The 136,010-nt window shown below is 40.8% G+C and overlaps 5 protein-coding genes across 8 annotated transcripts; 2 read left to right on the top strand and 3 right to left on the bottom strand.

Annotated features, from left to right (window-relative positions):
- The first annotated feature begins 43,988 nt into the window (after window positions 1–43,988).
- On the top strand, window positions 43,989–52,578 carry LOC143864912 (kinesin-like protein KIN-14N). The gene is made up of 10 exons (XM_077375773.1): window positions 43,989–44,048; window positions 44,130–44,204; window positions 44,405–44,551; window positions 44,702–44,788; window positions 45,735–45,896; window positions 46,014–46,216; window positions 51,179–51,243; window positions 51,952–52,004; window positions 52,326–52,432; window positions 52,479–52,578. Exons 1-10 carry the CDS (start codon window positions 43,989–43,991, stop codon window positions 52,576–52,578), a joined length of 1,059 nt encoding a protein of 352 aa, XP_077231888.1.
- Window positions 52,579–74,578: 22,000 nt separating this feature from the next.
- LOC143864673 (DNA topoisomerase 1 alpha-like) lies at window positions 74,579–94,244 on the bottom strand. Of its 2 annotated transcripts, none has more exons than XM_077375420.1 (17): window positions 94,142–94,244; window positions 93,640–93,695; window positions 91,014–92,412; window positions 90,623–90,817; window positions 86,917–86,997; window positions 84,132–84,191; window positions 83,690–83,784; window positions 83,441–83,597; window positions 83,186–83,311; window positions 78,405–78,485; window positions 78,217–78,307; window positions 77,999–78,132; window positions 75,739–75,807; window positions 75,559–75,648; window positions 75,325–75,428; window positions 75,076–75,244; window positions 74,579–74,999 (listed from the first exon to the last, which is right to left on the bottom strand). In XM_077375420.1, the coding sequence occupies exons 3-17, from the start codon at window positions 92,376–92,378 to the stop codon at window positions 74,931–74,933; spliced, it is 2,886 nt and encodes a 961-aa protein (XP_077231535.1). In that variant the 5' UTR covers window positions 92,379–92,412; window positions 93,640–93,695; window positions 94,142–94,244; the 3' UTR covers window positions 74,579–74,930. The 2 variants fall into 2 exon arrangements, with proteins under 2 accessions (XP_077231535.1, XP_077231534.1); XM_077375419.1 differs by lacking the exon at window positions 94,142–94,244 and adding an exon at window positions 93,989–94,132.
- A 2,451-nt stretch (window positions 94,245–96,695) lies between these two features.
- Window positions 96,696–108,285, top strand: EMB2752 (embryo defective 2752). Of its 2 annotated transcripts, XM_077375711.1 has the most exons (5): window positions 96,696–96,854; window positions 96,956–97,015; window positions 98,097–98,378; window positions 100,304–100,488; window positions 108,016–108,285. In XM_077375711.1, exons 4-5 carry the CDS (start codon window positions 100,306–100,308, stop codon window positions 108,124–108,126), a joined length of 294 nt encoding a protein of 97 aa, XP_077231826.1. In that variant the 5' UTR covers window positions 96,696–96,854; window positions 96,956–97,015; window positions 98,097–98,378; window positions 100,304–100,305; the 3' UTR covers window positions 108,127–108,285. The 2 variants fall into 2 exon arrangements, with proteins under 2 accessions (XP_077231826.1, XP_077231825.1); XM_077375710.1 differs by lacking the exon at window positions 98,097–98,378.
- A 5,886-nt stretch (window positions 108,286–114,171) lies between these two features.
- LOC143864872 (Polynucleotidyl transferase, ribonuclease H-like superfamily protein) lies at window positions 114,172–120,207 on the bottom strand. Its single transcript, XM_077375735.1, has 6 exons — window positions 119,926–120,207; window positions 118,937–119,094; window positions 117,735–117,781; window positions 117,580–117,643; window positions 114,539–114,700; window positions 114,172–114,449 (listed from the first exon to the last, which is right to left on the bottom strand). The coding sequence occupies exons 1-6, from the start codon at window positions 120,200–120,202 to the stop codon at window positions 114,348–114,350; spliced, it is 810 nt and encodes a 269-aa protein (XP_077231850.1). The 5' UTR covers window positions 120,203–120,207; the 3' UTR covers window positions 114,172–114,347.
- Window positions 120,208–121,416: 1,209 nt separating this feature from the next.
- On the bottom strand, window positions 121,417–129,858 carry LOC143864865 (uncharacterized). 2 transcript variants are annotated; one of them, XM_077375728.1, is made up of 6 exons: window positions 129,355–129,858; window positions 129,118–129,250; window positions 124,479–124,582; window positions 124,064–124,235; window positions 123,786–123,917; window positions 121,417–123,655 (listed from the first exon to the last, which is right to left on the bottom strand). In XM_077375728.1, exons 1-6 carry the CDS (start codon window positions 129,393–129,395, stop codon window positions 121,751–121,753), a joined length of 2,487 nt encoding a protein of 828 aa, XP_077231843.1. In that variant the 5' UTR covers window positions 129,396–129,858; the 3' UTR covers window positions 121,417–121,750. The 2 variants fall into 2 exon arrangements, with proteins under 2 accessions (XP_077231843.1, XP_077231844.1); XM_077375729.1 differs by lacking the exons at window positions 129,118–129,250; window positions 129,355–129,858 and adding an exon at window positions 128,591–129,022.
- Between the last annotated feature and the right edge of the window lie 6,152 nt (window positions 129,859–136,010).

The following is a 136,010-nucleotide window of genomic DNA, read 5'->3' as shown; positions in this document are numbered from 1 at the left end:
CCTAAACCCTAAACCCTAAACCCTAAACCCTAAACCCTAAACCCTAAACCCTAAACCCTAAACCCTAAACCCTAAACCCTAAACCCTAAACCCTAAACCCTAAACCCTAAACCCTAAACCCTAAACCCTAAACCCTAAACCCTAAACCCTAAACCCTAAACCCTAAACCCTAAACCCTAAACCCTAAACCCTAAACCCTAAACCCTAAACCCTAAACCCTAAACCCTAAACCCTAAACCCTAAACCCTAAACCCTAAACCCTAAACCCTAAACCCTAAACCCTAAACCCTAAACCCTAAACCCTAAACCCTAAACCCTAAACCCTAAACCCTAAACCCTAAACCCTAAACCCTAAACCCTAAACCCTAAACCCTAAACCCTAAACCCTAAACCCTAAACCCTAAACCCTAAACCCTAAACCCTAAACCCTAAACCCTAAACCCTAAACCCTAAACCCTAAACCCTAAACCCTAAACCCTAAACCCTAAACCCTAAACCCTAAACCCTAAACCCTAAACCCTAAACCCTAAACCCTAAACCCTAAACCCTAAACCCTAAACCCTAAACCCTAAACCCTAAACCCTAAACCCTAAACCCTAAACCCTAAACCCTAAACCCTAAACCCTAAACCCTAAACCCTAAACCCTAAACCCTAAACCCTAAACCCTAAACCCTAAACCCTAAACCCTAAACCCTAAACCCTAAACCCTAAACCCTAAACCCTAAACCCTAAACCCTAAACCCTAAACCCTAAACCCTAAACCCTAAACCCTAAACCCTAAACCCTAAACCCTAAACCCTAAACCCTAAACCCTAAACCCTAAACCCTAAACCCTAAACCCTAAACCCTAAACCCTAAACCCTAAACCCTAAACCCTAAACCCTAAACCCTAAACCCTAAACCCTAAACCCTAAACCCTAAACCCTAAACCCTAAACCCTAAACCCTAAACCCTAAACCCTAAACCCTAAACCCTAAACCCTAAACCCTAAACCCTAAACCCTAAACCCTAAACCCTAAACCCTAAACCCTAAACCCTAAACCCTAAACCCTAAACCCTAAACCCTAAACCCTAAACCCTAAACCCTAAACCCTAAACCCTAAACCCTAAACCCTAAACCCTAAACCCTAAACCCTAAACCCTAAACCCTAAACCCTAAACCCTAAACCCTAAACCCTAAACCCTAAACCCTAAACCCTAAACCCTAAACCCTAAACCCTAAACCCTAAACCCTAAACCCTAAACCCTAAACCCTAAACCCTAAACCCTAAACCCTAAACCCTAAACCCTAAACCCTAAACCCTAAACCCTAAACCCTAAACCCTAAACCCTAAACCCTAAACCCTAAACCCTAAACCCTAAACCCTAAACCCTAAACCCTAAACCCTAAACCCTAAACCCTAAACCCTAAACCCTAAACCCTAAACCCTAAACCCTAAACCCTAAACCCTAAACCCTAAACCCTAAACCCTAAACCCTAAACCCTAAACCCTAAACCCTAAACCCTAAACCCTAAACCCTAAACCCTAAACCCTAAACCCTAAACCCTAAACCCTAAACCCTAAACCCTAAACCCTAAACCCTAAACCCTAAACCCTAAACCCTAAACCCTAAACCCTAAACCCTAAACCCTAAACCCTAAACCCTAAACCCTAAACCCTAAACCCTAAACCCTAAACCCTAAACCCTAAACCCTAAACCCTAAACCCTAAACCCTAAACCCTAAACCCTAAACCCTAAACCCTAAACCCTAAACCCTAAACCCTAAACCCTAAACCCTAAACCCTAAACCCTAAACCCTAAACCCTAAACCCTAAACCCTAAACCCTAAACCCTAAACCCTAAACCCTAAACCCTAAACCCTAAACCCTAAACCCTAAACCCTAAACCCTAAACCCTAAACCCTAAACCCTAAACCCTAAACCCTAAACCCTAAACCCTAAACCCTAAACCCTAAACCCTAAACCCTAAACCCTAAACCCTAAACCCTAAACCCTAAACCCTAAACCCTAAACCCTAAACCCTAAACCCTAAACCCTAAACCCTAAACCCTAAACCCTAAACCCTAAACCCTAAACCCTAAACCCTAAACCCTAAACCCTAAACCCTAAACCCTAAACCCTAAACCCTAAACCCTAAACCCTAAACCCTAAACCCTAAACCCTAAACCCTAAACCCTAAACCCTAAACCCTAAACCCTAAACCCTAAACCCTAAACCCTAAACCCTAAACCCTAAACCCTAAACCCTAAACCCTAAACCCTAAACCCTAAACCCTAAACCCTAAACCCTAAACCCTAAACCCTAAACCCTAAACCCTAAACCCTAAACCCTAAACCCTAAACCCTAAACCCTAAACCCTAAACCCTAAACCCTAAACCCTAAACCCTAAACCCTAAACCCTAAACCCTAAACCCTAAACCCTAAACCCTAAACCCTAAACCCTAAACCCTAAACCCTAAACCCTAAACCCTAAACCCTAAACCCTAAACCCTAAACCCTAAACCCTAAACCCTAAACCCTAAACCCTAAACCCTAAACCCTAAACCCTAAACCCTAAACCCTAAACCCTAAACCCTAAACCCTAAACCCTAAACCCTAAACCCTAAACCCTAAACCCTAAACCCTAAACCCTAAACCCTAAACCCTAAACCCTAAACCCTAAACCCTAAACCCTAAACCCTAAACCCTAAACCCTAAACCCTAAACCCTAAACCCTAAACCCTAAACCCTAAACCCTAAACCCTAAACCCTAAACCCTAAACCCTAAACCCTAAACCCTAAACCCTAAACCCTAAACCCTAAACCCTAAACCCTAAACCCTAAACCCTAAACCCTAAACCCTAAACCCTAAACCCTAAACCCTAAACCCTAAACCCTAAACCCTAAACCCTAAACCCTAAACCCTAAACCCTAAACCCTAAACCCTAAACCCTAAACCCTAAACCCTAAACCCTAAACCCTAAACCCTAAACCCTAAACCCTAAACCCTAAACCCTAAACCCTAAACCCTAAACCCTAAACCCTAAACCCTAAACCCTAAACCCTAAACCCTAAACCCTAAACCCTAAACCCTAAACCCTAAACCCTAAACCCTAAACCCTAAACCCTAAACCCTAAACCCTAAACCCTAAACCCTAAACCCTAAACCCTAAACCCTAAACCCTAAACCCTAAACCCTAAACCCTAAACCCTAAACCCTAAACCCTAAACCCTAAACCCTAAACCCTAAACCCTAAACCCTAAACCCTAAACCCTAAACCCTAAACCCTAAACCCTAAACCCTAAACCCTAAACCCTAAACCCTAAACCCTAAACCCTAAACCCTAAACCCTAAACCCTAAACCCTAAACCCTAAACCCTAAACCCTAAACCCTAAACCCTAAACCCTAAACCCTAAACCCTAAACCCTAAACCCTAAACCCTAAACCCTAAACCCTAAACCCTAAACCCTAAACCCTAAACCCTAAACCCTAAACCCTAAACCCTAAACCCTAAACCCTAAACCCTAAACCCTAAACCCTAAACCCTAAACCCTAAACCCTAAACCCTAAACCCTAAACCCTAAACCCTAAACCCTAAACCCTAAACCCTAAACCCTAAACCCTAAACCCTAAACCCTAAACCCTAAACCCTAAACCCTAAACCCTAAACCCTAAACCCTAAACCCTAAACCCTAAACCCTAAACCCTAAACCCTAAACCCTAAACCCTAAACCCTAAACCCTAAACCCTAAACCCTAAACCCTAAACCCTAAACCCTAAACCCTAAACCCTAAACCCTAAACCCTAAACCCTAAACCCTAAACCCTAAACCCTAAACCCTAAACCCTAAACCCTAAACCCTAAACCCTAAACCCTAAACCCTAAACCCTAAACCCTAAACCCTAAACCCTAAACCCTAAACCCTAAACCCTAAACCCTAAACCCTAAACCCTAAACCCTAAACCCTAAACCCTAAACCCTAAACCCTAAACCCTAAACCCTAAACCCTAAACCCTAAACCCTAAACCCTAAACCCTAAACCCTAAACCCTAAACCCTAAACCCTAAACCCTAAACCCTAAACCCTAAACCCTAAACCCTAAACCCTAAACCCTAAACCCTAAACCCTAAACCCTAAACCCTAAACCCTAAACCCTAAACCCTAAACCCTAAACCCTAAACCCTAAACCCTAAACCCTAAACCCTAAACCCTAAACCCTAAACCCTAAACCCTAAACCCTAAACCCTAAACCCTAAACCCTAAACCCTAAACCCTAAACCCTAAACCCTAAACCCTAAACCCTAAACCCTAAACCCTAAACCCTAAACCCTAAACCCTAAACCCTAAACCCTAAACCCTAAACCCTAAACCCTAAACCCTAAACCCTAAACCCTAAACCCTAAACCCTAAACCCTAAACCCTAAACCCTAAACCCTAAACCCTAAACCCTAAACCCTAAACCCTAAACCCTAAACCCTAAACCCTAAACCCTAAACCCTAAACCCTAAACCCTAAACCCTAAACCCTAAACCCTAAACCCTAAACCCTAAACCCTAAACCCTAAACCCTAAACCCTAAACCCTAAACCCTAAACCCTAAACCCTAAACCCTAAACCCTAAACCCTAAACCCTAAACCCTAAACCCTAAACCCTAAACCCTAAACCCTAAACCCTAAACCCTAAACCCTAAACCCTAAACCCTAAACCCTAAACCCTAAACCCTAAACCCTAAACCCTAAACCCTAAACCCTAAACCCTAAACCCTAAACCCTAAACCCTAAACCCTAAACCCTAAACCCTAAACCCTAAACCCTAAACCCTAAACCCTAAACCCTAAACCCTAAACCCTAAACCCTAAACCCTAAACCCTAAACCCTAAACCCTAAACCCTAAACCCTAAACCCTAAACCCTAAACCCTAAACCCTAAACCCTAAACCCTAAACCCTAAACCCTAAACCCTAAACCCTAAACCCTAAACCCTAAACCCTAAACCCTAAACCCTAAACCCTAAACCCTAAACCCTAAACCCTAAACCCTAAACCCTAAACCCTAAACCCTAAACCCTAAACCCTAAACCCTAAACCCTAAACCCTAAACCCTAAACCCTAAACCCTAAACCCTAAACCCTAAACCCTAAACCCTAAACCCTAAACCCTAAACCCTAAACCCTAAACCCTAAACCCTAAACCCTAAACCCTAAACCCTAAACCCTAAACCCTAAACCCTAAACCCTAAACCCTAAACCCTAAACCCTAAACCCTAAACCCTAAACCCTAAACCCTAAACCCTAAACCCTAAACCCTAAACCCTAAACCCTAAACCCTAAACCCTAAACCCTAAACCCTAAACCCTAAACCCTAAACCCTAAACCCTAAACCCTAAACCCTAAACCCTAAACCCTAAACCCTAAACCCTAAACCCTAAACCCTAAACCCTAAACCCTAAACCCTAAACCCTAAACCCTAAACCCTAAACCCTAAACCCTAAACCCTAAACCCTAAACCCTAAACCCTAAACCCTAAACCCTAAACCCTAAACCCTAAACCCTAAACCCTAAACCCTAAACCCTAAACCCTAAACCCTAAACCCTAAACCCTAAACCCTAAACCCTAAACCCTAAACCCTAAACCCTAAACCCTAAACCCTAAACCCTAAACCCTAAACCCTAAACCCTAAACCCTAAACCCTAAACCCTAAACCCTAAACCCTAAACCCTAAACCCTAAACCCTAAACCCTAAACCCTAAACCCTAAACCCTAAACCCTAAACCCTAAACCCTAAACCCTAAACCCTAAACCCTAAACCCTAAACCCTAAACCCTAAACCCTAAACCCTAAACCCTAAACCCTAAACCCTAAACCCTAAACCCTAAACCCTAAACCCTAAACCCTAAACCCTAAACCCTAAACCCTAAACCCTAAACCCTAAACCCTAAACCCTAAACCCTAAACCCTAAACCCTAAACCCTAAACCCTAAACCCTAAACCCTAAACCCTAAACCCTAAACCCTAAACCCTAAACCCTAAACCCTAAACCCTAAACCCTAAACCCTAAACCCTAAACCCTAAACCCTAAACCCTAAACCCTAAACCCTAAACCCTAAACCCTAAACCCTAAACCCTAAACCCTAAACCCTAAACCCTAAACCCTAAACCCTAAACCCTAAACCCTAAACCCTAAACCCTAAACCCTAAACCCTAAACCCTAAACCCTATAACCCTAAACCCTAAACCCTAAACCCTAAACCCTAAACCCTAAACCCTAAACCCTAAACCCTAAACCCTAAACCCTAAACCCTAAACCCTAAACCCTAAACCCTAAACCCTAAACCCTAAACCCTAAACCCTAAACCCTAAACCCTAAACCCTAAACCCTAAACCCTAAACCCTAAACCCTAAACCCTAAACCCTAAACCCTAAACCCTAAACCCTAAACCCTAAACCCTAAACCCTAAACCCTAAACCCTAAACCCTAAACCCTAAACCCTAAACCCTAAACCCTAAACCCTAAACCCTAAACCCTAAACCCTAAACCCTAAACCCTAAACCCTAAACCCTAAACCCTAAACCCTAAACCCTAAACCCTAAACCCTAAACCCTAAACCCTAAACCCTAAACCCTAAACCCTAAACCCTAAACCCTAAACCCTAAACCCTAAACCCTAAACCCTAAACCCTAAACCCTAAACCCTAAACCCTAAACCCTAAACCCTAAACCCTAAACCCTAAACCCTAAACCCTAAACCCTAAACCCTAAACCCTAAACCCTAAACCCTAAACCCTAAACCCTAAACCCTAAACCCTAAACCCTAAACCCTAAACCCTAAACCCTAAACCCTAAACCCTAAACCCTAAACCCTAAACCCTAAACCCTAAACCCTAAACCCTAAACCCTAAACCCTAAACCCTAAACCCTAAACCCTAAACCCTAAACCCTAAACCCTAAACCCTAAACCCTAAACCCTAAACCCTAAACCCTAAACCCTAAACCCTAAACCCTAAACCCTAAACCCTAAACCCTAAACCCTAAACCCTAAACCCTAAACCCTAAACCCTAAACCCTAAACCCTAAACCCTAAACCCTAAACCCTAAACCCTAAACCCTAAACCCTAAACCCTAAACCCTAAACCCTAAACCCTAAACCCTAAACCCTAAACCCTAAACCCTAAACCCTAAACCCTAAACCCTAAACCCTAAACCCTAAACCCTAAACCCTAAACCCTAAACCCTAAACCCTAAACCCTAAACCCTAAACCCTAAACCCTAAACCCTAAACCCTAAACCCTAAACCCTAAACCCTAAACCCTAAACCCTAAACCCTAAACCCTAAACCCTAAACCCTAAACCCTAAACCCTAAACCCTAAACCCTAAACCCTAAACCCTAAACCCTAAACCCTAAACCCTAAACCCTAAACCCTAAACCCTAAACCCTAAACCCTAAACCCTAAACCCTAAACCCTAAACCCTAAACCCTAAACCCTAAACCCTAAACCCTAAACCCTAAACCCTAAACCCTAAACCCTAAACCCTAAACCCTAAACCCTAAACCCTAAACCCTAAACCCTAAACCCTAAACCCTAAACCCTAAACCCTAAACCCTAAACCCTAAACCCTAAACCCTAAACCCTAAACCCTAAACCCTAAACCCTAAACCCTAAACCCTAAACCCTAAACCCTAAACCCTAAACCCTAAACCCTAAACCCTAAACCCTAAACCCTAAACCCTAAACCCTAAACCCTAAACCCTAAACCCTAAACCCTAAACCCTAAACCCTAAACCCTAAACCCTAAACCCTAAACCCTAAACCCTAAACCCTAAACCCTAAACCCTAAACCCTAAACCCTAAACCCTAAACCCTAAACCCTAAACCCTAAACCCTAAACCCTAAACCCTAAACCCTAAACCCTAAACCCTAAACCCTAAACCCTAAACCCTAAACCCTAAACCCTAAACCCTAAACCCTAAACCCTAAACCCTAAACCCTAAACCCTAAACCCTAAACCCTAAACCCTAAACCCTAAACCCTAAACCCTAAACCCTAAACCCTAAACCCTAAACCCTAAACCCTAAACCCTAAACCCTAAACCCTAAACCCTAAACCCTAAACCCTAAACCCTAAACCCTAAACCCTAAACCCTAAACCCTAAACCCTAAACCCTAAACCCTAAACCCTAAACCCTAAACCCTAAACCCTAAACCCTAAACCCTAAACCCTAAACCCTAAACCCTAAACCCTAAACCCTAAACCCTAAACCCTAAACCCTAAACCCTAAACCCTAAACCCTAAACCCTAAACCCTAAACCCTAAACCCTAAACCCTAAACCCTAAACCCTAAACCCTAAACCCTAAACCCTAAACCCTAAACCCTAAACCCTAAACCCTAAACCCTAAACCCTAAACCCTAAACCCTAAACCCTAAACCCTAAACCCTAAACCCTAAACCCTAAACCCTAAACCCTAAACCCTAAACCCTAAACCCTAAACCCTAAACCCTAAACCCTAAACCCTAAACCCTAAACCCTAAACCCTAAACCCTAAACCCTAAACCCTAAACCCTAAACCCTAAACCCTAAACCCTAAACCCTAAACCCTAAACCCTAAACCCTAAACCCTAAACCCTAAACCCTAAACCCTAAACCCTAAACCCTAAACCCTAAACCCTAAACCCTAAACCCTAAACCCTAAACCCTAAACCCTAAACCCTAAACCCTAAACCCTAAACCCTAAACCCTAAACCCTAAACCCTAAACCCTAAACCCTAAACCCTAAACCCTAAACCCTAAACCCTAAACCCTAAACCCTAAACCCTAAACCCTAAACCCTAAACCCTAAACCCTAAACCCTAAACCCTAAACCCTAAACCCTAAACCCTAAACCCTAAACCCTAAACCCTAAACCCTAAACCCTAAACCCTAAACCCTAAACCCTAAACCCTAAACCCTAAACCCTAAACCCTAAACCCTAAACCCTAAACCCTAAACCCTAAACCCTAAACCCTAAACCCTAAACCCTAAACCCTAAACCCTAAACCCTAAACCCTAAACCCTAAACCCTAAACCCTAAACCCTAAACCCTAAACCCTAAACCCTAAACCCTAAACCCTAAACCCTAAACCCTAAACCCTAAACCCTAAACCCTAAACCCTAAACCCTAAACCCTAAACCCTAAACCCTAAACCCTAAACCCTAAACCCTAAACCCTAAACCCTAAACCCTAAACCCTAAACCCTAAACCCTAAACCCTAAACCCTAAACCCTAAACCCTAAACCCTAAACCCTAAACCCTAAACCCTAAACCCTAAACCCTAAACCCTAAACCCTAAACCCTAAACCCTAAACCCTAAACCCTAAACCCTAAACCCTAAACCCTAAACCCTAAACCCTAAACCCTAAACCCTAAACCCTAAACCCTAAACCCTAAACCCTAAACCCTAAACCCTAAACCCTAAACCCTAAACCCTAAACCCTAAACCCTAAACCCTAAACCCTAAACCCTAAACCCTAAACCCTAAACCCTAAACCCTAAACCCTAAACCCTAAACCCTAAACCCTAAACCCTAAACCCTAAACCCTAAACCCTAAACCCTAAACCCTAAACCCTAAACCCTAAACCCTAAACCCTAAACCCTAAACCCTAAACCCTAAACCCTAAACCCTAAACCCTAAACCCTAAACCCTAAACCCTAAACCCTAAACCCTAAACCCTAAACCCTAAACCCTAAACCCTAAACCCTAAACCCTAAACCCTAAACCCTAAACCCTAAACCCTAAACCCTAAACCCTAAACCCTAAACCCTAAACCCTAAACCCTAAACCCTAAACCCTAAACCCTAAACCCTAAACCCTAAACCCTAAACCCTAAACCCTAAACCCTAAACCCTAAACCCTAAACCCTAAACCCTAAACCCTAAACCCTAAACCCTAAACCCTAAACCCTAAACCCTAAACCCTAAACCCTAAACCCTAAACCCTAAACCCTAAACCCTAAACCCTAAACCCTAAACCCTAAACCCTAAACCCTAAACCCTAAACCCTAAACCCTAAACCCTAAACCCTAAACCCTAAACCCTAAACCCTAAACCCTAAACCCTAAACCCTAAACCCTAAACCCTAAACCCTAAACCCTAAACCCTAAACCCTAAACCCTAAACCCTAAACCCTAAACCCTAAACCCTAAACCCTAAACCCTAAACCCTAAACCCTAAACCCTAAACCCTAAACCCTAAACCCTAAACCCTAAACCCTAAACCCTAAACCCTAAACCCTAAACCCTAAACCCTAAACCCTAAACCCTAAACCCTAAACCCTAAACCCTAAACCCTAAACCCTAAACCCTAAACCCTAAACCCTAAACCCTAAACCCTAAACCCTAAACCCTAAACCCTAAACCCTAAACCCTAAACCCTAAACCCTAAACCCTAAACCCTAAACCCTAAACCCTAAACCCTAAACCCTAAACCCTAAACCCTAAACCCTAAACCCTAAACCCTAAACCCTAAACCCTAAACCCTAAACCCTAAACCCTAAACCCTAAACCCTAAACCCTAAACCCTAAACCCTAAACCCTAAACCCTAAACCCTAAACCCTAAACCCTAAACCCTAAACCCTAAACCCTAAACCCTAAACCCTAAACCCTAAACCCTAAACCCTAAACCCTAAACCCTAAACCCTAAACCCTAAACCCTAAACCCTAAACCCTAAACCCTAAACCCTAAACCCTAAACCCTAAACCCTAAACCCTAAACCCTAAACCCTAAACCCTAAACCCTAAACCCTAAACCCTAAACCCTAAACCCTAAACCCTAAACCCTAAACCCTAAACCCTAAACCCTAAACCCTAAACCCTAAACCCTAAACCCTAAACCCTAAACCCTAAACCCTAAACCCTAAACCCTAAACCCTAAACCCTAAACCCTAAACCCTAAACCCTAAACCCTAAACCCTAAACCCTAAACCCTAAACCCTAAACCCTAAACCCTAAACCCTAAACCCTAAACCCTAAACCCTAAACCCTAAACCCTAAACCCTAAACCCTAAACCCTAAACCCTAAACCCTAAACCCTAAACCCTAAACCCTAAACCCTAAACCCTAAACCCTAAACCCTAAACCCTAAACCCTAAACCCTAAACCCTAAACCCTAAACCCTAAACCCTAAACCCTAAACCCTAAACCCTAAACCCTAAACCCTAAACCCTAAACCCTAAACCCTAAACCCTAAACCCTAAACCCTAAACCCTAAACCCTAAACCCTAAACCCTAAACCCTAAACCCTAAACCCTAAACCCTAAACCCTAAACCCTAAACCCTAAACCCTAAACCCTAAACCCTAAACCCTAAACCCTAAACCCTAAACCCTAAACCCTAAACCCTAAACCCTAAACCCTAAACCCTAAACCCTAAACCCTAAACCCTAAACCCTAAACCCTAAACCCTAAACCCTAAACCCTAAACCCTAAACCCTAAACCCTAAACCCTAAACCCTAAACCCTAAACCCTAAACCCTAAACCCTAAACCCTAAACCCTAAACCCTAAACCCTAAACCCTAAACCCTAAACCCTAAACCCTAAACCCTAAACCCTAAACCCTAAACCCTAAACCCTAAACCCTAAACCCTAAACCCTAAACCCTAAACCCTAAACCCTAAACCCTAAACCCTAAACCCTAAACCCTAAACCCTAAACCCTAAACCCTAAACCCTAAACCCTAAACCCTAAACCCTAAACCCTAAACCCTAAACCCTAAACCCTAAACCCTAAACCCTAAACCCTAAACCCTAAACCCTAAACCCTAAACCCTAAACCCTAAACCCTAAACCCTAAACCCTAAACCCTAAACCCTAAACCCTAAACCCTAAACCCTAAACCCTAAACCCTAAACCCTAAACCCTAAACCCTAAACCCTAAACCCTAAACCCTAAACCCTAAACCCTAAACCCTAAACCCTAAACCCTAAACCCTAAACCCTAAACCCTAAACCCTAAACCCTAAACCCTAAACCCTAAACCCTAAACCCTAAACCCTAAACCCTAAACCCTAAACCCTAAACCCTAAACCCTAAACCCTAAACCCTAAACCCTAAACCCTAAACCCTAAACCCTAAACCCTAAACCCTAAACCCTAAACCCTAAACCCTAAACCCTAAACCCTAAACCCTAAACCCTAAACCCTAAACCCTAAACCCTAAACCCTAAACCCTAAACCCTAAACCCTAAACCCTAAACCCTAAACCCTAAACCCTAAACCCTAAACCCTAAACCCTAAACCCTAAACCCTAAACCCTAAACCCTAAACCCTAAACCCTAAACCCTAAACCCTAAACCCTAAACCCTAAACCCTAAACCCTAAACCCTAAACCCTAAACCCTAAACCCTAAACCCTAAACCCTAAACCCTAAACCCTAAACCCTAAACCCTAAACCCTAAACCCTAAACCCTAAACCCTAAACCCTAAACCCTAAACCCTAAACCCTAAACCCTAAACCCTAAACCCTAAACCCTAAACCCTAAACCCTAAACCCTAAACCCTAAACCCTAAACCCTAAACCCTAAACCCTAAACCCTAAACCCTAAACCCTAAACCCTAAACCCTAAACCCTAAACCCTAAACCCTAAACCCTAAACCCTAAACCCTAAACCCTAAACCCTAAACCCTAAACCCTAAACCCTAAACCCTAAACCCTAAACCCTAAACCCTAAACCCTAAACCCTAAACCCTAAACCCTAAACCCTAAACCCTAAACCCTAAACCCTAAACCCTAAACCCTAAACCCTAAACCCTAAACCCTAAACCCTAAACCCTAAACCCTAAACCCTAAACCCTAAACCCTAAACCCTAAACCCTAAACCCTAAACCCTAAACCCTAAACCCTAAACCCTAAACCCTAAACCCTAAACCCTAAACCCTAAACCCTAAACCCTAAACCCTAAACCCTAAACCCTAAACCCTAAACCCTAAACCCTAAACCCTAAACCCTAAACCCTAAACCCTAAACCCTAAACCCTAAACCCTAAACCCTAAACCCTAAACCCTAAACCCTAAACCCTAAACCCTAAACCCTAAACCCTAAACCCTAAACCCTAAACCCTAAACCCTAAACCCTAAACCCTAAACCCTAAACCCTAAACCCTAAACCCTAAACCCTAAACCCTAAACCCTAAACCCTAAACCCTAAACCCTAAACCCTAAACCCTAAACCCCAAACCCCAAACCCTAAACCCTAAACCCTAAACACCAAACCCTAAACACCAAACCCTAAACCCTAAACCCTAAACCCCTAAACCCTAAACCCTAAACCCTAAACCCTAAACCCTAAACCCCAAACCCTAAACCCCAAACACTAAACCCTAAACCCTAAACCCTAAACCCTAAACCCTAAAACCCTAAACCCAAAACCCTAAAACCTAAAACCCTAAAACCCTAAACCCTAAACCCTAAAACCCTAAACCCTAAACCCTAAAACCGTAAACCCTAACCCCTAAAACCCTAAAACCCTAAACCCTAAAACCATAAACCCTAAACCCTAAACCCTAAAACCCTAAAACCCTAAACCCTAAACCCTAAACCCTAAAACCTAAAAACTAAAACCTAAACCCAAAACCCTAAACCCTAAACTCTAAACCCTAGACCCTAAACCCTAGACCCTAAACCCTAAACCCTAAACCCTGGATTGCTTTGTTAGTGATCAAGTCCATTTACCTATTGCATCTGTTGAAATATTTGTCAACTTAATTAGATCATTTAACTTCCAAAAGTTATTATACCCATTTCCAAAGCTTCCCTGTGCTTTTTCATCCAATTTACTAGTGCTAGTCATTTTACCCAAATCACGTGATTATAAGAGCGTGAGCATCTTCGGCTTGATTGCACAAGGGATATAATGATTTGATTCCCCCATGCCTTTTGGGATGCAGCAGTGATAGTATTATTTTTCATTGGAATGTATATGTCACTTGCACTTGGCTCATATGTCTTTTCATTAATCTGTGAGTGACTATCATAGGAGTTGTATTCACTGGACTTGCATTTTCTTCTTGAGCTAGTAGCATCTATGAAACATGGGATAGCCTCTATGATGCTTTCCAAACCATCGGGGAGCCTGGATTTCGTAGCACAAATTCTGTCACAATCCTGCCCCTGTTTTAGTATAGATTATGTCCGTGTTGCTGCCCTGTTTAGCACTTAAATTCAGCCCCTGAATCTGTCCCAGTTCTTCCACAATGCAGTCCATGAATCAGCCCTCGTTAGCTTGATATTCCGCTCATATTTCTTTTAGCTCAGATTTGGATTTGAATATTGTAAATGGATTTCAAGTGTTATGGAAGCTATGTTTGTGTGCATAAGAGTGTGTGAACTCTATGGATAGCAATATTAAGTGTCAGAAATTGACGTGGGATGGAATTCGGAAATTTCTAACTTCTGTTGGTGGTGCTCTACAGTGATGACTTCTCAAGGCAGATATCATGCTGCTGCTTAACTAGGGAAGTCATGTTTGAAAAATTATATTTTGGGTGAGATACTTCAGTCTCTGCAATTGGAAATCAGCAAAAATAATTGAGCCTCATTCCCTAGGCTAGCAGCCTATATCTATTACCCTATCATGGGCTTAACCTAGAAAGTGAGTGCCAGAACTGCTACTTGATTGTAAGTTTACTAGTTACAGATTTATAGCTAGGGGAAGGGACCTGAAGGGCTGATTTTTGCATTTGATTAGGAGCTTAGGGAATAGCATAAGGGGAGAGCTAACCTTTTTAAAAGTTGTACTGATCCGAGAAGTGGAGTATTCTTATAAGCTCGCGTATGATAAAAGGGCAAGTTGGGTTGGAAATAATCATTATAGTGTTACAAATGCTGATACCTTTTGAAATTATATATATATATATATATATATATATATATATATATATATATATATATATATTACATGCTTTGTCTATTCCTTTTTAGGATCTGTTCTTTCTTTAGTAAATGGATCTCCCTGTTCTAGAAATGGAACTATTTCATGACCGTATTCCTTCTTGTCTAAGGATTCTATAGGGGTTTCTCTTTCTTTAGAGGTTATTCTTTTTATCTTTTAGATTTATTGGCCTAGGAAGTTGTTCATTTGTAGCTCTTCTTCATTGCAAGAGCTATGGCGGCACTAGCCAGAGCCTCTCTTTTTAAGAGGCGTGTTGTGTATCATTAGATAGTCTTCCTTTTTGGAGACCACCTTGGTCTCATTAGAAGAGCACACATAGGAGGCTTACCTAGCCTCAAGTAGAACACCCCTCTAGTAGATGACTAACTTAGTCTTTTTAGACACCCTTAAATATTATAACCCTTATCATTGCAAGGGCAATGAAAGAGTAATCTAGAGCCCTTATTATGAGACATCATTTGTCTCATTAGGCAGTTCTCCTTTGAAAACAAGCCTCGTTGTTCAGAACCTACCCTTAGAGAGTTTACCTTAGTTGTGTTAGAGAGTTTACCCATCGGAAGCATACCTCCCCTCACTTATGGAACCCCATCCCCCCTATAAGTTGAAGACCAACTTGGTCTGCTAGTTGCCTGTGCCTTCCCTTATCATTGCAAGGGGCGATGATAGGGATACTTTGAGCCCTCCTTTGTATATAGGAGACTTGCCCAGTCTCATCAGAACCCTTGTTTACGTCATTTGTGTCTCAGAGACAAGCCTTGTCTCATATAGAGAGTTTCCCCTTTAGGAGGCTTACCTAGCCTCATGTTAGAGTGGCCTCCTCTTTTAGAGCGAGTCTTTGACTTGGTAGTGTTATTAGAGAGTCTCTTACTCATTTGTACTCCCTCCCTAGTGTTATTAGTTAGGAGTTTTTCCATTAGAGACTAACTCAGTCATATAGAGCCTTCCCTGCTTGGGATCTTAGATTGTTTTCTTTGTTCTTGGGACACTAACTTTCTTGTTGTGGATTGTCTCTTTGATACGCTAGTTGCTTGTTCGGGATTTCCCCTTTAGCTTTAGGATTTTGCCCTAGTTTGTGGTTGTACTTGCGTGTTCCCTTTAAGAGTGAAAAATATTTAAAGGTCCGAAATATTGGAAAAGCTTTAAAATCCAAAAAACATTAAAAATTTGAAACTAAAAAAAAACATTCAAAAACTTTAAAAATATCAAAAACATTTGAAAACCTTAAAAAATCTAAAGGGTTAAAGTTTTAGGAGCATATTAGGAGAGTTCGTTTCGAACTACGTTAGCTTGATCCTCTTCCACGAGGTACGTAGTGCAGCTTGGGATCCATATCCCAAGTCTAGCCAAACTTTTGTAAATAATATTTTAAACCTTCTTCAAAAACCTTTAAAACCTTGTTTTCAAAAGATCTTCCTCTAGAGTTAGGAGTTTCTCCTAGATAAATAGTTTTAGAGTTAGGAGTTTCTTTTTTATAGGGTGTTTGATTGTTTGTTTGTTGTATGCTTGTTTTAGAGTTAGGGGTCTGTCCTAGAGTTAAAGGAACGTCTCCGTCCGGTCAGTCGGCGATCCATATCACCGAGTGATGACTAGAATAGGATACGCTAGTCCACCCTTTGTTTTCCTTAGGAAACACAGCCTAGTTACACATAGGTTGTAGGAACCACCTGCATTAGCTTAGGGCTAACCTGCATTTAGTTAGGGCATATAGGGTGTCCTAAAATCTACAATTCACTGAAATTTAAATAATCATTCAAGAAGCTTTAATAACTAGTCTGGTCTTTTAGATCGAGTCTAAGATAGAGGTCTAGGTGTCTTAGGCATCATAGCTTAGAATAGGCGCGAAGAACTACGTTGCTCTGATTCTCGTGGAGGCGGGGATACATAGGCTTCTTTGGATGAATATCAGACCATCCGAGGACTCGGGCTAAATCGTTTAGAGTCTTAGGATTTGTTGTTTTGTTATGTTGTGTGTTTTGCTATGTTTTCTTACCTTCATACGCAGACCTTATACCTTTAGCTGTAGCATGCATGTGTTTGCCCACCAGAACTTAGACACCCATTAGGCATGTCACACGTAACCTAGCAATGCTTAAGTGACACACTTCTTTCGGTTCTTTGGTGTGTGCTTATTATTTCATCTCCGAGACATGCATGATTAGTTAGACGTCTTCTCGGAGATGCGTGTTTCCATTTCACATTATTTTCGTCCAATACTCTTCAAAGTTAATAATAAATGGCATAAGAGACCAAGTGCTTGCACTCGGACGAATTGGGGGTGCTCTTCAGACCTTCCCCATTCGTAATCAGGCATGGACCTTTTGTATTTCTGGTTATCCGTTGCAGACAGAGCATTTATTTTGGTTCCATGGCGTATCCATGGATGGCGACTCTGAGTTATTTTTAGGTACATCTTGGTTTCGACCATGGCTCCGGATCAGGATGTATCTCATTCGTTTTGTATCACCACTCATGCTACGTTATGAGAGTGGCACCTATTTTGAGAGTTCTTTGGTAGAGCTCTCCTTCACATGTGGAGATCTTTGAGGATTGCAGGGGGACCTCGCGTCCTTTGGCACTCGTCCTCTCAGATCAAGGTCCACAGACCCTAAACCCTGAACCCTGAACCCTGAACCCTGAATCCCTGAACCCTGGAACCTTGAACCCTAAACCCTAAACCCTAAACCCCTAAACCCTAAACCCCAAACTCCTAAACCCTAAACCCTAAACCCTAAACCCTAAAACCCTAAACCCTAAACCCTAAAATCCTAAACCCTAAACCCTAAACCCAAAACCATAAATCCTAAACCCCTAAAACCCTTAAACCCTAAACCTTCAACCCTAAAATCCTAAACCCTAAAACACTAAACCCTCAACCCTCAACCCTCAACCTTGAACCCTGAACCTTGAACCCTGAACCCTGAACAAGGTATCTAAGGCAAGGGCCCACCACATCTCTAATTTTTTTTAATCCCACATGATGATATGTATATGCAAATTTGACCATTGATCTTGTGCCAACATGACTACACACCATCCTCAACAATCGCAACAATCAATGGCTTGACTTCTCTTAATAAGAAAACTACTGGTATCGACACAGCCATGCTTTCCATATTTGCTCCATTAACACGAGCCTTTTTTAGATATTTGCACACACTTAGCTTGCCTTTTCTTCAATTTATAGTCCAACTTACTTGAAAATTTACAGAAACACTCTTGGGAAGGGTAACAATTCTTTGGTAGTTCTTTACACACTATGGGACAAGATGGATTAATGAAAATAACAAAATGAAACTACGATTAAGCATTGAAACTTAGGCGTGTGAGTAAAGGAGTGCTAATATCAAATCTCGGAGTAAAGGGTACTAATATCAAAATGTGAATGGCAACTCCATATCTTTCGCGAATTTCAAAAAAAATGAAGGAGGGATTCAAGGCTTCTTAATTCAAGAATGCAAATGAGACTTTGGGGCTCATTTGGTCACGAAGGATGTTCAATAAGTTTTTGCAACAAAAGGATTTTCCGGATTTCTCTGGTTCTTTTCGCATTTGGGTTCGGTTTTTCTGGAAATTTCATGACTCTAGCTCATTAGTTTAATATGGTTTTATCCAAAACAAGGGTACAAGGGTTCGGTCAAAATGGGGTGTCTACATTACCACAAACCACCATTGGCCTTCTCAAGTACCAGCTACACACCCTCGAATCACCTTGGTTCTTACTCCTCCCGATTCGATCAACACGGCCAATGCACATATGTAGCTACCAACCCGTTGACTCACCCAGTCAACTTTGGAGGGATCTCGATCCATCCTCCCCAACGCATGTACTGTCACCCTCTCACCATCATCTGCAACCTGAAAACTTGTCTTTGTACCAACTGCGAAAGAGACCCTACACGTGCACGCGCTACCACTCCGTTTCCAACTAATCATCGAGATCTTAGGAACACTAGTCACCATGTCCCCAACCAGACGATTTAATCTGCCACACTTCTCTCCTTTCATTAGAACCATACAGCCTCATGTGATTTTCATGGCTCCACCTGCAGCTGAAAACCTACAACCCCTGGAGTCCAACCGACCAAGAGATACTAGATTCTTCCGTATCTTTGGGACATACGCCACACCACCCAAAGTACGAATAACCATCAAACATCTTGATCTTCACTGTTCCAACTCCCATGACGTCACAAGTGGACCCGTCACCCAAGGACACTACACCCCTCCCTTGTCTCATGGAACATATCAAAATATTCCCTCCTGAAGCATACATGAACAGAGCAACCTAAATCTAGAATCCACTCATTAGTAGAAGTATGATTACCTGAGGAGATTGTGAGAACTTCTCCAAACACTTCGCCCTAGTCATCCGCTACCGCCACCGCCATATTCGTAGCACCATTGTCCACTTAGTCAGCTCGCTTTAGACAATCCCGCTTGATATGACCATATTCCTTGCAACGGTAACATTGCACGCCCTTTTCGCCGATCCTGGATCTTGACCAGCCTTTTCCTAATCCCCTGTCAGATGAGCTTCCTCTTTGATTCCCACCATGAACAACCAACACTTGTTCTTCACTTACACCAAGAACGAATTTCTTTCGCATCTCATTCGATAAAAGCAACGTCGTGATTTCCTCCAACTTTATCGTATCCTTACCATACAATAAAGTCGTCACCAGGTTGTCATACGAATCAGGAAGTGAAGTAAGAAGTAATAGGGCCTTATGTTCTTCCTTCAACTTTTCGTCAACCTTGTGGAGCTGATCCACAAGCCTGTTGAACACCGTAATGTGTTCCAGAAGATTCCTGTCTTCCTGCATCTTTAGCTCGTACAATTGCCGCTTCAGATACAACCGGTTGGGCAAGCTTTTTGACATATAAAGCTTTTCCAACTTCTCCCATAATTTAGGCGCATCTTCTTCTTCCATAACTTTAAACATAATGCTATCTACAAGACATAGCGAATCGTGATGACCGCCTTCGACTCTATGTCTTCCCACTCGGCACCCGTCATCTTCTCCGGCTTCCCATCATTTCCCTTCAACGCCTTAGCTAATCCCTGTTGAACTAGGATGCCCTTCACCATCATCTTCCATAGGGTGAAACTACCATTTCCATCAAATATGTTGATGTTGAACTGAGTAGGACTTGATTTTACCGCCATCTAAGATTACTTCGCACTTCTCGGTGTGACGCTCTACCTCGAACAAGAATCTTTCTTGGACAATCTTTCTACCCCAAAAATCGCTCTAATCACAATCCAACCACAACACCCACGATCACTCCACCTGGCCTCGACGATCACTCCACCTGAGCTCTGATACCACTTGTTGAGAAAATCCACCGGGCAAATCCAATCCGATCGTGCACAAATTAAACGGAAAAGTAGAATAAACAAATTAAGCCACAAGATGAACACCAAGATTTTACGTGGTTCGGCCAAGCCTACTCCATGGGCGAGAAACACGATCTTCCACTATAAGAAAAACAAAATACAAGGATTACAATGGATTAATCACAAACCCAAAAAAAACCCACAACCCTTTCCTTGCTGCTCAAACCCAAGATCGTACATAAGAGAAACCCGAGAAAATCTGAAAGAAAAACCCAAGAAGAACCCAAGAAAAAAATCCTTTTTTTCCTTCTTCTTATCTCTCTTTTTCTCTTTCTCCCTTAGAGTAGCCGTCACACCCCAAGTCTCTTGCTCACCCTCTCTTGCCGTCCTTCCCACAAGAGAAAACCCATTTGGTATTTAGGTTTTCCATAAAACCTAAAAAGTAGCTTTCCTTTTTGCCTCTTGCCTTCCCACTGAAGCAAGCTACTGTGGGTGGGAAAGAAGGCAACTTTCCAACAGAGGCCTAAAAGAACTTGATTCCTAACTAGGTTATTACTCTAAAATTTTCACGAGCATATTGATTTGTCAAAGATATTGACTCGTCAAAGATAAGAAGTGTTTTATATTGTATCATATTGTTGAAGGCATAACATTTATTAAACTGTGATATCATTGTTTACCATATATAGTGATACAACTCAACTCAACTAAGCCTTTGTCCCAAACTAGTTGGGGTCGGCTAATGTTGGTATATCTAGACATTTAATATCAAAAAAATATGTAATGGTTCAATGAAGGGAATGATATCATTATAATCAAAGACTCTTGGTGGCAAGAAGTGCCGTTATTGGTATTGTACACTTGCATGGCGCGGCCTATGTCCCACACAATGCCAATGGTGTTGCTTCTTTTCATTAGAGGAGTTTGTCAATGTCATTCCATTGTATGATTTATTGATTTCACTTGGTGTATGGTCCACTATTAATTGCATTGTGTAAATTGTAATGTATATGTTTGCATATATTTAATGTCATCTACTGATATATTTCATAATTTTAACAAAGGATGGATCTGAGGATGGGCTAGTATAGTCTCAGTGGTTAATTTGGCTAATGCCTGCAAAACTCAAAGTCTCAAATACTATGATGGACTCTTACCTAGCTTGATTTTTTAAAATAAATATATGGATTATAGGTTTGGAGTTATGTACTACTAATGATGGGTTTTGATAATTTATAAACTCCTGCTTTGTTTTGTTATCATCACGATCCACAACTTGGCTATGCCTGTTTGGTGTTTTAACTACTGATATTGTTTTCACAGGCATCTCAACAAGAGACTGCAAAACAAAAGGAATTGTTAATTAATGAGGTGGGTTGTCTTAGAGGAGAGTGTAGACACCCCATTTTGACCGAACCCTTTTTCCCAAAATCGAATAAATTTCTGAAATCGAATAAAGTCCCAAAGTTGAGTCAAAGTCTCGAAGTTTCTGAGAGACCAAGCCCTGAATGAGAAGGAACCCAAAAAAATATTCATTTGTAGATCATTTTGAGGACTTTTCAAACCCGCATGATTCTCCTGAGCCCAATAGGTCCCTCCGTTCAATTGTCGCGACCTTCTCCTTCATTTTTACAAAGAAGTTGAAAAAATTGGAAAACCCCTAGAGTTTTGGTATTGATACTCCCCTGTTTAAGTCCTTGAGCTCCAAGTGCTTGAATACATCCTTATTTTGATATTTTCTCTAACTTGTCTTGTCCGTTCGTGCGCAAAATACTACCCAAAAGGTTGTTACCCTTTCCCAAAATGTTTTCCAAAATTACACAGGAAATGGGCGAAAGACGGAGAAAAAGACGAGTCGAGTCAAGTTAGTGCGACTAATCAAGATAAAGCAGAAGGGGGGTGAATTAGCAAGGACAGGGTGTGCCAGTACTAACCTCTTATGTAGCAAAAAATGAGATCTAAATGCTACCCCCATCTTATTCCTAGACCACTCTTATGGTATTAAAAGCAGCTACAAATTCTTTGCAAAAGGCTGTCCAGAAAGAAAATAGGGCAAAATACATCATTTCCCTATGATAAAAGAGGAACCGAACTAGGGTTTGGAGGGGGGCTTTTCTCATTTTTTGCGAAGGAGGGTCTTCTTCATTGTTGGTTCCCAACTGAGAGAGGAGGAGGTTGGGGCTGCAACTCGTCTTCCTCGACGCCACTCCGGCCGGCCATTGTACCACCCTCACACCACTATCTTCAATCTCCACCGTCATTCACTACGACCCTCCCAAGCTGCTGGCCACTTCAAAACCCATTTCTCCACATATTATTTCTTCCATTTCCACCATTAACACCACCCCATTAACAGACCTTATTTTTCCTCCCAACCTCCATTGATTCCGGTAACATTTCGTCGGAATCCGGCCAAGCCACCACCACCTCTCATCTCTACCTCTCAAACCCTTGAAGCTCATCTTCGTCATCTTCTTCCCCCAACTCCGGCAAGCCTACGGCCATGAAATCTGGCCCCATCTCTATCACCTCATCCCCTTCTTTGGAGGCGCCACTCCACCTCCATCATTTTTCTAGATTTAGAACCCCTCGACTCCCATCAGATCTAACCCTTTATTTCATCTCCACCTCCATCACCTTCTCCACATCGCCAAGCTGTGGATTCTGACACCGCTATTTGCAACAACTCCAGATCTGGACCGAAATCCTATTTTCCCGACAATCCTCGTCGGAATCCGATTGTCTTCCCCAAACAGATCCGGAGCTTTCTTCTTCTTGCGATTGGGGTTTTGGTCAAAGCTAAATACACAATAGAGATTGAGATAGAGGAGATGGATGCAAAAATAGTTGTGATCTAAGGTTTATTGAAGAAGAAAAGCAAATACAAAAAGCTCGAAGAGAGCAGAGAGAGATAGAGACTAGGTTTCTCATCCGGCAACTTTGCCGGGGTTTCGACTAATCCTAACAATATCTTCGATGTCCACCCCCACAGAGGAGGTTAGAGTAATGCCAAATGCCCAGGTACCATTTCTATTCCCTCCTCATTCTACTTTAATGTTTGTGTAGATGTTATCATCACAATCCCTTCTTGGAATGCATGATGCTTGGCTTATAGAACTGATTCTCATTTGATATTCTTGCTGGTAGTTTTGATCCTCTTACTATACTCAACTTCCAAATCTTGATTTTGTCTTTGATTCTTTTTTAAGCTCTCTATGGAAGGAAATCAGATTATACTTGAATGTCACAAATGAAATGGTCCAACAAATTTGTTTTCATTTGATTCCTTGGGCGTAGGTCCAAATGCCTTTGGTTTTAAGCTTAGAACCATACAATTGAGTTGTGATGATAAAATTGTGATGACAAATCGATTTGATAATGCTTCATAGCTTAGTGTGTTTAATACATCTATTCCTCTCTTTCAATGTTTATGATCATTACCAATACATCGACGGATAATATCGACATTCCCTGATTATCTCGTTTGGTTTGTCAGATTTGTGATAATTGGAACTTGTGTTTATATTTGTGTCTGAACCATATTGTCTGTTAAAATGGTGTGTATGAACTTCTACTCGTCTTCCTTTTGTGGAGTAGAAACTCCTTATCATGATACCGAGGTTCTACGCACTATCATCTGGAACTGAAATTTATATTGGTTATTCCTCACGCCTCTCTTAATTCATTTGTGAGAATTGTCACATTTCAGTTTCGACCTCACCCTAGCCTTGATACCCATTTTGATTTCGGGTCTATAATGTTTGTAGTCGAACTATGTGTAGATAGGGTTTGGTCTCTTGCTCTGATTCTACTTTGATCTTGGTAGTCTAACTATGCCAGGCTTATCTAAATTCTGCAAATATAAAATTTAGTTCTTCTTGGGTCCCTTTTCTATCATGCTGTCTATTATTCAGAGCCCTTCTTCTCCTTTTACCCTTCTATCCCCTCGGGTCTTGTGTTGACATCCATATTTCATTTATGAGGTTCTACTTGTTTACGAGATTTTCATCAGTAGGGTTTTTCTCTAGCATTTGATCTTTCTATTGGTCTTCGGAACTTTCCTTCGGGTCTGGCTATAACAGAATGCTTCTTGAGCCAACCCATCCCCTTCCTGCTTTAGAGTGTTCACAGGTTAAGGAATTTCTACATTTCTTAGGGTCTTTCATAGATTTAGGAGTCTGTCCTACCGTCATAGAGAGTTGGGAGTTTGTCTTACCGTCATAGAGAGTTAGGAGTCTGTCTTACCGTCATAGAGAATTAGGAGTCTGTCCTACCGTCATAGAGAGTTGGGAGTCTGTCCTACCATCATAGAGATGAGTCTGTCCTACTGTCATAGAGAGTTAGGAGTCTGTCCTACCGTCATTTCAGTTAGGAGTCTGTCCTACCGTCATAGAGAGTCATAGGAGCCTGTCCTACCGTCATAGAGTCATAGGAGCTTGTCCTACCTTCATAAGAGTCTGTCCTACCGTCATAGAGTCATAGAAGTCTGTCCTACCGTTATGGAGTCATAGGAGCTTGTCCTACCTTCCTAGAGTCATAGGATTTTGTCCTACCCTTTATAGAGTCTAGGATTCTATCCTTCTTTCATAGAGATTAGGTTTCTGTCCATTAGTCTAAGAGTCTGTCCTCTTGAGTAAAAACTCATTTTTAAGCAAAAATAACAAAAACGTTTTTCGAAAGGCTGTTTCGAACTACATTGGCTTGATCCCTTTCCACAGGGTACGTAGGCAGCTTGGGACCGGGATCCCAAGTCTAGTCAAACCTTTTGTAAAAATCTGTTCAAACCTTTTTATAAATCTTTTCAAACTTCGTAAATAAATCTTTTCAAACCTTTTAAATAAAACTTTTCTCAAATCCTTATAAACAAAAATTAAAAAAAATACAAAAAACTAAATATGGGCAAGGATGGTGATTGCCAGGTGTAGACACCCCATTTTGCTCTGCTTTGATTAAAAAAGAAATTAGGGTTTCGCTGTCAATTTTTCAATGTTTTCTATTCCGGTGTTCGTCCCTTACGCTTTCTCAAATCTTTCTGGTCATTTCTGCATTGTTCTGATTTTTTTCGCTAAAGTGCGGAGAAGGGTTATTCGTGAGAATCCGAGCAAGGGAGAATTTGTACCCGTTTGGTGGGCCCGCATTGAACATTTGTTTAAAATTGAATCAACCGGGGGCCCACATTGTGGGGCCCACATTGTGGGGCCCGCGTTGTGGGGCCCGCGTTGTGGGGCCTCAATGGGGCCTCTTGTGAGGCCTCTTATGAAGAGCAATGATGGTAGCTCTCCACTAAGACAACATGATGGGCCCTCCACTAAGAACAATAATGATGGATTCTCCACTAAGAAACATGATGGGCCCTCCACTAAGAACAATAATGATGGATTCTCCACTAAGAAACATGATGGGCCCTCCACTAAGAACAATAATGATGGATTCTCCACTAAGAAACATGATGGGCCCTCCACTAAGAACAATAATGATGGATTCTCCACTAAGAGGGACAACATGATGAGCTCTCCACCAACATATCTCTCTCTCTCTCTTTCTCTCCCTATATATATCTTCCTTCCCATCCATAAAAAAAAAAAAGAGAAATTTATCTTCCATTATCTCTTTCTCTTCCATTATCTCTTCTAATCACTCCCTCCAATCCCTTTCCTCAATATATTCTTCCATCCCTCTCCCTAATATTCTTCTTCCATTATCTCTTCACTCCCTCAATCACTCCCTCTAAACACTCCAGAGAAAGCGAAAGACGGCGGAGCGGATCGGCGGCGGCAGGATTTTTTATATTTTTTTGGATTGGGCGGAGATCTTCACCACAGGTAGGTGCATTGTTCTCAAAATATTTCTGTATTTTTCCGAATTTTTCTGATTTTTTCCGCAAATTGTGTTTTAAAAATGGAAAACTCTTCAAAAAACATCTTTTGACGAAGAAAAATTAAATTATATACCAAACAAATTCTAAAATTAATGAAATTTCGTGGAAAAATAATATGTTACTGATTCATTTTACCATGAATTTATAAAGATTTTTGGAGTTTATTTGGTATATTATTTAATATTTTCTTTGAAACTTATCAGATTTTAGGAGACTTTTTACTAACATCAGATCATCATTAAAATTCATAAAATTTTTACAGTAGTCTTATCTTCCATATTACTTGTTACTGTAAAATTTTCGTGTTATTTGGATCTGTTTTAAAATGGGATGTAGTGTTAATTTATAATCTGGTCTGGAAATTGTAAAATCCGAAATTGGTAGTAAATAATTTCTAAAATTCATGAAAATCTCACTGCATGCTATTTTGATTCATATAGTATTTCTGTAGAAATTTCATAGAATTTAGAGTTGTATTTCTACTAGTTTATGTGTTAATTGTGCAATCTGGACATTTAATGGATTAATCAAGATTAAATGTGAATTTAATGTAAAAATATGCAAAACTCATCCTGTAAGCTACATACATTTTCATCTTGCTGCTGTAGAAATTTCAAATCATTTCGAATTTATTTGCAACAATTTCACTTGTAAAACCGCTCATATGCTTAAAATTGATAAAATCCATGGAAAATTCGAAATTAATTGAAAATCATATAAAAATTCCTAAAGAACTTTAAAATTCTGTCACATGTTCACTCCTTAATCCATTAAAACAGAAATTTTAGGATCTTTAGATTTTCCTGGAAAAATGGCCAGTGCATCCATAATCGTATCCCAATTGCAACTTGATCTTTGACAATTTGAATATTTAAGTTATAGCATGTTGTTGGCTCCGAGGTTATTGTCCACGGAAATCCTGAGATTCTGCCAGGCAATAAGATGCTATAACCTAAGTATTAAATTGCACAAGGAAAGAGCGCACGATTCCCTCCTTTGGATGCCATTCAAGGCCGAAATTGGTGAACCCTAGAACCATTGGTAATCCTTAAATGTCTAGAAACTGAAAATCTTCGAAATCTGAAACTCATTAACCTCGAGAACTTAAATCGATTTGTCTCGAGTCTTCCGGAACCATTGGATTATGGTTTCCAATCTAAGAACCATTAGAGCCCAATTTAGGAACACTAGTGTTGTGTCGTGTCCTAAGTTTTAGGGAGTCCTAGAGTTAGGAGTCCAGCCTCATCACGGACGTTTGTTATGTATAACAACCGTGCCATAGGTCTAGTCACACTAGTCACCCAATCTTTCCTTAAGACGAGCCTAGTAATCTAGGATGTAGGCAAACCTGCATTAGTCTAAGGAACAATTTGCATTTAGATAAGAATCATATAGCATCTCAGATGAAATCCTAAGATAATAAAATCCTCAACTTGAATTAAATAACTTCTCTCAAAACTGTTGAAACAGTCAATTCTGTCTAGGTCGGTGTCCTAGTTGAGTTAGGCATAAGTAGCTTGGCTTAGGTGCACCGAACTACGTCGACTCTGATCCCAGTGAGGCTTGGGTACGTAGGCAGCTTGGATGTCTGACGGCATACCACCCGCGAGTCGGCACCACAACAAATTGTGGTGTTTTGTATATTAATTTTCTTGTAAATACTTAATCAAATCAGTTAGGGTTTTCCATGAAATTAGAATTCTAGGAGAACTTTCACGTAGAATGAATCCAGACAAATTAATAAATCAAGATACACATCTAGGATTCACATTGAAATTAGATTCTAGGATGCATGTCACTTAGTTCGCACATTAACATAGAGTTGAATGAGCCATTTAAAATAAATTTAAAAGAGTTAGCTTTTGGAATCGAAGACCGATTATCGGGCAGGAATGGTGCATATGGCGGATAACTCCCCATACCTTCCATTCTCGTAACCAGGTAGCGAGTCTAGATTTCTGGTTAATTACGGGTCCTAGATCCCACATCTAGGTGGCGACTCTGTCAGTCTTTTTCGTGTGGAATTCGGATTGCCTTAGTGATCCCAAGTCCACAGGAAAGACGAATTCAAATCAATATTAAAATGCACACGCCAATCGCGTGGGAACGAGAGACCAAAGGAGAGAGCGCGGCGGCTCGCGCCCCGCCCCTCTCGCGGGATCATGTCCCACAGTCTGGCGACTCTGCTGGGGACCACCTAACTTCATTACAATTCCAAAGGATAACTCATTTGAATCTATTTTAACTGGCTCATGAAAACTCTATCTCTTTTATGCTTGTTAGATTAGTTTGTATGCTTTATTTTCTCATCACATATACTCAAACTTAATCTAACAAAACCTGAAGGCATCATAGATTGCGCGAACTTATTGCACACACTTACATCACTTTCATCTAAACCCCTGCATCTCACATGCACACACGTCCTATTTTAGGAACCCGGAGTGTTATCTAGCATGGTTGACTGGGATTTCATCACCTGGTGCCTCTGTGCTAGAGAAGCATTCCACCCTTAGCCTAGTACCTTTATGGTACGTAAACGGATCTCTTGTTCACGTACTGATACGCCGGACACTGGTACAGTATATCGAACAGGGATTCGCGCTAAGGGAACTCTTGGCCTTACCCCTAGACTAACCCACACATGCATGTAGTATACGAACACATGTGCATCACGTGTGTGAGCCTAGTTTAGGATATCCTACCTATTTGTGTCTAGATTAGGCCGTAGACCATCTTCTAATGGCTACGATCGGTCCTAGGTACACAAACAAAGTCATGAGTCGAGATCCTCTCTCCACTCCGCTAGATTAGGATTAGGGTTGATGCCTTCAGGTAACACTGATAAAATGTGCAAAGATTAAAAAACTTTCCCTTTGGGGTTAGGATTTAAATCCCATTCATTTCCAAAGATCTCATAGGATTAGTCATTCATGATCCATCCGTTGAAAGCAATCTTATGCTATCTCATCTCATCTCGATCGTACGATTTTTAATCTTATATTATCTGATTCGATCGAGTATCCATACTTCCTTTATATTGGTAGGAACTCATCCTAATCTCATGTTCATGTAATCCTGATTATCCCTGTATCCTTTCTCCTGGCTTACAGACACCATGTCTACTCGTACAATTCTTGATTGGATCCGTGGTACATTAAGAGAATCCCATATCTATGCCATAAGTGAGCAAGAGAAAAATCTCTTCGGTTACGTGGCCACCATCAAGCTCGATTGGGGATTACTCTATGCTGCATCAGAGTGTTGGGATCCCGATCATCATGTCTTCCGTTTTGGCAACCAAGAAATGTGTCCCACCTTTGAAGAATGGTGTGCCTTATTGGAATATCCTGTAGATGGCCCTCTGGTGAAGCCATCTTACGTGTCGGATTATCGTCCTTTGTTCCTTCGCTTGATGAATAATCCAGATGAATCCATGAACTCTTTCATCAAAGACCAGGAAGTGTCCATGCAACAACTGATTGACATTTACCCTCCTGTTGGGCATATTGGTGCTGTTGATATTCAAAAAGCCCGAGGTCGCGCTCTGAGATTCTGCTCCTTTGCTAGGTTCCTCACTGTCCAGCCTTCTCGCTGTGCGTCAGCTGTTCTCTTGGACCTCGTTGATCAGATGGATCGTGGCGCCAATCCAATTCCTACTATGCTTGCAGAAACCTTCAATGGATTGGATGAGATGGCTCGTCTTCGTGCCAGCTCAGGTCCAGGCTCTTATGTTCGATCTTTTGTTGGGTCCTTCTCAGGATGTCCTGCATTACTTCACGTGTGGTTATGCCACAAGCTAAAAATTGCAGCTCCTGTGCATTTTGATCATACGTTATACACCTTCAGTGAATGGCGTCATGATGTTTCTTTCAATCATAAAGGCGATTGGGCTGAGTGGTTGAGTTCTCGCCATGAAGATCAGATTTATTGGCAAATCCCTGGAATCCAAGAAGCTGTCTTCAATACTGGAGAAGCTAACTACGTTCGCCTTCTTGGCCTCAAAAAGACTTCCTTTTATATTCCTGCCAGGATTCAGCGTCAGTATGGAAGGGAGCAATCCATTGTGCCTCCCCTTCGTCATTTCTATCCGCCTGAGGATCTCAAGCCCAAGATTGTCAAAGCCGTTTCATCTGCTTGGGATGTTCGAGTCATCAAATCTTTCAAGGAGTCAGTTGAGGAAGATAGTCGTCCAAAGAAGAAGTCTAGAAAGAGTGCTTAATGTCATGTTTTCTCTTATCAGTCTATCTTTGAAAGATCGAACCATGTACTCAAGCTTTAATGATCTATCAATAAAAGTTCACCTTTTTCTTTCAGTATCTTCGTCTATGCATACATCAGTGTCTACTTCTTTCTGATTTTAAATATGTCTTTCAAATATTACAGGGCCGTAGACACCATAGCTAACCCTAATACTCCTTGGGTTCGGGTCTCTTCTCGATTACAGAGGAAATCTGTATCCCCGCCACCTTCTCTGAGAACCCCAGCATCTCATTCTTTCCCGTCCTCATCCTCACCAATGGCAGAAAACCAGGACAGTCCTCCACTCGCTGCTATCACCGATACTCTTACCTTGATTCTCCGGCAGCTTCAAGAACTCAAGGAAGAGAACCAAGTTATCAAGGCTCAACTTTCTGAGAAGTTCGGACAATCGTTGTCCAAGGATAAAGGGCCTGTGCACCAAGCAGCTACTTCAGCAGCACCTGTCCAGCCAGTGTTCATCAATATCCATGATAAAACCGAAGAAGATTTGGAAAAAGAGCAGTATAGCGAGAATCGCAGTAGACCTTCTCAGTCCATGGTTGATAAGTCTGTTATGGAGAAATTAGAGACTCTTACCAGAAAAGTTCAAGACATTCAGTTTCAAGACCAGGGTAGTTTCAATCCCAGTGATCTTACTCTATTTCCCGAAATCCGCCTTCCTGCTAATTTTCAAATGCCCGATTTCGACAAATATGATGGTGTGGGTTGTCCAATCACACATTTACAAATGTTCACCATCATGTGTCAGCCTCAAGGCTTATCTCCTGAGCAAATGGCTCAATTGTTCCCAGTTTCCCTAACCAAGGTTGCTAGGAGATGGTTCATGGTCTTGGACAAGACTCGTTACAGGACATGGAAGGATATCGGCGAGCAATTCATCAGGCAGTTCAAATATGATGATGGGACAGAAATCACCAGAAAGGATTTAGAGAGAACAAAACAAGACTCGAGAGAATCCTTTCTGATTTTTGTGAAAAGATGGAGGAGAATAGCAGCTCAGATGATGGAGCGCCCGTCTGAGGAGGAGCAAGTCCAGATAATCATGAAAAATATTTCCCCCCAGCTCCAGTATCACATGTCATTGCAATACTATCCAGACTTCAAACACTTCATTGTGGCTGGCACCCAGATAGAGGAGGCTATGGCTCAAGGTGTATTCAACCGTAGCAACCCAAATCCTAGAGATTTCAAAAAATCCCCACCAGCCCAAGTCAGTAGTATCTCCCATTCCAATGCTCAATCCTCTAAATCCCAGGAACCTCTAGTAATGGACTATGCTCAACCTGCGACCGCACCTCGGCAACAAGCCCGGGTAGAATTTACTCCTCTTCCCATTCCATCTTCGGAGGTGCTTAAGCAGTGTCTGGCTTCAGGTCGCATAACCCTACCTGCCACCCGGCCTCCCCCCAATCCTTTACCTGCCAATTGGCGAGCCGACCTACACTGTGAGTATCACAGGGGTCCTGGTCATCTTACAGACAATTGCATCGCCTTGAAATTCAGAATCCAGAAACTTATTGATGAGAAAGTCATTGCATTCCAACCAAGACCCAATGTTACCCAAAACCCGCTACCTGGTCATGCTAATCCTCCCGCTGCCGTTAATGCCATAACCATAGGAGATCCTGAGTTTGACCCTCTCACCCTCATATGTGCTTTAGAACCCATTTCTGAACCCGAAATCATCTTCTGTGATGAATCATACCTGAGGGAGTCTGTACCTCCCTTGGTAATCACCTATGAGCCACAAGTCCCTCAAATTATCACCTATGGTGAGCCAGAATTGGATGAAGTCAGACATGTGACAAGGGGTGGAAGAATTTTCAAACCTGCTGAATTAAGAGTCGAAAATCCAGGGGCATTGGCTCGAGGAGAGGAGCCGCAATACGTGAAGGACCCAGATGATGAAGTTGTTCAGCAGTTGAAGAAAACTCAGGCTGTCATATCTGTTTGGGGGTTGTTGATAGCATCGAAGAAACACAGAGAGGCTGTGTTGAAAGAACTGAATACCACACAGGTGTCCTCAGAAATATCTCCAGAGCAACTAGCTGAAGTTGTCGCTCTGACACATGCCACCAGGGCCATTAGTTTCTCAGACCAGGAGCTGCCTCCTCAAGGTCGGAATCATGCTAGAGCTCTTCATGTCACTGTTGTTTGCGAAGGCAAGAAAGTACCGTCTGTGCTGGTAGATAATGGATCCGCGTTGAATGTATGTCCATTAAGAACTGCCATTACCTTGGGTTTCGGTCCCACTGATTTTGCCGAATCAACCCTTGGTATCCTCGCATATGACAATACCCGCAGAAATGTGGTCGGAGTCCTTACCACCAGGATCGTTATAGGCGGTCAAGAATTTGAGGTGGAATTTCAAGTTATTGATATCAAGGCCTCGTTCAATATACTTCTGGGACGACCCTGGTTGCATAAGGAAGGTGTTGTTGCCTCAACCCTTCATCAAAAACTGAAGTTCATTAAAGAAGGAAAATTGATCACTGTCAGAGGCGACGAAGAGCCAGAAATAGGGCAGATAACAGGAGAAACTCGGATTCTTCCAGTTACAAAAGCAGATGATTACAACTTGAATGGTTTCGCATTCGATGTTACTGCTATTTCCTATGAAGATGCCTCTCGGGAGGAGTTGTATTTGCCTTTTGCCATCAGTCCTGTGGTTGCCAAGATGATGAGAAAAATGAACTACTTTCCGGGTATGAATTTAGGCCGTGATCCAAGCAAAGCGTCTCACTGGCGCCCAATCAAAGCAAACTCTGGAGCTTTCGGTCTTGGGTATATACCTACTGAGGAGGAGGAGGAATCCATGAAAGAATTGTTGAAATTGAAGGAAGAAATCCGCCGCACTGGAAGGATACTCCCGATGACTCCATATTCCTTATCAATGAATGGTCACTTTATCAAAGAAGGTGAGACTTCTCCATACTATGGGTTTTCTGAACCATGGTATGACTCAGTAACAGGGATCATGATACCAGGTTTTGAAATATTCAGTGGCCTTGCTCTCCCAGAAACAGAACCGCCGGTATATTGTGTTGAAAAAACTGTTGAGGATTGGATAGTCTGCCTTGAGCCAGATATGTTGGGGTCTTTGTTCGAAGAAGATGTGCCTGATGTTGTTTGTCAGGAGTTGCCCGTTTTAGATCATTCTAAAAAGCAAGAAGAGACTGACTGTGAAGATGTGCTGGTGGCAGTTATTCAGAGTAATGATACCTTTACTGAACCTCAGAGTCAGATTGCACCTGCAACAGAAAATCTTTCAAACTGGAGTTCTGATGTTTTTCCACCTTATTATATTGCTAAGTCAAGTCTAGTCAAGTCGAGTGAATCGGCGTCAGTGCCTAGTCCAGGCGAGTCATTTTCTGAGTTTATTTACTATGTGAATCCTGAGCCTGTTCAGGATGAGTCCAATGATAATGATGTAACTTCTTTCAATTCAATGAAATCTGATTCTCAGTATGTCTCTGTGTTTGCTTCTGACTTTAATAATAATGATAACACTCCCTCCTCAGACGAGGAAGAGGGGATCGACGAAACTCCCTTTGAATTACAGCATATGCTCAAACAAGAGGAGGAGCGCCGAGCCCAGCCTCTTAAAGATGAAATCGAAATTATAAACATCGGAACAGAAGATTTAATACAGGAAATACGAATTGGAAATACTCTATCATCTGAAGAGCGCGATGAATTAATAAACCTACTTAAGGAATATAAAGAAGTTTTTGCCTGGTCCTACAAAGATATGCCCGGGTTGAGCGAAGACATTGTTCAGCACAAGCTACCTTTGTTGCCAGGAATTAAACCTAAAAAGCAGAAGCTAAGGAGAATGAAGCCCGAGTGGGTCTTGAAAGTAGAAGAAGAGGTTACTAAGCAGTTGAATGCTGGGTTCCTGCGAGTGGTGGAATATCCGGAATGGCTTGCAAATATAGTACCTGTACCGAAGAAAGATGGAAAGGTGAGAATGTGTGTAGATTTCAGAGATCTGAACAGGGCAAGTCCGAAAGACGATTTCCCTCTACCACATATCGATATCCTGGTAGACAATACGGCCGGGCATGAATTACTATCCTTCATGGATGGTTTCTCGGGCTACAATCAAATTAAGATGGCACCCGAAGACATGGCTAAAACCTCGTTCATTACACAATGGGGGACATATTGCTATCGGGTAATGCCATTTGGTCTTAAGAATGCTGGCGCAACATATCAAAGAGCAGCTACAGCCTTACTCCATGACATGATACATCGAGAAGTCGAAGTTTATGTCGATGATATGATTGTAAAAGCCAAGGAAAGGAGAGATCACATCCCGAACCTCAAGAAGTTCTTTGAAAGAATACTCAAATACCAGCTTCGCTTGAATCCTAGCAAGTGTGTATTCGGGGTTACCTCTGGTAAGTTGCTTGGATTCATGGTGAGTCAAAGGGGCATAGAGGTGGATCCTCAGAAAATTAAGGCTATCCAGGAGATGCCGCCGCCTAGAACCGAGAAGGAAATACGGGGATTCCTAGGAAGGATACAGTTCCTAAGACGATTCATCGCTCATCTGACTTCAACTTGTGAACCTATCTTCAAGCTATTAAAGAAAAACTCTTCCAAAGAGTGGACGGAGGAATGTCAACAGGCCTTCGAGAAAATAAAGCAAAGTTTGTCTGAACCACCGATAGTAGCACCAGTAATACCGGGGCATCCATTGCTACTTTACTTGTCAGTAACAGAAACCACAATGGGCTGTATGTTAGCACAGCAAGATCCAGAAACCAAGCATGAAAAGGCTGTATACTATCTTAGTAAGAAGATGTTGGAGTACGAACAGAAGTATACTGTCCTAGAAAAAACCTGCTTAGCTTTGGTTTGGGCTACTCAGCGACTCAGGCATTACCTTTTATCACATAAGGTCTTGCTCCTATCAAGGATGGATCCTCTAAAATATCTCTTTGAAAAACCAGCCCTGACAGGTAGGACTGCCAGATGGTTGTTATTGTTGTCTGAATTTGACATCACCCATGTAACCCAAAAATCAGTAAAGGGCCGAGCCATTGCTGAACAATTGGCAGAAGCACCCCGAGAAGAAAATCAGCCTTTTAAGACGATGTTCCCAGATGAAGAGATCATGATGGTAGAAGATGAATATCCAGAAACTGGTTGGACCCTCTATTTCGATGGAGCAGCAAACCAAACAGGGCAAGGAGTAGGGGCATTGCTTGTGTCACCCCGAAATGAGCATGTCCCCCTTGCCGTTAAGTTACAATTCAATTGCACCAACAATATGGCAGAGTATGAAGCATGCATTGTTGGGCTTGAGGCTGCATTGGCCTTAGGCATAGAGAATCTTGACGTATATGGAGATTCAATGTTAATCATTTGCCAAACCCAAGGAGAATGGAGAACCAAAGAAGAAAAGTTGCTGCCATATCATGAATACTTGGATGTTCTCGCTAAGCAATTCCAGCACATCACTTTCAGTTATTTGCCAAGGTTGAAGAATAGATTCGCCGATGCCTTAGCGACGTTAGCTTCTATGATTGACATACCTCACAATATGAAGATGAGGCCCATCACGGTTCAAGAGCAATGGGCTCCTGCATATGTTGATGCTATAGAGATAGCTGCAAGATGTCCCGATGGTAAACCATGGTATACGGACATAAAGAACTACATCTCGGGCCAGGGGCATCCCAATGAGGCGTCGAATAAGGAGATAAGGACTTTGCAGAGATTGGCAGTTAACTTTGTCATTTGTGGAGGAGAGCTGTATCGACGGTCCTTCGACGGAATCCAACTCTTATGTGTCACTGAAGATCAGGCAGAAGAAATTCTCGCAGATGTTCATGAAGGGGTGTGTGGACCTCATATGAATGGGAGGATGTTGTCAAAGAAGATCCTACGTCTGGGGTACTATTGGCCAACATTGGAAGCAGATTGTCACACATTTGTGAAGAAATGCTATAAATGTCAGATACATGCGAATCTCATTCATGTACCACCTACCGAATTGCATTCTCTTACTTCTCCTTGGCCGTTTTCGGTATGGGGAATTGACATAATTGGCAAGATTTCCCCTAAGTCATCTAGTGGTCACGAGTACATACTCGTTGCAATTGACTACTTCACTAAGTGGGTTGAGGCCGCTTCTTATGCAAAGCTTACATCCGCATCAGTTGCTAAATTCATACGAACCAACATCATATGCAGATATGGAATTCCCCATGAACTTATCTCAGATAACGGATCTCATTTCAAGAAAGAAGTTATCACTCTTTGCGAAGAGTTCAAGATTAAGCATCATAAATCTTCACCTTATCGGCCGCAGACAAATGGAGCGGTGGAAGCTGCAAATAAAAATGTCAAGACTATCATTAGCAAGATGTCAGAAACTTATAAGGATTGGTCGAATAAGTTGCCGTACGCATTGTGGGCTTACAGAACATCAATTAGAGCTTCAACTGGGGCAACCCCTTACTCGCTTGTTTATGGTATGGAAGCAGTGCTACCTGTGGAGATCCGTGTACCTTCGCTCCGAGTATTGACTGAAGTCAAGTTGCCAGAAAATGAATGGGCAGACGCCAGATATAAAGAGCTGAACATGCTAGATGAAAAGAGGTTAAAAGCACTTTACCATGTGCAGGGTTATCAGCGCAGAATAGCCCGGGCTTTTAATAAAAAGGTTAAAATCAGAGATCTCGAAGAAGGCAATCTTGTTCTAAAAGAAAATCGAGCACCAGTGCTTGACCCAAGAGGCAAATTCAAGCCTAATTGGTCAGGGCCATACATCGTGGACCAAATCTTACCCGGAAAAGCCGTCAAGCTCCGTAATTTAAATGGAGAAATATTGCCGGAACCAACAAATCTTGATCAACTCAAGAGGTTCTATGCTTGAACACCAGAAGGCCGTCTTTTGGCCGAATAAAACCCAAATTCATAACCCAAAATCAAAAAATATATAACCTTTTGCAAACCCTTTCGAGCCTACATAAAATTTTCCTTCAAAACCCAATGTACTAGGGGCATTCCCCTGAACTACGCATGACCTGATTCCTACACTGGGATACGTAGGCAACCTGTTCACAGGTTCGGTCGAAACTCTTGCAAAACCTTAAGCCATTCTTTGAAAAGCTCTACCTCACCTGTAAAGTCCTTTTGGTGTTCAAAAAAAAAAAAAAAAAAAAAAAAAAAAATGGAGCTTGAAAATCCGCTAGATTGAAAACCTGAAAAGGCGATCTAGGCAAAATTCAGGATCATTCCTCTGCTAAGTTGAAAACCTGAAAAGGCAGCTTAGGCAAAAGTTAAGGGGGTAGCCTGCTGAGTTGAAAACCTAAAAGGCGATTCAGGCAAAAGTTAAGGTTGAACGGTCCGCCAAGTTGAAAATCTAAAAAAGAATACTTGGTCGTGGTAAGATGGGGTTCACGCCAGAAGAATTACATCGACCTCTGAACTCTCAGTAGGTCAGGCAAAAATAACAATGATTCCCGAAACTAAGGGCATTAATTTCAAAACAATCCGAAAGTTGATAGAAGGATATATGAAGTATCACTGTCTTAAAAAATAAGTGAAGATGTTTATCAGTGGAGAAACATTCTTTAAAAGAGGCTAACCTAACCCAAAAGAAAATACTGATAAGTCAGAAGCATCACGAGATCACTTGAGTAATCTTTCTTATTTTGTCTTTTTATTACCAATGTCTGTGGTTCTATTTTTAGAAAAATTTACAAATGCTATTTTAAAGAATTGTTGTAGGGTGCAATCACTCTGAAGGCAGGTTCATTAACGGATTCCGAGAAACTTGGAAAAGGTGCGACTGTCACGAATGGTGAAAAATCGTTGCAAGAATGATCTCTGGTCAATGAATAGAAGAAGGTTAGAAGGCCTTAAACTGGGGCAGGTTGCTAATAAAGTGGCATCTCATATTCAAGCCTTGAAAGACCTTTGCTGCATGGTGGTATTGAATCATTTGCTTCCAAAATTGTTAATTGGAGATTCCAGTTCCCCCTTTCCTGATAATCTCTGTTATCATATACTCTCTGAGTCCATTTGAAAGTGGTCTTCTTTCTTTGAACATCATACAAATATGATATCTCATTTCCTTGGAACTCCGTAAAAATACGGTATTCCATTTTCTTCTGAGTCCATTCAAAAATGTTCTCTTATTCTCTTTGAGCATCATACAAATATGATACCTCATTTCCTTGGAATTCCGTAATTCATCAAATCCAATTCTACGTTAAATTCAAATTCCCAAAATTCATCAAGTCCAATTCTACGTCAAAATTCAAAATCCCAAAATTCATCAACTCCAATCCTACGTCAAATTCAAATTCCCCAAATTCATCAAATCCAATTCTACGTCAAATTCAAATTCATAAAAAAACCTCCAAATTCATTAATCTCAACCGAAGATTGAAGCCGTAAAAATACGGTATTTCATTCTGAGTCCATTAAAAAATGTTCTCTTATTCCCTTTGAGCATCATACAAATATGATACCTCATTTCCTTGGAACTCCGTAAAAATACGGTATTCCATTCTCTTCTGAGTCCATTCAAAAATGTTCTCTTATTCTCTTTGAGCATCATACAAATATGATACCTCATTTCCTTGGAACTCCGTAAAAAATAAGGTATTCCATTCTCTTCTGAGTCCATTCAAAAATGTTCTCTTATTCTCTTTGAGCATCATACAAATATGATACCTCATTTCCTTGGAACTCCGTAAAAAATACGGTATTCCATTCTCTTCTGAGTCCATTCAAAAATGTTCTCTTATTCTCTTTGAGCATCATACAAATATGATACCTCATTTCTTTGGAACTCCGTAAAAATACGGTATTCCATTCTCTTCTGAGTCCATTCAAAAATGTTCTCTTATTCTCTTTGAGCATCATACAAATATGATACCTCATTTCCTTGGAACTCCGTAAAAAATACGGTGTTCCATTCTCTTCGAGTCCATACAACTACGTTCTCTTATTCTCTTTGAGCATCATACAAATATGATACCTCATTTCTTTGGAACTCCGTAAAAATACGGTATTCCATTCTCTTCAGGTCCATACAACTATGGTCTCTTACTCTCTTTGAGCATCATACAAATGTGATGTCTCATTTCCTTGGAAGCCGTAAAAATATGGTATTTCATTCTGAGTCCATTCAAAAATGGTCTTTTCTCTTTAAACATCATATAAATGTGATGTCGAGCGGCACCGCAGCGGGATTTTTTTACTACATTCCAATTCTAGGACTTCGTTTTGGGTTTTACATTAGGTAGTAAATGCTTGCGTCTAGGTTCCGTAGAGTCTTTTGTCGATTAAAGCTACGCAAAATGGTTCTGTCATTTTGACTTTGGTATTCGATGACTACGTCATCTCTACCAAAGAGGGGCATCTGTAGACACCCCATTTTGCTCTGCTTTGATTAAAAAAGAAATTAGGGTTTCGCTGTCAATTTTTCAATGTTTTCTATTCCGGTGTTCGTCCCTTACGCTTTCTCAAATCTTTCTGGTCATTTCTGCATTGTTCTGATTTTTTTCGCTAAAGTGCGGAGAAGGGTTATTCGTGAGAATCCGAGCAAGGGAGAATTTGTACCCGTTTGGTGGGCCCGCATTGAACATTTGTTTAAAATTGAATCAACCGGGGGCCCACATTGTGGGGCCCACATTGTGGGGCCCGCGTTGTGGGGCCCGCGTTGTGGGGCCTCAATGGGGCCTCTTGTGAGGCCTCTTATGAAGAGCAATGATGGTAGCTCTCCACTAAGACAACATGATGGGCCCTCCACTAAGAACAATAATGATGGATTCTCCACTAAGAAACATGATGGGCCCTCCACTAAGAACAATAATGATGGATTCTCCACTAAGAAACATGATGGGCCCTCCACTAAGAACAATAATGATGGATTCTCCACTAAGAAACATGATGGGCCCTCCACTAAGAACAATAATGATGGATTCTCCACTAAGAGGGACAACATGATGAGCTCTCCACCAACATATCTCTCTCTCTCTCTTTCTCTCCCTATATATATCTTCCTTCCCATCCATAAAAAAAAAAAAGAGAAATTTATCTTCCATTATCTCTTTCTCTTCCATTATCTCTTCTAATCACTCCCTCCAATCCCTTTCCTCAATATATTCTTCCATGCCTCTCCCTAATATTCTTCTTCCATTATCTCTTCACTCCCTCAATCACTCCCTCTAAACACTCCAGAGAAAGCGAAAGACGGCGGAGCGGATCGGCGGCGGCAGGATTTTTTATATTTTTTTGGATTGGGCGGAGATCTTCACCACAGGTAGGTGCATTGTTCTCAAAATATTTCTGTATTTTTCCGAATTTTTCTGATTTTTTCCGCAAATTGTGTTTTAAAAATGGAAAACTCTTCAAAAAACATCTTTTGACGAAGAAAAATTAAATTATATACCAAACAAATTCTACAATTAATGAAATTTCGTGGAAAAATAATATGTTACTGATTCATTTTACCATGAATTTATAAAGATTTTTGGAGTTTATTTGGTATATTATTTAATATTTTCTTTGAAACTTATCAGATTTTAGGAGACTTTTTACTAACATCAGATCATCATTAAAATTCATAAAATTTTTACAGTAGTCTTATCTTCCATATTACTTGTTACTGTAAAATTTTCGTGTTATTTGGATCTGTTTTAAAATGGGATGTAGTGTTAATTTATAATCTGGTCTGGAAATTGTAAAATCCGAAATTGGTAGTAAATAATTTCTAAAATTCATGAAAATCTCACTGCATGCTATTTTGATTCATATAGTATTTCTGTAGAAATTTCATAGAATTTAGAGTTGTATTTCTACTAGTTTATGTGTTAATTGTGCAATCTGGACATTTAATGGATTAATCAAGATTAAATGTGAATTTAATGTAAAAATATGCAAAACTCATCCTGTAAGCTACATACATTTTCATCTTGCTGCTGTAGAAATTTCAAATCATTTCGAATTTATTTGCAACAATTTCACTTGTAAAACCGCTCATATGCTTAAAATTGATAAAATCCATGGAAAATTCGAAATTAATTGAAAATCATATAAAAATTCCTAAAGAACTTTAAAATTCTGTCACATGTTCACTCCTTAATCCATTAAAACAGAAATTTTAGGATCTTTAGATTTTCCTGGAAAAATGGCCAGTGCATCCATAATCGTATCCCAATTGCAACTTGATCTTTGACAATTTGAATATTTAAGTTATAGCATGTTGTTGGCTCCGAGGTTATTGTCCACGGAAATCCTGAGATTCTGCCAGGCAATAAGATGCTATAACCTAAGTATTAAATTGCACAAGGAAAGAGCGCACGATTCCCTCCTTTGGATGCCATTCAAGGCCGAAATTGGTGAACCCTAGAACCATTGGTAATCCTTAAATGTCTAGAAACTGAAAATCTTCGAAATCTGAAACTCATTAACCTCGAGAACTTAAATCGATTTGTCTCGAGTCTTCCGGAACCATTGGATTATGGTTTCCAATCTAAGAACCATTAGAGCCCAATTTAGGAACACTAGTGTTGTGTCGTGTCCTAAGTTTTAGGGAGTCCTAGAGTTAGGAGTCCAGCCTCATCACGGACGTTTGTTATGTATAACAACCGTGCCATAGGTCTAGTCACACTAGTCACCCAATCTTTCCTTAAGACGAGCCTAGTAATCTAGGATGTAGGCAAACCTGCATTAGTCTAAGGAACAATTTGCATTTAGATAAGAATCATATAGCATCTCAGATGAAATCCTAAGATAATAAAATCCTCAACTTGAATTAAATAACTTCTCTCAAAACTGTTGAAACAGTCAATTCTGTCTAGGTCGGTGTCCTAGTTGAGTTAGGCATAAGTAGCTTGGCTTAGGTGCACCGAACTACGTCGACTCTGATCCCAGTGAGGCTTGGGTACGTAGGCAGCTTGGATGTCTGACGGCATACCACCCGCGAGTCGGCACCACAACAAATTGTGGTGTTTTGTATATTAATTTTCTTGTAAATACTTAATCAAATCAGTTAGGGTTTTCCATGAAATTAGAATTCTAGGAGAACTTTCACGTAGAATGAATCCAGACAAATTAATAAATCAAGATACACATCTAGGATTCACATTGAAATTAGATTCTAGGATGCATGTCACTTAGTTCGCACATTAACATAGAGTTGAATGAGCCATTTAAAATAAATTTAAAAGAGTTAGCTTTTGGAATCGAAGACCGATTATCGGGCAGGAATGGTGCATATGGCGGATAACTCCCCATACCTTCCATTCTCGTAACCAGGTAGCGAGTCTAGATTTCTGGTTAATTACGGGTCCTAGATCCCACATCTAGGTGGCGACTCTGTCAGTCTTTTTCGTGTGGAATTCGGATTGCCTTAGTGATCCCAAGTCCACAGGAAAGACGAATTCAAATCAATATTAAAATGCACACGCCAATCGCGTGGGAACGAGAGACCAAAGGAGAGCGCGCGGCGGCTCGCGCCCCGCCCCTCTCGCGGGATCATGTCCCACACCAGGTCACTCGGAGCCCTCTTTTCATTCTATTTCCTATTTTTATCGTGGTTTTTTGGTTTTCAACGGTTTTCCGATGTTTTATCGAGTTTTGAGACGGGTGATGGCGTAGCATGGCCCCTTCACAGGAATTGTCCTCGTTGAGCCCAACGATAGGTTATGACGACCGCGAGACTGAGATTTGTCTAATCTTTAGCGGATCAGGATCGCTGGGCTTGATTCTTTTATAATCGCTCTCTGAGCCTATTGTATGTCCCCATTTATCTTCCCTGGTATTTTTGGACCTCGCATACCGTCGATTTTTCGATTTCTTCCTTTCCTTGCATCTTTTAGCTTATCGCGTGTTTGTCTTTAGCTTCTTATGTGTTTACTTTCAGCTTACTTGCTTTTCTAGCATGTGACTAGTTACTATTTTTCTTAGCATTATCTCTTGCATAGGCTCGGATGCTAATGTATTTATTCTATTGTTTTGGTTGTTTACTGCTTTGTATTATCTTCTGCATAATTAGTTGCATGTTAGTATGTTTACTTCTTTATCTTGAGTGTTTGCTCTTTAGATATATCTTTTGAGCAGTTTCACATACTCATTCACATGCTTAGCTGTAGTATTTATTTATTCATCTTATCTTGATTATCTGCTTAGATGTAGCTCTTTAATGCTTTTCCTGCTTATCTCATCATATCTATCATTATCTGCTTAGCTGTAGTTGTGCATGTGGTTACTTACTGCTTTCTTAGATGTGTTGAGTTAGGATTAGATGTGATGAGTTAGGATTTGTTTGCTTTCTTTGCCCATTCCAAGGTGATGCATGCTTAGGTAGACGTTTTCTCAGGGATGTCTGTTCCCATTTCACATGATTTTAGCCCATAATTCTTCAAAAATAATAAAAATGACATAAGTGACCGAGTGCGCTCGGGCGAGTGGGGGTGCCTAACACCTTCATTCATCATCATCAAAATCTAAAAACCCTAATACAAGAGGCCTATATATAGCAATTAAAATAACATAGAAATAAAATAACATGAAAAATAAAATCCCTAAAGACTAAAACATGGAAATAAAAATCCTAAAAGTTCTAATGGGCAAATATGCGACTTATTGGGCCTACAATACGCATCAAATTGACAATAAGGACAAATGTTCTCGAGGTTTGTTGAACTGATACTGTTTGATAATTTTCAATACATGAACACGTTTATCTCATGTATTATTTTAATCTTCTATTGCAGGAGACTTGTTCATGCCAAAAAGAACAAATCAGCTTACTGCAACACCAACTCTATGCCGCAAATGATAAATTGCAGGTTGGTTACATTTTACTGAGGTTCATCTGTTCAATCACATCTGTTCAATCAGCATCCCCCCTCTCCAAACCATCACCACCACCCGCACGCACGCACGCACCACACAAAACCAATTACGTAATTGAGTAGACTGATCACTCCTAATGACTTGCCGTTATACAAATGTTAATTTTGATTTAATGTTTATTCCCTCAATTTAGCTAGCAGATTTGTCTGTCATGGACAAGCGGACAGAATGCGAAGAACAAAAGAAAATTTTGCAGGACCTACATAATCGTTTAACAGAAGCAGACATGCAAATTATAGACGAAGAGAAACTGCGTAAAAATTTTCACAACACAATACTGGTACCAATCTTCCTATTCTTATTGGTACTTGGTAGTACGTAGAATTCTACTGGCACTGAAACTTTGGTTTATTGCAGGAACTGAAAGGGAATGTTTGAGTTTTTTGTAGGGTGCATCCTTTATTACCTGATGATGATTGTGGTGGAGCAGAAATGTCAGTTGTTTCATGAGGCTTCAGAAGAGGATGTTTTTGTAGAAATCTCACAACTTGTCCAGAGTGCCCTCGATGGTTACAAGGTGAGCACATACATTTCACTTAGTGTTCGTAATGTAGGGCTTAGAATGTCTATATTTTAGGGTGGCCAACTCGTTTAGTTTGTGTCTTTGCCTCTATTTGGAACCCAGTAATTGACATTTGATTGATGGTTGCATGTGTTATATTTTGGGCATCTATTATTTTATAGCCTTGTTGTATTTTATAATTTATACTTGATCATGGCATGGAATAAATATTAACCCTTCGGCAAACTCTTTTCACAGCCAGCTGAGTGTAAGACAACTCTTCAAATGATTAACTGCTTAATTCAGGTTAGCTGGGCCTTATCTTTTTATGAATTGAGTTGTTGTATAGTGGCTGCAGTTTTATTAGTGATGCCAGACGGTCTTGGGACCCAATCACATCTAAGGTTTAATATCCCTAACAATTGCATGCCAGTGTAGAATAAAAGAATATTCTATGCAATTTCTGTCCATTTTTTAATGCCAAAATGAATTAACTAAAGCAAGGGGAGCCTATGCAATTTGTGTCCTTAAGAACCCACACATGACTAGTATATCTTTATGCTATTTATTATGGACACTATTAGGCAGTGCTATTACTTGTATGCTTCAAAATGATTGTCCGCTAATTGCAACAAATTAAGGACCAAAAAAATTTCCAACCCTTGAGGAATACTTCCTGAAGTAGGTTTTTGGATGAATTTTTATGATTTTGCTGTTTATGTATTCTTGATTTTCTCTTGTGCATGCTTAATTAGTTCTTTCAGTTCTTTTGTCTTTAATATTCAAATTTCCTCATCATCCTCATCATCATTATTTACTCTGTGCTTCATTTATCCTGTATGTTGCATTCTCGTTTTCACAAATATTTACAGTTGTGGTATTTATGAGTTTATGGTTTCATGAAGGATGGGATTCACAAGTTTGGGTACATGATAAGCAATCAAAATTTGTGTTCTGGCAGGTTTGCATATTTGCTTATGGTCAAACAGGTTCCGGTAAAACCTGTACCATGATGGGTAAGCCAGAAGCTCGGGAGCAGAAAGGGCTGATACCACGATCCTTGGAACAAATATTTCAAACTAGTCAGTTGCTTTCCTCGCAGGGTTGGAGATACAAAATGCAGGTTGACCATTTAATTTTTTGTGGGTTCCTTTTTTTTGTAATAGTTTGAGTGCATGAGTATAACTTTTTTTCTTAATTTTTCTCCCGGACATCTTAAGTATTCTTTTAACATCTGCAGGCATCAATGTTGGAAATATATAATGAAACAATCCGTGATCTGTTATCCACGAGCCGCTCTAGCGGTCCGGACTTGTCACTTGGAAAGCAATACACAATTAAACACGATGCAAATGGAAACACACATGTCTCGGACCTCACCGTTGTAGATGTGTGCTCTATCAAGCAGGTTTCCTCTCTTCTACACCAGGCTGCACAAAGCCGGTAAGTTCTTGACAAGGCATCTTTTTATTCCTATAGTTTATATCTGTAGAAAACAGTCCGACTTTAATATTTTTTGGCTTGCAAGTTAAAAACTATAAATCACATTGTTATATCCTCATTAAATTGTGCCACTACCTTTTATCCTATAATATAGAATGATGGGCATTTGTTGTTTGGGTTACGTATATCTTACTTTGCACTTATTTTCATCAACCGTCTTTGTGTTTCATATTTTTGTTGTCATATGTTCACACATATTCTTCTTTGGCACAAGATCCAATTATCATGCAAAGGATATATATCTTACATTCTTATATGTTACAAGTTGGAATTATTCATGTGTATTGCATGCGGACTTATCACTTGGAAAGCAATACACAATTAAACACGATGCAAATGGAAACACACATGTCTCGGACCTCACCATTGTAGATGTGTGCTCTATCAAGGAGGTTTCCTCTCTTCTACACCAGGCTGCACAAAGCCGGTAAGTTCTTGACAAGGCATCTTTTTATTCCTATATTTTATATCTGTAGAAAACAGTCCGACTTTAATATTTTTTGGCTCGCAAGTTAAAAACTATAAATCACATTGTTATATCCTCATTAAATTGTGCCACTACCTTTTATCCTATAATATAGAATGATGGGCATTTGTTGTTTGGGTTACGTATATCTTACTTTGCACTTATTTTCATCAACCGTCTCTGTGTTTCATATTTTTGTTGTCATATGTTCACACATATTCTTCTTTGGCACAAGATCCAATTATCATGCAAAGGATATATATATCTTACATTCTTATCTGTTACAAGTTGAAAGTATTCATGTGTATTGCATGCTGAATTTATCTTGTTTGTTTACTTATATTGTGGCATATGTCACAAATCAATTTCACTCTCCAGAATAAAAGGAACGTCAGCTTTTGTTTGGTACATGTACATGTTTTGTCTTATTTCTGTAACTGAGTGAAAATACCTGTAGGTTTTATATATCTATTTTGGTCTTTATTATGGAGTTGAAATATCTACGTTTTATATATCGATTTTGGTCTTTATTATGGAGTTGAAAATATCTATATTACATAATGGCTAGTATGTAAGGGGCAATTATCACATGTCAAAACTGATTGAAAGTTATTATAGGGTGGAGATATATGTCAAACATTGGAGTCCTATTGGTGGACATGAATGAGACTAGGCTCATGTCGGTACTTGGGGTAGTTTTTTGAAGAATGCAATCTTAAGTTTAGTAATGTTTTGATATCCTAGTTGGGTCGAGAATGCTACACTATTTCTTTTTTTTCTATAGGAATGATTCCGTTAAAAAATAGACTTATGAGAGATATCAAGAAGGGATGGCATAAATCATTTTTTCCCAGGCCAGAGTCTTCATTTTATTGATTATCGGAAGAAGAATACAAAAGGGGGACATAGCTTCCCTCGCCTCAAACCCAAAGAAAGAGAATAAGAGAAATAAACTCACTAACTGAACGAAATGGGGCAACAACCCAAGCCACCAATAGAAAACATAAAGGAAACAGAAGCTATCTAACCGAATTTTAGGAAGGCCTAACTGATCACACCTCCCTGCTCCTCTCGTTTTCGGGGAAGATTAGCCCAAGGTAGAAAATAGGAGAAATTATATGATGCCCGACCGTCAAGTCATGTGAAGGAGGTACTTCAAAAGTACCACCCTTGATATTTGATCCAACAGCAGCATCTTAAAAAGTGGGCTTCTGTTGGATCAAATATCAAGGGCGGTTCCGTTTTGACGGTACTTGACGGTCGGCCACCATATAAAAACTCAGAAAATAGTTTATGAAAAGGATTTTTGAAGAAAAATGGTGCAAACCTAGGGTTCATGGGTTCTTTGGAGAGCAGTAGCTATAACAATAGCTATAACAGTTGGTTGTTCATCGAGAAGAAGAGGGCTTGTGCGAGGGGGGGGTGGGGGAGGATGGGAAAATACAGCCAAACCTGCTGAATTATAGGTTGTTGTTCAGAAACAACGCAGTAGATTAGCCGATAAACTGATCGTATGAAGGAAAGTGACCGAGTTTGCTAGCGGCAGCACAAGAGATGTTGATCTGAAGTCCCATCTGTTCAAAAACAACGCAGTAGATTAGCCGATAAACTGATCGTATGAAGGAAAGTGACCGGGTTTGCTAGCGGCAGCACAAGAGAAAAGCGAGGGAGATAGGATAAAAGAGGGAAATAATGGTGGTGAAAGGCAGTCGGCTGCACTTGTGTGCATATATGATAGGTGACTTGAGGGAGGCAACTTGGGCAGTAAGGCGATGAGGGTAGACGGAGAAAAAGCGAAGAGAAGAAAGGGAAATCAAAGAAGGAAGAAGAGAAGGGAGAAGAGGAATGAAGGGAAATTGGAGAAAGTTACGGTGGTAGAAAACGGTAAGGCTCTCAAGTGGGCCGTGCCAAATAAAAAAATCCTCAAGGAAGCATCTCTCAAGATTTAATGATTATGAAAGAAACCCATCTGTGCAACAACAAATGGGAGTAGATATCCTATAAGATTTAAGGCTAAAACTCTCTATCCTCAAATGGAAATTGAGTGTTGTTAAGAGAAACTGATATGGGATGGTAGAAAACGGTATATGGGAAGGATTCTTGAAGAAAAATAAAATCCTTAGAGAAGCATGTCACAATTAAATGGTTGGAAAAGATTTAAGATTTAGGGCCAAAACTTTCTAATCGTCAAATGGAAGTCTAGTGTTTTGGAATCAGTTGATCAAACATTTTTTGATAAATAGTTTATTAAAGGTTTTATGAAAAGCATTGGTTGTTTCCAAAAGATATTTGCAAATGCACAGGAGGTAATTTGTGTCCACTCCTCGTAGAACTAAACTCGGTAAATAAAGGATTGGAGGAAGGACATAGACATTGGATGTGACTCGGGTAGTTTGATCTAATGGTCTTCTTCAGGGTAATCTCCTGGTGGGGCCACTTGCTTAATGCGATCATAGTTGCATTACACAATATGTGATCGCAATGGGGCCCATTGTGCGTCATGCTGGATCAACCATTGGATCCCTTCGATGATCCCACTTCCAACTCGCTAGACGATTATGGATTGTTGGACAATCCGGGTTCAAAATTTGATCGTACGCTTGGAATGGATTGGATTCACTGTATGTGATACAGGGAGGAGGCGCACCATAGGGTGCATATACTTGTATTATAGAGGGGATATACCATAAGGCCCATCAAACTCACTAGGATAAGCGGTATTCTTGAACTAAACGAAACAACAAGCGATGAAACTAAAGCCAAAGACAGATAAAGTAAAGCACTTAAACTATAAGACAAGTAGGCCTCTCTAGACCATACAAATGCTCGGCGAGCCCAACTAAACAGTATATGGGAAGGATTCTTGAATAAAAATAAAATCCTCGGGGAAGCATGTCATGATTTAAATGATTGGGAAAGAACCCTATCTGTGTAGCAGCTAATGGCGATATATCTCCTGTAAGATTTAAGGACAAAACCTTCTTATCGTCAAATGGAAGTCTAGTGTTCTAGAATCAGTTGATCAAACGTTATAGTTGGGTTTGAGTTTGCATCAGAAGTTATTTTGCAGTTGATATTGCCATATATTTACAGCTTGCAACCAAATTTGGGTAGAAAAGTAATAATACTTGTGAGTTATGCATCTAGTGTTCATTTTATTTGTCATGGGGAAACGCCAAGAAGCCCATAAGCCGCCAACATTAGAAATTAAATTCTAAATTGCCCTTGAGCTAATTTCGTCCCATTTTCTGCTTATGTTGGGCGTAACAGTTGTCGATCCCTGACCTTCAATGTATACTGTTTGTTCCACTTAAAGTATTTAACATTTCTAAAACCTCAAATCATAAGTATATATTTCCATTTAAAAAAAGGATTTAAAGTGTCTGATATTGGAACATTTTTAAAACCTCAAAGTCCAAGATGTATTATCGTGTATTTGTTTGAGGCAAACATGGTATTTGGAAGGATATGACATGCTCATAGTTTCAAAACTCTCCTGCGTCATCGCCGACTTGCTTGAGTCGATTCCCTTAAACCTTAAACTCCAATAAGTATTATCATGTATTTGTTTGGGGCAAACATGGTATTGGAAGGATATGGCATTCTCATTGTTTCAAAACTCTCCTACGTGATCATCGATTTGCCCCGAGTCTTTTCCATTTTGCCTTTCTGATATTCTCTTCTGAGTCTGCATTTTGCCAATGTCAATCAAAACTCTTTTGACTCTTCCAAGTCATGACCGCCTCAAATTCAATACTACTCAGCTGTGTCAACCAAGTCGACTAAGATTTCCTTCGGCCACATTTTGGTCTGCATCTGCATTTTGAAACACAAGTAGTGCGATGAATAGTATATATATTGTAGGATACAAGAATAGTTCTGTGTATCACCCACTTGGAAAACATTTTTTATCCCACGTTTCAGTATCTGTTGACATGTTCCCTAAACTTTGTATCACCCAACGAATACAAAACATATTTTTCTTTATTTTCCCTTCTTTTTTTCCCAAACTGCCCTCCATGTTTATTCATTTACTGATCAGCAACTATGATTGCTTTTGCATAGGTTCTAGTTTAATTCCTATCATCTTTCATGTATATAACATCTATTCAAAAATTATAAAAAATATTTTCTCTATCAGATCGGGCTTTTTCCAATGACGATATATAACGGTGTTTTTTTTTTTGAATGCTAACGAGAATTTTAATAAAAAAAAGGGAGAAAGGTGAACCACGACTGAGATGGTCAGAAGAAAGGTGAGCCACGACTGAGATGGTCAGAAGATAAAGAAAGCATACAGAGAAAAGCAAGTAAAAGGGAAGACAATAAACAACTACGGCCCTAAGTGGGAGGAAATATAATTCTAAGGAGCCTCTCTATCCATTCCCAACTAGGCTAGTGTCTGCATAACTATTCTCCATCCTCTGCACATGCAGAAGGGGTTATGGAAATCTGAGGCTCGTTGATGGATCTCGTCTGCCAACTCATCAAATCTCTGAGGGTGGGGATGTCTGCCGTCCTTCCATCTGATTTTAACGAGCGAGTCTCCCTCTAAAATCAACTTGCTCAAATCCCTCTCCTTGGTAATTGTAATGCCCTGCGAACAACTCTCAATTCCGCTACGTTGGAACCTGTGATCCCAATGGGGCCAGAGAAGGTACACCAGGTCTTTCCCATATCGGCCCTGAGAACTCCTCCAACACCAGCTGGACTTGGATTACCGAAGCTCGATCCATCAAAGTTGAGCTTCATTTATTCAGGAGGAGTCCATCGAGGAGCAGGGGCTTCCTTGTTATCCCTAGAGATGCAAATCTCTCTCTTGCACTCCATGAGGTAGAGCTCGAGATCCAGGTTTATGGGAAAATATTTTGTAATCAATTTTGTGCCTAACAAAACATGTCATAATTGTGACCCTAGAAACTTTTCTGAACAAACAACACCGACAGAAAATTTAATTTTCAGTGACCTTATTATCCATTTGAAACTGATATTCAGTTTCTATCATATCAGTTTTATTGTGATTTTTTTTTTTGTGAAAGATAATTAGAACGATATGAAAAGATGAACTTTGGCCTTAATGTTGATGTTTACTACAGTGATAGAAATCGTTGAATAAGCAGTTTCTAGGATTGGCTTGGATAAGGTTTATCTTGATATTATCTTGACCTATGTTCAAGGATTTTATTCTTGTAATATTTTATCCCTGTAGGAAAGGTCGATGACTTGTTGTTAACTGAGGATAGCAAGTCTATTAGACTGAAGGTTATTATCCGTTTTTATGACTTTACAAAATTACAATTAGCAATTGAATCTTGGTTTGTAAAATCAAAAGCAAATAAATACTACAAAAAAATTTTCATTCTCTTTCTTTTTTTTCCATTCCTTAAAAGTTTTATAACTGTTTTTTTATTTTTCAGAAAAGCTTAACACTAGGTCTGTTGGCAAAACTCAAATGAATGAGCAGTCTTCTAGAAGCCACTTTGTATTTACTTTGCGGATATCCGGAGTTAACGAGGTACCTTTGTGGAGCAACATTGTATTTAATCATATTCACATACTGATATGTTCCTTATGATTCCCCAGGGCACCGAACAGCAAGTGCAGAGTGTATTAAATCTTATCGACCTTGCTGGTAGCGAACGACTGTCCAAGAGTGGTGCAACGGGGGATCGCTTAAAGGAAACTCCATGGTGCAAAATTATATTGTTCAATTTTCTTTTGTGCAATGAATTTCAGTTGCAATGATTCGCCCACAGAAGATGGTTCCGAAGATACGTTTACAGACATTAAGGTCTTTGAATCCACACCAAGACAAGGCTGCCAATTAGAGAATTAAAGGGACACATCAAGGTAAAAATTCCAAATGACAATAAAGTAACCAGAAAATAATCAGAATACAAAAGGAAAAACCCATGCATTGTGGTCAGCTATCAAAAGAACATGTTCAAATCAATAACATATAGGAAGCTTCTAATGCTCAAGCACTGAAATTCTGGAGTTGTCATAAATATAATTGAAAGACACTCCAATAACTTATAATCGCATCCAATAAGTGCCACAAATTTTTTAGGTAAAATGAACTAGAGCTACAACTGGTGCCCCGGGGAATGCAACAAAGAGAGATACTGGCCCATACAAATATATATATATATATATATATATATATATATATATATATATATATGAGAAAACTGTTGGTGAGCTTAAGCGCACCATTTTTTTGGTGCGCTTAAGTTGCTATAACGCATCTCACTGGTGCGCTTAAGCGGGACCCAGCAGGACCCAAACATTTAAACTAATGGGAGGCGCTATAACAACTTAAGCGCACCATCAGTTCTCTCTCTCTCTCTCTCTCTCTCTCTCTCTCTCTCTCTCTCTCTCTCTCTCTCTCTCTCTCTATATATATATATATATATATATATATATATATATATATATATATATATATGTGTGTGTGTGTGTGTATGTGTCTGTGTGTGTGTGTGTGTGGACACCCCCATTTTGCTACGCTTTAAAAAGCGAAAGGTTTGGTTGGTCGGTTAATCCCTAAGTTAGTATTATGCATTGACTAAGCATTCTTGCATTTTATGGTGAATTTCACATCATTTTAGGTGTTTTGAAGTTGATTCGCAATCCCGAATGTCTCTAGGGGGTTCCATTAGTCTCTGGAAGAAGAGAATTTAAGTTTCCAATCATGTAAGAAAACTTGCTATTTTTGGAATTTCTCAGGGTTTTCCCTAATTTCACCCATTTTTGCACCTCGGGGGGTATTTTGATCATTTCCCATGTGTCTGAGAATATCCAGAAAGTATGTCTAAGAAATTGTGAATGATTTCAAGTGTTTAAAGAAACCTGTTATTTTTGGAATTTCTCAGGGGTTTTACTTGTTTTAGAAATTTTGGGCGTCGAGGGCATTTTGGGCATTTTCAGGGGAGTCCAAGTGATCCCGTTTGATATCACCCACTAAAACAAGCGAACTTAAAAACTTGCTATTTTTTAAGGTGCGTATTGGTCATATAGGGGTATTTTGGTCCAAAAAGTTATTTTTCCTAAAGAGGATGGCTCGACCATGTGTTGGGGGTGCACCATAAATGTCATATGGGTTGGGTTCGTTTATATAAAATTTGAATTTAATGAATTTTTGTTGATTTTATTTGAAAAACCCAAAGCATATACATGAAAAGCCCATTGGGTAAAGCCCACATGGGGGAAGCCCATGTGGAACCACCCATGTGGGTCGGTGTGGATCCCGATTCCTGGAGGTGCGTCATCCTCTTCCTCCGCGGCCCATGAGGGTGTGTGTTGCGCTTTTCTCTAGCATTTGCTCTTGTCTTTGATGATTAGTTAGAAGATGATCACTTTTGTGAATTTAAGATAAAAGTTTGAATTTTCACAAAAGGGGTGAAAGACCTGAGTCGCCACCTAGGTTAGGGCCCAAGACCCATAATTAACTCTGTTAATTTGGTCTACGTTTTGAGTTCTCGGTAAGTTATCTAGTTACGAGATCGGAAGGTGTACCGCACGAAGTATACAGCATCGATCTTGCCTAACTTTTAAAAGCTTTTAATTATTTAGGTTTAACAAAGGGGGTGAATGTGAATTTTATTAACCCAAGTGCATTCTAATTATTTAGCCGTTCACAGTTTATACCCATGCGGGCCAGGAGTTTCAGTCCTAAATGCCTAGCTAAGATGCCTAATGCCTAGCATGGGTCCTATGTAATTGACTAAGACTGATAATTGAATGTTGATTGGATGTTTGGAAGGTTATGAAAGCTAAGTTCTATATGCTTAGAATGCAAGTTCTATATGACCTTAGAACTAATGCAGGGAATCCTAAGAGCCTAAGCTAAGGCTTGGGTTTGAGGTACATGTTTGGCGATCCTTGGATAAGGTATTATGAGACAAGGTATTCTAGAATTGGGTATTCTAAGTTTGGATCCTAGGATTGGGTATCCTAGATTCAGGGTTCTAGAATTGGGTATTCTAAAATAGGATATCCTAGGATAAGGTGGCATGGGATTGGGACTAGGTTTTCCTAAAGTCTGGAATTGGTCTTAATGAATGTTTAACTCAGATAGACTCTGGGGTACTCTGGTTATGAAACTGGGTCACTCTCAGGGCACTCTGATGTTTTCTGGTTCACTCCAGGAGACTTTTTAGTGTATTTCAAAGACATTCTGGAGTACTCTGTGTCATTCCAGAGGGACTCAGGGTTGACACTGAACTTCAGGTGAACTCTGGTTGTCTTTAACTCTTAAAATAGGTCTTTTAGGCGAATTACTTGAGTTCAAAGCTGAGTGGATCTTTAAGTTTTGGGGAAATGGTTGGTTACGGGTTAGACTGGGGCTTGGTGCAGGTTCGGGTGGTTGGTTACGGGTTCGGGTTGTTGGTTCAAGTCGGACCGAGAGTTCTGGTTAGGTCCGGGTTGGATCGGGGCTGAACCGGATTAGTTGCGGTTTGGTTCCAGGTTGAGTCAGTTTGGACCGGGTTGAATTTGCACGGGTTCGACCTGAGTTGACTCGGGTTTGGACCAATTTTAGATAGGCTACACATGTGCACAACACGCTTGGATCTGGGCTTTGAGCCTTGGGTCGGAACCCATATTAGCTTTGGTGTCAGGTTGAAGTGGAACCCATGTGGATTTAAAACTTGGGCTTAAATTATGCATACAGTGTAACACATTCACTTGTATTGAATATGTGGTATCCATGTGAACAGCACACATAATCGGATCAATACATTGTGAATTGGTTGCATATATATGTACTGTACACACAAGAAATTTGGACCGATTATAACATGTATACATATCAAATTGGTTGCACTGTATTATCAACAGGTTTAGGCGCAATAGGTTTGTGATTTGGATGCAGGTTAGGAGTTGGGTTAGGTTGTATGGTTGGGTTGGGTTGGATCAAGTTGGATTGAGTTAGGGTCAGGTTGGGCGTAAGTCAAATTGAATTGGGTTGGATGGGGTTAGGTTGGGCGAGTGGCTGGGTTGGGTTGAGTCTGGGTACGGCTCAAGTGAGGTTGGGTTGGATTGGATTGGGCGTATGGCTGGGTTGGGTTGGGTTAAACCTCAAGTTGGGTTAGTTAGGTTTTGGTTTGGGGTTGGGTTAGATTTGATTGGGTCAGGTTGGATTGGGGTGTGGGTTGGGATTTGACTTAGGGGTGCGGGTTAGGTCGGGGCACGGCTTGGGTTGGGCTTAAGCTGGGGCTAGGTGCGGCTAGGTAGGAGAGGTTGGGTTAGGGGGGTGCAGGTCCGGGTCCGGGTTGGACGGGTTGGGATGAACTAAAGTAGCATTGGGCGTGGATTGGGTTTGGTCAAGGCCAAGGGGGGCCGCGAGGTTCGGGTCAAGACCGAGTTGGCCGTGGGTTTGAGGTGCGGGTTGGGCGTGTGGGCCCCTAGGGACGGCGTGAAATCACCTGGATGAGTAAGCCTCTAAGGGTTAGGTTCCAAGATTAAGGATTCTCATTAATATCCAACGAGGCTATTGTTATCGGGCAATTACTTTGACAAGGCTCTATGGTTATCATTCAAAGCTATTGTTAACATTTTATTAATTTATTCTTTTGAATGCTTAACAAAGCTACTGTTAGCATTGGTTATTTGTTCTTCATTCCCTTTTTTATGATGCCATGGTGGGTCCTAGAAGAGTAAGGGATCAAGTTACAAAAATGAAATAAGACTTGAAGACATGAAAATCTATTTTAACAGCATGCCTGCGAGGATATTGTTTGCACATGTTTCAAAGACATCATAAGAGCACGCCCAAACATGTTATTTTTTATTAAATCCAAAGAAGATAAGAGACGTTTTTTACCATTTCTGATGCAACCTGTGCATTAATTCTAAAGCCTTTCACGCATACTGTTAAGAACAAATTTGCAACACGTTTATACTATTTGTATTAAACCAAAGCACATTCGATTGATGCAAACCATAACGAAATAAAGCATTGCCTTTCCATGAAAATTACTGACCTCTTGGACGTTTTGAAAATGACCTTGGATCTTGGGAGAGAGTGTGATGAATCCTCTTTCAAGAGCTTAAACCGAAAAGAATGGAGTGACCTTTGTCTTGCTAGGCTTGCGGGGGCTTGAGGGGGGCAAAAATACTAACCTAGATGAGCAAAGGCTATGAGGAGAAATAGAAAGGGGAGAGCAAGCCATTGAGTCTTGGGGGAATAAAATGAAAATGATAATGGGAGAGGAGGGCTATTCCATTTCTTTCTTCAAAGGAAAGGGAGGGTCTATTTATAAGCTTAGGAGGGGGTAGTTTAGGAAAGGGTAAAAGGGAATTGGGTGTAAGGCTAGGATTAAATTGGTTTTGATCTAAGGGTCTAGATGGATTCGTTAGGAAAGGATAAAATCAAGAGGAAGGAGAGGCCACTATTGGCTAACAAGTGATAAGCTTGCCACCTCTCCAAATTGGTTTGGTTTGGATGGCTAAGATGATTTTGGTTAAGATCTAATGATTGAGATTGGTTTGTTAGGGAATGATAGGCTCAAGAGAGATGGTGAAGTTCTAGGATTGGCCAACTTTAGATGGGTTTGCCACATAACCCATAAAATGGTTGCAAAAATCCATTCTAATTTAATTCAGACGGATGAGATGAAGACTTCTAGCAAAGAGTGGTGTTTGAATGGTGTAGATGGATCCACTTGATGGGGAGATAAGAATGCACCGTTAGAGAGATAGGGAGAGACAAATTAGGGCATGGGAGATTTGCAAAATCAAAGGGGAAAAGAGGGTGGGTCGGTTGGAGAGAGAGAGAGAGACGAATTAGGGTGGGGGAAAATCTCAAACGTGGGGGAGAGAGGAGGGTCGGTTGGGAGAAATTGGGGTGATCCAAACCATCCAATTGATGGCCAAATGGGGAAACGAAATAGGGGGAGAGCTAGTTTGTTGCAAATTTCCCTATTTTTTCTCTTGGTTGTTTTGTGAAACGACCAAGTAATCCCTACTCTTCGAATGAATTACAACCATGCCACATATTTTTTGCAAATGGCTAATCTACCCCTCTAGTGTAATGAGAACAAATATATTCACCTTACCTCTTAATTTCTCAAGAACGGTCCAAGCCATCCATTCGACGGTTAATTGTATAAATTAATTCGTCGATCAAGATCATATTTTTCATGAGATTACGCCATGTGGCCCTTAAAGATGGGAAAACACTTTTCCTAAACAATAATTTCTTGGACAAACAAATCCAAGGAAAGTAGAGTAATGAGGAAAATATTTTTCTGGAATAAAAATTCCATGGAAAATACCATCTTAATTACAAATGGTCCATCTTTAATGAGAGCCATCGATTTCGCAGGTGATCTAAGCTCCCGTACTCTTAAGCGATTAGCGATCCAAACACTTACACCATGATCACTGAGTTGAGATAAGATGATCTCGACCGTTAGTTCGTAGAACCATGGTCCAAAGTGATCTCAATTTGACAATTATCGTTCAAAATCCGATCTCTGCTATTGATCTTGCTATCAACAGTAATCCTTCATCAAATAGGGTTCGAGCGAGAGAAAAATAAGAAGGTAGGGCCACAATAAGAGAGGAAAAATAGGAGATGAGGGAACCAAGGTACAAGGATGACTCGGGGGGGTCCTAGAGCATCAAGGTCATCCTAAGGACGAGGTGTCTCTATGTAGGGTAGGAACCTTTCATACCGACCATGTCCTAAGATGTAGGGACTCCTACATTTTAGGGGCTTTTCTAAATCACTTCACAATTACTCGAGATATAGGACTCTCCCTTGAGACACGAAGGGTGTCCTAAACCTTAAGAGATACCCTAAAATGTAGGACTCTTCTACAACTTACGACATTTCCTAAAATTTAGGAAACGGCTTAAAATTACTCTACTTGCAGGATATTCTTCACGGATTGGGAGCCTTTCTCCTAGAAAGTAGGACTATCCTAGAACGTAGGACTCTTTTACAATTTTAGAACATTTTCTAAAATTTAGGAAATGGCCCCGAATGACTCACGATACTGGATACATTTCCCGGGTTCGGATTTCCCTCCTAAAATATAGGAACTAGCCTAGAACGTAGGGCTCTCCTACAATTTAGGGTTCTTCCTAAAATTTAAGAAATGATCTGCCACGACTTGGAATAGCTTGGGTAGTATTCGCTCTTAGTGAATTTCAACACTGGAATCATGTTTTCTTTGAAACGGAGCAAAATGAGGGTGTCTACAGTCGGCCACATAAGTGGGCGCCCCACATGGGTGGTCCCACTTGGTTGGGCGCCCCACCTTGATTGGATAAGGTTGTTTTTAAATAATAATAAAAAAAAGTGAAAAGGAAAGGTTGCTTACTAAGAGGTTTTTCCAAAAAAGGCAATAAGAGTTGGTCTCCTAATGGGAATAGAATTCTTGCTTTGCAAAGAATCTTAATTGGAAGCTAATCTAATTTAGAAAGTAGAAGAAAAGAAGGTTAGTGGGAAAAATTAGAAAGTAACTAAAGGTGGGAGTCTTCACATTGGAAACTTCCCATTCAAACCAAACTCTTTACTTTTTTTTCTATAAAACCACAACACAACCCCAGGGAGGACCGGAAAAAAATGCCCAACCTTGCTCTCTTCCATTAGAAAACGTCAAACTTTTTGTGGTGGTCCCATATTGGTATTGCTTCAAAGTGTAATTGGTTTTCTTCTTCTATTCTTCAACATACATCATATTGGATTATATCGAACGATCTTCGGATTTTCTATTGCGTATATAAGGGTGTGTCAAAGCGTATATCTTGGATATACACACCCTAGAGACAAGGAGAGCGATTAACGGTTAGTATTAATCTTCCATGTAATCTAGGATCTACAAAGCATGCTAGGTTAGATTTTTGGATTTTCTTTGAATACATGATGCATATGGATGTGTTTTTGCATAAAATTTTGACATGATGTAATATGAACCATATTATTTTAAAATCTAGATTTTTTTTGAAAAATTAATTTTCTATAATAAAAAATCAATTTTCTTTCAATTCTCTTTCGATATGGGTTAAAACTCACTTTTCAAAGCAAGTGATTTAAATCATCGGGTTTTTCCAAATTTTTAGCCACGTTTGATTCGTTTTGACATCAGAAACTTTAAAATCTACAACTTCCTTTGTAAACTTGCTATTATATGTTATTTTAGATGCGAGGTCTGAATTCATAATCGTTTCCTAATTGCGATCAATCCTGGGCTTTTTAGCATCTAAGTTAAATATATTGTTGGCTCCGAGGTCTTTTGTCCACGAAAATCCTGAGAAAAATGACAGGCGACAATATTTCAGAACTTATTTGTTGAAAATTGTAAGGGTAGAAAGCAGGATTCCCTTCCTTGAATTCAATCCAAGCATGGAATCAATCAACCCTCAGAACCTTAGGTTTTCCCTGAATTTTAGATGTTATGAGCCCTTTAAAAACAGAAAAATCATTAATCAAATAATTTGGGTTGGGCTAACCCAAGTTCAAATCGGTTTTGGAACCGTTGGATTACGGTCCCACCTCGTAGGAACCTTTAGAGCCCTTTTAGGAACACTTACGCCATGTTGTGTTCTAGGTCTTAAGATATCCTAGAGTTAGGAGTCTAGCCTCATCACGGCCGATTGCTATTATTAGTAACTGACCCTTAAATTAGTTTCACTAGTTAACCCATTTTTCCTATAGGACAAGCCTAGTTAACCTAGGATGTAGGACTCACCTGCATTAGTCTAGGAAATATTTTGCACTTAGATAGGACCATATAGCATCTTAGATGGAGTCCTAGGATAATAAAATCTACCCAACTTGAATTAAATAATTCCTCATAAACTGTTGAAACAGCCCGTCAAGTTTAGATCGGTGTCATAGATGTCTTAGGCATATAGCACTTAGGCATGTAGCTTAATTTAGGTCACCGAACTACATCGACTATGATCCCAGCGAGACTTGGGTACGTAGGCAACTTGGATGCTTGGATGTCATACCAAGCACGAGTCGACCCTACACACACTTCAGTAGGGTTTTACGGTTTTATTTTATTTATTTCTTGATCATTTTCAAACCCTTATTTTAAATTGATTAAATCACTTAGGATTTTCCCCAAATTAGATTTTAGGAGAACTCTCACATAGATTGAATCAAACCGAATCAAGAGAATCGAAAGATACATCTAGGAATCACATTGAAATTAGATTATCTAGGATGCATGTCCCTTAGTGCGCACATCGATAGAGTCTAAATGAGCCTTTAAAAGAAATTTAAATGAGTTAAGCTTTGGAATTGAAGACCGGATTATCGGGCAAGAATTGTGCATATGGTGGCAATCCACCATACCTTCTATTCTCGTAATTATGTAACGAATCTAGACTTCTGGGATCGCAGATCATTGCATGTCACTTATGGGTCCTAGGTCTCTTACCTAGGTGGCGACTCTGGTCATTCTCTTTTGCGTGAAATTCGAATTTCTTTTGTGATCCCAAGTTCACGGAAAAGATGATTTATATCAATAATAAAAAAACACACGCCACTTGCGTGGGTACGAGAGACAAGAGAGAGGCGGGTTGCGCCCCTCTCGCGAGATCGGGTCCCACAGACTGGCGACTCTGCTAGGGACCACCTAACTTCATTAAAATTTCAAAGGATAACTCATTTGGATTTACTTTAAAAGGCTCATGAAAACTCTATCTTATATCTTTCTGTTGCTCTTTGCTAGATTGGTTTGTATCAAATGCATTATTTTCTTATTACATTACACTGCAAACTAAATCTAACAAAACCTGAAGGCATCGTAGATTGCGATAACTTATTACACACACGTACATCCAGATCCTTGCATCTCACATGCACACACGTCCTATTTAAGAATCCGGAGTGTTATCTAGCATGGTTGACTGGGAGGTCATGACCCGGTGCCTCTGTGTTAGAGAAGATTCCACCCTTAGCCCAGTACCTTTATGGTGCGTAAACGGATCCGTTGGTTCACGTACTGCTACTCTGGACACCGGTAGAGTATATCGAATACGGATTCATGCTAAGAGAATTCTTGGCCTTACCCCTAGATTAACCCACACTTGCATATGTACGAACACGCGTGCATCACGTGTGTGAGCTTAATTTAGGATATCCTACCCATTTGGGTCTAGATTAGGCCGTAGTCCATCTTCCAATGGCTACGATCGGTCATTAGGTACACAAACAAAGTCATGAGTTGAAATCCTTTCTCCACTCCGCTAGATTAGGATAAGATGTGATGCCTTCAGGTAACACCAAATAAGATGTAAGTGGCTGGATTTCTGCAAGTGCTGAATTTTCGCGGTAGCCCGACTCCCCCCAGTCGACCGGACCGCTAAATTTCTGCAAGTGCTGGATTTCTAGCTACCTTGCCGCGGTCGCCCGGGATACCTCGGTCGACCGGCCCCGTGTAAAGTTCCATTTTAATTTTAAAGATCAGGGGCTTTGGAGCTATGGTCTTTGGGCTTAAGTCCTAGGTTTTCAAACACATTTTTTGGTGTGTTGATGATTTCCAAAGATGTAAAAATTTAGGTATGAAAATCATTTGAAAACCTATTGAAAATGCATTTTTCATAAAATCAAGAAGACTCTAAATACAATCTAAAAATGTATACCATGAGTCTTCTTGGAATGTATTCGCTCCTTTGCACTTCCTTGGACTTCTCCGGCTTGAGTGAACATCTTGAACTTTGTCTTGGCTCTTGTGACTCCCTCCAATCTTCAAATCATGTTGAGAGTTGTATGGGGAGTCACCATAGTATGTTCAACTCCGAGCTCCTTCTTGACACTTGCTAGGAACTTGTGGGATCTTCATATTCGAGCTTCTTGACTTCAACATCTTCAAATGAGGATGTCTTCACTGTAGGTGCAGGCTCTTGGTTCCTTTGCATCTTGATCCACAAGTCATGTGTTGAAATGAGTTGTGAAATGGTGATTGTAACATGAAAATCCTGTATATAACACAACACTTCAAAGCAACACATTAGTCCATAAATGCTAATCGATTTGGTTTGCTAGCATCAAAACAAGAAGGTAGGGTGAATGATTGACTCATGGGAACCCTTGGGCTTACACTCCCTAATTGCATAAGCTGGTTGTACATTTTCCTTTTACCTATCCTTTTCCTCTCCTCTCTCTACCAACCTTCTCAGTCACAAGGTTTCCCTTTTGTTTCCTTTGTTAATATCATTCTATTACGTGCCCACGTTGATGGAATAAAGTTGTTTAGATTTGTTGCTTTTAGGATTTGCTTTCTTAGTTGTTTGTTATGGCTATGATTCTTAGGGATAAGGGTTAGCTATAGTAGAGATTTTTTATAAAGAACATGTACGTGGCATTTTTCAAATTAGTGAAGAAAAATTATTTTGAGATAATGTGTCTTGCGTACAAAGGAGGACGACCCTTCCCTCGAAGTGGGTCAAGTGGCCGAACTTTGCTACCATAAGATCAAATCCGTTACGATCCGATCTAGGTTCGTAACAAGTGGGATCAAAGCAGTTGATCTTGGGCGATGGCTACATACCACGAGATTTTGGATTCCATGCATGGTGATTTCTGCAAGTTTTTTCCAGAATTTATGAAAGAACAACGGCGATTTTCGGAAGGCCTGAACAAAATCCGTATGCTGATCAAGGAAATGCGAGAAAAAAGAAAGCTAAATCTAAAAAATGCGCAAATTGATGCTGGCGAAGTTGATTTGGTGGAACGCCATGCCAAGGCTCATCTTGATTTTGTTGGCCCGTTCGATCATTTCATCGCTTCGATGCGCCGCTATAAAAAATCATATTTCTTTTCCAGTTTGATCACAAGAGATTTTGAAGGTGGAGTTCAAAGGTTTGTTGCTTTTAGGATTTGCTTTCTTAGTTGTTTGTTATGGGTAGGATTCTTAGGGATAAGGGTTAGCTATAGTAGAGATTTTCTATAAATAACATGTACGTAACATTTTCTAATTAGTGAAGGAAAATTATTTCGAGATACTGTGTCTTGCGCACAAAGGAGGACGACCCTTCCCTCGAAGTGGGTCAAGAGGCCAATCTTCCCTCCAAGAAGAAGAAATCCGTTGCGATCTGATATAGGTTCATAACACATTCTTTACTATTCAAAAAAAAAAAAAAATCAACACCAAACACCTAGTGACATAATACATAGACCACATTTCACATGTAACACATTTATATATTATACTACTAATATGCTTATTCTTTTTGTTTTGATATTCGTTTTGGTTTTCTGCGCTTCGGTGGGGGATGGAAACAAAAACATTTGGTTGTTTCGTGTCGCTTTCGGTGGAAATTTAAAACCATGGGTTTAAAATAGGATACTCAAAAGTCAAAACATAAGAGAAGACGATTATGGTTTTGAACCCCCACCTGGGAAGGTCAAGATTCGTGGAGATGCATAAACAACTCTACGATATCGAGGGATTTAAAAAACTATAATAGTCCCACATCGGAAGCGGAGAGAGAAAGTTCCTGGGTTATATGTTGTAGACCCTCATTCCCTGTGTTGACGCGTTTTAAAACTGGGGAGGGCTGCGGCCTAGAACCGAACAATATCTACACGGTTGGTTGAGGCGTTACAAAAATGGTATCATAGCCGTACCTCCTCTAGTACGATGTGCCAGCGACGACGCTGGGCCCTTTAGGGGGGGTGGATTATAATAGTCCCACATCGGAAGCGGAGAGAGAAAGTTCCTGGGTTATATGTTGTAGACCCCCATTCCCTGTGTAGACGTGTTTTAAAACAGGGGAGGGCTGCAGCCTAGAACCGGACAATATCTACACGGTTGGTCGGGGCGTTACAAAAACAATGGCTAAATTAGGGTTTTCTCAACCTAATCTCATAAAAAGAGGGGGAGTAACTACTACCCACGGCTAATGAAGTCCCAATCTGGCCCACATGTATTCCCAACCTAGGTACCACAAAGTGAATAAAATAAAATCTTACATATATAATTATATTCAAAGAACTCCACGACTATAAGATAGATAGGATTTTCATTTTCCACGAACAAAATTTGCAAGATTTTCTCTTCAGAAAGTCACTCCATAGATCTTCCCTTCTGAAAATAATTATTGCTTTGGGTTGATTAAAGAAGAAAAGAATAAGAAATAATGAAGAACCAAAGGAAAGTCTTAGTAAGCCACACGAAATATTTGAGGATATTAAAACAAAATGTTGAGGAGTAAAAAAAGGAAGGGTTAGACCGAAAACAACTTAGGTAGAAATAGTGAGGAAAGACTTGATGGCTAGGAACTTAACAGAAAACATGACCTTGGATAGGAGAGAATGGAAGAAAATGATCCATGTAGACGAACCCAACTAGTGTCAATATTAGACTTAGTCAATTTGAGCATGGTAGACCCTTTCACCTTCTTCAGGAAAAATTTCTAAAGGATTCATTAGCCGACCCCAACTAGTTTGGGACAAAAGCTTAGTTGAGTTGAGTTATTAAAACAAAGTGTTTTTTTGTTTAATGTACATTGTTCTGGGCATATCTCTCATGATATTTGGTCATAAAATCAAACTTGTACATCTGGCTCATCTCTTTCTGTCCCTAGGCTAGGTATGTGACGAAGATATAGAGGCACTTTATGTCGAAACAAATTCCTTTATGTTAGCATCACATTTGTACTGGGCTCCGTGGGCACTAATCCAGGTAATCTTTACCCCTCTCCCAGCAGGAAAGAATGATATAAATCATGTTATGTAAGATTCTTCAAATGCTGAAGGAAAGCAATCTTATTTTTTTGTTTGTATGACATATAGGCAAAGGTGTCTCTAATTGACTTTGATTATCGTGGTTACTTTTTCCTTTGCTACAATGAATACAAAAGGAGAAAGGAGATGTGCTTCTTGATTGCACGAACTTACCTTACAAACTCCCGAATGAGGTGAATTCTTAACATTGCTTCTATCTCTGGTGCCTGTAATCTAGGATCTGTATGTTGCTCCACTAGGGAAAACTAAAATCCTGGTAAGGTATGCTGGTCAATATTCTTTATGTAGCCATTATTGAGTTGAGTTTAAGAAATCTCTGGCAGCTATTGTAACTTTTTTCTAACATACATGTATTTCTTAAACATGGTGCACGCATAAAATTTATTTGTCATGCATGTTTGTGATCTAATTCTATGGTCATTCTTGGGAACTCTTCCATTTGTTCTTTCTTGGTCCTTGGTTTGGCCCAATGACGCAATCGGAAAGTCTGAAATTGATGCTGCTGAGAGGGTATGCGTCCAGAGATTTTTCTTTTTCTTTTGTGATCTTATTGTCATAGTGTTTATATCGTAAATTAAATGGCAGTGAATGGATGATCCTAGTACTCCTTGATGAATGTTGGTGAAAATTTTGATCTCTTGCTTACTGTGGCGGGTGATATGTGCGAAAGTGTATGGAGATACCATACACAGATGAAGGCCTAGAAACTGTCTACGGTTGATCTTGTTGGTAAAAATCTCTGTTGATTATGGGTTTTAGGCCCACTAATCATATCAAATGTCGATGGCCCATAATCTTAATTGTTATCGTCACAAATCACATGTGGCACATTTTCCGTGACCATAAGATCAATTTGAATGATTCTTGTTCCGGTGGTCTAACTATATTCGCATGCTAAGATTTTGTCTTATTCATTTAATTCACCTGAGGTGACATGCAACAGCCCAGCTGCAAAATGCCTTGTATGATGGTCCTAGGAAATCCCATTTTAGTGACTACCCTTCTTTAATTTGCAGGACGTTGATTTGGTGGCCTACCACTACTATAAAGCTAGGAATGTGCTTGATGTTGGTGGCCTACGCCTCCTAAATTGTAAAATTAACAACAGAATCAAATACTAATTGAGGCATTAAAAAATAAATATCCTCGAGCTCACCAACCGACACAACGTGTTTTATTTGTGCATATCCGCACAATCACCTATATCAAATTAATGGTGCCTGATGGGGTGTGAAAACACCAGCCTCTCACAGGCCGCCACCTGTCCCAGAGTGGGTGAGCTGCAGCCTCTCACAGGCCGCCACCTGTCCCAGAGTAGGTGAGCTGCAGCCTCTCACAGGCCGCCACCTGTCCTGGACACCTGTCCAGGACACCTCACCAGATTTTCCTATAAATACAGGATCAAAGCTCAGACCAATGGGTAATGCGAAAAATCCCTTCTCTCCCTAAACTCTTAGACATCTCCCCTTCACTCCTGCTCATACTGACTTGAGTGTCGAAGGGCCTGTCCGGAGTAAAACCCGGTCTGGTCTTCTGACCTCGCTTGCCTTGTGCAGGACTCAGCCCTCATAGCAGGACTCTTTCTCGACCACCTCACTCCTCGTTCACTCCGGTCCTTCAGGACTCAGCTCCCTTAGTCATCCAGCTCAGCTCTTACATCACTGCTGTACCTGTTACCGATTTTAGGTCTAACAGATTGGCGCCATCCGTGGGACCCCAGAACTAAAAGCTGTCTTTACATATCCCACTCACAAAAATGGCAGGACGCAAGAGTACGCGGATGCCTACTGCGCGGGCGCGGACTACCCAAACCGCGCTACCCCGCAGGACCCGGAGCGAGCGAATTGCATCACTAGTAGTAGCAGCTTCTGCTACAGCAGAGCAGAGCCCGGCTCGCTCAGAACATCTGAATCCCTTGCCCACCCCGGAGCAGGTTCAAGCTCTATTTCAGCAGATGACAGCCCTCGTTGGGCAGTACCAGCAACTACTTCAACTGCCCCCTCAACCTCCCCCAGAGGCTCCGCGATCTGTCCAAGGAAGGCCAGACGTCCACAGGGGAGAGTCATCACACCATGGTGAGGGCCGAACTCATCATTCCACCAGACAAGTCCCTCACCCCACGACGAGGCATGCCCAAACAGAGCCTCATCACCGTGAAAGGTCGCGGTCCCCCTCCGCACAGAGGCGCCGAGCTCATCAAGATCGTGCGCCACCGGCGAAACCTCGACCTCGTCGTATGAGTCGGGAGAGCCAATCCGGCTCCGCGGCGAGCCAGTCTGTGGAAAGGATCAGGTCCTTGGACCACAGGACGGATCCGCTGCTACAGAGAATGGAGGAGATGGACCATCGGATAGAGGAACTGGCGAAGGACCAGAGCCGGCCCGTCTCCAGGGCGTTCTCAAGTAAGACGCCATTCACTGATGATGTTCTGGGTGCCCCAGCACCCAGAGGGTTTAAAATGCCCCGTCGCCCCTCAGTATGACGGCACTACAGACCCCGTGGACCACTTGGAGACGTTCAGAACAATTATGCTCCTGCACGGAGCTTCCGATGGCTTTCTTTGCAGAGCGTTTCCAGCGACGCTAACTGGCGCAGCAAGAGACTGGTATTCCAGGATCAAACCGAACTCCATCAACAATTTTGATGATTTTGGAGAGGATCTTGTCCGCCACTTCATGAGCAGCCGCAGGCCAAGGAAAACAACAGCTTCCCTGATGGCCTTGCGACAGGACGACAACGAGCCTCTGAAGGTGTTCGTCCGCCGATTCAACAGGGAGGCACTTCAAGTGCCAAATCTAGATCCCTCAGCAGCAATGAATGCGCTCCTCGCAGGCGCCAGGTCTAATGAATTCCGTCGAGCAGTGGCTCGACAAAATCCGCACTCACTAGCGGATCTTATGGCCGGGGCAGAAGAGTACATAACGGTGGAAGAAACACTGGCAGCTCTTAATTCAAATCGGAGGATAACCTCTGAAGAGAAGAATCTCCCTAAGCAGCGCAGGGAGGATAAACCTCCCAGGAGAGAGAAGTCTCCACCTCCTCAGAGAAGAGAAGAAAACTTCACGCCTCTCAACACCTCCAGAAAGCACATACTGGCGGCGATCAGCGAAGAAGAGTTCGTGAAGTGGCCTGCTAGAATGATCTCCAAGGGAAACAGGCGAGATCCCTCAAAGTACTGCCGGTTCCACAAGGACCACGGCCACGACACAGATGATTGTTGGCAACTCAAGCAGGAAATTGAGCAACTCATCAGCCGGGGCTATTTGAAAAAGTATATTCGAACTGACAGCCGCAACCAAGAGCGCAGAGGAAAGAGCCCCCAGGGCCGCAGCCCTCAAGATCACAGCAGCCCCCTGCTCGGGACAACACCCCTCAGCTGGCCAATGCGCAGCCTGAGGCACCCCGATCTCAGCCAAGGGGGGTCATCGGTACAATTATGGGTGGGCCTGCCGCTGGGGGCACCTCCTCTACCGCTCGCAAAGCATATGCACTGCGAGTTAACGCCGTCCACACAACCAGCAAAAAGACGAGAACGGAGAATGAGATCTCCTTCTCAGATGCAGATCTGGATAATCTTATCCTGCCCCACGACGATGCACTGGTTCTAACCATGCTCGTTGCCAACTGGGAGGTGAAGAAAATCCTCGTAGACAATGGGAGTTCAGCGGACATTCTATACTACCACGCCTTTGAGAAAATGATGATAGGCGACGACCGTCTGAAGCCGGCAAACTCAGATTTATTTGGCTTCTCCGGAGAGGTCGTGAAAGTGGTGGGGCAGATCGAGCTCCCTGTTCTTGTCGGAGACCCACCTTGTCAAGCTTTCGCCATGGTCAACTTTCTGGTAGTAAGGGCCACTTCGGTCTATAATGCTATCTTAGGACAGCCTGGCCAGAACCTGATTCGTGCAGTGCCTTCGGCTTATCACCAAAAGATGAAGTTCATAACCCCCAACGGCGTGGGAGAAGTTCGAGGAGATCAACCTCAATCCAGGGAGTGCTACGCGATGGCACTCAAAGGTAAAAATGCAGTGGAATCACTGCCAATCGAACTGCTTGATGTAAGGGACGAGCTCAGGGGGACTCAACCCACTGAAGACCTCCTCTCCATCCCGCTATGCCCAGAAGATAGTGAGAAAGTCGCTCTGATCGGCTCCTCTTTCAGCAGCAGCACTCAGCACCAACTCACTAAGTCAAATCGTCCTGCATGAAAGGTGATTTTGTAAATTAAATTTATGTTAATATGAATAATATAATCTTTTTGCAGACTCAGTCTCCCTCTTGTATCTGGAAACCCAGTTCATAAAACTTGGGTACTCTCTGGAAACCCGGTTCATAAAACTTGGGTACTCTCTGGAAACCCAGTTCATAAAACTTGGGGTACCCTCTGGAAACCCAGTTCATAAAACTTGGGTACTCTTTGGAAACCCAGTTCATAAAACTTGGGTACTCTTTGGAAACCCAGTTCAATAAAACTCGGGTACTCTGGAAACCCAGTTCGCTAAAACGGGGTACTCGCTGCTTGGATCGCCACGGCTCGTCTCCGCAAAGATCGGGAGCTCACTCCTGGTCCGGAACCAGCCCGGACGCAAAAACCAACGCCGCTTGGAAACCCAGTTCACTAAAACTCGGGTACTCTGGAAACCCAGTTCGCTAAAACTAGGGTACTCGCTACTTGGAAACCCAGTTCGCTAAAACTAGGGTACTCGCTGCCCGGAAACCCAAGTTCAATAAAACTTGGTCATCCTAAGCCGTTCAGAACATCTCAGGCCGAACTGGATATGACGAGTCTCGCTACAGGACAAAATTCAATCCGGCCCCAACCGGACTGGATATAACGCGTTTCAGCAAAACGACAAAAAGCAGTCCGGTCCGAACCGGACTGGGCGCAAGACGACAAAATTCAGTCCGGCCCCAGCCGGACTGGATATAACGCGTTTCAGCAAAACGACAAAAAGCAGTCCGGTCCGAACCGGACTGGGCGCAAGACGACAAAAATCAGTCCGGCCCCAGCCGGACTGGATATAACGCGTTTCAGCAAAACGACAAAAAGCAGTTCGGTCCGAACCGGACTGGGCGCAAGACGACAAAAAATCAGTCCTGTGCAAGCCGTACTCCGAATTCCGGACTGAATACGACGCGTCCTACAAAACGTCAGAATCAGTCCGGTCGAAGCCGAACTCCGAACTCCGAACTCCGTACTCCGAACTCCGGACTGAATACGACGCGTCCTACAAAACGTCAGAATCAGTCCGGTAGAAGCCGAACTCCGAACTGCTCCAAGCTCCGGACTGACAAAATCCGGACTGATAAGCTCCGGACTGCCCCAAAATCCGGACTGCTCCAAGCTCCGGACTGACAAAATCCGGACTGATAAGCTCCGGACTGCCCCAAAATCCGGACTGCTCCAAGCTCCGGACTGACAAAATCCGGACTGCTCCAAGCTCCGGACTGACAAAATCCGGACTGATAAGCTCCGGACTACTCCAAAAGCCGAACTGACGAACTCCGGACTGGATCTCCGGACTCATTTCCAGCCGGACTGGCTCAAACTCCGGACTGGATCTCCGGACTCATTTCCAACCGGACTGCCGAACTGGATATAGCGCAAAGCGCTACAGGACAAAATCCAGTTCATCTCAAGCCGAACTGGATAGCGCTACAGGACAAAATCCAGTTCATCTCAAGCCGACCAGGACTCGGTGAGATTCGCTACAAGACAAAATTTAATTTCGTCTTTTAGCTGATTGCGCTATATTCAGTTCATCTCAATCCGAACTGGATATAGCGCAAAGCGCTACAGGACAAAATCCAGTTCATCTCAAGCCGAACTGGATATGGCGCAAAGCGCTACAGGACAAAATCCAGTTCATCTCAAGCCGAACTGGATATAGCGCAAAGCGCTACAGGACAAAATCCAGTTCATCTCAAGCCGAACTGGATATAGCGCAAAGCGCTACAGGACAAAATCCAGTTCATCTCAAGCCGAACTGGATAGCGCTACAGGACAAAATCCAGTTCATCTCAAGCCGAACTGGATATAGCGCAAAGCGCTACAGGACAAAATCCAGTTCATCTCAAGCCGAACTGGATATAGCGCAAAGCGCTACAGGACAAAATCCAGTTCATCTCCAGCCGGACTGACGAACTCCGGACTGGATCTCCGGACTGGACTTCCGGACTCAACACTAGCCGGACTCCGGACTGGATTTCCGGACTCAACTCCAGTCGAACTCCGGACTGGATCTCCAGACTCAACTTCCAGCCGGACTCTAGACTGGATCTCCGGACTCAACTTCCAGCCGGACTCCGGACTGGATCTCCGGACTCAACTTCCAGCCGGACTCCGGACTGGATCTCCGGGCTCAACTTCCAGCCGGACTCCGGACTGGATCTCCGGACTCAACTTCCAGCCGGACTCCGGACTGGATCTCCGGGCTCCACTTCCAGCCGGACTCCGGACTGGATCTCCGGACTCCACTTCCAGCCAGACTCCGGACTGGATCTCCGGGCTCCACTTCCAGCCGGACTCCGGACTGGATCTCCGGACTCCGGACTGGATCTCCGGACTGGATCTCCGGGCTCAACTTCCAGCCGGACTCCGGACTGAATCTCCGGGCTCAACTTCCAGCCGGACTCCGGACTAGATCTCCGGACTCCACTTCCAGCCGGACTCCGGACTGGATCTCCGGACTCAACTTCCAGCCGGACTCCGGACTGGATCTCCGAACTCAACTTCCAGCCGGACTCCGGACTGGATCTCCGAACTCAACTTCCAGCCGGACTCCGGACTGGATCTCCGGACTCAACTTCCAGTCGGACTCCGGACTGGATCTCCGGACTGGATCTCCGGGCTCAATTTCCAGCCGGACTCCGGAGTGGACCTCCGGACTCCATTTCCAGCCGGACTCCGGACTGGATCTCCAGACTCCACTTCCAGCCGGACTCCGGACTGGACCTCCGGACTCCACTTCCAGCCGGACTCCGGACTGGATCTCCGGACTCCGGACTGGATCTCCAGACTCCACTTCCAGCCGACCAGACTCCATTTCCAGCCGGACTCCGGACTGGATCTCCAGACTCCACTTCTAGCCGGACTCCGGACTGGACCTCCGGACTCCACTTCCAGCCGGACTCCGGACTGGATCTCCGGACTCCACTTCCAGCCGGACTCCGGACTGGATCTCTGAACTTAGTTTTCTGACTCATTCCTAGACAATGCCTACCCGTTAAGAGAATCGATTGATCACACTTTCCCAAGTCTCTCAATGACTTGGGAAACTGGGGGGCAACTGATGGGGTGTGAAAACACCAGCCTCTCACAGGCCGCCACCTGTCCCAGAGTGGGTGAGCTGGAGCCTCTCACAGGCCGCCACCTATCCCAGAGTAGGTGAGCTGCAGCCTCTCACAGGCCGCCACCTGTCCCAGAGTAGGTGAGCTGCAGCCTCTCACAGGCCGCCACCTGTCCCAGAGTAGGTGAGCTGCAGCCTCTCACAGGCCGCCACCTGTCCTGGACACCTGTCCAGGACACCTCACCAGATTTTCCTATAAATACAGGATCAAAGCTCAGACCAATGGGTAATGCGAAAAATCCCTTCTCTCCCTAAACTCTTAGACATCTCCCCTTCACTCCTGCTCATACTGACTTGAGTGTCGAAGGGCCTGTCCGGAGTATAACCCGGTCTGGTCTTCTGACCTCGCTTGCCTTGTGCAGGACTCAGCCCTCATAGCAGGACTCTTTCTCGACCACCTCACTCCTCGTTCACTCCGGTCCTTCAGGACTCAGCTCCCCTAGTCATCCAGCTCAGCTCTTACATCACTGCTGTACCTGTTACCGATTTTAGGTCTAACAGTGCCTATTAGAGCGACCAACCCAACAAAGTTTTTGCTATACCTTAATAGCCCCTTAAAAAGTCCCCACACCCTAAAACATTCAAATCATGGATTTTGTAACACATAAGAAGCAAATTTCATATCGTAATTCCACGCCATCAAGCTAAGGGAGACGTTAAGAGAAAGTGCGCAATAATAAGGAAGGCGGCAAGAAACATGTCCAACAGAGGCATGCCTTCCTAGTATATATGAAATTGCTTTGGTCCAGAGAAGAGACCCATGACTAATCGCCCATTGACTTCCTCATTCAACAAAAAATAGAAAAAAAGAGTCCCTGCTTTGTAACATATATGCTAAAATATCCCCCAGAATTTCATATTCTCCAAATAATAATGCTTCGAAAAAATAATTTTAATTGTCACAGCATCCCTATCTTTGGTCGTAATTGTACTAGATTTGGATTTCTCTCCCGCCTATGGGTCCCACTGTTAGGATTAATGATCAACATTGGATCCCACATGAGATTTTCTGTGCACAATCCTGACCTTTGATTTTGCTGTGCAAAATCCCACTGAGATTTTTTATTTTTTTTTAACGGAAGGAAATGACTACGAAGCTTCATTTCTTTAAAAACAAGTAGATAAAACAGGTCTGTGCTTGAGTTTCGAGTGGATGATTGAGTGTATCTCCGCTGCCTCCAGCCATATAAAGAAACAAGTACAGCTCTTAGCTCAACTGCAAAACTTGATCCGCATTCTATGTTCTACTCACCATTTCAGGTAAACACAGAGGATCGGACCCTAAGGTGGCTTAGCTCATATTTTCTGGCAATGGCTTAGCTGTTAGTTGTTTAGATAAAAATTTATCTGATCTGCTAGTTGTTCACTTTCTTATCCTTTATGTTGTTGAGATTTAGTAGCATAAGAGCCTCTTGGTGAGTGGGAATAAAGGGTTGGAACAGCGTAAATGCATGTGAAGACTCTTATTCGTGATCCTATTATTGTAACGAACCAGTTTGTAATATAGTTCTACGCACTACAACTATCATAATGGGGCATCAAAGAAGCTTACCCCTAACAAACCACATTTTTGGGTATTATAGGTCCCACCACTTGCATAACTTTAGGTGGAACTCTGAAGTTGAGGCAATCTGTATTGCATGACCATGCAGTTTCCATCCAAATCATGAAGCATCTGTTTTACATGACCATCATATTGATGATTGCTTGACGAACCCAAGTTTGTTTTAGGAGAGTATTCATGTGTATCCATCAACTAACAATCTGCTGTGACAAACACAAGTAAAATCAAGCTACATAGGCAGAGTTATGAGTTGTGTCGAGTTAAAACACAAAGTAAACAAAGATTTGCTGTGTGCTCAAAGCCTCTAAACAACAATTTCAATGTCTATAAAAAATCAGAAATCGTAGTAATACATGTTAGCACGGTGGAATAAATTCCAGGGGATCGTGCCGAGGCTCTTCTTACCGCCTTCGATTAACATAAAATAAAGTGGGGCCAACAAGACCATGATTAGAAGCACATACGACATCTGCTTTTCCCGCTCGCGAATAATAAATTTAAATGAAATAAAAGATCATTCTCGTGTCTTGCAAAATTTTGAGAAATCTGACCAGGCCATCAGAATCTGAAGCTAGGATCAACATCCATCGCCCAAGCAAACTTAGCCAAAAGGGATTTGTTGAATATCTGCAGATGAAAGATTCAGCAATAAGCAACCAGTAAAACAAAGGAGAGCATTTGCTTCGAGAAAGAAAGTGTTCACCTTCTCAATGGGAACTTCATGGCGCTTGCACCATGAGACTGTTATTCTTGGATCACAGTAGTTGATCTTTGATGTGCCCAATGCAACTGTCTTCAAATCCTCTTTAATCTTCATGTCCAATTCCATTTTCTCTATTTTCGCATTTGTCTGAGCGATTTTCTTTTCTAACCTGTGGATGAACGAGTGAATGAGGTACCGCAATATTAATACAACAATGCATATCGTTCTGCTTAGCACGAGTTTTATTACACTTCAGGAGCCAGGTTCTTCTTTGTCTTCCCGTCTGCATCTTTCAGGGGTGGTTTCCCTTTCTTTGCCCTACTCAAGTCCACTTTCAGTTCCTCCAGCACGCCCTACTCACACCATCAAAATGATATCGATAAGCAAGCATAAACCTAGCAACTAAGTATCGCATTGAGCTCAAGAAAGAGGTATTATAGTTGAAGAATCACATCATTAATATAGGATAGAAATGGCTGCTACCTTCAGTTCATCCATCTTCTCACTCAGCCTTGACATTTGGGCACCATGGGATTTAGAAACGCTACGTTGATGGTTGCATATGATTGCGACCTGAGATGCAAAACAACCCAACAGCCAAGACGATGAATCACATTGAATCAGAGCTCTTTTCTATTAGCTGAGATGGCCATCCATCATTACCTCTTTGTTTGCACGCTGATAAACTGCCGCTTTCTCGGCAAGATTGCCATCCTTCGTTTCTTTATTTAACTGACAGATGCCAGAACTAAATTCAGAGGAATGAATATCTTCAAATCAAAGAAAACTTAAATATAACTAGAAATGCCACATTTTGTAGAGGTCAAGGCTAGTCAATATATCAGGCAACCAATACCAAAGCTAGATCTGGAGCAAATTTTTAAATTTCAGTTTAAGTTTCGGTCATCAGCGAAATGGAAACATTTTGGATTCAGTAAGAAATCTCGGCTGAAATATTGTAAAATTATGGAAAAATATCGGCCGAAATCTTGTAACATTTCGGTTTTGATACAAAATTTCATTCTTTTGTCGTTTATTTAAAAATATCTTAAAGGAATGTCATTGTTCTTCTCTTTTCTGCGAGTGGAGTTGTTAGGGGTTTCTGTTGAAATATCAACATTTCAACATAAACTTTACTTTTTTATCTAAAAGTTGCAAGTTTCGCATATTTCGACCAAAATTTCAGTCTACCCGAAATATTTCGATCTCTGCTGCTACTGGGCAGCATGGGAAGCAAAGATTTGCATTATATAGTACAAGTGTATGCATAAGTATTTCATATTTATATACCAGACAGGCAACAAAAATCAGATACATGATACAATATATGGGGAGATTTGTAAAAAATAAGAGGTTTTATATGTAATACTAAATAGTAAATTGCGTAATAGTTGATGACACCATCATTCCTCTCATCTGTTTCAACGAGTCAAGCTGCTCTAATTAACATCCTCTAGGAATTATAGAGGAAACCACATGTTAGATGAATAATAGAAATAAGTATCTAGTTTGCGAAATAAATTTAGCAGAAGATGAAGAAAAGAATGACATTATAGGTTTCAGGTAGCTAATCTTCCCATCAATTACCTTGGTCTCCCTTTGAAAGAAGGTTCTATGAGTTCCCTCAACTGGGAGCCAGTAGTGGAGAGATTTGAGTCTAAGCTGGAGAATTGGAGAATTAAACACCTATCCCTACATGGAAGGATCACCCTATTGAAGGCTTCTTTAGCTAGCATTCCACTGTATTATCTATTAATGTTCTGGATTTCTGCTTCAGTGGTAAAAAATGAAAGAATTCAGAATAACTTTGGAATGACATTCCCCGTTTTGGGAAGTTCATCTAAGTAAATGGATACAGGTTTGTTGTTCCAAAAAAGATGGTGGTTTAGTTGTAAAAAAATGACAACAAAATAGAGCGCTTCTTGGAAAATGGTGGAGATTATTCAATATCAAGAAAGATCTTCAGGAAAGTTTTAACATAACATGTGCATTTTATAACTTAATACAGCCTATTACAATAGAATTTATAGCGTAGGTGTTCTGTTATTGAAGCAGCAAATGAGCTAGTTTCTTAAGTGTGTTTGATGGTGTTTGCATGTAATTGTAAATCGAACCAGTTCCTTTAGAATAGAAACTGGTTTAATTTTTCGTAAATGCATTTCTGGACAGCTTGAAAGCAATCCTATCTCGTGATCTGTACCAGTCCAAAAAATGGGTCAACAATGGATGCACCATTTCAAAGAGATGTAAGACCATAGTTGCCAGTGTGGGAAACAGATTCGGGAAGTGAAACAGGAAACGGAAACGGGAAACGCAAGGAAAAAATACAGATGGGAAACGATAAACAGGAAAACAATAAAAAAAATCGTACGAGAAATGTCTTAGGAAACACATCAGAAACATTTCAGAAACGAGAGAGAAACGCTAATGAAAACGCATGTGAAACACAAGGAAAACATGAAATATATGGTTTTGTAGATTTAAATTTTGTTAAATTCAAATTTCTATTTGGATATTTCTTTTCGTTTTTATTACGGTATATGTTGTCGTTTCCCTTTTTCATATCTATTCCACAATTTGTTTGTGTGTGTGTTTTTTTTCAAATGATTTTCGTAAGTTTTACACATATTTCCCACACATACGTTGCTCAAGTGTTTCATATAAGTTTCTTATATGTTTCTCATGCATTTCGGAAACAACTTTCCCACCTTTTAGGAGAAACGAGTCTCCCACTTTTCCGAAACGTGTTTTAGGGGAAACGAATTACCCATCTGCCCAAGGAGTTTCCAGCTACTATGTGTCAAACACGACATGCGAGGAACTGAATGGCCTTCATAAGCATACGAAGCTCAAAAAAAGAAAAGAAAAAGAACCATCAAGGACCACTCTAAAAGATATATTCCATGTTCCAGCTGTATCTTACCAGCTCATCCAAGGTGAAAGATGCATTATATGTACGGAAAACTTTTGCAGTAAGACCAGGCATGAGTTCCTTTAGATGTGCATTGAGTTTACTAGTATCCAGCTGGTCGAAAAGATCATCCCCGTCCTTTTTACCTGATGAATAAAGTTATAGAGTAGTCAGCTCTCCACATACTCAATGAGGAAACAGATAAGGAAGCACTGAACGCCCATAATCACCTGTTCGAAACTGCCCAATCGCTTTATACACTGGAAGCTCAACTTCTACCGTGTTGAAATATCTGATGGAATCTTTACCAAGGAAGTCAAACTGGATAACAGAAAAGAATACACAAGGATTAACAAAGAAAAACAAATAAGCTGCAATCCTCCAGAGAGAGGAACTAGCTGGAAAACAGCACTCTTACCTGTAACTTATTTGGAGGGAGTAATGTAACATTTTCAACTTTCAGAGTGCAGCAACCAACAGTATCAGCCTCATCGTCATCCTGCAAATGAATAATCACAGAGATAACTTGCTAGGCATAATACAGTATAAATACGAACACTTGGCTTCTGCCAAATGGCAAATGATACCTCACCGTGCTTGAGGTTAAAAAGAAACAAGCAGCTATGCTAACAAACTAAATTTTTAACATGGTAAACTTACAGGAAAATAGAATGTAAATATTGGTGAGAAAAAAAAATAATCTATAAGGGAAGTATGTTTGAGTGAGCTGAATAAAGGCAGTCAAGAAGAGATGACATAAGGCTTCAAAACTGCATTTCGGCATGGCACAATTAAAAAACAGCTAAAAATTCAAATGACCTAGAGAAAGAAGAAAAAACTGCATTAAGCGTATACAGAGCATTCATATAGAGCACAGGTGACGATGGTTTGGGCAAGTCAAATCATCATAGAAACAAGCTATTAGGGTTCTCATTTCTTACATATCCCAGCATTGCTGTTGTCCTGGAAATAAAAATAAATAAATAAATAACTCAATAGGCATGCATTGATTGCCTTCATTCATTTAACTCAGGAGATAATACTTTGGCCAAGTAAATATTGGTGACAAAAGACATAATCTAAGGGCAGCATGTTTGAGTGAGCAGAATAAAGGCAGTCAAGAAGAGATGACATAAGGCTTCAAAACCTGGAGTGGTCATCATATAGACTGTATTTATGTATGGCACAATTCCAAAACAGGTTAAATTTCAAATGGCCTGAGTGTAGAATAAATAAAAAACTGAATTGAGCATATACTGAGTACATTCATATAGAACTGGTGACAGTGGTTTGATTAAGTCTAATCATCATGAAAAAACACTACTAGGTGGCCTGAAAATAAAAAAATAAATAATTAACTGTATTGGCATGCATTTATTGCCTTCATTCATATAAATCCGGTGATGATACTTAGGCCAAGTATAATCAACAGATTAATCTGTTATTAAGGTTCATAATTTTTATTCATGTTGAAGAAGAATTGTTACAGGAAATAATCAGCCATTAACCTTTGTATAGGGAAAAGTAAATATTAGCGCTGAAATTTGTATTCAAAAGATCCATCTTTGTTGACTACAACTGTGGGTTGCTTCTTCAATATCTGGGAGAGATCAGGCAGCAAAAATCTCTAACAACAAAAGCATCCTCCAAAAACTTCATAAAAGAAAGCAACAAAGCTAAATGCAGAAAAGAAAAGAAAAACAACAAAGCTTGCATAGAAAGAAAACTCCAAAAACCTTCATTATTCACGTCACAAGATGCTTCAAAAAGCGGGCTTAGATCATATAGGATGGAGCCCTCATTCTGCACCCAGTTTAAAAACCCTAATTAGAGTGATTTCTAACAAAACCAAAACTTTAACTACCTACAAAAACACCCTCTGAACAGTGACATGAACAGCGCGTGAAGCGGATCCTCTTTTATTCAAAAATCACTTAATTTACAAATTCGAAATTCCTAATGGATTTAAAATAAATAAGATATAATGGGCAGATAATGTGCCTCAACCTAACTTAAAACTTAAATGAAATAAAAGACATGGGCACTATAAACTTAACTTAAACACACCCCAATGAATTAAGAGAGTGGGACCCCACTTTGTGAGACATGGGTTTTCTTTCCTTTGAGTAGCCTTCCATATTTCCTCTCTATTCCTCTCGTGTCTTGGTTCTTACCTTGGGTCTTCAATGCAGAAGGGAGGATGTGCTACAACAGAGACATACTCTTTAAAAGAATGCAACCTCAAGTTCATGTTTTCAATTACCCACAACCTATGGTTAATCCAACTGTTTTCGAAAAGAAAGCACTACTACTGGCATTGCTAATCTCTCAAGATTGCATCAACCTAGCATAACTAAGAAATTGTCAACATTGAATTTCCTTTCTAATTTTAATTTGCCGCCTCATGATAAAATTTTGATTCTCTCGTTAACTTATTCTTCCTCATCGCAAGAGGCATATCCAGTCATTCTAACACAAAGACTCTAATTGTCTAAATTTGACTTCCCAAAGACTGTTTTCAAGATGGGATCGAATACATCCAATCTTGGAAAATCAAAATTAATAAAAGACATGAAATGTTCTTCATCGGATACCCTTTCTTTCACAACCATATTAGCACCAGAAATCAAGCCTAGCTTCATCTCTTTATTCGCATCCTTTCCATCTTTTACATACTTTTCTCCATCCCTATTGTAGATAAGATCACCTTTTATTACAAATAGTTCATCTTCAACGTCTTCAGAAAGTGTGTCGACATATCCCAAAGCAATTAAAGCTTGATGCGCTCTTGATGCCGAGCGCAATCGGGCACCCTTGAGTCCGTAGGAATTAATACATATTAAGTTTATTTGAACAAGTCGTTCTATCAAATTCTTTCTTATCTTGATGACGCTTCTCCCCATGTTAGTCAGATCAATTCCATGTGCTGTCGCACTAACTCCCTAACCTCATCGAGATTGTGGTTCAGGAAAAATACTGAAACGAAATCCACTTGCTTTTGGAAAAATAACATATTTCAACCAAAATTTCGAAATTATGTTAATGTTCCGGTCGAAATATGTGAAACATGCAACTTTTTAGATTTTTTTTTTTTTAAAAAAAAAACAAAGTTTCTGTCATAATGTCGACATTTCAATAGGAAATTGACAAAAATCAACTCCACTCCCAGAAAAAGAAGAACAATGAGATTCTTTTAAGATATTTCTAAAAATGACAAAAAAAGAAAAAGAAAAACCAGTGGTGAAGAATCTTACTCAGATTTTGGGGATGATTTCATGCCGAAATATTTCAGTGATTTTACAAGATGTCAGCCGAAATTTCATACCGAAATCAAAATGTTTATGTTTTCGTTGACGACAGAAACCGGAACCGGAACCAAAACCGAAATTTAAAACCTTGGCCTCAGGACGCAAGGCCTTTCTAGGAGGCATGGCTCTATACCAATTGATGTAGGAGATCAAACCCAAACCCTCATTATTCAAGAAACAATATGCGGCAGAATTTTCTTGAATCACAAACTAATTTTCACAATTGCAAATTTTCAGAAATCAAGACTGATATATAGCTAAAAGAATAATTCCCAGAGCCCTCAAAAAAATCAAGAATCAGTAAGCAACTGTTATTTTCGTGTAATTAGAACTGAAATACAATTGTGATTTTGTGTCCAAATATGGATCTTCTGAATCTAGTTTAGATCTTGAAACATATTATACACAAATGAATTATTAAAGAAAATAATCACACCCACCAACCATTGTATAGGGAAAAGTAAATCTACCCATCTTAGGTTGACTACAAACGTAGCTTAGTTTTTCAATATCTCCTAGAAATCAAGTAATAAAGATCTTCAATAATAGAAGCTACTTCCTCCATTATAAAAGAAAATAGCAAAGCTACACACCGAGAAAACTACCAAAAGCTTCCTTCTTATTTATGTCACAAGATGCTCTATAAAGTAAGCTTACAGCATATTTATAGCCCCCCACATGTGGACGCCTACTTTAAAAACCATATTTAGGGCGACTCCTAAAGAAAACAAAACACTTACACTACCTACAAAAATATATGTGACGTGAACATTGTGTGAATAGTGTCGTAAACAGTGCATGAATAGTGAAGTGTGCCCTCTTTTGTTGCAAATTCTCTTAGGCCACATTTGGATACCTCATGTTTTTGTATTTGTATTTGGATTTGAGTTTGGGAGAAAAAATACATCAATCATCCTCATGCCCATGATGTACGAGAGAGAGAGAGAGAGAGAGAGAGAGAGAGAGAGAGAGGAGGGGGAGGAGGAGGAGGGAGGGAGGGACAGCTGGCTGCTGCAGCAGCAAGGTCAAGGAGTAGCGAGGGTGAAGGTAATTGCCACAAATATTGATTTCCAAATAATGTCTTGCAGAACTTGAAAATCAGATTTTTTTTCACTGTTGTAGCTGATTTGGAAATCTAAGGATCTGATCTAGTTCCAAATCTCAACTGCAAATGTGAGAAATCCAAATCTAAATCCTGTGGGTATCCAAATGTGGCCTTAATTTACTGCGTCTTAGTGTGTTAAAGAATCAGAGATAATGGGACTCATTCTAATATAACTTGTAACTTAAAAGAAATAAAAGGCAAGGCCCCTATCAACTTAACTTAAACAGACTTAAATGAAATAATAGAGTGGGCCCTAATTTCATGAGACATGGGGTTCCCTTTCTTTTCAGTGTACTCTGATATTTTCACCCCTCTTTCTCTCATGCTTTGGTTCTTCTCTTGGACCTTCAATGTTAACAAGAGGGTGTAATACATCACATTTGTACACATTTTATTAAATCAATGTGAAGAACTAATGAATGATAAATGGCTCAACTTTCACCATGTAATCATCATGTGCCAGTTTTATGAATATTCTACTGGCTTTAGTATGAATGCACGTTCACAAAGAAAATAACCGGCAAAAATCTTGGAAAGTGTCTTCACCGGCAAAGTAGTTCGCAGCCAAGTTCTTTTCATAGTGAAAAGTTATGCATGGGTGCAAAAAGCAGACCAAATTTAGGGTTTTTAGAATTAATGCACTGGGGAAAAAAGATGTCTTCAGCCAAGGTGTTAAAATCAACTAACAGGAAAGCGAATGGATACATCTGAAATAAATGAATAAATAAATAAGTCAACAAACAAGAACATTCTAATAGGTGATCTCCAAATCCAGTTAGAGTTTACCTTTTCATTCCCTGCCCTAAGAGCTAGCTTATCAATAAGGTAGGTTGCAACTGCTATTTGCCGTTTGGTAACATCTTTAGTCATGAAATCCTTTGTGTAAGTTGCTCTAATGCCGTGTATGTAATCCTGCAACCAAACTTGTGGGTTATAAAATTATTACAACTAAAGAAAAACTTCAGACATATGGCTGGTTCAACACATAATCATAAAATCATCACAAAGAAGATGCCTGAAAAAAAAACACAGAAAAGTTACCTTGAGTAGCCTCGCCTTCTCATATTTCTCCTTGTCACTTTGTCCTTTCAAGGAGCTGCTAGCTGCCAGGAAGACATACTTGAATTCCTTGGGATTGATCGGGTCATTCCAAAATGCTAACCATGTGACGGTATTGTCATGCTTTACTTCTTTCCATCTGCAAAAGCACCACAAAATCTCAACAACCAACAGACCACTAGCCCCTAAGTCATATGTTCATCTTGGGCAAAGAAAGAGGAGTTACAGAACCTTTGACCAGGAATTGGGCATTCTGGAACTGGAACCTTTCTTCCAATATTTATTGTAATATCACTTGGATGAATTCGTCTTTTCAATTTCCCCATCTGACACCATAAAATCCAACAAAGATGGATAGAAAGTCCAAAATAAACAAGAAAATTGGGGGGAAAACAAATGGGTCTGGAATAGCACGTCTAACTATGAAACATATCGTCTATTATACTAAAGGGAAATGATATCAGCACTCCAATGCTTTGATATTGATGTTCAAGTTTCTTATCTTTTAGCATTTAAAGGGCTTGTGAGAGCTTTTTGGGAACTGTAATAACCTTTTGACAGCCCTTTAAATACTAAAAGACAAGAAACTTGAGCGTGAATATCTAACCATTGGAGAGCTGATATCATTTCCCGTACTAATCTACTATTTCTGGATAATGTAGTGCAAAAGAACCTTGGGATGCTCTCCCCGACCACGGAACAGACCAGGTGGTTCAACCCTGAAGTTTCCAACCTGAGATGGAGATAAGGGTTAAACAAATCGGCTTAAAAGATCTGAGAATGGTGAGCAAATATAACATTTATACGTAATAGGAAAAACAAAAAAGAGCATACACATCAGTTAAAAAAAACTCAACATTAAGGTAGAACCTCAGTGGAGACCTCAAGAACAAACACAACTGAATATGATGAAAACTAATGGTGGAAAATGAATGTCTATCAAACAAATATGGGCCTGAAAGACATAAAAACAGCTTCAACATGTTCATGTATCATGATTATCAAAACCGTACAAGTCCAGTTATAGGCTAGTGAAACAAACATGTGGCCTGCCCTATGAGATGATCCTACAGCGCAAAAAATGAACTGCCCACCAACAGACGAGTTTTGCCTCAAGTAAATTCCAAAGAATGAGTTCAATGAATACAACCAGTAACTTGGAAAAAGAAGAAACATAAACATTGGTCGAAACAGGTCTGTCCATGTCATCACTCTTCTGAAGAACACACCTACTCTAGGAAAGTGTGTCACCCTTAGGGTCAGTTCGGTTGCAGGTAGTTACCTCATAGAGTAGTGGTGTAAGTCGTGCATGTCTAGAACAGTAAAGACAATAAAGAAGTACAATGCAATGAAGTATAAGAAAGTACAATGACCAGCCTCCCCTTGAAGGACCCCAACTCTAAGTCAATACAACATAGAGTACCGAGGTATTATTGGTCCCATGCATAAGATATGGTTAGTTTGTTGTGCAGTTCAATGATGTTGCCTACCAAATATCATTCTCTACATTAATGAAATGAAATGAAATGCAAATAAAAACACCTTTCCGTTTTTTGTCATTCCGACCATTTCGGTCGAATTTTGGAAATTTCAGTCAAATTTTGGGAATTTCAGAATTTTCGGTCAAAATTTCGAGGAAATAATGACATGAAAGGATATCGAGTAGATTTCGTTTCGGTAGGGAAGGAAATGGAAACATTTCAGTTGTTTCAGGGAAATGTCGAGGAAATTTCAAACCAGCAAGAACTAGTTCACAAGATGAATCTTCCTTTTATCACTCATGACACCCCATACGAAATTCCTCTGAATCAGTTAAATCCAGCTGACAACACTTGCTGGGCATCTAAAAACTGCTAGGAAGTAGATCGGTACATCAGCAAGAACTACCTTAACAAGTGTGATTCTTCCTCCAACCGATACCAAGCCCCATTTCCAAGCGGCGAGCCTTTTCTCCGCCCTTTCAACTACAGGATCCAACACCTGCCTATATTATGATTTCCTTCTCCTAACAGAAGACCAAGACAATTTATACACAAGAAACTAGTTCTCTTTCATTCTTATTGGTATTATTTTATTTATAGTCAAATTTACCTGGAAACACTCCATTACTAGGTTAGCGACTACCCTGTGCTTAGGTAAATCACAAGAGCCTAGAGGGCAATAACCTAGGATACTTAAGTAATTTTGATTACCTTTGCAATGGTGCAGTATACAAACTATAGATATTGATAAAGACCATATATTAGATTATTTAAGAGCACCAAAACCAGTATTACAGGAAATGGACTTGAACAGATAACAATAGCAAGGTAAAAAAATATAACAGATGACAACCCACAACCATAGTTATAAAGAAGTCCATGATCAATATCCAATGCCAAACTAGACATTCTGATCTGTGCGAAGGCAGCTTATCAAAATTTGTATTATTCCATCTCAGAACCTCTTAGATGCTGCAAAGAAATCGCAATGGACAGATCCGTCAGGTTCTAAACCTAGATGGACTCCTACGGCAAAAGATTCAATCAAATTTAACTTTGACGGTAGTTCTCATGGCTATCCAGGGCTCTCTGGAATTGAAGAGATAAAAAATGATAGAGAGTAGTCGAGAAAAGTTTTCTCAGATCCCATAGGATTGATTCTAACGAGGCAAAGATCAAAGTTTTGTTCTATGATTTAGTCAACACTTTGAGTTTACTGCTGACACACGTGTCGACACGTGTCCGTGTCAACCCCTACACGTGTGTCGACGCATATCAAAATTGCACACCTAAACCTAGATGGACTCCGGCCCAAAATTCAATAAAATTTAACTTTAATGGTAGTTCCTGTGGTTATCCAGTGCTGGCTGGAATTGGAGAGATCAGAAATGATATATGGGAGACAATAAAAGCTTTCTCAGATCACATAGGTATTGCTGATTTTGATGAGGCAGAGATTCAAGTTTCTTTTAATCCTCAAAGACATACAAGGCTTCCAATTTCTAGTGGACGGAGACTCGGCAAATGTAACATCATGGTGTCCATTGATTCTAAAGCGGCATGGAGAATTACCAATATTATCTCTAAGATCAGCAATTTTAAAGAATCAATGTAAATTTCTCTCTCATCCCTTGTGCAGTGAATGAGTTATCTGACAATCTTGCCAAATCTAGGGTTGCCAGAGAGCCTTATTGTATTAGATTCTATCCATATTGAGTAATAGAGTTTTTCCTGTTTTTATCGGCTTATTGGCATCTCGTCCCTAGCGGTCTTTTTGCTTAGTAATTTTATCTTTCTAAAAAGAAAAAAAAAAACCCAGCCACAATGCAAGACTGAAGGTATCAAACCAAAATCCATCAAAATCAAGAAACTAAGTTGTTCAAGTTACAAGTAACCGAGAACCACAGCGCAAGACTGAAGGCATCAAACCAAAATCGATCAGTATCTAGAAACTAGATAGTTCAAGTTAGAAGTAACCTTCTCTTTAACACCATCAACAATAGCCCACATATACTTTTCCTCTTGTTTCAATTTCTCATCTTTCACAGCCTTTTTCTCCTGCATAAACCACGAACAATCGGTCAAATTTTTTCAAGAACTTCTACTAAAAACTAGCCTTTGAGCAAGAAAAGAGAAACAACACAAGAAATAGATTTTATCAGATAATCATGCTTAAGTCAATTATACATCAGATAATCATTTTGAGGATGGAAGTCTAAAGAAAGGTACAAAACGAATGAGGTAAAATTTATCTATGTGTAACATACATCAAAAAATAGAAAGATAATTGCAAGTTTGCAACTTAAATGTAAGGGAAGATCCACGCCCCCTTGTTTTGATAATGTCACTACTCATTTTATTAAACACTTCTCTGATGTGTTGTTAACAGCCATTGGAAACTGTGACAGCCTTTGACAGCTAACTAGAGAAATGTGTCACAAAGAGAGGAGTGTCATTGCTAAAAGAATGAAGTGAGGATATAATTTTTCAAAGATAAAAGTAACCCACTATTGAAGGACCATTAACAAGGTGTAGAAATACATAGGTGTAATTGAAACAGGAAAAATGAAAACATATTAATTTCAACTACCAATCAGCAGATATAATTGTATGTATTTTTGTTTTCTTTTTCTTTTTTTCTTTTTTGACACAATAAAAAAGAAAATTTTAATATAATTAAAACAATTTACAATGGGGGCAGAGATCCCCACACTAAAAGTAGATCCCTATAGAATTCATTCTTAGCTAGTGAGTATGCAGCATCATTAGCACATCTAGAACCAAACAAAGAATGGAAAAACCTTTTCAGTATACAAGTTTCAAGTTTCAACACTTGTCAATAATATGCATCAAACTTCGCAGGCCCAGACTACACTAGTTAACCCAAGCAATAACTTCTGATCAGCCACCCACTATGCTTAACCATTTGTCAACCTTATCAATACACACATGGAGCCGGTTAGAAGTGCATGGATGTCTGATTCATTAGAGACCTTAATACATATTGGACATAAAAGGACCTCACAATATCCCCTAAGGAATTCCATTAAACAGCCCTTACACCCATTGGATCCAAATTCCAAATTGGGAACCCATCAAAATTTAGCTTAATGACATTTCGAAAGGAAGAATGGTATAGATTTTTTGCAAAACAATCATTCGCCAAAACATTGTATCTAATCACCTTTCCTCTTTAGCATGCAAAGGTATTGATTTTTTGCAAAACAATCATCCACCCAAAACATTGTATCTAATCTTACGGAGAATGAGACTTCTACATGTGACACTTGGGGCATGTTTGGATCTAGAGTAAAGAAATTTTCCTAGAAACATTTTGAATAGTATTTTCTGGATTTTTTTTTCCTAGTGTTTGATTTGGACCTATTAAACTGGTCAGAGGTCACCGGCCATAAAAGGTGTGAAAACCAGATGAGCAGTAACAAATCCAGAAAACCCTCTTTCAATGAATCCAGAAAACCTCTTTCAACGAATCCAAAAAACTGTAAAAAGTGCGGCTGTGGTTTTAGCGGCCCGATATGGAAGCGACAATCCAACAGGGGTGGATTGATTTGAGAAGGTCAGCCGCAGCAGATCACTCGATAGCTTCATTGGTGCAGATACCACACTCCATGCTGCCAATATTGGGCTTGAGAGCATTCGGACCGTTGTATCGACACAAGATCTCACTCCATGTTCCCAAACACGGCAGGGAAAACTTGTCTCGGCCTACTTTCTGGCAACCCATTATCATGCTAGAGGTTGAAGAAGGATGGGAGATAACCCAGTACTAGGCCATTTATCCGATGAAATGCAAGCATGATGATCGCCTTTGTCGCTTCTCTCCTCGTACTCCGTTCCCTGCAACAACCCAAACCTAGCTACAAAATCGTAAGGAAGGAAACAAATTGTGAAACATAGCCCTACCCCAAAAAATGAGAATTGTAGTTTCTTGGGAAAGAAAATAATTGCTTTAAGGTGGTTTTCTTCTTTCCTAGTTTTTACAGCAAGTTTGATGCGAGAATTCCAAAATCCATGTCAAACTAGTTAACCAAACCTTGGATTTCACATATTCTAGGGAAAGTTTTTTCTAAGAAACAACCCTTAGAGAAGGAAGATCTCCCACCTGAGATGGGCACAAAAAGAAATACTTATCCAGAAAGAAACTTTTCAGGTCCAGGACACAAATCCTATGATTAAAAATAAAATTAGATATGGTAAAATCTTCAAGATGACTAACTCAAGCAAACACTAAGGGGTCGTTAGGATACGCAGATTTTAGAATCTTGTATTTCCCCAAAATCCTAGATGGGAGACGAGAGAAGGAGGAGACCGTACATTGTTTTCTGATTTCTCACCTTTCTTTCCGTCGAGCGAGATAGTAGGAGATTGTCCCGTGTTTCCAGGTTTTAGAAATCTCTCGGTTTTAGAAATCTCAGGATGGGGGAGAGATTTCTAAAACCTGGATTTCCAATTTAAAATCAAGGATAGTGGATTGTAAAATCCAGAATTTTACACAGCTTTTAAACTAAAACCTGGATTCTAAAATCCACATATCCAAACAGCCCCTAAAACACCTCACCTATGAGGTTAAGAGGAAGAACCCTACTCCTCACTACCCTACCCCCACTAGCATAAAAGTAAAAAAATATGCATCCTGTTCTAACAAACTAGACTATAGAGAATCAGGTATGCATGGTATAAAGGAACAAGACCCGGCCATAAATCTTTCCAAGACCTAATCCCCTCCCCCCACCCAGCCCTATACATAATAGAGGAGATAAAATCCTTTCTTTCACCACATACTGACCGTCATGCACTCAATCCTTCCCCTAAACTCTCTCCGCACTTGATCGCAATGCACCGGATATTATTTTAAATGAATATAAAAAATGGCAAGCTTACACCATATGCATACCCAAGACAACAAGAAAACCAGTAGAGTGCAATTTGGAACAGAGGCTGAACTCTCATGGCCACAAGAAAGAAGAATCTTTTCAAGACAGTAATATCAAGGGATGATTAAAGAATGATAATTCTCAAAATCCTTAATTTTTGTCCCTTCTTAGCTTGTTAATTGAAGCAATTAGGATAAAGCATCCAGTCGCACAGCTAAACAGTTCATATACTGGTAGTTAAATCCAAAAGCTTGTCTGATGCAAGAGCAGCTGCTAAAACAGATGTGTGCATTTTATCCAAGTAAGACAACTAAAAGGCTTCATATGGTGCTAAGATTCTTACTAAATACAAAAGAAAAATGTGTGGCACAGGTGCAGCTGCTAAGATAAGTAAGGATTTGAAAGCAATATAATTAGGAACCATAAATACTGCAGTTGACACTTTAAATCATTATCAAATTAGAAACCACTAGAGATGCAATAGATAGCCACTTAAATAAGAACGAATCGAATCACATTCATAATGTTCCATCCCAAAAAAGTCGAACGTATGCATGCCTGTGTGTTTGGGTGTGAATTCCTGATCACATGCAAGCAGAATGTCCTTTTCTTATGGCATAGCTTATTCTAGCCCAAGTTAAAATGATATGCCTTGGATCAAGAAAGGGTCCCTAATAAGCTTTTAAAACTAGTCAGACAAAGCAGTTCCATAATCAATTTATCAAGTTAAGCCACATAGAACCCTGCTTTAATATATGCTTCAGTGACTGAGGGCAGCCGGGACTCACTTCGGTACTCATTTGTTTTTTCTTCTCCTTCTCATTCTGATGCCACTCATAGATTGGTGTGAAATCACAAAGCTCAAATTTCTTAATTACATGGTTTCGTCCAAGTATCACTCTCCAATCATTCATGAAGTTGTCAATGAATCTTTGCTTGGTTGCATACTCTGTGTCTTTCATCACTGCAAACATTGTCGCAACCTGCAAAACAAAAGATTGAGGAGAACAAAAACAAATAAATGATCACAGTTAAAGGATAAACAATTGAAGCATCTCATAAAATTGAAGCAATAACACCACCATAGATAATGCAGAAACATACAGCGAACAAAAGCACAGCAAGGGAGTAATGAGTAGTGAATTACAACACAGGCTACATAAAGTTCTTGAGTCCTACCTCCTCCTGTTCAGGAGTTAAATCAACTGGCTGTCCATTGTAGAGCATCTTAACTCCATGAGGCTTATATGGAGGAGGGAAAATGACCCCACTGTGCTCCAAAGTAGTCCATTTCTGCCCTTCACCAGACCCAGGTGGCCCCCCTTTTATCGACTTAGAGTATTTAGAGTTCTTTGTCACTTTCTTCGACTTCTTGGTTGCTTTCTTGAATGATGACGAAACAACCTTCGTCACTTTCTTTGTGGAAGATTTATTGTCTGATAAAACTGTTTTCTTCATTCGCTGAGAAATAGGAACATGGTCATCATCATCATCCATGTCTGATTCTTCTTTCAACCTTGATTCTTGCTTTACTTTCAAAGGTAAGGAAGCATCTGAAGGTTTTGCCTTTTTAACAGAAGACTGCACCATCGTCAGTTCTTCTTTCAACCTTGATTCTTGCTTTACTTTCAAAGGTAACGAGGGATCTGAAGGTTTTGCCTTTTTAACTAAAGACGGCACTGAACTATTGACTTCATCTAGTGGTCTCTTGTTCAAACTTTTGGTGAACTTTGTAGGCAAAGGTTTCTTTTCAAAAGAGTCGGGCAACTTTTTAGTAGATGCACTACCACCAGACTTCAATTGGAACTTAGAAGACAATGGTTTTTCATCTTCAGAATCATCTGGAGATTTCTCAAAGCATAATTTTGTCTTTCCTGAGTGGGATGAAGTAGGAGTAGGTGAACAAAGCTCCTTCAAAACATGGAAGGATTTGTTCTTTTGCACTGTCATGGATGCTACACCCATTCTAGAGGTCAATGGCTTATCGTCATCAGAATCATCAGATTTCTTAAAGCATAATTTTGTCTTTTCTGAGTGGGATGAAGTAGGAGTAGGTGAATTAATCTCCTTCAGAACATGGGAGGAATTTTTCTTTTGAACTGCCGTTGAAGCTACAACCATTCTAGAGCTCAATGGTTTATCGTCATCAGAATCATCAGAATCAACATTTAATTCATCAGGAGATGCATTCGAAGGCTTCTTCTTCATGCCATCAATTGCTGATTTCTGTTCTGATGAATATTTTGACCGATCAAGTGTTGAAGTTGAAGTGCCTGGACTTAGCATGGTGGACCTTTCAGACGGTACCTTTGCATGTAAAATCAGCTTACCCTTTTGTAACTTCGAGGTTTGAACATCTGGAGCACCTGAATTAGAGGCATCCCTTCCCGATGATCCGTCATGCCTTTGAGATACTGACTTCTTTAAGGCTGAGTTCAATTGATCGTGCTTGGACGCCGTGCTACTCCTCTTGAAGAATGCAGGTCCATCATCATCGTCACCGTTATCAAAAAGATTTTGATTGATACAATCATGAACTGCCATTATTCCAAGTTCATGTATGTTGTTACATTATCTTCTGCAAAAGTAAAGTTACAAAAACACGTAAGTATCAAAGAATTTTAAATATAAAATTAAAACATGAGATACACATGACATGCATATAAAAAGGAAAATATGACGGCAATATATTTTTCCTAAACATGAAAAAAGAAGATTTCGGTTGGTTACAAAATCATGAATTCAAGCTGGGACATGATCACAAATTGTAATATGCAAATGATGCAGATGTAGAAAAGAGGGAGTTGCAATAATAAAATAGTCTGAGATGTGGGGGGGGGGGGGGGGGGGGTGAGGATTCTAAGAACTGGTTTGGGTGATGTGGTCTGGGCTTTTGCGGGCCCTATTGGTGTGGCGGATTCAAATCAAATGAAGCGGAGGTAAGAGCAGTGCATCAAGGTTTCCAGTTGTTAGATGAAAATATCCTTGATAAAATTATTGTGGAATGAGATTCCTTAAATGTAATCTGGTGGCTTAAAGGCGTCCACCCTCCTCCATGGAGATTTGCTTGTTTCTTCGAAGAGATTCAAGACCGGGTGGGATCATCTTCTATTGTTTTTCGGCATGTGCGGCGATCTGCAAATGAGGCAGCTTACAGGCTTGCAAGAGATGGGTTCATAGAAATGCTTTGGAGCTCTTCGATTTCTTGCCGCTTGAGTCTCTATTTCTTGCTTATCTGTATTTTGCATTCTCTTCTTTTCTTTGTATTTGACCATCTCGGTCCTATTTTTAATCCAATATTCAGCCATTCAAAAAAAAGAAAAAAGTAAATGATTCCACAAAAGGATGGTTCAATTGTCACATCAACACAATGGAATATGAAATATACCTTGAATCATGTGATGATCATATGACACTATAGAAGAGAGATGGACAAATCGTATGCATCTAGCATGTGCATTCTTGGTATTTTCCAAAGGATTTTGGTTACAAATCAGATGCATGTAGCATGTGCATTCTTCCTTATTTATTGACTCTTCTTCCCAACTTTTTAGAAGAAGAGCCCAGATGGCATATGACTAATATCAATCAAGCTAATCTAATCTGTTAAAATAGGTAGCTAAGTGATAAAATAATGATCACTTTTTTCCTATGTTTATGAAGCAGTGGAAGTGTGAGAAAAGGGCATCATCTCCTCCTTATAAGGAATAAAATAAAGATCCTAATTCTCGAAACAATCAGAACATCTAAGAAAAAAAATTCTCATAATAATAATGTAAAGAGGTTAAGGATTAGAAGGCCGTACCCAGATGTAAGCAAGTCGGATTCAAACAGAAATTATGTATGGAGAATAATAGAGACCTGCAAAATAACACGACAGAAATACGAATTACAATCGAAATACGTAAAATAAAAGAGAAACAAGAGCGACTCTATAATCAAAGCGAGCACTGATGAATAGCTCAACTCTATTTTGATGATTTTTAGCTACAACAGGCGCTGCTAGGGTTTCCAACAGACCGATAAAAAAGTAAAAGCTAAAAATGCGTGTTAGGGTTTCCTTTAGATAGTTTATCAAATATTAGAATCATCTGGAAAAAAAAAACTTGAAATCAGAAAATTATATTGATGTTCAGACTCGGTTAGGGTTCTACCTTGGATCTCGCTCTCTCTCTCTCGCTCCGAGGAAGGTATGTCTACTCTTTCGGACAAAAATTTACTTGAATCTCTCTCTCTCTCTCTCTCTCTCTCTCTACAAATTTATGGATTAACAGGAAACGCCGAATTTTTAGGGTTGATTTAAATACCTGAATTTTCTCTTTGAAATATTTTTGAGGGCTACCAACAGAAGAATGGAGATGAAACCATTTTGGTTGGGGAAAGACCTGAAGGACCAAAAGCTTTACTGTTCACATGGATAAAACAAGGCAAGACTGATGTTGGCACTGCCATTGTTTTATAATTGCACTAGCTCATCTTGTCTTTTAGGGTAGGGTAGGGTCGGGTTGAGCGATGGATAGATAACCCGCATGTTTCTCGGATCGGGTCGGGTCGGGTCATTTTGAAATAACAAACAGGTAGGAGAGAGATTTTATATGTTTCTCGGGTCAAAGAAAGTTGAAGTCCCTCCCTGGCTCCCGACCCAATCTCTGCCCTAGTCGCTAGCTTGCGAATCAAGAACGTCGTCATTGCAAAGGGTTGCAAAGGGAATTAATTTGGCTCTACGAATGTCTGAATCTGGTTGCTTTCTTAAGCTTTAGATTTTAGAAGAAGCCATCAATTACAATGAAATAACCCCTATTTACAATTAGAGCACAAAACTTTGTTTTCTGCATATTTAATGTAAGTATTCCTCATGGAGTTAGATTTCCAATTGAAGAAGACTACATTCCATGTGTAGCAAGAGGGGCACATAATGTAAAGGCACACGTAGAAGGCCCAATCATATCAAATGTATAAGCCACACGTATTCCTCCTGTATCAAATTGACGGTCTGGATCAATCAATGGTGGGTAGGGCTGCACATGGTTCGGTCCAGTTTGGTTTAAGGGTGTTTCTGGAACCGAACCAATAGGCAGTCTAACCGAACCAAACCAAACAGATTTTGTCCGGTTCGATTCGGTTTGGTTCATGGTTTATCTGCGTTAGCCTCAACAAAAACAGCGCCTTCACCGGTGCAATTCACTATCAGCTTCCTTCATAACTTAAGCAGCCATTTCATTTCCCTTCTCATCTGCCTTGAAGGAATGGGATGGACCTGAAAACAGGGGTGGAAAAAATATTTAAAACAGGGGATTTTATTATACTGAGAGCTTTACCTTGTAAGCCAAGGAAGAAATCAAGATCCAAGGAAGTCTCTTTGGCTAAACCCCCAATAAAAATCTTCCTACAAACACAAACAGGTTAAAAGGAGAATAAAAAAAACAAGATCCATGCCATTCATTATACTGAGAGCTTTATCATGTAAGCCAAGGAAGAAATCAAGAAAAGAAATGTGAAAGGGGTGGAAGGAAAGAGGACTTGCCCTGGACAAAGATTAGATTTCTCGACCTCTTTGTGTGGGGAGTTCTGGCCTTTGTTGGCTTCACCGTCAGCACATGATGGGGTTTGAATCTTTTGCTGCTGCTGTAGGAGAGGTGAAAGAGGAGAGGAGAAGGGCGGTTTGGGTCCTTTACTCCTTTTTGGGTTATTGTTGGGTTAAGGTTAGAGTAAGGGTTAGGGTTAGGGTTAGGTCAAAGCCTGAAAGGGATGGTGGGTTTGGACTTTGGAGTTTGGACTGTTTGATTTTGGTAAGAATGGGCGAATGGCAAAAAAGACTAAAATAGGGTTAACTTATACCTGAATCGGTTCGGTTTGGTTTTCGTAACAATTGTCAATTCGGTTCGGTTTTTTGAATTAAAATTCTCTGAACCGTAAACCGAACTGATGGGATCGGTTTTGTGAATCTTGTACGCGACCGAACCGATAGGTATAAAAATCGAACCAAATGGCCCGGTTCGGTTATGTTTATCGGTTTGAGCGGTTTTTTGTGCAACCCTAATGGTAGGGCATATAATGTAATCGTGCAACAAGAATGCGCCTTCTAAAGCATTCCTCCTACCGAACAAATGTGATAGGACACATCCACAAAGGTGTAGTGTGTCCCACCTTGGAATGATTCGGCTGTCCATTTGATAAGTCTTGCTTTTGATCTCTTGTGGCATTCACAGGAGATCCAAAGCAAGCCCTATCAACTGGGCGGTTCAGATCGCCAGCATAGCTGACCGACCTGATTTTGGGGCCATAGGAGATCCAAACCAAGCCCTATCAAGTGGACTGCTTAGATCAATCTAACAAATAACTTGTTATTGGCCTATACAGATGAGCCGATGACCCTATCCAAAGTGAAATGACTACCTTAGCCGGACCCACAAATGCACAATATTACTTAGATATTTTAGTAGGACCCTCAAATTCATGGGATCACAGTAAAAATTGATTATTAAAACACTAGGACTTCAAATTCATGTATTTGTTGATGTCTGACGAGTGATTTCAATGTCTGCATGACTCTAAAAAGTCCCCGCCGGAGTTCCCAAAGTCATAAGTGTCCGCACATTAAAGTCCAAGTCCCCAAAGAGTCATGTACAATACGGAGAAGTCCTCACATTAATGTCCGCACATTAAAATCCTGCGTGACTAACCCCCCGAAGGGCCTGTTCACTTGCGCTCCTGCGGTGAGAAAAGAAAGGAACAGTGTGTTCGTTTTTTTCCTTGAGAAACCCGACAATTGGATGTTCACTTGCTCTCTCAAGAAAGCATATTTATCTACGTGGAAATGCGAAAAGAAATACGTGGAATTTCTGTTTTCTCGCTGACACGAGACTTCATTTCCTCCCAAATTGGCGCGGTTTCATTTCTTTTCCCGCGGAGGAAAATACATCGGGCACAACTTTTCACAAGCATAAACCCTAGCCTCTGCCGTTCTCATCTTCTACGGTGAGAAGAGAGACTCAAGCAACCTCCTTCCCCTCTGGCAAGGTACCTCTCTCTCCCTCCTATCTCGCTCTCTTTCTCCCTCTGCTCTCTCTCCCTCCTATCTCTCTCTCTCCTCTAACTCGTAGCTTTTTTTGAGGTTTTAGATCCATCTTGTCTCGCCTCCGGCGACCTCTGTGAACGGAAAGGTGTCATTTTCCGGCTAGGTAACCCTTTCTCCCTTCTCTCTCTGTCTCTCTGTCTCTCTCTCTTTAGGGTTGTATTTTTTTTTATTGTTTTTCATCTCAAAATTGGCAGATCTCAAAATGTAGGGTTTTGCGTTTGGTTTTTGAACCATTTTTCGTTCAGATGTCATCTCGAAATCGGATTTGGGTTTTTCCCTTTCATTTGGTCGGATTTGAGGAGACTGTGGGTTTTTAATATTTTTTGTCATTCAATTCAAGCATTATTACCAGTTTTTGTTTGTGATTAGGGTTTCGTTTTTGTTGAGAACGGACCCATGTATTAGGGTTTAGGGCCTGATTTCCATTTTTTTGTGTTTTTGGGTTTGTATTTCATCTTTTCTATGTGGTTGTGGGTGTTTATGATATGTAGCTGTTTTGGAGGTGTTGATGATATGTGGTTGGGCCTCCATTACTGTTGAAATGGGTCTCCATCTTTGGATTGTTTTTGTTTGCAAAAACCCTCTTCGATCTTGTTTGCAAAAACCCTCTTTGAGGTGGTTGTGGGTGTTTTGTTTCATTGGTACTTGTGGGTGTTGATCTTATTTCCGTTTCGGATTTTGGGGGTGTTGATGCAATGTGAACAGTCGCAGGAAACCTTTTATATGGATTTCTCAGGTTTTCCTGGCAAGTGAATAGCTGCAGGATTCCTTTTCTAGCATAATTTCTTTTCCTTTCTGCCACGTCAGATTCCTTTCCTTTTTTTTTCTTTTCCTTTCCCAAGAAAACAAGTGAACGGACCCGGCTCTGTTCACTTGTTTTCCCGAGAAATGAAAAGAAAAGGTTTCTTGGGAATCTGACGAGGCATTAGGAAAAGAAATCCAGGGAAACTGTGTAGGAAAAGGTTTCCCGCGCCTGTTCACGTGCGCAGGAACTATCCAGGGAAAGGTTTACCGAGAAACTGCTTGCCCACCTTTTTTCACTAGTTTTCCCGGGAAAGCAAATCCGACCAAAATAGTGGGATTTAGTTTCCCACACTTGTGAGAAAAGAGACATTTCCACATCATTTTTGGCAATTTCCTTGTCATTATTTGACATTTTCCACCTAGGCTTGTTACTTTCTCAGGAAAGCAAGTGAACACCAGAATTCTGCCTTGTCAAGGTCTTGTCAAGGAAAAAAGAGGCTGTTTTCCAGGGATTTGCTTTCCCAGGAACGCAAGTGAACAGAGCCTAAAAGGCTCACGAGTCGACTTTCCTTTTCCATCTTCCCTCTTTTCCTCTTCTTCCCTTCACCCTAGGGTTCCAGCTGGACGGTCAGTGGGTGAGGCGTTCTGGATTGAGGTGAAGGCCAAGGTTGCCTTGTGCATTCCGGATTGGAGTTAGGGTTTTAGAAGGAAGAAGACATCAGGTGATTATTTCATCTTTTTCTTTATATTTTCAGACCTTTTTTCCAGGGTTTTTATGGAAGTTTTCGATTTTCTTCCACCCCATGAGGTCTTGTGTTTTTTGTGGTGTGCTCTCTATCTGTATGCCTGCATATCTCTTACTGTTTTTTCTCTCTTCTTTGTATCCCTTCTGTTTTGACCTTCTTCATCGTGGGGTTTTATTTTATATTCATTCATTAATAATATTTACCTATTTGCCATTCTGAAACACACCTATTTGACGTTGTGAGTTAATGACTCGTTCTGTTCAGAAACAGAAACATGAAAGATTCCCTTTCAATTCTATTTTCAGTGGTGAGCCATGTGGGGAGTGTTCAGGGACTCTCTCTTTTCTCATGATCGACAATAACCTATGTCGTCTCCCCATCTCCAAGTTATATATATTCTTAGACCTGCTGGCATTGGAAACATTCTTAGGGGGTCATGGTAGTGCTATTAAATCGGCAGATGAGTTAGCTCGGTGTGGTGTTCACAGAGAGTCTATTTCATTTTCCTTTTGTTGATTAGATATTACTGCACTTGTATTTTTTGTAATTGTTTTCTTTTATCCTTACCTCTTCTCTTGATCTTCTAATAAACTTCTCATTGCCATTAAAATAAATTCCCTATATAATGGTGTGTGAATCTAGTACAACTTGACTGTAGATGGCATCCAATGAGAGAAGAGTTAAGAATGCACTGATTGGATGTCTTTTTCATCTCTAAGATAGAAGAAGCTGTTATAATAGGCTTCATAAGAATCCTGGATGTCTTTAGTGGCATGGGAAACAATAGATGAGAGATGCGTCACCTGTAGTGCAAGCAATACGGGGTGTGAATACTAACTTCGAAGAACACCTCTAACTCCATCCATGTGGTCGTAAGCTCTAGGCATTTCCTATTAGATTGCCAATCCCATTTATTTCTATTCTTCATGGAATGAAGAGATTCATATGAAGCAATGATATTATAAAACACGTCTACCTTTAAAAGCACCATAGGATGGAGAAATGATTTTTTGAAGAATCGGTTTGTTTAGGCCAATCACTTGAAAAGGGAGAGTCTACAGGTCTTGTGAGTAATTGCAAGGAAACTCTGTCAGAAATTTAAACCCTGGGAATCTATCAAGACCGCCTCTTTTATTATCTTTCATTTTTCTAAATGTACAATTTCCTCATTATGAACTGATCTAAGCATGCTAAAGTTTTCCCGTCATAATTTTTTTTTTTTTTTTTTTAACCCTGAAAGATAACGACCCCGGGGCGGATCGGCAAATTTATATATAAAAAGTTGGGACCATACAAGAGGAGGGGAAACCTCCTAGCCATCAATACAGGAAGCCGTAGCCCTAGAAAGAGAGTAAGGAGGGGAAGCCTCTAACTCGACAAAATAGCAAGCAAAAGCCATTGGAAAAAGACAACAATCAATGCTTATAAGGGAGAGTGCCCTTAGTTGATCTTGCTTCCGATGTTGGGAAGGCCAAGTGCATCACATCCTGCTGCCCCTCTTGCCAGGCGAGGCATGGAGGCCCAGGAGGGATAGAACAAATTGGATCTTGATGTCTTTGAATGTTAAAGACATTAGAAATTTGGGGATAGTCAATAGAAATTATCATTCATGGTACCTCTTTGAATGTTAAAGATCTTTATGAAGAGGGGTCTTTCTTATCGGGCAACAATTTGAGGGTTCAAAAGGCCCATGACCATTGCCTTCATTCTTGGACTATATTGCTCTCTTTATCCCGACTTTATTCAGTTATATATTTTTCTTATATTTGCATATAATCATGTGAACCTATATGAATTATCTTAATTTCTTGATATAAAGTCATAAAAAATCTCTTATTAGTGGATGGGCCAAAAGTTCTGTTTATCAAGTTAAAGTGAGAACATTATTGTTTATGTCACAGAAATGGCAACTGTGTTGTGGCGGATGTATGCGAATTGGTTGTACTCTCGGTGGGAAAAAACTTTACTTTGGGATTCGATTGACCCTTATCGACGTCCGAAATCTTTCACACCACTTGTTTCGATATATGTAGCTGCATTTTATACTGGGGTCATAGGATCTGCAGTAACAGAGCAACTATACAAGGCAAGTATATTGTGGATTCTGCTGTTTGCCTTGATTACTACTGATAATATATGAAGTCCCTTGCCATTCAAAAAGAAAGAAAGAAGAAAGTGTCTTATTATTGAGTTCTTTATTTGCAAGTGCTTCTATTAGATGCGTGATTTGAAGGATACAAAAAGATTGTATAAATCAACCCATCGCCCCCTGGAAGTAAAAAAAAAAATACTCTTTAAAAATCACAAAACCATTATGCTATGTTGTTAAATGCCTAGTTTCATATCCTATTAGTGATTTTATTGTTCAATTGATGGCAATTTTATGTACCCTCATGAATGTTTGTCGATGTGTTCATTTATGAAGGTCTAGTCTCACTGGTTGTTGATTGCTTAAGCCTGGGTCTTCTCTTAATCTTACATTGTCTTCACTGAAATGCATAAAACATGCCTATCTCTCTCCCGTTTTCAAGGCTGTCATGTTTGTAGTTCATCAATTGCATTATGTTATTTTTTCTGCTCAATTATGTTTATATGACCATTTCATGTTTGTTGTTTATTTTTATTTTTTTGAAAGATAACAAAGTCCTTTATTAATAGCCAAAGATCATACAATTGAATCGGGGTCTTCTGCGGTGGCAGATTGTAGGATAAAGATAGTAAACGAGGTCGTGAATCTCATCCAGTGTTTGATGCAGTCGCCACGGACCCGCACTACAATCTAATGCTCAGGATATCACGTAGGATGAATCCCCTTCAATAGTCAAAGGTCCGTGATTATTCGTACGATACCATATAAGTCTGAATACTAACGCCTTTGCTTCGGCCTCATTTGCATCGCAGACGCCAGCTGGCCCAGCGTATGACATAATTACGGACCCGTCTTTATCCCGGATGATTCTACCAATGCCAGCAATACCCGGATTCCCCTGGGAGCTGCCGTCAAAGTTCAATTTCAACCATCCTTCCGGTGGGTGCTGCCATGCTGTTGAAATGTTACGGTTAGGTCTGTGTTCCTGAATAACCGAGTACCATTTTCGCAATATTTCCCCCGTGTTTTAAGAATTCCGGATTTTGATTTTGACCAAGAAATGATAGCTAGCTTGATCTGGAGGGCTATATGCATCCAACTATTCGTCTTGTCATGGAAGACTATTATTATGCTCAATCCATATGAACCAGATTACTGCATATGGAATGGAGGCCCACATTGTATCCCCATGACATCCATTATATAAATTTCCCCATGATAATATTACCATATTAATGTTATCATGCAGTGCCGTAACAATGCCAAAAGACCGCAAAAAGAACATCCATACTGCATAAGTGAATGGACATAGAAGGAGCAAGTGGTCAATAGTCTCTTCAGCCTGATGGCATAGGGTGCAGAGCTAGCCATCGGAAAACATCGCCTTTTCAGCCGCTCGCATGTATTGATACATCGGTAGGAGACCGTCCACGCGAAAGCAGCCACACGAGGTGGAATGGAAGATTTCTAGATCCCAGCACACCGGGATAGAGAAGAGGTCCCTTCGTCCATACGTCCGAAGAAAGATCGTATAGAGAATCCACCCTCAATATCCGGGCTCCAAACCCACTGGTCAGGTTAAGATGGAGATAAGTAAATATCAGATAGCAAACCCGTTAACGACGTGAAACTCACTATTTCACTTTCTTTTAGATTTCTTCTCACTCAGATATCCCACGACAGGTTCCCATGCTCCGATCCCCTGATTATATAATCAACAACAGTGGCCGCTTGATTAACTGCAAGACGATAAATATCCGGGAACAAATATTTTAGCCAGTTGTTTCCCACCCAGAGGTCTTCCCAAAAAAGCGTGTTATTGCCAATGCCCACCTTGAAGCGAACAAGTGGTTGGAACAAGTCACGTGATGAGCATGCCGACCTCCAAACACCAGATCCCTTCCCCGTCGGGGGATTATGGCTATCCCATTCGCCCCAACAACATCCAAACTTGTCCCTATGATGTTATGCCATAAAGCTTCTTTCTCTATCCCAAATCTCCACAGCCATTTCCCTAATAGGGCCTTGTTCCGAAGGCGAATTTTACCAATGCCTAGTCCACCACGTCTCTTGGATTTACATACCTTTATCCATCGTAATAGATGTTTTAGTCTTTTCCCGCATCCCTCCCTGCCTTCCCACAGAAAGTCTCTTTGAATTCTTTCGATATGGTCGACCACCTTCGCGGGAATCTTGTACAATGACATGAAATATACGGGCATATTAGATAGTGAGGCCGTTATGAGAGTAATGCGCCCACCGAGTGATAGATATTGCTTTTTCCATGTTGCAAGTCTTCCTTCAATTCTCTCAATTACAGGATCCCATAGATTAGCTTTTGGGATGTCGTACCCCAATGGCAAGCCTAAGTATTTGATTAGCAACTCCATAACTTTACACCCTAGAATATCCGCGTGCTCTTGAATGATTTCCGGCTGTAAGTTGATACCCGCAATTTCAGTTTTGGTGAAATTGATTTTTAGTCCCGTTGTCATTTCAAACCATTGAAATATTCGCCTCATATTTTTCGTCTGTTCCATGCCCTCCTTCATGAAGATGATTGTGTCGTCGGCGAACTGCAAATGGGATATAGTCGGTGAATTTCGGCAGTAGGTTAAACCCGTAAAATACCCTTTCGACTCCGCTTTCACCAGTAGGAGACTAGGCGCCTCGGCTATGAAAAGAAAAAGGTATGGGGATAGCGGATCACCCTGACGGAGCCCTCGAGCTAGGAAAGAAAGCTTCGGCCACGCCATTCACCAATATTGAAAAGGACGCTGAGGAAACACAGGCCCTTATCCACGCCCGCCATTTGGTTCCAAAACCCATCCGCATCATAATATACTCCAGCACCGATCATATACTTTTTCCATATCGTCCCTGACAATAATACTAGTGGTCCCATCACGCTTTGTCGAATCAAGCACCTTGTTGGCGATAAGAATTCCGTCCAATATCAGACGGGCATTGACGAACGCCGTTTGGAATTTGGATATTAGACCCCCTAAGACAGAGTTCAACCTGATTGCCAGAGTTTTCGCTATCAGTTTATATAAGCTATGTACAGGCTGATGGGGTGGAAATCCTTAAGCCCGCTCGCACCTTCAATTTTCGGTATCAAGGTAATAAACGTCGTGTTAGCTGCCTTATTGATGATGCCCCTAGTATGAAATTCATTTAATACCGCCTTAACACGTCCCAGTACCTGAGATTGAATGCCATTAGGAATCCGTCCGGACCCCGGGCCTTATCCTTTTTAGTGATTGTAATGCCGCCTCGACTTCCTCCATTGAGAACTCCCTTTCCAGGCATTCGGATTTCCTCATTGTTAATGTTTTAAAAGAGAGTCCCCCCAATGTCGGACGCCAAGAATGCTTGCTTGAGTAAAGCTCCTGATAGTAGCCCACAATTACCCTCTTGATTCTGTCCTTCTCTTCAATTAAAACTCCCTCCACCATTAAGCTGTTAATGGTATTAATTCTTCTTCGAGCACTGGCCATTCTGTGAAAAAATCGAGTGTTTTTGTCCCCCTCCTGGAGCCATGTCACACGGGATTTTTGCCACCAGCTGATTTCTTCTCGTCTAATTATTTCTTCTTGTTCCACCAACAAGTCCGCTCGACGTTGGAGATGTGATTCTTCAAGCTGAGCATTTTCTTCCATGTCCTCCAATTGTTGCATGGAGGCCTCAATTTCCCCCTCCCTAGCCACCTTTGATTCCTGCAACGTGTTCGACCACTCCTTAATCCGCATCTTTATAGCCTTCAATTTCAAGCAGAGAATAAAGCCCTGCCATCCAGTATAAACATCCGCTTTCCACCACTCGGCTATTTTCTGCTTCAGCTCCCTTTCTTCGCATAACGCCATGTCAAATTTGAATGGTTGCGGCCCATCCAGGACTTCTTCCATCTCCAACAATATTTGTTTGTGATCGGATAACCGTCTCGGAGCCTTTTGGCATATGCGAGAGTACCGTTCTTCCCATTCATTCGAAATGAGAACCCGATCCAGGCGACACAGAACAAGTTGAGATCTATTGTTTGACCAAGTAAACTTCGCTCGAACGAGAGGCAGATCGATCAACTCATTCTCCTGGATAAAATTGGAAAGGTGCGTGTACTGGAAGTGATTCTGCCGGGTCTGTTCTTCTCGTGAGGGTATCGAATAGTGTTGAAATCCCCGCCAACAATCCACGATCCTTGCCAGTTATCCTAAGTTTCGCCCAATTCTTGCCATAACTCCCATCTTAATCTGGCCAGGCGGGACCGTATATGGCCGTCAGTAACCATTGCACACGTAGGTGTCGAGAGCTGAATCGGATTGAGATGGAGTATTTCCGTACAATTATTTCCTCTGCCCTAAATGCATTCTCTTTCAATATTACCAGGATTCCCTCCGCGGTTCCTCGCATCTCTTGCCGCCCATTGTCTATTCGTTCGTCCCCACACATCATTCACAACAAACTCCATCTCACCCATCAAATTTGATTCAGTGATCGCTACGATGTCAGGTTTCCTGCTAGAACAGATGTCTTTGAGAGCGTGCGTCTTCCTCTCGGACCCCATCCCACTATTGTTCCAGAAGATAATCTTCATCGACAAACTATTAGGTTCCCAATACCACCCATAAGTCTTGATTACTTCAAGACCTTCAAGACCCGATTACCACTCCCCGGGTTTTTACCATTTCCCCAGATAGCAGAATCCCTGCCGTCAATTTCCTCGAACATCAGTCGCGTTTGCTGTACGTTCTCCTTGAAATGAATTTCCAAATCATCGCCCATATGTGCTATGGCCATAAACTCCTCCTCCCGGACAAATTTCGTGTCTTCCATCTCACCCTCGGCACGCTGGAGACATTTGTTGATCTTGGATCTCAGATCAGCCTCCAATGTATCTTCAGCCGATACCCCCTCAGAAATCTGCAAGACTGTATCCTGATCCTCCTCATCTTTTCGAACTGAACCATCGCTTCCCTCGGTGACAATCTCGTTGGATTTTTAGATCTCCGTCTCAGATTCGATTTCGCCACCGCACATGCTTTTCTCCATAAAACCTCCAGCATTGCTTCATAATCATGGAAGTTTTCCTGTACGAGTACTCTATTATGAACCCTCTTCGCAAGTTGCTTTTCTTTTTCTGAACGATTGAGAGCACCATAGCTAGGGATTTTGCAATAACCCCGTCTTCTTCATTTGTTTCGACCAGCCAGAGAGAAAGCCCCATTTTGATTGCAAGTTCTTTTCAGGTTATGATCCTTGGCAGGCCATCTGTCCATCACCACTTCCCTGTTATCGTTTGGATTGAGACGCGTGTCCACCTTCCGAGACACGATTCGCAAGCGATAGGTACCAGAAGAATCCTCCTTTTCGTGCACCTTTTCCATATTACTTTTGTATTTATCCCCACCATCCGTATTCTCCCCACTACTTGCCACGTGGCCAGTCTTTTTATTCAAGAACTTGTTTCCCACACCACCCGTCAAGGAGTTTCTGAAACGAGGCGATGCGTGACAGCTCATCATCGGATATTCCAAAGCATATTCCATGGCCTTACTTTTTTTGAAATTCAAATAACAGTTCTAAGGGTGTCAATTTTGGCTCGGGCTTGGAAGCTCGGCTCGAATCCTTAACGAGCCGAGCCGAGCCGGCTCTCCAGGCTCGTTAAGCTTAACGAGCCGAGCCCGATTTAGGCCAGGCTCGGCTCGGCTCGGCTCGGCTCGGCTCGTTAAGAATTTAATATATTTAAATATATATATTATATATTAATATATACACTAAAAGGGTTGTCCAGGGAGTGAAAGGGGGAGGCAAAATATGTCACTTCATTTTTGGAACCCCATTTGTTACTTGGACCACCCCCCATAGTGTAAAAAAAGTAGTCAAATTACACTAGATAGGGCTGTCCAGGGAAGATGAGGGGGGTGTGAACTTAATATAGCCCGAGCTCGGTAAGGCTCGCGAGCCGCTCGCTAGCCTGACCGAGCCGAGCCGAGCTTTTGAGCTTAACGAGCCAAGCCGAGCCTGGCCAAGCTCGGCTCGGCTCGGCTCGGCTCGTTTACACCCCTAAACAGTTCTGATTTCATCATCCGGTCCAGTTATTGGTTCGACGGCTGGATTCTTTCCTTTCCTTGATCTTTCTGCAATCCAATCAGCATCGTTGGATGGAGAGACGTTGTCATGCCTATGATCCAACGGTGTATAGTTTCGCCTCTTCTCTGCTCTCGCCGGCATTCTGACTTCCGGTAACTTTCCATCCATCTTCCTCACTCCACCGTCATCATTATGCGAGGCCTCACCACCTCTACGATTGCACTTAAAAGGGTGTGTTACACAGTTCGGTATTCCCACCATCTCTGGAATTTTCGGATCCTCGCCATGTTCCCCGGCCACACCAATATTGTATATCACTCTATTTTTTCCCACATCGAAGACATATCGTCCTTCGTTTGAAGTTGTGATAGCGACAACTGTCACTATACCAATCTCCCAGAAGGAATCCATTTTCATTCTTCACCGTTTTTCCATGGTTCACCTTTACCTTTTCAGATCTGCATTTCCAAAGAGTCTCCTTACAGCAGTCCTTCCTCAGCTTTAGCGCCTCAAATGCCTCTTCAATGGAGTAGTCTGCATTTAACAAATCCATAAAAACATTCTTTGTACCTTCAGTTAATTTTTCACATCTGCAACAATCATCATTCACGCTTCTGTTCGAATGGCATCTTTGCAGCTCCTCAACCACTTCACTTGATTTTCTAGGTGCCATCAATGAGGTTGGCGGAGATAATGTTCGCCGGAACAGGAGCGAGAAGGGCCTGGGCCCTCGAAACAAACTCAAGATTTCTCACGCCGGAAGAGGAGTGAGAAGGGTTAGAATGGGCTTATCTTGGACCATCATTGGAAATTTTAGACACCCTAGATCCATTATTTGTCTTATTAATATTTTAATCATCATTATTTATAACCTTGTTTGATTAGCATGGAATTAATGGAAGATTTTGTCTTAACAGATTTTTTTTTATGATTTCTGTTTATGTTTTACAATTTAAGTTAAAGAACTCAAAGGAATGCTACTAGGAGATCTTTGGTCCTGTCAAACTAAAATCAAACCAAAGAGGTGGAAAGCAGTCATTCTATCATTCAAAAAAACTCAACTCAACTAGCCTTTGTCCCGAACTAGTTGGGGTCGCCTAATGAATCCTTTATAAAATTTTCATGAAGAAGGTGAAAGAATCTACCCGGCTCAAAGTGACTAAGTTTAATCCCGACACTAGTTGGGTTCGTCTACATGGATCATTTTCTATCATTAAAAAAAAGTCATTAAAAAAAGTGTGAAATTTTATGAGCTTGTTTGAAAATTTTTATAGCGTGTCATCACTCAGAATGCTCTTGGTAATTTTTTACCATATCTATTTACCAGGGACATGTATTGGTCATTGGCTGATATTTTGAATTTTGTAAGATCTTTATGTTTGAAGAAGCAATGCTGTGTTAGCCTAAAAGGCGTCGCTTGTAAAATCAATGCAGGAGAAGTACTGGGAAGATCATCCTGGAGAAGCAGTTCCTCTCATGAAGCCGAAGTTTTATTATGGACCTTGGAAGGTATTGAGGACGGATTTTAACCCACCCAACCAATGAAAGTTAGACCCGATCAAATTTAGTTCTTCCCTCATGTTTAATGATAATGTATCTTACTAATGGATGTTTACCTTTTTCTTGGGTTTTGCTGATAGCTCAATGAAAACCTTAATGGAATAAAATTCGCAGGCCCTTATCTCATCGGCCGCTTCTGTTCTAGCTCTGAGCATCAATTAAGAAACCAACAATTTGCTGCCTTGATCTCCCATGCATCAATGGAGAAATCCTAGATCGCTTTCTTGTTTCTCCTGATTGAAGCCTGTTCCATTAATTGTGATTTTTCGACTGCAAAAACTTGCTAAATTGTGACCCTCTTCTGTTTTCTAGTGACTGATGATCCATTGACCTACAAAACTGAGCTTCCAGTTCTGTTTTGGATGGCCTATCAGATTCATGTTGGCTCTGATACTCAAATGAAAACTAATTCTATGTTTATCATGGTCCAACAATCCATGATATCAGGGTCAGCACCTATATTTCGTGTGGGTACCATAGAAAAATCCTAGCTTGTCTTTCTAGAATTACATACGCTTTTTCCTTTTTTTTTCCAACAGTTTTGCCAATTTTCTCTTTGGCACGAATGGTCTGCGAAGTTCTTGAATCAGAATCAGTACCTTCAGTCTATCCCTATGCATAAATTGAGAATCGGTCCTTGAGACATTAGTGGTGGGTTTAAAAAAGCTATGGTTCTTTAGTAAAATCAACATTAACGCATGCCGTGGTGAATCGATAGCATAGAGCAACCAACAATGGGAAGTTTCAAAAGATTTTTGGGGAAACTATCTATGATCTATGATGAATAAATGGTTTAAATCTGTGAGCAAGTAGTTTGAACCTCACCTTTTAAATAACCTTATTTTTATTGCATAGGACTGGACATCATATAATTTCTCTCTTATGTATATAAATTTAAAATTAATTGAGTATATTTTGTATCGAAGAGATTTATGTTCATTGTCGCATCTTTAAGACATAAATTAGAAAAGAAAATGTCACAAGCTTTGTGTAGAGACTGAGCATAAAAGGTCTGATAAGATTAATAGTGGGTTCCGGGAAGAAGGGGGATGTTAGAGAAGCAGACTTGGCATAATTGGCAATGCCTACTTTGTCGCTACCATAATTTTGGATGGAGGTTTAGACTTGGCATAATTGGCAATGCCTACTTTGTCGCTACCATAATTTTGGATGGAGGTTTAGCTGTAGAAGGTGTCCACAAGCTAGATTGAATCCTCTCCTCTCATTGCGCACATCTTGGGGAGGGGAAGGGAGACCTTTAGGGAGATCTAAGTATGATCGAGATAATAGATCCGGAGCATGGTTTTGCCATCCCTGTCAATATCTTAACTTTAGATGGCGGGATGATTGTCGTTGGTGTCATAGGATCAGAACCCACTCAAAATGGGTTACTCGCGTTAGTTCATCATCTAGGACTGATCTTAAGGGTGGTGAAGATGATTTTTGGCCTGATTCGGGTATAATTTATCGCCACCAAAATTCAGAGGTTCCGCTTTTTTCTATCTCGGGCAGGGAAGTGGATGTGCGAATGGGATCCCTAAGAGCCTACTTGATAGGAAAAAAGGAAAAAAAACCATAATGAGACACTACATGAGCTCTGGAAATGGGCACAAGTGTCCTAGGAAATCCCACTGCTACCATGTCCTTCTATGTTGGAGAAGAATGAAATCATTTTTATGTTTGAATCGGAATCTCAAGCATTACATATCCTCGCCAAGGGACCTGCGGTCTTGAATAACCATCTACTTTCCCTCTCACCATGGAAAAAAAGGAATTTGTTCAATGAGAGGAAGCCCTTTGGGTTCATTTTTATGGTATCCCACTACACGCTTGGGCTGTTTCAACGGTGGAAGCACTAGCGTGTCTTTTTGGTAAGGTGGTAAAAACCAAGATGGAGGGCACCCACCAGAATTGTTTGAGTTATGTCTTGGACAAAATTCTAGCCCCCCGCTGGCTTTTCCATAATTCCTGTGTTATCAAAATTTTAGACGAGACATATACCATTGGGGGTAGATCTTTCAAAGGAAAATGTTAATTCCGTCACCCTTGGATCAGGTCCTTCTTCGCCGGTGAATCGGTCTCCGGCGAGTAAAAGGCCTCGCCTGAGAAGCCGTTGGGCCCGTAGGGATTTGAAATTCAAATTCTCATATTGGGATGTCTATGAAGGTGCCGTTGCTTTGCCTTGAAAAAGGTGTGATGGGACCTGAAGAGAAGATTTCAGACTACTCTGGTCTGTTTGTGAGTCCCGATAAATCTAAGCCTAAATACCCTGCCATTTGGCGGAAATCTGCCTCACTGGCTTCACCTTTCACCAATACCAACACGTTTTGTCCTCGCCCTAGAGCCAAGAAGAGCTTCGACTATCGTGCCCATGGTGGCTATTTCGATGGCTTAAATCCCATTGCCAGGGGGTCATCATCACAAGAAAATTTCCTTTTGAATATTTTTGGGAATATCTTTGCTCCATAGCCAGAATCAAGGAAGATAATAAGCAGATTGTTGAAGCTCTTAAATTTTTTTTCGAAGACTGGTAGGACAGGTCCCATCTACAAGTAACTTAGTAGCCGTGGGTCTGTAGGCCCTGGGGTTTAATTCTAGAGTGCCTGAATAGCTTCCCATTAAGGGTGGGCCACATTAAACCTGCTGCGAAAATGAATAATTATTTTCGCTACGAGGAAAGGAAAGCTGTAAGGTCACAGAGTGGTTTTTTGGCATTATAAGTTTTGCAACTTGAAGAATAGTGAGGAGCTTAAGGAGTCTCTTTGGATTCATTTGGTATTCTGGGTGCTTCTAGTTTTGGTCAACCAAGATACCTCTCAGGAATGGAGAATCAAGGTAATTCCAGTGATCCCTCTGTTTTCTCCGGTGGAAGAAGGAGACGTTTATTCATGGAGACTATGATTTTAGAAAATCTTCTCAAGAGGATAAGATCGATGAATTATGATGAACAAAGGGCCCAAATCATGAATCCGACGCCCAAAGAAGTAGCTGAAGATTTCCTTCGCAAACGGTGGAAAATCTTTAAATTAGATGCCCAAGATTGCCCTCTTACCTTTTACAACCTTATTGGGTTAGGCGAGGTTAGAGGCACCCACTCGTCGCTCTTTAAACACTCTTCCTTCAAATCTTTGTTGGCCGAAGAAAGGGCTGAGAGGAGGCTTAATTGGGAAGCTAATAAGGTGGTAGGTATCCGTCAATTGGAAGAAAAGACTACCGAGAGAAGACTCCCTAGTCGTTTGGAACGGGTTCCGGAGGAATTACTCATCGAAATGCCGGACTTCCTAACCCAGCATATCCTGGAGGAACTGGTGAAGTGTGCGGCATAATATGCTTAAGGTGGGGTGGTACTAAAGTTTTTTGGTTTTTGGGTGCCTTGTTATTCCTATGGAAGATTGCTAGATTTTTATGGGGTTTGGGTGGCCTGGTATCTGTGAATATGGTCACACATATGACTTGATGGGGCCACAAATTGGCACTTTTTGCTAGATTCGATTCAACTGAGACTATTGGGCAATGTAAAGGAAAGGAAGGGGGAATGGTGACGGCAGTCGATGAAGAATTCGAAAGGGAAGTGAAATGGTTATTTGGAATGGTGGCAGTGTATGGAAGTGTAGACCTCACTGTAGCGGTTAACCCAGAAGATCACTTCTTTTAATTTTTACTGGCCTAGGAGTATGATCCTGGTCACTCTTAATTGATTCTATGTAATGCAAGTAGGGACCCCTGGTCCCCAATGTAATCTTCATAGTATCAATGAAATTGTCAACTTTCAAAAAAAGAACAGAAAAAAAGAATGAGCTTGAAAATGTGAGATATTTTGTATCTATCAAGAAATTTACATCAATAAGCTATTTAATATAGCTATGGAAATTTGGAAGTGTGGCCGCTGCCCTTTTAGGGATCCTCTGAACCACTTTGGTTTAATTTTTGAGATATTCTTTGACCTCCGCTTACCCAAAGAAGAGACTCCTTCAGCAGTGGCAGAAATAGTCAGAGAATCCTGGCAGAGCACCTGAACCTGTTTGCTCTTGGGGCATTGTTCGAAGATGAATCGACTGTCATTGCCAGGATTAGAGAAGAATGGGACTCTTTCGACCCTTTCAAATTTGATCTTGGTAGTCATCAGTAACCTCTCCAAATGGTTTCCACTATCCACCCAGTCACCCTTTGAGTACCTGTAGCCAATTTAGACCCCATCCCTCATTTCTATCGAGTCTGCTGCGTCAGTGCATTATGCCCTAAAAGTTTGTCTTTATGTTATAAATATTGATTAATTGATTTATTTCATGACATTTATTGGGCAAATTAAAAGGATTGTTTAACATGCTTTTTATATTCCCTAGGTAGCAAAGTAGGAATGTTATGCACTTATGCCCATAGATTCACAGATCGTGAGGGGCATGAAGATATGAAATTTCAGTCCTTTGCAGGCCTAATATATCCCAGTCGGGCTTGTGACTGGACATCTGGGCTTGTGACTGGACATCTCTTGTACACAACTAGCACCAGGCCTAGCCTCCATACACTCATTGGGGCGGCTTATCTCGGTCAATGGGTAATAGAGCCTTAAGGAGGCAACGTGGGTTCGGTAAGTGGTTTATGCATTGAACGTAATCACTATATATATCCTAGAATAACATGTGGACAAGAAATAAGGGTGAGGTTATTCTACTCAGACATGACCATTTGTTTTAGGGGTCATATTGGTCTGTGGGTTCGCTCTCTAGTCTTGGTCTTCCATACATTGGTTCTCGATCAAGAATCATAATTGGGTATGATGTACTATAGGGCAACTTACGAGATTAATAAGGATGTCCAATAAGGAATCCACTACACCAAAAAAGCAGCGTCATTTACGGTTTCGATCACAATACGAACTTTTGAAACATGGTCATATGATTTGATTTTTACAAAGGGATTTCAAAATATATACATTTCAAATGGAATTGACAAATGCAATTGCGGCTCTAGGCTGATGAACAAAAGTTATACCATGTGGTAGGTCCAAGTGGTAAGAAGTGTCTACCCCTTGCAAGACTCAACCTAGTAAATGGGGACCGGAGGAAGGACCCATGGAGATGTGATAAAAGGGTATTTTGGTAATTTGAAACTCATCTTCAGGGCAATGCTTTGGTGGGGGCCAGTTGCCTAAGTGCGATAATTGTTGAAGTACATAACCTGGTTGCAGTGAGACTCTCTGAGTCCTACAGGATGGGCCGTCAAATCCTTGCTGCAATCCCACTCATAACTCGCTTGACGAGTGAGAATTCTTGGAGAATTTGGGTCCCGAATGTATAGAGGCATTGACACGCACGCGCGCGCACACACGTGCGCACACTCTCTCTGTGTGTGCAAAAGCGAAGGATATACATATGCACAGAGTCATTGGTGTATACACTCGAGTGCATACAGTGTAGTCGTAGTGTATGTGAGAGATTAATTAATAGCCTAAATTAATTAATTATTTTGGATAAAGGTGGAAAGAAATATGGATTGGCTATTTAAAAGAAGAGATAATTTAGGAGATGTGGAGGGCATCAAGGAGAGAGGAAATTAAGGAAGAAAGAGGTGATCTCTCTTAATGTAAATGTGTAATAGGAACCCACTTTGATTTTGCATCGAAGTGGAATTCTCTCCCCATTTATTTAACACAAAAAATGTGAGAGGAAAAGTTGAGTTAACACAATTTGCAAGCGTTAAATGAATTTTCTCATATCTCTCTAATCTCTCTTATTTCTCCCCTCTCCTCTCATACATCTTAGCCATCGGATTTTACCCTCCCATACTTTGATGCGTTGAGCATTGTAGATCCTCCGTCCGTGCATCCGAGGGAAGCTGCTACTTCAACTTATGGGATTTCTTTTAATGAAGATTGAAAACCGAGCGGGGAGTAGATTAAGTAGAGAGATCGTTCTTTTGATCTTCATGTATATGATTCTAGATTTCTTGAGTTACTTTTAGAGAACCAAAGATAATCTAATAACTATGATCTTGGGCGGGAGAAAAATCAAGCATGACTTAAATTTCTATTGTAAGAATAAAATGAATGTCACTTTCTTTGAAGAGAGTAGAATGTAACATTATGTGTACAATGCTGTGCTCATGAGAGAAGATCTGACTATATATTGTTTTGCCTTAGTCCAATGTATGAGAGCCTTGAATTTTGAACTACTGCAAGAAGTAGTGGGTTGAAGTCGCGCTTTTTTCTATCTCAACAATGAAGGGGAATGTTTGAGGATGATGTCAATGCCATTGAGATGCGGTTTCTCATGGGTCCTACACAAGACGCCCCTCGCTCTATCTGCCATCTGTTTCACCACTAGTTTATTTTTGTTCTCATTCCCTTCTCACTTGAACCGCATCAGTTACAAAGGAAAAATAAAGGAAAGAAGACTACCTTGCCCTTTGTACAGGGAACTTCTCTTTGGTATGCAAGACTAGGAGGCGATTTTCTACACGTTTCTTCCTTGCACCATCTTCCATTAGTTTTGCTTCTCGTCATCATGCCGGCTGAGCAGCTTGGACCTTTACCAGTCAATACATCGGGAAGGGTCGACTCCTAGTAATCCCAATCCCAAGTGCCAACAACATAAAATGATGATTAATAACAAAACTCTGAGTGGAGAATAATTTGGTGTAACATTACTTGGACCAAGTTTGTATATGATTGTCTGCAACTTTTGAGCTATATATATATATATATATGAGAAAACGGTTCCTACACATATGTGTAGATAAGTTATCTACACACTAGCTTAAAATACAGCGGGGGCCACATTATTTGGGTGATCCAAACCATTCATTTTTAAGGCCCTCACATAGATAGGGTGTCCACAAAAAATCAGATCCATAGGATCATCCTAACCATTCGAACTGTGGAGGCAAAAAATGGACTAATTTGTGAAGGTTTAAAGACATCCATTTTACCTCCACAAATCGTAGGGTTGGGATGATCCTATGGATCGGATTTTTTGTAGACACCCTATCTATGTGAGGGCCTTTAAAATGGATGGCTTGGATCACCCAAACAATGTGGGCCCCCACTGTATTTTAAGCTAGTGTGTAGAGAACTCTCTACACATATGTGTAGGAACCGTTCTCTCTATATATATATATAGCTATATATATATATATATATATATATGTAGAGAGTTCTCTACACACTAGCTTAAAATACAGTGGGGGCCCACATTGTTTGGGTGATCCAAGCCATCCATTTTAAAGGCCCTCACATAGATAGGGTGTCCACAAAAAATCAGATCCATAGGATCATCCCAACCCTACGATTTGTGGAGGTAAAATGGACGTGTATAAACCTTCACAAATTAGTCCATTTTTTGCCTCCATAGTTTGAATGGTTAGGATGATCCTATGGATCTGATTTTTTATGGACACCCTATCTATGTGAGGACCATTCAAATGAATTGTTTGGATCACCCAAACAATGTGGGCCCCCACTGTATTTTAAGGTAGTGTGTAGGTAACTTACCTACACAAGTGTGTAGGAAATGTTCTCTCATAGAGAGAGAGAAAATGGTTCCTACACATATGTGTAGAGAGTTCTCTACACACTAGCTTAAAATACAGTGGGGGCCCACATTGTTTGGGTGATCCAAGCCATCCATTTTAAAGGCCCTCACATAGATAGGGTGTCCACAAAAAATCAGATCCATAGGATCATCCCAACCCTACGATTTGTGGAGGTAAAATGGACGTGTATAAACCTTCACAAATTAGTCCATTTTTTGCCTCCATAGTTTGAATGGTTAGGATGATCCTATGGATCTGATTTTTTATGGACACCCTATCTATGTGAGGACCATTCAAATGAATTGTTTGGATCACCCAAACAATGTGGGCCCCCACTGTATTTTAAGGTAGTGTGTAGGTAACTTACCTACACAAGTGTGTAGGAAATGTTCTCTCATAGAGAGAGAGAAAATGGTTCCTACACATATGTGTAGAGAGTTCTCTACACACTAGCTTAAAATACAGTGGGGGCCCACATTGTTTGGGTGATCCAAGCCATCCATTTTAAAGGCCCTCACATAGATAGGGTGTCCACAAAAAATCAGATCCATAGGATCATCCCAACCCTACGATTTGTGGAGGTAAAATGGACGTGTATAAACCTTCACAAATTAGTCCATTTTTTGCCTCCATAGTTTGAATGGTTAGGATGATCCTATGGATCTGATTTTTTATGGACACCCTATCTATGTGAGGACCATTCAAATGAATTGTTTGGATCACCCAAACAATGTGGGCCCCCACTGTATTTTAAGGTAGTGTGTAGGTAACTTACCTACACAAGTGTGTAGGAAATGTTCTCTCTCTCTCTATATATATATATGAGAAAACGGTTCCTACACATATGTGTAGATAAATTCTCTACACACTAGCTTAAAATACAGTGGGGCCACATTATTTGGGTGAACCAAACCATTCATTTTTAAGGCCCTCACATAGATAGGGTGTTCATAAAAAATCAGATCCATAGGATCATCCTAACCATTCGAACTGTGGAGGTAAAAAATGGACTAATTTGTGAAGGTTTAAAGACATCCATTTTACCTCCACAAATCGTAGGGTTGGTATGATCCTATGGATCTGATTTTTTATAGACACCCTATCTATGTGAGGGCCTTTAAAATGGATGGCTTGGATCACCCAAATAATGTGGGCCCCCACTGTATTTTAAGCTAGTGTGTAGAGAACTCTCTACACATATGTGTAGCTTCACTTTCCTATATATATATATATATATATATATATATATATATATATATATATATATATATATAGGAAAATGATTGTGAGCTTGAAGCTCATATAGCTTATATGAGCTTGAGGGCCCAAGCACATGTGGGCCCACATTGTTAGGATGATCCAAAGCATTCATTTGAAAGACCCTTACATAGATAGGGTGTGTACAGAAAATCAGCTCCATAGGATCATCCTAACCCATCCAAAAGTGGAGGGCAAAATGGACAAACACCGTTTGCCACAAATCTGCCCATTTTTGCCCTCTGCTTTTGGAGGGGTTAGGATGATCCAATGGAGGTGATTTTTGGTACACACCCTATCTATGATGAGGCCTTGCAAATGAATGGTTTGGATCACCACAAAAAATGTGGGACTCATGTGTTTTGGCCCTCAAGCTCATATAAGCTATATGAGCTTCAAGCTCACAATCATTTTCCTCATATGTGTATATATATAATTGAACGGTTACACACATGTTCGATCGATCAACCACATTTGAAGCCCCCAGGGGCCTACTAGTCCTGTTCAACTTGCAGTGGCTATCATTCCCCACATGGCCACATGTAGCAACCATCATATCAAAGATCAAACAAATACTATTGAGTTGGGCTATTTTGTTACGTGGAATCATTCATTCCTATATCAATCACCGGAATAAAGTTTGTTTAGTACCAGTAATAGGACAGTTGCACAATGCTTGAGCACCTCCAAATTCATCCGAACATCATCTAGGCTCCTGTGAGGCACTTCAAATACACTAAGTTTTGAAATGAAATATTGAGAGCATGTGACATAAGACACACCTGAGCAACCCAATTTGCTTGTACCTGTGCTTTTGCTGTCCGAGCCCAAAGTAAGTGGCCAAGGTTGCCATCTAAAGAGAGAAAAAAAACACATTATTCTCATTTTGGTTGAAATAACAGTTATTGTCCATTAAATAGTTTTCAACAAGAATATGTAAAACAACAATACTGGAATGCTAGATAATAAGCCTAATTAAATAGAAACTGATACTTGTCGGAAGTTTTTTTTCTTTTCTTTTTGAGTGGTAAAGAATGAAATTTCATAAGAAAAGGTACATGGGCCCCAGCAATTGATAGTACAGAAATTAGAGAGAAAAACCACCAATAAATACACTTCAAGGAGGAAGGAAATCAAAGACTTCCAATGCTTCCCGAGAGCAACCATCCCTAGCTAGCTTATCAGCCTCAAAATTTGTCCATCTTATGTGGTGATATGAAATAGAAGATCCCACCATCCTATCGGAGATTTCGTCAATCCATCCAGCAACCATCCAGCAACCGCCAAGGAGATAACCTCCCCTCTAACCACCTTATAAGATTCAATGAACGCCAACAACTTTATTCCTTGGTGCACTGCCCTCAGCTCTGCCTCATTTGGTTTGGTCACCCTAATCCAGCCCGAGAACGCCCATATTGTATTTCCATTCTCGTTTATAAGAACGCCACCTTCTCCTGCCAGTCCTGGTTTCCCAAGCTTGATATTTGTTGGCAGCTCTAATTTTGTTAAATGAAAAAAATGGAACAATCTTCTCACATGGACTTCTTTTTCCTAGGTTTATCATAGTAAAGAAAGCTAAAAAGTGTGCTTCTATTCGTTTTTCTCCTTGATTTCCTCTACCATTTCTGAAAAGTTTTGTCCATTTATATTATAACGTGTTAAAAAGGAAAAAGAAATAATGCCCAAAAAATAAAAATAAAATGATTTTCTGAGACACAAAAAGTAAGGGAAGTGATATTTACGCCCGTTAGCTCCCATCTAGGACTTCATTACATTGCATTGAATGAGTCAAAAGGGTGAAAGGTGAAAATTTTCTCTTCCTTTATCTAAATTTTTTTCCCTAAATGCTACAGGAGAGGGGTATTTAAAAATATTCTACCTAATAATAAAAGTAGAGTGCCAATAAAATAAAAAGGGGGACGACCTCAGAAGATTTTAGCTTAAACAGATGGAATGGAACATATTATTCTGTTGTAGCACTAACAAAACGAAGTCGGTGATTGATTACCTTGAGATTTCCAGCTCTCCTACCAAACTTGTGCCTCAGCACATCTAATGAATCCACCATTCCAATAGGTTGGGGAGCAGGACGACCAATGTCAGCAAAGGCCTCCCTAATTCGAGCACAATCAAATCGTTGAATGTTATGTCCTGCCCATATTCTCCCTGCAAAATAATTTTGGACTTTGCCCGGTCAATACAAAACAGGTTTTTTTTTTTTAAATCAATACAGCAGGGAATTTAGCGGAAAGGCATTTTGCAGCTGACTTTTGCATTAGAGAACAGCCAGTTCAGATGGATTAAATGAATAAGACAAAATCTGCTGAAAAGCGAGCTGGCTGTTCTCTTTTGCAAAAGTCAGCCAGCCACCTCATACGAATTAAATGAATAAGACAAAATCTGCTGAAAAGTGAGCCCGTGGCTGTTCTCTTAAAATAAATGCAAAAGTCAGTCACAAAATGCCTTTCCGCAAAATTCCCTAGAAAATCCCAGCAACTTTATTTCTAATTAAGTCTCGACTTCTATCATTCCATATTTACCTTTGGGGTATCTTACTACTTTTTAATCTTTGCCTAGTCACACTGAGGTGATAAACTGCTTGAATCTCATTTTTGTTTATGTCTAATTTCTATGTTTCGTGTTTCCATTGAACCTTAGATTAATGGTTTTCAAAACAAAATATTTTCTCTGTGTTTCTGTCTATCCATGAGTACATTAATTTGTTTTTTATTAGGACTAGCTGAGTCTATCCATCTAAATTTGTTTCTTCGCCATCGATTTGCTCATAGGTCATTAGTATTTTCGGATCATTTGAGTCCTTTGTTTTCCTATGTTGTGTGTCACAAGGATAGGGATGGTTGTTTTAATACTTAATTGTATCATCTTTCTTTTCATTTAATAGACCGGGAGGTTCCCAGCCAAACCCCAACTTACCTACCAAAGAAAAATGTGAAGATGAAGAAGAAAGGAGGGTGGGCAATTGGACATCATTCATACCATTTAGAATGTGAAATATTGTGTCAGCCACATCCTCGAACTTTGGAGCAGCGGCAACAGCATGGCGTGTGATGCCATGGCATCTTCCTGAAGTGAGAGCAACTGCAGAGAGGTCTCCTGGTCTGATGAGAGTGCAATAGTTGTCAAGCTCCACCAGCCTCTTTGGGCACACCACTATTGCTCCAAACTCCAACACCCAGAACCTTCCTCCTGTTCTCATGGGCACTGTTGTTTCCAGGTCGAAGAAAACCATCTCCTCTCGGCCACTGCATTCCATTTTCCAAACACAAGAGAAAACTTGTCTCTCCCATTATTCTTATATAAACGATTAGAGGTTTGTTTGTGTTGTAAATCTCTCAAGTGATGGAGTCAAGAGGAAGGGGTCCTTGGCTTGTCGGCGTTGTTCTTTAGGAGCGTAAGCCACCCCATGTCCAAGACACCAATCAAACCCAGTTGCACTACGACAAGAATAATCCACAAGGATATGCAACCCTCCTTAATTAACTCTCTCTATGCATATATGCTTTTCAATATTCTCTTAACTTTACATTGCAGTTTCCTTTCCCTCTGCTTTTGGACGGTAGATTCTGCATAATTTTATTTGGGTTGCATGTGAAAGATGAAGTAGTACGCAAGTCATATGCATGCCTGTAAAGAAAGTTATTTGGTATTAGGGGTGCAACTCGGGTTGGGTTGGGTCTCAACCCTAGCCCAACCTGAGATAGCATTCCCTCAACCCAAACCCAACCCAATCAGAGCCTTGGGTTGAGGAGGGTCAACCCTAACCCAACGCGCCCTCCAAAAGTTTCAACCCTAACCCAACCCATCTAACTCGAAAGCAGGTTAGGTTGTGTTCGGGTTCACCTAGGGACAAATAGAAAAATTAACATAACCCAAAGAAAATCATGATAAAATGAGAGGATGGAAGTCAGGTCCAGGTCAGGTCGCGTTGCCAAGGCGTCAACCCTAACCCAACCTGAAATTAAATTAGGTTAGCTTTTCCTAGCCCCAACGCAACCAAACTCAAGGAAATGCCAACCCAATCCAAGCCAAAATCGGGTTGAATCAGTTGGGTTGAGCCTGACCCAAGTTGCACTCCTATAATTCGTAGCATGCTGATTTGAATAGAAAGTCAGTGCTCTTGCCCACCCTTTTTCGCTTGGGAAAAGTACGGATTTGTATCAAGGATCTTGAATGTTAGGCCCACTCCTATCCGGCAAGAATTTAATTTCATTTCTTGCTTATTTGGCTCACCTCCACCGTCCAAATTTTACTGTTTCATGGATCCATAAGAGATATACAAGTATTGCAAGAGTGTTTTTATTAAGAAGATAACAAAGAATAATAGAAAGAGAAAAAGATTACAAATGGACAACCTGGATTGTAAAATCCAAGATTTTATAATCCTAGATTATAAAATCCATGTATCCAAACGGCCTCTAAAGTGTGTCCATGCATGAAGGATATATTAAGGATAACTATAAGAGAATATGGGGATGGTGATTTTGATGTCACCACCAAGATGGAGCTAGGATCACTCCACATCCATGATCCATCAAAGGAAGTGAGTGGATACATTCCATTGAATGGGTTTACATTTCAGCATCTCTCTGTACCAGCAAACTAACACCAATCTTACCACAGAAAATGTGATATGTTGATATGTCGGATTACAACAAAGAATAGAAGAAAAAAATATAGGCCTACTCATAATCACAAGGAGAGATTGGGCATACTTTAATATATACAATGGGCATTGCAACTAAAAAACAACAAACTGATGCTGGTTCAGGTGCAGGTGGGGGATCAAGACTCTTTTCTTTCCTTAAGAAGCACTGTTAACTCTACCAACAGTGGCAGTCAAATTCTGTTTCTTGAGAGCCATAAATTTGGCAGCCAAGTCATCATAGTCTGGGAGCTTAGGATGGATGTGGTGGGAGGAGTAAGAAGAGGAGGTGCTCAGCCCATGAGTGGGCTGCTGCTGAAAGGAAGCACAACGCAGAGTTTGGTTCATCATCTTAGGCCGCTCGGGCGGCATTGTCACCGCCCTCAAATAAGGCGGCCGCATTGATGAAGGCACTTGGACCTCCCTCTTGCAGCAAAAGGCATTGCTGTTGCACTGATCGGACACTTGTTTGTCTTCTGTTTTGTCACTATGCTTCTTTTTGGTCGCTGAATTACTACAAGTTTCATGGCAGATTGTTATGGTGCAATTGGATGCTTCTTCATTTGGATGCGAGTGACAACAGAAATGACGGTCCTTTTGCGATTCTTTTTGTCGAAGATTATGAGAAGATGAAAAACCTGCGAGATCTGTACCACCACTCCTCTGCTTGGAAGATGGACTCTCCGCATCGTCATTAGCAAGGAAACAACATGGATGCTCCAAACAACACTCGGGAACCATATTGCGGTAACAACTCCTATTATATTCACACCTATGAGATATAGTGCTGCTTTGAAGTTCCTCGCAGGAAAGCTCAACTAGTGTTGGACAATTAGATCGTTGGGGAAGTCTGGGCTTCTTCTCGTCGCCCCTCAATGGGTATGTCCTGATTCCTCCATTTGACATCTCCTGATGGCATTTCTTCCTATGGATCATTCTGCTAGTTGTAAAACCCAATTCTGAATTCAACATAGATCCTTGGATGAATTGGTCCCCATTTGGTCCATTGGTTTTCCACTTACATCCAGGAGAATCTATATCAGAATAGTCACAATTATCATCATAATACAGTGCATATTCCACATCCTTCATGCTCAAGGCTACTGGCATGGAAGAATAGACCCGCTGGTTGTGGATCTTCCTGGACCGGCTTCTATTTGTTCCAAGGAGATCTCCAAACTCAATATTGTATGAACCACTTTGGTAGGCTTGTTTGTGCCTTGATATTGATCTCTTTTCCGAACTTTGTCCCACTGACTTCCTCTTGCTAGAATGCGTGGAGATTGCTCTTCTATCATGCAATTCCTTCGACTCTAGATGGTTTTCAGCAGAGTCATAATGATGCAAATCTGACAAACTGGCTCTACACGCTCTAGATGAACTCTCAAAAGTTCCATGACCATCTGTATGTTTTTCTGCCCTCTGTGATCGAGCAATTTCAGTCTCAAGTTTTGATTGAAGCGGGTTGCTTGCTGATACAAAATTCTTCTCATCTGATTTCCAACATTTTTCATCATTTCCTTCTCTGTCTTCTTGCTTGCAAGTGCGAAGGTCATCTTCATCATCTAGATAAACAATAAATCTCTCAAGGAACTGTGTTGAGCTTTCTGACGCAGTTCCTTCTGTTGTTGTTCTTTCCACCTTATGTTGATGAGAGGATGTAGAAAGCCTGGTTAAGCTGGGAAGTCCTTGATCACTCTGTACCAAAGACGTATCCGAGGCCATTCCAGAATCATACAAAGGATCCAACGTCATAAGATTCTCAACATCTTGAGGAATTCTATGGGTCAGTGGATAATTAAGGGGATCGACTATATCAGGAGAACATTGTCCAACTGTAGTATGACTAATGGGATCTGCCACCAGTTTTTTGCAATTTGAGGATAAATCATGGGACCTAGCTTCCTCATGCGGAGGATCAATATGTCCAAGCTTCTTTTTTTGATAAGGATTTGAAGGTTGCATCATCTGTGCTCCACGAATGTCAGTGTCAACAAGTTGAATGTTCCTCTCAGAAAATCCCTTGTTCCAGTTGTACTCCATATTTTGAAGAGGAGAATATACCTGCGATTACATGGTTGGACAATTTGAAATAACCACAAAAAAGGAATAACATTTCTTTTAAGTGGTATAATAAACCGAAGATAATGAGAATTTGTAATATCAATCCAAAAAATCCTTTGTTGACATGAACCTGCTGGTGTTGCAATTTGACATCCTCAGTATCTGGACACCCCAGCTGGAGGCTATATTCCCCAGCTATTTCTTCTATGAATCTGAGCTTCACATCATCTGATACTGTCCTTACACAAAGCTTCTCTATTATCTATAATGGAAATTGAATAAAAAATGAAAAGAAATCCAAAGAAAAAATTATGTGAAATCAGGGAATTCTTTAGAGTTTCTTTTCTTTCATTTTGTTATTAAGTAGTAAAATGCTTGAAAATGCTAAAGGCAACTCAAGTTGACAACCTTCCTGCTCACAAGAGTCCCTGGAAATAATTCTACAGCTGCCACTGCAAAATCAATTCCATAACGCTCTCCAAAGAGTTTCCGCAGAATTTGCAACTCAGGAAGTTCTGCACATCTTGCAGCGGCAAATATAAGACTTGAGAGTGCTTCATTAATGTCATTAGGTAAATCCCTGAAACAACAAATTAGAAAATACATCAACTGATGCAACCAACAAAAGAAAACCACCATGCCAACAAGTTGAGATTCCAGATAAGAAATGAGAGGGATAACGACAGATAGTGTTTCAGAAGATTGAAACTAAGAAATTCTTCTGAATTGAAACACACTTTCTGAGGAAAAGCCTACTCATAGATACAATCATAAGGAACAGGATGTCGACTTCATGCCGGATGATTAAATGCATGAGTAATACCTGTTTCTTCGAATATAGGGAAGATGTAAGATGATGAATTCGCAGAACTGGTCTAATAGATCATATGCAGTCAACATGCTTTGGTCCTTAAAGAGTTGCTCAACCTGCATAAAAGAAAACATTGAGTTGTTTACAAGGTTTCCGGAGAGCTTAACATGGGTAATTGAAACTAGACATGGCTTAGCAAATTGAGGTGACATATTATACAGTAAACACTAAATACTGCAAAGCTTTCTACCCTAAGACAATATTGTGGCTTGCTGAATCTATTATTAACTATAGAACATCCACCAGTGTTGTTCATACTATCTGGACGGGTGATGTCTTTGGGTATTTTGTTATTTCCGTTTAGATCCTTTCTGGGTTAGGAATGCCGGTTGAATGTGTACAGGAAACTCAAAAAGGACCAAATAAAGGATAACGGATTGCAATTCAACTGATCAGGCGCTAAGTGTGGAGAAATTGGACATCACTTATCGGGATTGCCTGCTTGAATCTCTTGCAATAGTTGCTTTTCTGTTCACTCTTTGAGGTGGAACTGACATTGATACTGTAATTTAGGCAGCGATGGACCAGCTAGTCTTTAAGGTGTACTAGTGGTGAGCCAAGTGGAGGAGTCTGAGGCCATTCAATAGTGATTAGTTTATTATCAGATATTGATAATTAGATGGTTTTCTTCATGATTTTATTAGTTTATGGAGAGAAGGCATATTGGTCTCTTTTCTCTTTAGTTGTTTAATAATAGGGTTGTTTTTGGAAAGTCACTAAATAATATAATGGGGGTTATTAGGGATCGATTACGAGGGTTTCCAGGGAGTTCTAAAAAATCATGAAGTTTGGAGATTTGAAGGAGATGAACCAGCTATGAATTCTTCCTCCTTTTCCTTTCTTTGCTACTTGTCATGGCTGATTTCATTTAATAAAGTAGACCCATTCTCTTTGCCGGTTATTGTTTATTTTCTTTCCCCTTGTCTGCATCATAATAGTAAAGACATGGTTATGTGTTTAGAGTAGTTTAATTTCATGTCTTTTTTGTGTCTACTGATCTTTGCTCCTAGAAGCCTATTGACTTACGTTAATTCAAAATTTGAATCCAGTATCAATGGAATGGATTTTTCTGGATGTGGGAGGCTTTTTTCAAAGAGTATTAATTATACAGAGCCTAAACACAAATTTTAGACTTATTTTATCTCTTAGAGATCTCTTGTTGATACGAATCTTGAGTTCGCAGATTACTTTTCTAGGAAGAGTAACAGAGGAGTTAACAAAAAAGGGAACTAGGAGGGATAACTAATGAAACCAAGCTTAGGAGTATAAACTCACTTTTATTCAATCTTATCATAGTAGCATAAGTCCATGGGCCTTTACAATATATAGATACTTCAAATTCCATGAAATTCATGACTAGGGGAGGATTACGACCCCTAAACCTCACACAAATCAAACTGTAAACCACAATTTTTACCCCCTACTAGGACTCCTATCAATTTAATACTCTCTTCATAAACATTCCTTCTTAAAACAAAATTCTTAAGACTAAGGAATCCTATTTTCTACCAACAACAACAAGACAATGGTCAAATGACTTAGTTAACTCCTAATGAGTTGCGGACTCCCATTAAGTATACACTATCTAATTATACTATAAATAAACTAGGACTCTTGAAACCCATCAAGGAAACTAACCCACTTAAAGTACCAGAAATACAACTCCCTTAAGGTGCAATATGAGCCCTTGTGGTCACTTAACAACTTATGTGATTAATTACAAATGACTTAAATGCCCATATCACTTTAGTAATAAACATGTGAGCCCTGTTTTAAGCACCTACTACTAAAAGAAAGCAAATGATATTGGAGGGAAAGGACCTGGTGTCTCTCCTATAGCTTAAGGGACTTAAAAGGAACCTAAATGACATTTAAAATTTTGAATAAGGAGCCCAGGATGATAATCACTTGTGGTAGAAATCCATTCACATTGGAACACATACTTAAACCTGTAGTGCTTTGTAAATCATATATAAAGGGGATCATGCGGTTAGAGCTATTTTGGTCGATATTTATAAGTGAAACATATTGTGATTTCTCTACGTGTTGCCCTTTTCTAATTATTTGGCCACATTCTTACAATTCCTATATTTTGAAACATAAGTTGATCAAGATCTTTTTACCTTTTCCCACCACGATCTATAAAAAGGATGCTGATGGATTTAATAATGCCTTGATCAACTTATGTTTCAAAAGATAGTAATTGTAAGAAGCAGGAGATACTCATTTTCACAAGCGACAGTTCTAGATGTTATCTTTTATCCTACATTTATGCTTATGATGTGAGATTGACAGGAGTATCTCTACTATTAGCAATGACTCAGAAAAGAAATTTTTTTCTATTGCCAATACAGGGAATGGTGCACTGTGGTTGGGGGGCGGGGGGTGTTCAATTAGGGAATAATGGATGCTTGGTAATCTGATCTTCCCTCGGAAGGGGAGGAAACAACTTCACTGAGAGAAGACTGATCTCATGACGGCCCAAAATTAGGAAATGAGTTTGATCTCTGATATCAGTTTATAAAGACTGATTCAAAATTGGTGGTATCATGCACGGATAGTACGGCCTAAAATTAAGAAATGACTTTGATCTCTGATATCCGTTTATAATGACTGATTCAAAATCGGTGGGATCTTGCAGGGATAGTATGCATGTAAGAGGTAAGCATGCATGAGATCCAAATACTTCGCACTCTATGTTTTTTTTTTTTTTTTTGCATCAACCATGTAATTAGGGAAGCAAACAACCTTGATGCAGCACTAGCCATCCATCATGCTTAATCTCAACTTTCAAGAATCTAGAATCCTTCCCAGTTTCCCTGAAATACACAGGCTTCTAGATGAGGATAACACAAGTCTGTTAAGGTCAAGTATGTGTAGTGTATGAGGATTTTTGGTTACATATTTTAAATTCTCCTTTCCCACCAATGTTTACTGTCCAGTTTTTTTTTAATGATAAAGAATTAAATTAATCAGATAACCGGGGGATCTATTTGTTGTTCAGGTAGTAACAAAATTTAATTACCCCCACCAAAAACCACAATTCAAAAAAGAAGAAGAAAAGGATATGAGATTTGCTTAGCTAAAATAATATTAACTTTGCTTAGCCTATATTCATAATTCGTGCACTAGCAGAGTGGAAACCATATATGTTATGTGTAATAATAGTTGACATTTCTATGTGATGGAATGGCGTGCTGATTCTTAAGACTATTGAGTGACACTTTACATATAAGGACCAATCTCTTCTTCACAAGAACCATTGATCTCTTTGCCACGACATTACCATACCAATATCACAGTTTGGATTTTAGCACCAAAAAACTTGGGGGTTTGCATGGATTAGTACCAAAAATCAATCAGCTCACACTGGATCAACATCAGAATCAACCCATCCACATCAAATCTTCGGACCATCTTCATGTTTGTAAATATCCTTATCATATTTCATTTTTCTTTTTGGAAAAATTGAAATCTCAGGGTCAGGGCTGTAGGACTTTATCAACTACACAAATTTTATCATTTGGAAACCTTGCGTTAGTGGTATTCTTGATGTTATGATAACAGTTTTAGAAATCTATAGTGCTACACATTGGTTAGTGGCACCACCAAGTCGACACCCTCATTCATGTCATAAAGTGTATGAACCACTACATGTATGAGCTAACTGCAACGTCAAAACTAGAAGGGAACCTTAAAGATTTTAGAGCAAATTTACTGAGCTACAATGAGAGCATGGCTCTTATTCATCATTTCGAGATCACTACTCACCACTGGGCATGATTAAAATTGTGTGGCTAGATATCACCATCAATTTGATTATTATGATCAGTACAAACTTCTCATCTTGATCAGTCAATGTTTCTTTTCTATTGTTAGAACATGCATAGCTATCCTCTGCCATAGCTCAAATTTAATCATGTAGTTGAAGCTTAAAGTTAGAAGTGGTGGTAGCCACATGGATGCAAGGTGATCCATTTGTTCCTAAAAATGATATCTTTTTTACTATCTACTATTCAATTTCTAAGCATTGTAGCAGATGAGGAAGACAAACATGTATTTACCTGAAGCAATCGGTGTTTTGTTTATGTGGCACGCAAATAGGTTAATCAGTTTTCCCTTATCTGAAAGAGATCTGCAAAGACTCAAATCCAAGACCCGTCGTAAAAGCCTTAAATACCATTCATACAAGGATTGGAATTTGGGGAATCGTTGTAACCCCAAGCAAGCGGACATGGATTGGCCAAGATCCTTCCAAGTACCAAGTATGGGCTCTGATTTTTATAAATATTGGCACAGTTTTGGGGCTCTAACAAGCTAAGTTTAAGTGAGGAATAATATCATGAAACAGAGAGAAACAGAGCGGTCATGAGGTCGGTGAAGAAGTGATGTGTCAAGCTTCTTGTGGGTGGTTGAAAAGAGAGCAAGGATGAATTCAGATGATCACACGATGTGACGATTGTATTTTCTTTATTTAAGTTTCGCCATATTACAGTAGCAATAGTTAGTTGGAGAGCAGAGAAAGAATAGAGAGAGAGAGAGAGAGAGAGAGAGAGAGAGAGAGAGAGAGAGAGAGAGAGAGAGAGAGTACGCGAGCAAAGACAGTGGGGTGTTGGGCGTTGTTGAGAAGGAGAGCTATGTCTTGGCGCAGTTGCCTCACTATGCTTTCTCTTTTGTTTCTCAACAGCTTGAGACGACTCCGAGTACATTTGATTAGCTCCTTGCTGCACAAACAGACCATATATGTGGTCAAAACAACTACAATTGAAAAATAATTAAGGTAACAGTTACACAAATTAAGACGGAGAATTTTATTCAATTCATTTACCATTTGGAAGCCTTTCTCCAGCCAAACAGAATCTCCAGCATCGAAATGAAGAACAAAGTGGAGTGGAGGCTTCTCTCATACAGAGTACCAGGCAGGCAAGCACAGTCGAACCAAAGGCAAAAAAGAATAGAATTGTACTGTGCTGTATTGTATTGTATTGTTTGTTTCTTTTGGGTTGGTTTGGTGGGTGGGGTGGAGGGGATCCAAGAAATGGAAGAAGAATTATTTATTCAATCGTGTTTAAGAAAAGAAACGATCGATGAGGATTTGGTGCTTTGGGTATAAAAATCAACACATACTTAAGTTGAGTAGATGGAGCCATGGAGGATGATGTCTGAATAATAGTTAAAGAGAGAGTGAGAGAGAAAGAGGTAGACGTGGTTGAATGGAAAGACAAAAAACAGTGCCTCTTATTCTTCAGCAGCAGATAAGTCGTTAGTTCTGGAAGGAACGGAAGAGGAAGAGGAAGAGGTAGAGGTCGTGCCTCTTTTATTTTTATTTATTTTTCTACATGAAAACGCCTCCTCTTTAGTCTTTGAAACTGACACGCTCTTCATTTTGTCTCGTTCAACAAGGCAAGTGGACATCTCAAAAAGTCGTTTCTTCTGCCCATTCACCGCTATTCTCCTTCCTTTAACATATACGTTTTGGAATTGATTGATATTTTCACTCCTTTCTCGGTATATAATATTTGACTTCATTTTCAAGATTAGGCATACCAATTAAAGAACCTGGAAATGTTGGATAAGGGAGTGCAATTATTAATTTTCTTATGGATACATACTTATATAAGAGAATTGCTAGGGACCATCGCACAAGGCATTTTGCTGCTGCAGAGCTGGTCCATGTGTTGTGAGAGCAGCCATCTCAGGTGAATTAAATGAATAAGACAAAATCTGAGTCTTTGTCAGCTGCTCTCACAAGCAACAGCCCACCCACAAAATTAATGCCTTCTGCGAGATTAATTTTGTTGCCACAATTTCTTTTCCAATAATATCAAATTCGTACTTACGGTTGTGGCTCTTTGGCTTTCAAGCCATGTGTCACGGGAGGACACAACCGGTATTAAAATCCAAACATACCTCGTCTCGTTGCACTTGAGAAGTAGTCATTTACAGAACCTTTGGTTGCCACGGGTGGTTGAGAGGGTTGGTTGGCCAACTCTATAGGGAGAGTTGGCCCCGTGACATGTTGACTCTTCCCCCGTTAGGCCCAGCAGGTGTGGGCAGGAACCTTGGCAGTTTGCTCATGGGTTGTAAGAGGACTTGCTTGTACATCTGACGCACACAGCAGGAAATCATACTACAACTCGTAGGCGTGCCCTAAGGGAGCTTTGGGTGCGGACTGCGAGCTATCCACAGGGATGCTCCAGTTTCTTTGGTTGAGGATGGGGGCCAAAGGCAGTGCATGTTGGGTTGGGTTCCCACATGTATTACTCGTACGGACCGGTGCAGGGGGCTATCTATACTGTTTGCCCCTTCTGCACCACGGTACATCTTGTGGGCAGGCCAATCTCTGGGTCTTCCATGAGTTCGTGCCGGGGCGACCTTGGTTGCCCTCGCGAGGTGTACACCTTGCGGATCAGTCCATGGGGCATCTTGCTCCTTGGATGACCAAGCCCTTGCGCTTGGTGGATTGGTGCGTGGCTTCTTCATGCCTCGTACTCGATGGACGTTGCATTGGGCTCCAAGGCCTTATGTTCGATGTACTCGTGATGTAGGCTGATCATGAGTGTGGGTATCTAGAAGCGCATGTCAAGATCTGAGCCAAGTAGCCTGTTGAATAGCTTAGAGTCTATGTGCACATATGAAGCATCGATGGGTGTTAGCGTGTTGGGCCTTTAAAGCTTTGCACGATTGAAGGCTTGTCCTAGCATTCATGCATATTGGGGCGCCGCACGGGTTATTCCGCTGCTCAAACATTTGGCCCGTGACAGTTGGTATCAGAGCGAAATGTCCAAGCTATGAATTCAGACTGTACTTTGAGAGTTGGTATCAAATGGTATCAAGTGGCAGATCAGAGCAGATTGTGAATGCAAGAGTTTGTCAAGGATCTATGACACAGTTGGTGTCTGTGCTGGCATAGTTGCAGCAAGTTGCAAGTGTTTGCGGCTATGATTAGTGCATCTCTAGTGCATGTTGCTTTGCACAAAGGAACGAAAAATGCTTTCAGTTGTGGCAGAGTTGGAAAGAGCTTGAAGGTTCGCACACCAAGTTGCAAGTGGTAAGTCACAGATGTCTTTGAATCTAACACTTTGAAAGTCCATTAGTCAGCCGAAGAAGAGCTGAAATTGCGTGGGTGTGTTCCTTTCTGTGAACTCTCTCCTATTCTACTTGAGTCGCGCAATAGAGGCGCGATGGCCTGGAAAGATTCGTAACATCAGTGTTTGGTTAAGCATTGCTCAATGGATTTGTTCGAAGCTTGATATAGTGTCAGAGCAGCAACCGTCAGCGAACATGTTGGCATCTTTCAGTAACCCACCGATGTGTTAGATCGGAAGTGGAAGTTGGGGAGTTGTGAATGCTCCGTTGCAGTGTTGGCTAAACATTGATGTGTTTGCATATGACCTCAAGGGCTCGCTATGACAAAGGGTTGGCTAGCTGGCATAAGCCTTCCCCTACCAGATGAGGTGTTGAACGTATCGCCACCAAAGCGCTCACCGAAGTGAATTTGCTTGCTCAGTGTGATGGTATAACCAGTTTGATGAACTAGCAGTATGCTCTCAGGGTGAAGAGGAAGCACCGATGAACCTGGGTCAAGGTAGCACCCGCGAGAAGGGTGTCCATACTGGGGGCCAGCAGGGTGAAGGTGTTTGTGACCTCGACGAACTAGTAGACATACTAAGGGTGAAGAGCTGGTCAATGACTGAAGTACTTGGATGACAGTTCACAATCACAATCGAGCATGCCTGATGCTTATATCAGAAAGCCTTGGAACGGACGCCAAGGCTGCTTTGATCGACAATGGGTTTGCTATGCTGATATGGGACAGCGTGGTGAGCTCAAATGACATAAGGGCAGACTGTGTTGGTAAGGGACGACATGGCATGTTTGTGTGTTTCTTGCTGTTTTAGAATCTCTGTGTTTGTCGAAACTGAAAGGACAGCTCAATCTGAATGATGAAAGATTTGGGTGGTTAGCAGTGTGAGTACTAGCCGCGAGTGCTCAAGGAGACCATTTGTGGCATACGGGTTGATTGTTCAAATCAAGTACTATGGCGTTGAACCAAAGCAAGCAAGACTAAGCGTCGCAGTTGGGGATGTGGTTGGTTCCCCATATGATCATGCACCTGGAAGGGTAGCAGGTGCGTTGTGCTGATTGATCCCAACAGGGGATTCTTGGCCTCAGGAGGAGGCGGGACTGATGTGGTGGTCCCTTTGCTTGGGAGTGCTTGTGGACTCCGTGGTTGGTTTGCACTTTGCTGGTGGCAAGTGCTGCACTTGGCCGAAAGTGAGGCAGGTGCTGTGCCAGAAGTGGTGGCACATTCAGGGAGAGACGAAGGGGTGCAAGTTGGCCGTTTCGGAAGACCACTCCAAAGGAAGCTCGGGTGCAGCTAAGGAGGAACTTGAGAGTTGCTTGAGGGAAGGATTCAAGTTTGGTGGCTTTGCCCTTATGGAGTTTGGTGGAGTGCTTAGAATCATCATCACCGGTTGTAGGTTAGCCAAAACCTTCCGTGCCGAAAGTGATGGCACGCTATCCGGTTGTAGGTTATCAAAAACTTCCGCAGCGTTTGTAGCCACTGTCAGAAAACCTTCGCCTAGTTTGATGGAGTCAGAGAAAACCATCGTTGTTGAAGATAACTCCAGCAGAGCTATAAAGCAGTAGTTGGCAGCACTTGAGGCAGTGTGGTATGTAGTAGAAGCCAGAATGCGCTGATTGTCGAAGTACCAGTGGCCGTTGTTTTCGAGATTGAGAAGTCATTGCTATTGTGGAACTGAGCTTCACAGAGCGCTTAGTGTCGACGAGGGCGTCGACGTTATCAGGTGGGGGAGTGTCACGGAAAAGCAGTTCAGGATATTAAAATCCAAACATACCTTGTCTCGTTGCGTCTTAAAAAGTCGTCATTTACAGTACATTTGGTTGCCACTGGTGGTTGAGAGGGTTGGTTGGCCAAACTCTATAGGGAGAGTTGGCCACGTGACCTGTTGACTCCTCCCCCGTTAGGCCCAGCAGGTGTGGGCAGGAACTTTGGCGGTTTGCTCATGGGTTCCAAGAGGACTTGTTGGTGCATCTGACACACACAACAGTAAATCATACTACAACTCGTAGGCGTGCCCTAAGGGAGCTTTGGGTGCGAACTGCGAGCTATCCACAGGGATGCTCCAGTTTCTTTGGTCGAGGATGGGGGCCAAAGATAGTGCATGTTGGGTTGGGTTCCCACATGCATTGCGCGTACGGACCGGTGCAGGGGGCTATCTATACTGTTTGCCCTTATGCACCGCGGTACATCTTGTGGGCAGGCCAATTTTTGGGTTTTCCATGAGTTCGTGTCGGGGCGACCTTGGTTGCCCCCGTGAGGTGTACACCTTGCGGATCAGTCCATGGGGCATCTTGCTCCTTGGATGACCAAGCCCCTTGTGCTTGGTGGATTGGTGCTTGGCATCGTCATGCCTTGTACTCGATGGACGTTGCATTGGGCTCCAAGGCCTTATGTTCGATGTACTCGTGATGCAGGCTGATCATAAGTGTGGGTATCTAGAAGCGCATGTCAAGATCTGAGCCAAGTAGCCCGTTGAACAGCTTAGAGTTTGTGTGCACATTCGAAGCATCAAGGGGCGTTAGCGTGTAGGGCCTTTAAAGCCTTGCACGATTGAAGGCTTGCCCTAGCATTCGTGCATGTTGGGGCACCGCACGGGTTATTCCGCTGCTCAAACATTTGGCCCGTGACACATGAGTATGCTCCTTAGTCCCTACCCATTGATGAGAGTTTGAATCCCCCTGGGCTGGGCTTACCTGATGCTTGTGGTTTACGGGTGATGGTGTGCATCAAAAAGAAAATAAAAGAAATTGACTAATTATTTGTCAAATTCGTGTCTAACTCAGAAAATTCCGTTGCAATTAAAAAGTGAGAATTTTTAATTAATCAGAAGAGCTTTTTAAAGATAAAAAAAATTGAGATATTTTAAAAAATTGAGATATTTATCACTATTAAATAATATAAACTACCCATGGTAATCACAATAACTCAATAAGAAAACCAGAAACTACTTACAATCTATTTACATGTTAATTATTTTACCAAATCCTACTTAAGCGTTGGCTAATTTTTCAAAACAGCCTACTAAAACGTAATGAGCCCGACTATGCTGGGATCAATCCTAGTGATAAATTTTTGGGTCCAACAAAAGAGCATCTATCTAGTCAAGACCATTGATTATGTGGACCATCTTGAGATGACTCACATAGTTATGATCCGATGGCAAACAAAAAACCCATGAATAAGATATGCAAAATTCATTGGTTTATGCCCTGTCGGTTTTAGATTTTTGAGTCCAAAACTGATTATTGAACTCAAAATTTTGAATCCAATAATCAGTTTTGGAGTCAGATGCATGGCCTTAGCTTTCTTGGAAAGACCCTAAAACAAGGCGTGATGGATCAAGGGTCTAGGATCATCCGATCTATATGGGTTCAAAAGGCATTGTAATGGACTTTGTTTGTGCTCACCAGTCAGATCAACGGGTTTGATCACACTACAACACAATGCAAGCAGAAAAATGGGTGTTAGGAAAGAGCCCATTTCTACCATTTTTCTACCAAAACCAACCCACTTTTTTTTAATCTTTTAAAGGATGGATCTAAAAGATAGCTTTGTAATGTAGAAGTTGATCAACAGGTTAATATCATCTGGTTTGACAGAATAAGCGCATCTGTTATTTTCTCACCTGCTTATTGTGTTTCTTGTCAGGTAAAAGGAGGAAGAGGTATAGGAGTTTGGTTGCATTTGGAGGAACATGTTATCATACACCAACTCTCAACGCTCAGGGGTGGGGTTTTTTCCCTTGGGTTTGTTTGTTTGGGAACAGACAAAGAGAGACAGACGTTAGCACGCAATGTGGAGCCAATGATAACCTACCCTCATCGTTTTTCTTATATTTTCATTTTTTTTTCCCAAGATATGAGAGAGAGAGAGAGAGAGAGAGAGAGAGTTGATTTGCCCTCAAAAGCAAAACCCAGTTTTTGCAAGCACACTCCGGTTATGATAAGTGTTGTATTAATAATGACGATGACTGCAAAGAACACCTCCCGTGCTTCTTTCTTGGTAAGGTTCAGTCTTACACAGCCAAAACCTTTTTGGCAGAAAGGAGTGCCATCCATCAGCTGGGTCTCTTGTATCTCTATCCCCACAAGTATAGCACCACTGCCCATTCTGCTGAAATAAATGCACAAAATACTCTGGATTGCATGGGCATGTGGACCCCGAGACGGTTCGATGGATCCAAAGGAGATCTGGGCACCACAGCTGAATCCCAACTGTTTCTATTGGATCATATCCAATGGCCCGAAAATATTTTGGATGGAGCGTGGGTGCCATTGTATGAAAATACTCTACATATTTTTGTTAATTTATTTATATCTATTCATATTCATCATGGGTATTTTTGTTACATTTAAAAGCCCTACTCAAACTACACACACACAAAACAAAAAAAAATA

Source organism: Tasmannia lanceolata, unplaced genomic scaffold, assembly GCF_043159265.1.
Source record: "Tasmannia lanceolata isolate RefF3 unplaced genomic scaffold, GAP_Taslan_0.1 ptg000054l, whole genome shotgun sequence".
In the NCBI taxonomy this organism is placed as follows: Eukaryota; Viridiplantae; Streptophyta; class Magnoliopsida; order Canellales; family Winteraceae; genus Tasmannia; species Tasmannia lanceolata.
The sequence above is the reverse complement of the archived record's forward strand: the minus strand, read 5'-3'. Positions and strand labels throughout refer to the sequence as shown.

Excerpts from the sequence above, each read along its gene's own strand:
- LOC143864912 (XM_077375773.1), top strand. The coding sequence starts at position 43,989 with ATGCGACTTATTGGGCCTACAATACGCATCAAATTGACAATAAGGACA. Across the intron at positions 44,205-44,404 it reads CCGCAAATGATAAATTGCAG|CTAGCAGATTTGTCTGTCAT; the intron begins GTTGGTTACATT and ends CCCTCAATTTAG. Across the intron at positions 52,005-52,325 it reads GCAAGTCTATTAGACTGAAG|GGCACCGAACAGCAAGTGCA; the intron begins GTTATTATCCGT and ends ATGATTCCCCAG.
- EMB2752 (XM_077375710.1), top strand. The coding sequence starts at position 100,306 with ATGGCAACTGTGTTGTGGCGGATGTATGCGAATTGGTTGTACTCTCGG. Across the intron at positions 100,489-108,015 it reads TAACAGAGCAACTATACAAG|GAGAAGTACTGGGAAGATCA; the intron begins GCAAGTATATTG and ends AAATCAATGCAG.
- LOC143864673 (XM_077375420.1), bottom strand. The coding sequence starts at position 92,378 with ATGGCAGTTCATGATTGTATCAATCAAAATCTTTTTGATAACGGTGAC. Across the intron at positions 86,998-90,622 it reads AAAAACAAATGAGTACCGAA|GAGAAAAAGGCTGTGAAAGA; the intron begins GTGAGTCCCGGC and ends TGGTTTATGCAG. Across the intron at positions 83,785-84,131 it reads GTCGGGGAGAGCATCCCAAG|ATGGGGAAATTGAAAAGACG; the intron begins GTTCTTTTGCAC and ends TTATGGTGTCAG.
- LOC143864872 (XM_077375735.1), bottom strand. The coding sequence starts at position 120,202 with ATGGAATGCAGTGGCCGAGAGGAGATGGTTTTCTTCGACCTGGAAACA. Across the intron at positions 117,782-118,936 it reads GGAGAGCTGGAAATCTCAAG|ATGGCAACCTTGGCCACTTA; the intron begins GTAATCAATCAC and ends TTCTCTCTTTAG. Across the intron at positions 114,701-117,579 it reads GTGCAACTGTCCTATTACTG|GAGTCGACCCTTCCCGATGT; the intron begins GTACTAAACAAA and ends TGGGATTACTAG.
- LOC143864865 (XM_077375728.1), bottom strand. The coding sequence starts at position 129,395 with ATGCTGGAGATTCTGTTTGGCTGGAGAAAGGCTTCCAAATG. Across the intron at positions 124,583-129,117 it reads ACCCCACTGTCTTTGCTCGC|GTTGAGCAACTCTTTAAGGA; the intron begins GTACTCTCTCTC and ends TCTTTTATGCAG. Across the intron at positions 123,656-123,785 it reads TCAAATTGCAACACCAGCAG|GTATATTCTCCTCTTCAAAA; the intron begins GTTCATGTCAAC and ends ATGTAATCGCAG.